At 35.0% G+C, this 139,245-nt stretch overlaps 1 protein-coding gene across 5 annotated transcripts; it reads right to left on the reverse strand.

Moving 5' to 3' along the window:
- Positions 1-7,753: 7,753 nt before the first annotated feature.
- On the reverse strand, positions 7,754-114,852 carry LOC145664530 (transmembrane channel-like protein 5). Of its 5 annotated transcripts, none has more exons than XM_081731275.1 (22): positions 114,478-114,852; positions 108,438-108,593; positions 107,705-107,869; positions 98,550-98,739; positions 90,669-90,816; positions 86,870-87,021; positions 82,284-82,474; positions 80,334-80,461; positions 74,290-74,438; positions 72,208-72,358; positions 67,687-68,058; positions 61,745-61,854; positions 55,215-55,374; positions 51,390-51,520; positions 47,915-48,073; positions 44,495-44,628; positions 38,553-38,644; positions 35,227-35,287; positions 31,937-32,013; positions 16,802-16,850; positions 14,946-14,993; positions 7,754-11,930 (listed from the first exon to the last, which is right to left on the reverse strand). In XM_081731275.1, the coding sequence occupies exons 2-22, from the start codon at positions 108,517-108,519 to the stop codon at positions 11,866-11,868; spliced, it is 2,814 nt and encodes a 937-aa protein (XP_081587401.1). In that variant the 5' UTR covers positions 108,520-108,593; positions 114,478-114,852; the 3' UTR covers positions 7,754-11,865. The 5 variants fall into 5 exon arrangements, 4 of the variants coding, with proteins under 4 accessions (XP_081587401.1, XP_081587402.1, XP_081587403.1 ...); XM_081731276.1 differs by lacking the exon at positions 114,478-114,852 and adding an exon at positions 114,260-114,280; XR_014127460.1 differs by lacking the exon at positions 31,937-32,013 and having other exon boundaries at positions 114,478-114,851.
- Positions 114,853-139,245: the final 24,393 nt, after the last annotated feature.

The raw sequence follows: 139,245 nt of genomic DNA on the forward strand, positions 1-139,245 counted from the left end.
ACTTGTTCTTGTTGCCATTACTAGCCTCTCTGGTGAGAATAGAGGAAAGTTTGTAGCGCTTGTTTCGAAACTTTGTGATAGAAATCGAGACGCTTACACAGAAGCAGGGATACCACTTTCAGTGACTTAATATTAGATTTAGTAATTTTATTATTGAACTAGAGATGTAGTACGTACTTCGCGTAAATCAACACATGCTAGTGATTTCTGGCATTTTATTACTGATGCAGATAAAGACAAGTAAATAGTTTTCCAAGTAACAATAAAAATTATATTAAAGTTGTAAACAAAAACTTTTAGTTTTTTGTTTCTCTGAATGAAACCCTAGGTGTGAAATGACAATAGGTAAACAACGACTATTTTTGGTCCGCTACTCCTTTTGTTTACTGATATCAGATGGAATGGAATTGAGAGTTGCTTAGGGTAGGTAGTATAGGTATTTCTGCACCACGTGGAGAAGTTGCTGCACTTACAACTTACCTGATATATTTATGTTTTGTCATACACACGGGCTGGCTTTACTTTGCCTATTTCCTAATGAATATGGACAATAAATTTGAATCAAACGTATGTACACTCATGTCCAAAATGATTGTCGCATATCTATAACTGTCTTCTTCTAAGAATATAATTTGATAATAGTTTCTGCAGGGTACTTTTGATACTGATAGTATGTGTATAATCGGGAAGTGTATATTTGTGGTAAATTTCATAGGAAAAGAACTATAAATACGAAAATTAGAATGAGTAAAACAAAATGTTGCTAAATGGACAAGAAAGTTTTATTTTCGTTTTATTGTTCTTATTTACTACTCTTTTGACATGAAATTTGCCACATACGTGTGTTTGTCGATTGTACACATACCAACATTATAAGAAATACCGGGCGAATTTGTTATCAAATTATATTCCTACAACAACACATTTATAGACATGCGACAATAATTTTGGACATGAGTGTACCATGAAATAAATGGAGGCAGCAGAGACAAACATTTTCATCTATGACATATTTGTTGATAACAATAGTTCGATGCCAGGAACAAGGTGTCTAAGCTTGTTCCATACTTTCGTTTTATCTGTATAACAATCTGATCGCATGTGATTCTGCAAACTTGTGCTTTGTCTCTGTTGTACTGTAATAAGTTAACTCATATAAGTTTCTAATTAAGAGGTCAAGAAACAATACTAACAGGCTTTTCCCCAGAAAATATTCTCTGGAGGCAAATCAAAACGTGGGGTGGTAATACTAAAGAATATCTCCTGCAAAAAACAGTTTGTACATTCCTCCAGAGAGGAGGGAGTGGTTAATTGGCAAGCCCATGGAAATATGCCTAGGAGAAAACAAAGCTAACTGCTACTATTTGATTTGATACACTTACACAAAATAAGATCATGCTTATATGTAAGTAAAACTATACTTTTCGTTATGATCTTCAGTCCAAGAGGAGGGATAAATACATGGGAGATATCTCTGTTCTCAAGTTAGTGCAAATAATTGCATCTCCTCCATTATAACTTAAAAAAGCTAGTTACTGTATATAAGGAATATCCTAGACTAAAAGTATAAACATTTCTATGGTACTTATTACTCTGTGACAGTGCTTTCCACTTTTTCGGTCCACCGTGCCCTTAATAGTCATCGATTTTTTACGTTCTAAGTCAAAACATAGGATAACAAAGACAAGCATGATTCTCATATCCTTTCAGGACACGCGTGATTTTTGTGTGTACAAGGTAACTGACTATTGGCAGCTCTGCATAGAAGTGGACACATGTAGAGAAAGAAAAACAAGGAAGAATAATCTTCGCAAGGAAGGATGTGATTTCAAGATATCTTCGTGCCCTCCCAGCGTAGTTAGAGTCTATCCTCGTAGGGAGAAGCCCTTTGACTTGTAGCAAATAGAATGATGCCTAATTACTAATAAGATATTTTTCCATTTCTCTCTTTATAAAAATACCTACAAAATCTTGTGTAATATCGAAATCTAGAAGAAAATAATATTCTGTTGGTAAACGTTCTAGGATCTCTGGTGAACGCTCTAGTAATCTTTTTATAGGTACATCTGCTAATTCTACTTTATATGGTGTAATAATCGGATCCTTGTACTTCTGTTATATCTCCCAAATATAACACAATTTGCTCAATTTGCTGTACACCTTTTGATCTTTCTGTAGAAGAATTAAAAAAGAAAGGTAATTTAGCCTTAACACCGTGTAAAGCTAAAGAAAACTCAGAGAAGTTAGATCGTATAAAAGTGTTAAAAAAAAAAAAAAAACCTACAAGCATTCTTCTTAATTAGAAATTTATTGTTAACTCTTTGTCCCTCGCAACATAATTCCCAGGAGCTTACCTCAAGAAGAATTAAATTATCACAGAATAGTGGTGTAATTGGTTTTAAAGATCGAAGTCTTTGTTCTTCACTTGCATTAATAATATCGCTAATGTCCGCAAGTAAATTATTATTGTGTAGCAAGCATTGGTTAAATCTATCTGCTGTTGTTTTGTCTTTGCCCAATAACTCTCTAAGAAAATAAAGTGTAGAAACCTAAGCGGCCATTTGTTCTGTGGCTATTGCGGTTGGTAGACTAGAAAATGTACACTATAATGAACAGTTTAAAACCAGAAAAAACCTTAGAAATAGACAATTGGAGAGTCGTATGCAGTGGGATTTATTTTTAAAACGTTGTTATTGCCCTTGTAAAACACACTATTAATTGGAAACATCTTGCGCAATGTAACCTATTTAAAACCGCTGTTATCGTTCTTGTAAAACCTACTATTATTCGGGAAATTAACTGTAATATTATAGACTATTACTGTTATCGAAGTATAGTGTAATACCGCCAAAATTCTCTTAAGACTGCACCAAGTAAGCATAAGGAGAGAGTAGTAGTTACTGCTGTTCAAAATAGGCTTTTATCTGTTTTATTTTATGGTACATTTTTTACCACAATGGTTTAATGCAGGGATGCAAATAAGAAACGAAATTGTACTCGCCCAAGAAATAAGCTACTAGCCCACATCTCACAATAGAAATAATTTACTTACCTTCGGTATGATATTAAATACTCGCCCGCACCGATGAATCACTCGCCCCGGGCGAGTGGTTATTTGCATCCCTAGTTTAGTGTGTATATATTCTAAAATGAATTATTTAGGCTATACTTATTTAAAGCAGGATATTATCTTCCGATTCCTTCCTTTTGTTTATGCTTCTTTTTAATATGTTCGCAAGGTAATGCTTTATTGTTTTATAAAGGATTTGTTTATTATTTTTAAATCAATGTACTAATTGAGCTACTCACTGCAGGTTTGTAAAAAAACTTACTAAATCTGGTTACCAAAAAAACATTATATATCTGGTTCCAAAAAATGCCGCCGAAATTGGGGGCGCAGAAATTATTTTCGTACCTATTTGATTTAACTCCTGATTCTAGTGCTAGTGCTGCATTTCATACTAGTCCACAACGTCAAGGAAGTGTCCGCCTTATGCAGAGTCGTTTTGACAAAAGATTAGCGTGATGCTAAACGCCCGACTTATGCAGGAAGCATATGTAAGTAGAACGCTTTAGTATGGTACTAATCACGCGTCAGAAGGACTCTGCATATGGCCCTGTACGTTTAGAGGTTCATTTTAACCAAGCACTGTCATCTCCTGTAGCAATTATTTATGGTGAGTTCTCTTCAGAACTAGGAATTGATTACAAGAAAAATCTTAACATGTTAAATACACTTTAACTTTATCAGGCACTACAACAAAATCTATCTAACGATCATTTTATCGGTGTATACGCTGGAGATCAATTACCACGATTTATTCACACATTTCCTGCTACGATATTTATAAACACTGATCCTAGTGATAAACACTGGGTTACCATTTATATTTCAAAATTAGAGGTTGGTGAATATTTCGATAGTTACGGACTTGCACCGTATATATCATATTATATAAGGTTTCTAACACGTAACTGCTGATTTTATACATGTAACAATAAACACATTCAAGATGATTTATCTCAATTTTATGGACATTACTGTTTACTGTATTTAGGATGTCGTGAGTCTGGTTATTCATTACAACATTTCTTTAAAAAATTCTCAATTTCCACCGTTGATGCTAATGATATTATGCTTTATTCACTTATGAAAATATAATGGTCACTGGAGCAAGATTAAGTTCTCCGTATATATATATATATATATATATATATATATATATATATAGAGAGAGAGAGAGAGAGAGAGAGAGAGAGAGAGAGAGAGAGAGAGATATGTAGCGCCATGCCACCAGCAAACTACCAAGATACCATTGATTCCATGTCAAATCGCATTATTGCAGTCCTGCGGTCCAGAGGTGCACATACCAGATATTAGAGAAGTGGTCATAATTTTCTGGATGATCAATATATATACTAGTATATATGTATGTAAAAAAGACAGAGAAAGGGGAGAAGTATGCAAAACTAAGTTCCTTTTAACGGCGAGACTTCTTTTATTTTTAATTAAATAATGGTTTTACAAACTATTTCCAGTAAAATCAATTATATTTATTTCATTGATGAGATCAATTTACTTTCTTTGCTACAAAGATCAGGAAGTTTCTCAAAGTTTCAGTAAAGAACATTACTTAAGAAATATATACTAGAAACGTTAAGGAATTTTACACTTTTCTAAGTTTATTTCTTCAAGACTAAACTACCGCTCCATGTTTTGAAAAAAAGAACCGAATTTCTTTTTCACGTAAGTTTATTGGCTAAACTAGGGTAGTAACAGTAATATATAACTAAAATAACTTATTTTCAAACACCTGTGTATGATCTTTATGACGGGAAAAAGGCTTTTAATTTTCTAGAAAGCGTTTTGGCGACTGCGTAATAATTGTTTGTCCAAAGAATTTCTATTAAGAAAAGCTTGCAAAGTTACTACAATGTAAGGCAAGTCGTATGTCGGACATATTAGTAGTTTCCAGCTTGAAGAAGCGCGTAAAGCCAGCAAGGATTGCACCTATACAAGCTAAAGTAAATTGAGAGAAACCATTAATTCAATGCATTCCAATCCAGGTACAAGACACAGGAAATGCACGTACGGTGGACCCATGTGTTACGAATCCCTCGGTATGCGAACAAATTTTTCAAGTTTTGTGAACAATTTTTCGCTCGGCCTACGAACAATATTCCGGGATAGAATGCGCATGCATGCGTGTATCCCCAATTTCACGAGCCCAGTAGTGCTTTTACTTGTTTGTCATAAACAACTGTCGGAGTATTGTGATCACAAACTATTGTTTGTTCTTTGTTGCGTTTCTTAGACATCATATTGTTTTGTGTAATTTAATATTTTTTTTTTCTTTAAAAATGATGTTACTTTCGTTCTATATTTTTGATCAAAGAAAACACTTGAAAATGTAAATAATACATACAGTACCATCATACTGGGTACAACGGCTCAATTTCAATGCAGAAAATAATTTTGACTCACTAACAGTGCTACGGAACGGATTAAGTTCGTAGTCTATGGGTCCACTGTATTATATTAGAGCAAGAGTGACTGGAGTTTGCTCTTTTAAAAAAAAGTGCTATGCATTAAAGAGAAGTAACGAGTAAGTAGTAAATTCAGTGTATATTTGATACATCTTGCGATTTGATTATTCATTCCAAGGAGAACGCAAGCGTTTAAGCGTGCTCTATCTTTACACAATAACCATATCATTAATCCTTCAATGCCAGTACGTATATTATATTCTTTATTAAAATAATAACTGTATTCTTATATTAAACACTAAAAAGAGTTCCCTTCTAATATATTTTATTAACATAAAAAACTGATGAGGTATTAAGATGCTATTATCTGGTACTACGAATTCAAATTAACGTATTTCCAGCCCTGAAATTAATTTATTTCTTATCGCTCAAGTGCTCTGTTGAAATAAATTTCAAGTCCACACGATATACGATAATCCGACTACTTATGTAGGAACTATTGTCTCTGGTCTATACTCTTCAGAATGTAATAATTACAGAGCCTCACAGACTCCTTGGCACAAATTTTACCACGTTACCAATAAGTTCAGTTAATTAGAATAAGAATGATTTCCTCTTTGGCACAAATAGAAGAAATATACGCAACTCGAAGGACTTAGTATGGAAATGAATCTTGAGTCAAGAAATACATGTACTTGTCAATGCCTAAGTGAATAAATAATTATGTAAGGATAATAACTCACATAATATAAATATCTCTAGCATACTTATAACATACTTAAAGCAATGTCCTCTTAACAATTAACAACTTCAAAAGAAAAGAAACAAGGGAGTTTCTGTAAAACCCCAATATCCTAAAACTACAGTAAACGGACATGTCTTCTTGAGGAAAACGAAAAAAAAATATTCGAAATTTAATAAGTTTCTCTGAATGTTCAATAAAACGGAAGAATTTAAAATCCACCTAAGATGCAAATACATAAATTTAACCTGAAAATTTCGCTAAATGTAATACTTTCCTCCCTCACCCCCCAAAAAATTCCTTACCTATTTGATTTGGGTTGTCAACTTCTCGCCCCAATTACTTTTGATTCAATACAACGCATTTTATGGTGTCTGGGGTGAAGAACATTAATTTGATTCATAGGTTCTCGTTCCGCAGTGGCTTGCATCAACACAACGAAAAATTTACATTTTAGTCTGGGTAACCGGCATAGCAGTTATAATTGCTTGCTTGATACTTTTGTGTTGTGTTGTGTTGCGATTAACAAATTTTGCGAAGGATTATATAGAATGGGTCCCTTAGTCTTGGTTTAAATTAGAACATTAAGGAAAGGTAAGCCTCTCAAGGAAGTTCTAAAATTTCTCCGAAGACTCATGGTTTTCTCCTAGGAGTTTCTTGGCTATGTAGACAGGTTTTCTCTACAGATTTAGTTCTGAACCTCACACCCACAAAGCCAGCGTGCCAATCATCGGCCTATTACTAAAAGAAGGTACTCTTGCACACTCCTAGAACACTTAAATTTCAAATTTCTGATTTTAATCATAATTAAATAATTAACCTTCTCGCCTTTGGTGCAGGAACCCAGGATTCTGGTGTATGCATTTCTGATTCCCCACTAAGACGTAGGTTCACATTTCTTACAGCCTTGATGCTGAACAGAGTTGTTAAACCAGAATCTATCAAACAATTGTTACATTTAGTATTCAATAAAAACTTATCTTTCATCAATGAAATATTTGGATGCCTGCAAAACACTACCGTTGAGAGCATCCATACACAAAAGCTGTTCGTATAAAACAACATGCTACACAATAGAGAATTTAACCTTGTTGATCCTAATACCCATTGTTACCACACAAGATTCAATTACAAATACCAAGTATGTGAAACAAAAATAAGGTTTTCGAATCAAATAAACATTTACCTACAAACAATACGCTAACACATTCTCAAATTTAAATATCATTTTACTTAACTAATTTCTTGCACTTCCAAGCTTTCACTTCGAAGAGAGAGAGCAGAAACCTTAAAAATGCAATGAATTTTCAGGAATCAGATTTAAAGTAGATGAAACTTCCTTTAACTATGATTACCAGAAACGACATAGTATTTCGTATCGGATACAGCTTCGAGCTAAGTCCATCGGTTGCATATATAAGTCCAAGAACTTCAATACAAAACTAAATATCTACTGAAGGTTTGGTGACACTTCACTCCTACATGACTAATTACGAGGGGCGTTCCATATTGATTTATACTTCCTTTCTTTCTTTTCTTATTTTAGGATCCACCATTGACCTCGTCATTACAGTTGGAAAGAAGTTGTACTTAGGTCTGTCTTCAACTGGAAGAACAATACAGAGAAGAGTAATCCGTGGAAACTACAGTACATTTCACCAACAGCTGTAAGTACGTGAGCGGACAACATGGAAGGTTATCGGCAAGGACAGCGCTGGATAACGTGGTTTCTGTGGAAAAGGGGTGTACAGACTACGGAAATTTACACGAGATTGGTGGCAGTGTGCGCACCGTCACGCAAAACCTATACAACTGGGTGGACAACTGGAAAAGTGGCCGCACATCAACAGAGAAGGGAACCAGTTCTGGAAGGAAAGTGACTGTGACAACACCAGTGAACATTTCAAGAGTGGAACGGCTTATTCAGGACAACAGGTGCATCACGTTCACGGAACTGGAGGCGGCCACAGAACTTGCCAGAATCACTGTGCACCGCATAGTGCAAAGATGTGTAAGGTGTCTTCCAGGTGGGTTCCCAAATCCCTGAATGCAGCACAAAGACAACAGCTCAAGGACGTGAGCAGCGGTCTTCTGCAACGCTACAGCCAGGATCCAGAAGGCTTTATGTCCAAAATCGTTACTGGCGACGAGACTTGTCTGCACTACCATAAGCCAGAGACCAAAACCCAATCTCAATGCAGAGGAAGCATAAAGGCAGCTCCACGCCAAAGAAGTTCCGTACACAGCCCTCCGTAGGTAAACTCATAGCCACGATCTTCTGGGACAAGGATGGAATCATCCTCATTGACTGGCTGAACTTTACAGCGAGTCATACATGACAACGCTTCGGAGTTTGCGCCGTGCAATTCAGAGGAAACGACCAGAAAAATGGCCGAAAGGTTCCTGCAACACAACAACGCTCGTCCCCATACGATTCGGCAACCACAATTGCCATTAATGAGCTTGGATTCTAGGTGGTGCCACACTCACCTTGACCCCTTCTGATTACGGCTTATTCTGGACATTGAAGAAACCGCTGCGTGGACATCATTTCGCCGACTTCCAGGAACTGCAAGACGCTGTCCGAACGTAGGTGCGACAGACTCCGAAAATGTGGTTCGCAGAGGGCATAGAGAAGTTGCCACGGTGACGCAAGTGTGTACTTTTTGATGGAGATTATGTTGAGTAAGTGGATGTATCTGCCGAGGCATAAAGATTCTTATAAGTGTAAAATAATAATAATAATAATAATAATAATAATAATAATAATAATAATAATAATAATAATAATAATAATAATAAAGAGTAAATCAATATGGAACACCCCTCGTAGGATGTAATATTTTAAGGTTATCATTAATGAGTTTATTATTTTTATTTTTATTTATTTATTTATACTTAACTGATTACCAACAATCACAAATTATTTCATTGGCAACAAATAATCTTAACTTAACTCCTTGGTATTATTAACTAGTTCTATTACGAACTGAAGAGTGTAGATTACTGCCTACACTTCAAGGAGTTAAAATTTATTATCTTTAATATCTTTAATAATACAATACAATCAAAGGCAGACATCACTGCAAATAAATAATCAAAGATTATCATAACATGTATTCAAAACTAACATGCTCAAATATATATTTATCATATTATATGGATCAGTCTAGTAACAATATGTATAATATAAATAGATACAGTATTTTTGAGCTCTGACACACCAACAAAATGATTATATTTTATATCAATAAAACTTATAAGTATTTAAGAGAAAGATACAATTCCTTAAAAACTGGTACATTGATATATTACACGTCATGTTTTATTAGAAAGGTACTGAGTCTGTGTCGGATTTTTTTTTTTTTTTTAATTGAGTTTCTATGACCCGTTATAAAAATCTATGATTATCAATTCCACGAAAAAATAAATAAATAAATAAAACCAAATTTAACAAATCTTATTTTAACATTTCTTGATTCTACCAACATACGAACTTGGTAATAATAATTATTCAGCTTTAATCTTGGAATACAGTATTAACACGTTGACCGTCATGAGCGTCATGTGCGTCACGTGTGATTCACAGTCAGTGTACTTTGCGGAGCCACGTGCATCGTATGTGATTCACAGGCCTTGTAACCTTGTTTTTGAAGAAGTGTGAATCACCAGTGATGCACAAGCATGTTTTAAATGGTGAAATACATTCTCTGGCCTCAGAAAGACGTTCGGCATCCTTGGTTACCGGCTTTTGGTAGGTTTTTTTTTTTTTTTTTTTTTTTTTTTTTTTTTTTTTTTTTTTTTTTTTTTTAATAATTATTTGATTATTTTGATACATATTTTTCCTCCAATAAAAATGCCCCACGATTCACTTTACAAAATTTCGCTCTGGCAGTCAACGTGTTAAGCAATATATAATTTAGCAAATGAAGCATAAACAGTAACACAAACCTGTATGTACGCGTTTTTCTATAAACAAACTTGTCATTACATCTCGTATAAATTTTGATTTTTTTCTTTTTTTTCATAAAACACTGAGACAACCAAATTAATAACATTGATATTGCTGATAATAAATGTAGGAGATCATGGGCAAGCCATAGATTATGTATGAAAGTAATTCTTAGTTTCTATCATGATTTCGGAATAACCATGAGTACTTGAAATACGGAATAATCGAAACAAAAACAGCTTCACTAAGAAAGAATATTACAAAGATATTTGAACACAGGTATACAACATTGTGCTTATAAGCCCAAACGAAAAAAAAAAAAAGAAAAGAAAGAAAAGAAAGAAAGAAAAATGGAACGAAATGCTTTTTAAAGAAAGTTTAAACCGATACTGGAATGATCAATGCAGTCTTAGTAAGTAACAATAACACTGAAAAAAAAAAAATAGTAAAATTGTGACCCTTAATCTGAATTCGTAGGAACAAAATTACCCATATGAATTAGTCTTTCACAGATTTTTTTTCCTCTACTTATTCGTATTTTGTTTGCTCTTTCAATTTATTATCCTTGCAGTAGTAGTATGAATGGAATATTATTACCCGTAGCTTACAACAGGTATGTGAGTCACTTTTGAATTATATATTCAATTTAATTATTTATTATTTTTTACCATCAAAGTGTACGTCATTAAGTTAAAATTATCTTCACTCAATTCTTTTCAATTATAAATTTTGCACAGTAATGTTATCCCATACAGATCAGAACTAACAATACATAAATACGCTATATTAATACAATAAAGTAGAATGGTACTAATCATATTGGTATCGAGAATTATAAGCACACACAGCCTGTACGAAACAATTCAACTAAATTAAACCTTGAAAAGGACATTAACGTTACAAGTATGATATTAAAGCGTCTTAAAAAGTCTAAAGAAATAGATATTCCATTAAAGAAGATATGAAAAATGAAAACTGAAAGAGACTAACGTATGTGTATTATGTTAGAAAATAACAAACCAGTTACAACACTCAGGAATGAAATAAGATACGTTGAAGTTATTCCAACATAAAACAGCTGGAGAGCGTAGGTCAAAGTGTAATATTTTTCGCACTATGTGTACAATGCAGACAATCATTATTGTTTACAGTTGTTAAGATTTTATATGAAAGTAAAATCGTAGCATCACACACACACACACACACACACATACTTGAACATGATATATTTGGCACTCATAGTTACGTATTTGACAAATTACTAGCACAATCACCTTGAACTCCATAGGAAGTGATGTGGCTTTGCGATGTACTACAGAAGCTCATAAAATAAAATGATAGAAATAAAATGGAAGAAACGAAAAAGGAGAATAAAATAGTAAGCGCTTAGAAGAGTTAAGAACAAAGTTCTCTACAAAAATTAAAATACTGTCAACTGTCAATTTCAAATGATCTTGAAAACACTTTTCATCAAATATGTCAATTACTTGAAAAAAAAATGATACAATAATTGATTTCGAAGGAACAAGTAAATCAATAACATTATAATACTACTAATAATATTACATAAACATAATAATAAATAATATTTAACAGCAGTTCTACTGGCACACGAATTCCTAGAATTATCTATATTGCACTTTAAGATACACAATTATCACCTTGGACCCACTCACTGCACTGTCTATTTCTTTCTTCTTCCCAAATTTTGATTAGATACATATTGTCCCCGCACATTGAACAGAAGATCTGAAAAAATAAATAAATAAATAATAATAATAATAATTAGTAATAAGAGAGTGCATTACTTTAGCATTAAATTAAATTGTTACTACTAGTCTATTATTTTAAGAATAATTGAGTTTATAAAAAGAAATAGAATAATCAGAGCAAGCGATTCATTTAAAGTGAGACGCATTGAGAATAAAAGAACGAAATAAACTTTTGCACTGGATGGGTTGATTCAGAATAATGACACCTCGTTATCCACATACGTTATTTTCGAAATTTAAATAAGTTTAATTTCGGGCTTCCTCTTCCTCATATAAGCGTAAAGAACAATTGATGCGTATAGGGTGGCTATAATATTCTTTGTTACTTAATAGACTCTAGAAGAGAAACTAAAGGCTCGATGAATAATAAACTTGAGACTCTTACTAAAGGTATACGAAAATAAACACCAAATAGTTGGTTCCAATGAAATACTTTCTAATATTTGTTGACACTTATTCAATTTACACATTGTGACAAGTTTTTGTACAATTTAGAAGCGGAGAAAAGCTTACTACACTGCTGTATGAAGCATCACCATGAGAAGCTAGATACCATTTGGTATATATTTTTCTTCACATTACTACATGAATGTATGTTTTCCCAAGAAATATATCCTTCAGTTAGTCCCACAACCAGAAAAAAATTGGGTACAGGGTCAAGTCATCGGAAGAGGCTGATCATTTGGAAATGTTCCGCAAATTTCATCAAATGTGTTACGGAGAAACTTTTGAACCTGATAGCGATTTGCAATGGGATTCCATTTTAGCGATATTCACAAAGTGCAACCGCAATATTGCTTGATATATATATATATATATATATATATATATATATATATATATATATATAAAATAGCTCCACCAGTAACACCCTTTCCTTCTGTTCAATACCACTTTTGACCATGATAGTACGTACTTGTCCCTCTAATTATCATCGCCTGGTGGTAATTGTGGTACAAAATTGGAGATGTGAACCATGAAAAATTTGTAGCCCATAGCTTGGTTCTTCTTCCCATAGAATTTTGTGTGCTTACAGTTAATAACTGCATATTATACCAATTTACATGCATATAAGGCACACCGTTGCGTTATGGAATTTATTATAATCGTATACATAATGTACTTTATTTCATTAGCAGCACTATCTACAAATTCCATCCATTTACTCCCAATTCCTCAGAACTTTGCCTGAATATCAAGATTATCTGTCTATTTGCTTTGATATTAATTAAAAAGAATAACACGAAAATAACATTTTTGCATTGCATAAGTAATTATGTTTCGTCCACATATTAAGTTAATTTCATGCGAGTATCTACGTTTCATCTTGTAACTAAACTTTATGTTAAATAAAGGTGTTATATACTTGACCCTTCCATCTTAGTTATGTTGATTTTAATACTGAACTTTGATATCAAGTGGTTCAAATTTAAACATGTATATGAAATCAGCATAATTAATTTTATTTTAACCATACTGCGCAACCTTGTACAAAATTTTAATTACACAAAGCAAATGAGTCTTAGGCTCAGTGTATTAACAGCTGAAAGTTATAAAATCGAAACAGGAGAAGGTTTGAATGTTTAAAGAACAACGCCAAGACACGATCTCCACAATAACTACGCTTTCAAAGCCATTTTTGTTCCCAATGTTTTCGAAGTTTCCTTACAGATACAAGTCTAACTATAAACTGTATATCTCTGTTAATAATATGACTTTCTCATACTGAAAGTGCTTTTATATAGGAGTAATTATGAATTGATATGTTCAAGTTAACTATCTGTATACTGAAATAATAGTCTTATCAGTTCTTGCACATTCGGTATCCCTAATCCTAATATTCAATCTATACCTTCACTCTAATTAATTCATTTTAGTCTTTTATACAATTTTTTGAATCACAGAGGGAAAGCTGGTCATCCTACCTCTGCTCTGCTAGCTTAATGGCTCTATCTACGCCTGTTAGAATCAATTTTCAGCAGAGCACTTAAACAAGATTGTAAACGAACTCAACTGAACTTAAAATGAAAGAACTATTTCACTTTCCAGTGTTTAACACTCTAAAATACGTGTACATGAGCAGCTCGGGAATACAATGGAGGTGGCTGTTGTATTTCCTAAGTTCCGAACAAACTGCAAGAGAAGGTTTACCATTCCCGTGCAACTCAATGCAATGACAGATACCAAACAAGCTTCCCCTGCCATCTACATGTACTTTTCCGAAATTAAACTATTTACATACTGTTCTGTGGTTCGATTCCAACCAATTTCACCCAATAATTCAATTTCACCGGAAGTGGCGCTTTCCATTATGTTCGCCCGAGCTGTTCATATCTTTTGATAGAATTAAATTATTCAGCCAATTACATATACTTAGCAGGATACCCTTGGTGTGCTTGGTTTCGTGTATCAAATTGTTACCCACAATTTTCGGCGGTGACAAAGCATTGTGAGATAATTGGGGAGATACTAGCATTCAGACATGGCAGACTGCAAATCAAGACAGCCAGAAATAATGACAGGATAGTCAAATTGTTCACTATGCAGCACCCATTTGAATGAGTGCTATCTAGATGCCCAATGTCCTTAATTGGCTAAGAAAGCTAGGGTTTATTATTATTATTATTATTATTATTATTATTATTATTATTATTATTATTATTATTATTATTATTTCACACTATTTACTAAATGAAACAACTTATACGTATACGCAAGATACCTTTCTCAAATTACAACAAACAGAGAAATCGAAGTGCAGAATCTTATATTTGTGAAATAAAAATATTCGAAGTTCGTCGTCACTAATCGTCGTTATCCCATAAACAATTTATTTTTTTCACAGACTTAAATTATGACATATTAAATAAATCTGGTACACAAAATAACCGCACAGGAATTTATACTGCGTATATTACTTGTAACAATAGCACTAAAATCACACCTTTTTAATAACCGTATTTTCTTGAAATATCTATTAATCATCACATACCTGCTCCCTCATCTGAATGAAGTGTATTATCTGAACTCGACGAGGATACTGAAAATAAACGTAAATATTCGATAATTTTAAGCTGCAAAAGAAGGAAAACAAACAGGATTCCTGAAACCGGTTCTGAACGCTGATTAGCTGGTCAGAACAAATTCAGCCAATAATAAGAAAAATTGATAAAAGTAATACTAAACATCATAAATCCCTTTCCCTCCCTGGTCCGGCAGAAAACTAAACCATAAATTAAGTCTTTCCAATACCTTGCCCTACTGTTCATCAATTTTAAGTCCTGCATTTCAATTCATAATACAGTTTTGCACTTTTTCAATAAATCTTGTCCATTCCCGTCCTAACACTTCAACCTTGCACCAATTAACATTATGTCTCGTATACCACACGTGCTTAAAACTGACATTTCTTTCTCTTTCTAATTTCACATCATCTTTGTGTTGTTTTAACCGTTCTTTTAGTATTTTCCCCGTGTTACCAATATAATTTACATTTACTACACCTTATCTTGTAAACCACTTCTCTTCTTTCCATCAGCTACCCTCGTTTTTCCTTCTTTCTTCTTCTCCCTCGTGGCTAACACATCAAATAGTGTCATATTCAGTTCAGTTTAGTAAGCCAATATGTTCAGTTAGTTGGCGAAACTGTTACACAATTATTATTTTAAAATAAATGTTGCTTTGTTCATTGAATTGTAGCTTTAGTTTTAAGTTATTTCAGTTACCAAAGCTGATATGAACCAGTTAGTTAAGGGACAATGAGTTAGACTTAAGGGAATTCGTAACGATTCAGAGTTTCTTTTTTCTTTTTTAACTTTACAAGCAAACCTACATTTTTTTAACCAGAAGCGTACAATCGTTCCAAAATTACTCACAAGCGTGCACTTTTACCGTGACTGTAGAAGGAAATCTAACAGAACCTCCTACATTATTATGCAAATAAATTTTTACTCGTATTTTTACTATTCTCTGGAAGTACACTTTTTCATTTCTTTTACGACCAAAACTTATACTGTATATAGAACAAGGCAAATAAACTAAACGTACAGAAACATTGACGAGACAGTTTATACATCGAGCAAAGTGGGAAAACTATCGAGGAAACCCATGAGCATGGTGTTTGTCAACTATTAAGAACGAAAAGTATCAAACTCGCAACCCTACACACCAAGAGCAACCTACCACTGCACCAATATACCCCATCCTGTTTGAATTACAATGCGTTTGAAAAGTCGCTCCGCAGTAGATCATTGTAAAGAAATACATAGAAACACTTTACTACAGTAAATTTTTAAAAGGGTTTATATTAGCTTGAAGGCACAAGTCAATCCTCCTACATACTTTCGTGAATAATCAAAGTAAAGATTCATGATCAATAAATTGCATGTACCTTATATGTAGTGTCTCTCAGTACTTTAATAGTTCTAGGTCGATCTTGATACTGTTTAATAAGTATTGCTGAATCACTTTCGACGAATAGTGGTTCACAAGTTCTCTGTATTTGTTACCTGAACTAAGCACACGTTCAACCAAAAACCACTTAATCTTCCTTTGTTAACACTGTAACACATACCTGTATTACTCGATATTCAACACAACTCTGACCGAACTTTGACTAACAATTGATCACAATGCAACGCTAACCGTCTCTGTGCAGTGTATGTTTCTATTGAGTTGAAAGTTGAGTTTAGTTTCGTTCACGTCTGTGTTGGACATTCATATAATATAGCATATGTATATATTACAATGAAAAAAGTTAATGTGTCTCACAATAACAAGTACCTAAATCCACTACGGATCAACTTTTTGAACGCACTGTATACAACCAAAAAAATATCACTACTTTACCTTTGTTGTCGAAAGTACTGAAACCGATTTCAAATCTGTCCTGGGATGCCTGGAACAAAGAAATTTTATTTAGAATACGCAATCAAATTAATTAATTAAAATAAAAATGGAAACGAAAAATATAATGACTCTATAAGAAACGTGTGCTGATACAAGAGAAATATTAATCGATGTATGTGAGTAAATGTTTGTGTAGGGAAGCAACAATTATTTAATATATCAGTGGTATCCCTAACTTCTAGTCTCAATCCTTTACTCTAGGTGCCACCGACAAACAAAAAGGTCTTATATATAAAAGTGTGTAATTTGGAAGTTATTAAAAGGATACGGAAGTGTTTTAAATATCACTCTGTATAGTGATCAGTAATAAATTGTATAACACAATTGGGTGTGCACATCAGGTAATAGAATTCTTGAAAGTGCGAAAAAAAAGTGTCTCGTAATGCAAATATCATATGTTCGATTTAGTCTGAGTTCAAGAATTCCTAAAATCTGCTACAACAAAGCTCATGTTGGTTGTTAAGTCCGAGTTGATATCAGAGGTCATTAATTTGGTGATTATTCAGAAGCGTGTACAGCGCTCGGATTTCCTAATTCCCAACTTGGACTAAGAGAACTGTTTCACCTCTAAGTGATATAAATAGCTCTTTAGCTTTATTTCCTTTATTGACCATGATAGACGTTAATTCAAGTTCATATTTATATGTAACGCAGATCACATATTACTGCCAAACAACTTATCTTGGTAGCAAGCTGTATTTTAGTAGACAATATTTCGAGTTGTTACTGATGATTTCATCAGTCTCGGTTACTGGGAAAACGGTGGGAAAATAATTTTGCGAAGTAAAAAGTTATTATAAGTACGAATATAACCGCTACCAGGTTATAGAAGGATTTTTTGTGGACACTCTGTATATTTCGTAAAGACAGTGATTATTATTTTCGATTTATACTTTATTCTGCAACGCACATAAGTTCTTTCTTGGTGGGAATTGCTTCTTTCCCACACAATTGGACAAAGAAGTCTTTCGTCGTTTTTTCATGTATATATTTAAAACATTGCTTTTGCTGAGAACATTTCAGTTAGTGACTAACCATTTCAGTGTTTCTCCCTGACTCATCATATACACAGTATATATTCTATAGTTATTGGGAACTGAATTAAGTGCTTTCTTTAATCGCTTATGGAAACATTATAATAGATTAGAGAAATATGGGCTGACCAGATGTCCCAGTAGCCAAAGTGGCACCAGCCTCACAGTTTTCGTAGTTTGTTATCTGTACTTTCTCACGCCAGTGTTATCGCCGTGTCTAGTGCATTATAGGCAGTTGGCTAAAATTAACATAAATTGTTTTCTATATTCTGTTTGTATGTGCATACAGGTGAGTAACTGAGTGATTTTTGAAATGAACTGCCAACACTTTTCTGTTGACCATTGCAACCCGTAGCTTGAGCTTGGATGCTCAGGGAGTTCGACTCCGGTGTTGTACGCAACCACCACGCCCGTTGCGTGGTTAAGTTTTGTGAAGGGGCACAAGCTATTTAGCCGGTGAAGGACGATTTCTCTCGGCTAGCCCCAACTAGTGAAATCCCAGGTCCGCAGACCTTGTGCGTTTAAAATGTTATATACGCGCCCTCCAATATCTGTATTCCATTGTAGAGATCTTCTTTTGTGTGTTTGCTGAAGATTCACTTTTACGCTGCAGGACTGTTCAGCGTAACAACTGGATTCATCGTGGGACGATCCAGACAACTTTCCCCCAGTGCTAACCCCCCAAGTGTGTCAAGGGTGTGAGCGAAGTATTTATAGTGATATCTGAATTATAATCATATATATATAAAGGGCTATATTTCCCGAAAAGGGCAAAACGTAATTTCAGCGACGAAATTTATTAGTGTCCAGTGTTGTGTTCATTTCTCTTCGTTATTTTTTTCAAAATAGTGTTCTAATAAAGAAGTATAGTGTCATTTAACCCAGTGTGTTTTCGTTGTATGTATGAGTGATGTTTGTGTGCGTTATGGTCTGGATGACCGTCTGATCGTCCGTGAGGTTTTCGAGACGAGACACCCGAACCTCTCGGCGCCTAATGCTCATATCATTGAGACCGACGGCCAATTTGGAAACAATTTGTAACCTTTTCTTGAAGAGGTCTTCGTCCTCCTGTCCAGGTAAGTTAAAGTATCAGGAAGATACTTATTGGTAGTACCACGAGCCACGGACAGCGACCAAATTATCCAGGCGGTTACAAATAAATGGCGCCCGAACAGGGACCCGAATCGAGACCGTTGGTGCTCGAATATACATATAAGATTAATATTTTAATATATCATTTCTCTTTCAGTTTAGTACCAGTAATCTGAAAAAAAAAACTTCTCTTTCAGGTGACTTTAATCATATTGATTTGTGATAGCATATTTTATTCTAATTGTATGTTTTAAGCTTTATCTTGTTCAAGATGGCATACAACGAGGCAGATTTGTTTACTAAGATAGCTTCAGTTTTTGAAAAGCATTGTGCTAGATTAAAGAAAGCAATGAAAGAGGATGTTGACAGATATATAAAGCAGAATAGTGAGTACCGTGCTGAAAATAGAGAGAATTTTGATAGGTTAGAACGAAAACTAGATAAAAATAATGAAAAAATTGAGAGATACATAAAGGAAAGTAAAGTTGATTTTAAAGAGAGCTGTGTTGAGTTTAAAGAGAATTGTGCTCGCTTGAAAGAGAATCTCGTTGAGTCAAAGAGTGGATTAGGTCAAAAGATATACGCTTTACGGGACGTGTTTCGTGAAAATAGTCAGCAAACGGAAAATGTTGAAAACGAAACACCGGAATTTGAACCTCAGTTAGTGACTGATATCCCTAGCGTAAACAAAACATTGGAATTGAAACCTGAGCTAGAGACTAACATTGCTAATGAAAAGGAAACGCAGGAATCTGAACTCCAACCAGAGACAGGTAGTCCAAACCAACCTCGTAAGAAATCTGACAATGATTTTATTCATTCAGAATCTAGTGAAAATTACGAACATATGATTATGCACGACAGAGGTCGTAAACGCACAAAAATAACTACCACTAACCACAGAGTAAAAAAGCGCAAACGAGGTTACAGTTATAGCAGTAGGCAAAGATACGAAGACCAGTTGTTAAACAATACAAAATTTAAAGGGAATCAGAACCAAGAGCGCATACGAAAGAATAACAAATACAAAAGAAGTCGTAAATCACGGCCACGTAACCTGAGTTATCACATACTAGACAGGAACCGCAATTTGTGTGACATTAAGCATAGATTTGTACGGAGAGGTAACCATCGTAGAAATAGACAAACAAACCGTAATTATCAAAGCAGAAACAGTAATCATAGAAAAAAAAAGTAACCAAGACTTTGTGTGTTGATACAAATTTTTCTCCTCGGCGAGTGACGCATTTCTAAGCGATAAACATGTATTCATTTTTCTTCCTTTTTCTTTTAGTTTTTGATCGGAACACCTGGACACGAAAAGAAGAACTACGCATTTCTTTTAAAACTCCTTTTTGCTTCCAGTTTTTAACTGTTCAGCAAAGAGCAGATAACACGTTTTTCTTTCTTTATTTTGATAAGATAGTCGCTGCATTTTCGACCACCTGTGCTTATGTCGCTGAATACCGGACGACACACAGCTGATTAATTTTTTCCTCTTTTTGTCTTTGCTCCGTGTAGCACTTCATACCTCAGTCAGCTGTGTATGAGTGTTGCAAACCTTACTAATGACTTACTATTAGTTTAATGTTATTAATTTTTCTTGTTTTCATTTGAGATGTTTGAATTTAGATTTTTTAGTAAATAATTAACGTATCGTATACGTAGGGGAATTGCATTTTAAAAGCAATTTGAAATCTTGGCGCGATTTCCGTATCCCCAGCCAGTGGGAAGATATTTTGGCCTTATAACATATTTTTATTAAATGTTTTAAATTTTAAATCCCTTTTTAGGATCCCTTCCCACTTTCGAAATTCTTAAATGTGCTATTAGTGTTATTTACAATTAATGTTCGATTTTCTTTTTAGAATTTTTCAAAAAAAAAAAAAATATCCAGGTGCGCAGGTCAGAAAATTTTTAGTTCTTACTTATATATATAGTTGTATGTTTATAATTAAAATTTAGTATGTAATCACATACGTAGGGGAATTGCATTTTAAAAGCAATTTGAAATCTTGGCGCGATTTCCGTATCCCCAGCCAGTGGGAAGATGTTTTGGCGTTATAATATATATTTTTATTGTGTTTTAAAATTTAAAAAAATCTTTTTAGAATCCCTTCCCAGCTTCCAAATTCTTAAACATGTTATCATACGTATGACCCACAATTAGTTTGATTTCCTTTTAAGAAAAGGAGAATGTATAGATAAGAAAATTTTTAGTTGTTAGTTATGTATATATTTCTGTATTTGTAAATGAAACTTAGTACGTAATCTCATGCGTAGAATATGAAACTTTACATTGATAATCAACGTTAAATTTCTTTTCAGTGTTAATCTTAGATTTTCGTTTTCATTTTAAAGTGTTTACTGTAATTTTATTGAACCTCATTTACGTCATTTACCCGATTTTGACTTATTTGAATTTCCAGGATGTGACATGATATATTTTGTTCGAAGAGAAAAGTTTAGAACGGAAAGTAGGCTAAGCCTTAAACAAGTGATAACAGACATTTCCTTGTTGGTAATAGAATGTGCAGGAATGTCGTGTGAATAGTATAATTCTCCGAACGAAAGCAGTAATCTTTTTATTGTAGAAGGAACTATATGAACAGATATTCTGATGGTGAACGGTCGTTTTTCCCCTCATATTAATATGTATGTGGAAATATGTTTAACTTCTATATTTTCTTGTAATTTCTAATTTTTTTTTTTTTTTTTTTTTTTTTTTTTTTTTGTCTTCTCTAGACCACTGAACGACCGTAGGGAAACTTCTTCGGGTAGGATATTTTATGGGGATAAAGATAAATATTTTTTTTCAGGGAGGCAATTTTTCCTGGAATTGCAGATCTGTTGCAAAAATGGATGTGGCTAATCCATTGGATATTCCATAGCTAACTGTATTTTCGCCATCAATCGCAAAATATAGTTTTTCATTTCTCTTCTTCCTTTATGGTACCCGTAACTAACCATGTGTATTCTTAGGTTAGATTTTTTTTTTTAGTGTATGTTATTGTCTAGTAACATTTCAGCGAATATTTTAACGTTTATGAATCGTAACTATATTGTGTACTTGTATGCTAATGAGTTGTAATGTTTATTTTTCATGTTAATTTTGAGAAAGTTATATTTTAGTCACAGTATGTCCCAAAACTATTTGGAATTTTTTAGTAAAATTGTTTTTGTTATGGAGGATTTCCTTCAAAAATCAACATGGCCAAAGGTTTTGAAATACAGACCTTTAGGTTTCAGCCATAACAAACAGTATGGAGGATTTTAGAAATCAACATGGCCAAAGGTTTTGGAATATGAATCTTTAGATTTCAGCCATACTGCCAATGACGGATGATTTTCTTCAAAAATCGACATGGCCCATTATTTATGAGGTTTCAGCCGTCTTAGAAATATCGTTATAGATCCCGAATAATAAACTTATTTTCTTTCCAACAGCATGAAGCCATAATGATTTATGAAAATTAATTTGTCAATTATTTTGTATGCTCGATGACTGAATTTTAATGCGTTAATAAGACCATTTTAAATATTTTGTAGCGAAGATGCCTAAGAAAGTTTAACTGTCGTGAAATTACATAACCGTTTTGTAGGGAATTTAATCTTGATGTTTTAGATTGACCAGAAAGTTGTAATGTCGTTGACTATATTTTTGTTTGTATCCCATGTTTTTCTTTTCACAGGTCTCATGTATTTTGTCTTATAGAGACATCTTTACGATGCTAGAAGAGCATTTGTATTTTGTGTGTTTACACATCTTTTTCCAGGTGGATGATGTACGTTATGTTCCAGGGAACATACGTGTATTCTACTGAATATTAGTGTTGATATTTCAGTTATGTATAGAAACATTTTGTAAGTGCCTATGGTCGCAGGCCTTTCCACGTTTCTAGTTTTTTGCCTCGCAGGTGTCGATGGCATATTGTGTGTGTAAGTACGTGTAGTATTACACATTTTTCCCACCTATGCTTTTGGTCAATTCATGGTGTAATGACCATTTATTTTCAGGAATGTTTGGACTAGTGAGTCAACTTCCTTGATTCAGACCTTTGAAAAACTTGGATCAATATTGAATAGTTTTCAACATTTTAATTAATAAATTTTTTGCAGATAATACCCATCTATTTTGGTAACCCTACAATGTTTACGTTTATGGAAGTGAACAACAACCATTATTTTAGGCTTAAGCTAATAATAACTTTGTTTCAGAATAAAATCATTTGTTGTATTGAGCATTATCGAACTAAAGTCTCGACGAGCAGATGGCATTTGATCTTATGGCGTGCCAAATTTTCTTCGTACATGTCAACGAAATCACGATCTTTTCTTTGATATGCAGAATCATGCTTATTTCTTGGAATTACTATGAACGTCAATTTTGACACTTAAGTTTATTTTTTTTTATTTTTGAAAAACGATTTTTCGTTCTTTTCTGCCAAACAACACGAGGCACAGTTAAAAAAAAAAGGACATACAGGTGAAAATCTTATTTTGTTTATATATTGTCAGTTTATCATGTGTTTACATTTCCATTCATTTTACTTTTTCAATGATTTTCATATTTTTCAAATATATTAGAGTGATATCGAAACTTTAACAATAATTTTAATATTTTAGTACCTTTTAACATGTTTTGCTATTTGCTTATTCATTCACATTTTGATATTTTAAATACAGATATCAGTATATTTACTAATTTTTATTGAGATATTTGATAATTCTTTAAGTCGATGCTTTCATGAATAGTTATTGAGTGTGTATATTTATCTCATATTGCACAAAATAAAGTGATCGAAACGAAACACTTAAACATTTTACGAAAAGTATTTGCGTGTTAAAAAAAAAATTAATAGCCCTATAAACGCTTTCTGCGAACTTAAAAAAAAAACTTAAAAAAAAAGTTATCATACAGGTGTTGTAACCGTACTTCGTTTCTCACACCAGTGTTAAAAAAAAATCTCCCCTTCTCCCCTCATCAACTCATCGTTGGAGAACCATGGAGGATATTCAACGCATGGTTTCAACATGTGAAGTAACGGAAGATAAGGATACCCAACTGCACCAATTGTTCAAGAGGATCTTATTACTTCATGGAACATTTGGATCGGACATTGCTCATGCAGGAACCTCATCATGTTGTAGTGAGTGAACAAGTTCTTTAACTATTTTAAATAGCCCTTTTTCAGGTGAAAAACCATTCAACGTTCATACACGTAAGTCTCACACCATATGACAGTGTTGCCAACTAACTTATTTTAAATTTTCAGGTGAAAAACCTAATTTTATTCATACCTCGTCAGACGGCCAAGGGTTCTCAACCTGTCCACGTGTGCACTTGACAGGTCGTTCCACTTTCGTACACCATATATAACCGCTACCAGGTTATAGAAGGTTTTTTGTGGACACTCTGTATATTTCGTAAAGACAGTGATTATTATTTTCGATTTATACTTTATTCTGCAACGCACATAAGTTCTTTCTTGGTGGGAATTGCTTCTTTCCCACACAATTGGACAAAGAAGTCTTTCATCGTTTTTTCATGTATATATTTAAAACATTGCTTTTGCTGAGAACATTTCAGTTAGTGACTAACCATTTCAGTGTTTCTCCCTGACTCATCATATACACAGTATATATTCTATAGTTATTGGGAACTGAATTAAGTGCTTTCTTTAATCGCTTATGGAAACATTATAATAGATTAGAGAAATATGGGCTGACCAGATGTCCCAGTAGCCAAAGTGGCACCAGCCTCACAGTTTTCGTAGTTTGTTATCTGTACTTTCTCACGCCAGTGTTATCGCCGTGTCTAGTGCATTATAGGCAGTTGGCTAAAATTAACATAAATTGTTTTCTATATTCTGTTTGTATGTGCATACAGGTGAGTAACTGAGTGATTTTTGAAATGAACTGCCAACACTTTTCTGTTGACCATTGCAACCCGTAGCTTGAGCTTGGATGCTCAGGGAGTTCGACTCCGGTGTTGTACGCAACCACCACGCCCGTTGCGTGGTTAAGTTTTGTGAAGGGGCACAAGCTATTTAGCCGGTGAAGGACGATTTCCCACGGCTAGCCCCAACTAGTGAAATCCCAGGTCCGCAGACCTTGTGCGTTTAAAATGTTATATACGCGCCCTCCAATATCTGTATTCCATTGTGGAGATCTTCTTTTGTGTGTTTGCTGAAGATTCAATTTTTCGCTGCAGGACTTTTCAGCGTAACAACTGGATTCATCGTGGGACGATCCAGACAACTTTCCCCCAGTGCTAACCCCCCAAGTGTGTCAAGGGTGTGAGCGAAGTATTTATAGTGATATCTGAATTATAATCATATATATATAAAGGGCTATATTTCCCGAAAAGGGCAAAACGTAATTTCAGCGGCGAAATTTATTAGTTTCCAGTGTTGTGTTCATTTCTCTTCGTTATTTTTTTTCAAAATAGTGTTCTAATAAATAAGTATAGTGTCATTTAACCCAGTGTGTTTTCGTTGTATGTATGGTGCGGTTTGTGTGCGTTATGGTCTGGATGACCGTCTGATCGTCCGTGAGGTTTTCGAGACGAGACACCCGAACCTCTCGGCGCCTAATGCTCATATCATTGAGACCGACGGCCAATTTGGAAACAATTTGTAACCTTTTCTTGGAGAGGTCTTCGTCCTCCTGTCCAGGTAAGTTAAAGTATCAGGAAGATACTTATTGGTAGTACCACGAGCCACGGACAGCGACCAAATTATCCAGGCGGTTACAAGAAAACTTCCCAAACTTTTTTTTTTTTTTAAATATCTGTTTGTAGCTTGTCTAGTACACACTTTCCCAAGACCTAGCAGCCAGAACATGTTTAATTTGTATTCCGCAGTGAATCAATTAATTTTTATGATAAGGTTTTTGTCATCATATATCATAATTTTGTCAATTTGTTCTAAAACTTATTTTTCCAAACTAATAATCATAAAATAATACTGCAATTTACGTCAGTTTGCACTACAGATAAAGTAGTACCAGTTAATAATGTGTCTTGGAAACAAGAAGTGACAATATAGTTTTTCAGTCGAACAAATAGAAGTATCAGTCCAGGTAATCAGAAGCACTTTGCTGTATGACTTTAAAGTGGATATATTTGAGATCGCTTGCTCGATACACAATATGAGGGATAACAAAGTGAATTACAGCACAGCCAGACATTGGTCTGCAAAAATTTTGGAATGAGACATATCACTGGAGGACAAACAACCCATTGACAGGTGATTATTATAAGTGACAACAGTTTAAGGACAGCAACTGAAAAGGGCAGTAATCAAACTTACCAACAACGACATTCAATGTCTAAAATTAACGGGGAATATTTTCACAGTATTGGCAAGTCCTATCAATTGAAGTGAAAGGAACGCCATAAACGGCTTCCTATTAAGAAACAGTAGGATGCACCAGCTTGTGTTTGCCTCATTCAGGGACACAACAAAATTAGGAAAAACCAGTTTTCTTGGAATTCCAAGAACGAGAAAATGAAAAACATTCCTTCTTTTGTGGTGGAACGACGTAAAAACTTTGTTCATATTTTGAAGAAAAGTAGACGAAGAAGAAATTCTTTTATTTTGCTATTGATAAGTTTATATTTATGGTGACTACCAATTTATAGAACTGCAGATAACAACGAATAATATTACTGTAATTGATATTGTAATCTTTCTGTAATGTCTGTATCATAGAAAAATAAATTTTCGGAACAAAGGACTTCACATTCGAATCAGATACAGATAAAGCTTTCCGGAGTCAACTAGTACGAAGAAAGCTATTAAAATAGTTTGTAGATGGTAGCACAAAACTTGTCATCAATGTAGATAGATCAGCCTCAGAGAAAGAAGTGTGGTCAATGTCCCAAAAGTAACTCGTTGTGTGCAGAGAAGGATTAACCAGATATAATCTAATTTTTAGTATGTTACAGGAAAACTCCGACTGAAAATTAAAGTGCAAACGTATGATGCTATATGCATGAACGCAGCAACATACCCTAATGATGCAAGTTCTTTAAAGAGAGCTGGATAAATCTTAAGAAGTCGTATCGTTCCGGTCGACCAGTAACTACTACAACACCAGCCACGGTTAGAAGTTTTGAGGAGGCAATTCGTAATAACTGGCGGATCCATCTGTGAACAGTGAACATTGACACATTAGTTCAACATTTCTTGCACAATATTTGTGCATTACAAATTGGACTTTTGAAAAATCAGGACGAAATAAGAGCCCAAGAATCTGCCAGTGAACAGAAGGGGGAAAAAAATTGGCTATTTGATGCGTTACGCACAAGAGAGACATAATCGTCTGAAACGTTTAGTAATGGGTGATAAATCCTAAGTGTTAGTCTACACTCTTGAACAAACAATCTATTATGGCATAGAAACATCTCGTCTCACAAGAAATTCAAAATCAAACAATATACTTAATTTTCCTACTGATTATGCGTTACGGTTTGCATATTAACGAACTTTATTATACAATATATATAATATATTGAATGATAGCTCAATTGCGTTGTTTAGTGATCTAAAACAATCTCTCGATCTTCCTTCCCTAAGAACTTTGTCAAGCAGCTTATCTCAAAATAACATCAAACTACTCCTTATTTGCACGATTTTACTTCTTGATTTTTAGGAAACAAAACCTTCCACTTGCAGCTCAAAAATATAAACGGTAGTCCACATCTTACCTTTTTAAGGATGTAAGGTACAATGTTTGTACCTTCTCAAATAGAAAGTACTTCGATGTTATTCTAAGAAAAGCTACTTGACAAAGTTCTCAGAAAAAGAGAGAACGAAATACTGCAGCAGAACACTAAACAACGTAATAAGTAAGTAACTTTTTATTCAATATAGAATACTGACAACGTTTTAGGACATGCAAGACGTTCTCCTGGTGGGATTTTGACCATCTGTAAAGTTGTGTTTGCATTCCCAATCAATTACGCTAAAGTAATAACGAAGGTGCATTTTACCCTTCGTGAAAAGCGCTCGAAAAAGCCAACTTCAGATGAAAATCTACGTCACAACGCTCGCTCAATTTGCTCAACACGTAGATGCCAAAATTGTTTAATTTGGTTGGAAGTACTCCAGTAGCCACAATGGAATCTGGATCTGAATTCTTCAGGTTTTTATCTCTCTTGTCTTCAAAATAACTCTACTTACCAACCGGACGGCAAAAGTTCAATTCCCAATAGAGACAAGATTTATTTTCTCACTCTACCCTTGTTCAAATGCTCGGTTCAGATCTTCACTCAACATCAGTCAAGTTGATACCTGGGGGATAAATATAGCCGGACTGTAGTGCTGGCCACATAACCTCTTTTAAATAAAGATCTAAAATAAAATATTTTAATGTTTAAAAAGACTTTCATTTCGGGTGTTTTATAAACTCTAACAAGGCTTAGGTTTGTCCAATTGGATGAAAGCTGTAAAAATAAACCAGAACAAACGACTGTGGCATTTATCCTGCGTAAACTGAAAACGGAGCTTTGCAGGAATGGTAACTATGTCTACAAGGAACTTGTTCTAACAGACAACAGAACATTATAAGAGGGGATCTGAACAAGCGTCTCCAGCAGTGTTCTAGCACAAGAATTGTAGAATAACTAACTCTATGTCCTACTGAATCCGGAGGTTCAATGCCGCGTTCAATAAAGCTCTCCAATGACTTAGCCAACTGGATCCAGTTTCTACTTTGTATTCCTGTTTCTGCGAGATCCATCTTAATATTGTCCTCCCATCTGCCCTAGATCTTCCAAATGGTCTTTTCCCAATTGGACTTCCAGTTAAGATTTTGAAAGCGTTCCTACTTTCTTCCATTCTGGCTACATGACCTGCCCGCCTGAGCCTCTTAGATTTGATGGCCCTAACAATGTTTGGTAAATGGTATAGACTATGTAGCTCCTCGTTATGAAGTTTCCATTACTCCCCATTTCCGTTTCTCCTGGGACCAAATATTGGTCTCAGGCTCTTGTTCTCAAATGCTTTCAGTCTATGTTCTTCCCTCAGAGTAAGCGACCATGTTTTAGAACAACAGGCATGATTATCGTTTTATATATTTTAAGCTTCAAATTCCTAGACAGAATTCGCGACGACAAGAGATTTTGAACTGAATAATAACACGAATTCCTTGCTTTTAGTAGACATTTAATTTCTTCGTGAATATGGTTTTCGTCTGTTAAAACTGATCCTAGACATTTAAAAGTATCTACTTTATCAAAAGTATTATTTGATATTTCAACGCATCCATAAATTGCCGTAATACGATTCCGATAAACTTCCATGAGTTTTCTCTGAACTTACTTCAAAACCCATGTCCCTGCAAGCATTTAATAAGATTTCTGCATATGTTTCTTTCCTACTATCCCCTATTAAATTTACATCATCAACATACGCATAATTTGGTGAATACCATTTAGCTCTAGGCCATGGTTGCTAGAATATAGAACTAGAAATTCTAAAGAGGTGTTGAATATAGAACTAGAAATCAGTCCTTTAGAATTGTGAACCAAGATTCACACATTTCGCTCGATACAAGAATAGCTGTTGCCATACTGCATTATGCTCATTACGAAATATGATGGTGGTGAAATGGTAGGAGGTTGCTTTAGCTATTGTGTCGGATGATTAGTTGTTGTTTGCGGTAGATAATGAGAAGATCCCAACACTGCAGAAATCTTATATGGACAATATAATACTTCCATGAGAATAATACCAGTGTCGTGAACAATGATGTGAAATTTTTTAAAAGTTCTACAATTATGTTTTTAGACCAAAAGAGACTAATGAAAGCGAATGATGAGTGAAAAATATAGCAAATGACAAGGAAATATTAAAGAAACAGAAAGAGCAGGAAGAACAGACCTTAACTGATCATCTCAAATTCGTATTGTGTTCAATCAATTTTTCAGATCATAAATGAGTGCTTTATTGCTAAATGAATGCTTTATTGTTATCAGGTGTTATGTAGAAATGACTACTGAACAGTGGTATGTGGATTAGCTCCGCGTTGAACTGGACGCTGGATCAGGCCTGGGATATGAATCTGACATTTGTAATTTAATTAGCTGACACAAAAATGGTAAAACACATAATGTAGAATTCCTGTTTAACTTAAGAAAAAATTACTTTACAGAATGCCTGCCATAATTGCAAGAGAAACTAGGTGCCCAATAACCCTAATAATCAGTAATAATGTGCGGATGTCAAGATGGAGAAAAACAATTATGGTTATATGTAGCCATTGTGGCAAATCATGTATAACGAGAAATTATTTGAGGGATCACGAGAAATAAGAGTGGTTCATTGTTTTCAGGGATATTGCGTTTTGAGGGACCCTTATACGAACACACATTCCTCTATTACATTAATTTGTCTTTTCGCCCTGGAAAATACAGAGGATTTCTTAGAGAAATTCTGGATTGAAATAAGAAACATTCTACAAGTATTTGGGAAGTTTACAAGGTAAGCGAGAGTTATGATTAGGTTGACGGCCTCTTGTGCGATTTTAATGTTGTACAACCACGGAATTAATTGATTTACACCCCTAATAAGCACCTTGATGAGATGGCAACATTGTATCTGCAAAGTTTGACAACAGTGTAGGATCCTGAAATAACTTTCAGAATTTAGAGGGAATTCGTACTCCTGAACGGTGAACATTGAAACTTCACTCTGAAGAAGACTTACGTACCAAACACTTACCAATTTATCCATTTTTTTATGTCCTAAAATTATCCTGCATATTAGCTGCAGAATCCTAATGTTTTTCTTTAAATATTGATTTACTTTATATGAAGTAAATGGGGAAAATTTTCAATTGAAATATATGAATATTTCAATGTTGTAATTTTCTCTGACTTGTTTCATGTGTAGCTATCAGACGTTATTTATTTATTTATTTCTTAATATTACTGAAGGAAAGAAAAACACTCCTCCCTCGCGCGGATTCGAATTTCCAAATTTGAATTTAACAGTTTTGCCTTCCCTATTACTTTACCACTGGTCTATTGTCTGGTTGTTGTTAGGACTCATTTGCTGGCTTATACAGTAAAACTGTCAAGGAAGTTTGCTGTTCGCATATGTCGATTAAATATTTCCCCGTTCACATCATATATAAGTAAATCAATGTTCAGAAAGAAATATTGGGACTCAGCAGCTAATATGTAGAATAATTTCAGGACATAAAAAAACTGGATAAGATTCGATAAAATGTTTCGCACCTGGATCTAAATCCACGACAGCCCTTCTCCTCGAAGTGAAGTTTTAAGGTTCAGCGTTCAGAAATAGGAATTCCCTTCTAACACTGTAAAAAGAAAGACGAAAAAGCAGCACCGCCTTGATTCGAATACGGATCTGTGAATTACAAATCCGACGCTCCAACCACTACGGTAAGAAGGCACTTATTGGGCCTTGCAGATTTACATGCAGTTTGCACCAATTTCAATTTTATACTTTTAATAAAACTTCTAACTCCATTTCTTCTCCACCCACTGATATTGGGGATTTGTCACTTCGTATATCAATCCAAGTAAAGTTATAAATATCAATCCAATAAATATCATATCATTTTAACATATTCAAGAATAAACCGACATGAAACCTACATATCCTCCATTACACGCATTACTCATGTCAGAATAACAAGACCTGCTACACTCTTGCCAAACTTCACAGGTACAATGTTGTTATCTCATCAAAATACCCATTAGGGAGGTAAGTCAATTAATTCCGCAACTGTACATACGTACGTACATTTTGCATTCATAGAAAAATGTCCCATGTTTCAGTATGGAACTATTGGATAGATTATTATTGAAAAAAAAAAAAAAAAAAACTACAATGTTTGCTACGTAAGGACAACTACACTACTGGTCGTTGAAGTAATTTATTAAAGAAGCACACGAAAACTACGCCATGCTTACGTTAGGCAAAATTCTATCTGATCCAAAATACCCAGTTGGCAAGAATCCTTTTGATGTTCCAAATTTTAATCTCCCACCTGAAATTCAATTTATTAACAATTAAAAATACAAAATTTAAGATTTACGCCGAAACTCAGCAGGTCATTTCAAAATACATTTAGAATTATCTTAACACTTCGAGACTAAGCACCATATATTGTCTTAAAGTAATAAAAAAAACCTAAATTTCCAACTGAACGATATTTGAACATGTTTAAAACACTTTTCACGAAAACAATAAAACACGAATTAAATACAGATTTAGGTAATTTGGATGAGAATTTGTTAAAAATCATAGACCAAAATACAGAAACTTCTGCTTGCAAATAACAAAAAGAAATCCTTCTGAATACACAGAGAAAAAGTATTTTTTTAAAAAAAACAAACGGAACATAAAATAAGAAGAAAATATTAATGAAAACATTTTGTAAATTGTATATTTCATTTTATTATTTGTTATTAAAGGTATGTATGAGTAATTCCTAGTATTTTTAACATTTGAGTCACTTGAAAATTTTGAGAAATACAGCGGACTCTTTTTAATTCGAACTTGGATAATTCGAATTATTGGATAATTCGAACAAAAGCTTATTCCCCTTGAAAACTGTATTAAAAACAATGGTAAAAAATCGTGGATAAATCGAACATTTGAACCTCTTGTTTGGATAATTCGAAGTATTTACAGTGGAAAAATTTGCAATTGTTCGACAAATTGCAAATAGAACAATGTAATTTTAACTGGTTTTTATTTATCAGTTATTTTATCCAGAAGCGACCATGGGAAAGAGAAATTTTGTTGATACCTCAGCTGGACTCCCTCCCGTTAAGAGGATCCGGAAGAAGATGGTTTGTACGCATCTCTCCACCTCCTCAATAACCTGGTAGTGTCCATCCCTTCTGTAGAAATGTCAATGACCTTGAATCCTGTCCTTCACTAGCAAATGACTTGCAAGAACGAGATATTTGTGCAATTCTTTTTAACTGAACCAAAACAATGACAAAAAGATAAGCAGATTCGTTTGTAATCTATTGACGCGCATTATGCACAATGTCGAATCTCGGCGCCTACTCTAATTCCTTACGAAAATGTGGTGCTTTATACGTAAGGTGCATTGCATGTTAATTAGTTTTTCATATACAGTACAGTTATTTTTTCCCTTGATTTTACTTTAAAATGAGAGTTTTTGCTTAATTTGAATTTTTTTTTCTTGTCCCCTTGGACTTCGAATTAAAGAGACTCCACTGAAGCGTATATCTTAGTTTTATTATTTTTTGCTTCAATATGATACTCGATTACACACAACGAGTGAAAAAAGAATTACTGGACCGGACTAGAACACGGGATCATCTTCATACCGTGCGATGCGTTAACCACTACCCACCCAGTACGCTTCCCAGAACAGCTACATTTTCTCTCACTTCTGAAATCGGTGCCCTCCACTCAATCACGGACGGCTTATTTGAGAAACATTTCTTGACTTATATCACTCTTTTTTCTATCGTGGATCCAATAATGAAACCAATCACTTCTGCATTTAATAGAAATGCAAGGGCGAAAATAGAATCGCTTTAACCTTCAAAGAAAGTCCTTAGAACACTGAACCCACTTTATAAAAAAAAATCTTGGTATTACTTGATACTTCGCTGTACGAGAATCCAATATTCAAACAGGAAGTGATAAATTCCTACTATTATCGGTTTCAATAGAGAAATAAGGACAAAGTTGAAACTACGCTTAGAATTTTGAATCGATACTGAACGAAAATTGCGTTGTACTAACCATTTGCGCAGTCTGTGGCGCTCATTATCGAAACCAGAAGTGGTAGTACATTTCTATCATTTTTGGTTTGAATTAGAGTTAAAAGCAGAGTTGAAATCTATTTTTGGGGCGATAAATCCAAATAAAAAGATCAATTCTTGCAACTTATTACCGTTTTTACATTATGTTAATCAATATGGAGACCAGAAATGGTAGATTTCTACAACTTCCGGTTGCAATAGAGGGATAAGCACAGTAAACCATTTGTCCACATCTCTTTCCGTTTTTCGCTCTGACACTTGACAAGAGATGGATGGACGGACATAATCGAGTCGTTCTACAAAACTTCCCACACTTACATACAAAGTATACTACATATTCGCATGCGTGGTTAGATGATTTGTTAAAATATTATTCAAAATATTTCCCCAAAGATTTATTTTAAATAATAAACCGCAGATGTATGAAGCTTGACTGATAAAAGTAGCGTGGTATGCTGAGAAAAAAAAAATAGGAATATACAATGGTTTTCTTACAGTATGTTTTAGATTTCAGCTTGTTAGTTGGGCTGACAATCCTAATAAAAAACAGAAAACATCTCAGTCTGTACGCCATGCTAATTCTAATAATAAATAGTAACGCTAATAGATGTCGCTACCTGCGCTATCGGCTGGAAGGCAGTTTATGGATTTAAAATTACTAGTAATACATAAAATCCAAACCTTAAACACTTTCTTAACCTGATTTCTTTACAGAAGATTGCTATTAATTAAATATATAGAAAAAAGCACGTTATCTTCAACCGACAAACTAAGATCGATTTTTTAAAATCTAACTGCAGACGCAACTTTTAATAATTGGCCGGTGGATGTGTAAAGTGCGTTAAGTCAAAAACCAGTCTTTCAAAGAAATCGCATTTGAAAGTTCAGACATAAATCCCAAATTCGGTTTTGGCAAAATGATTCACTGTTGTAGCTCTTCACGTTAATAAGACTGTTGTTTGGATTTATGTCTGAAACCCAAAACCGGATTTTTGGACTTATATCCGAACTTTCAAATGCAACTTTTCTAAAACATTAACTTTTGACTTAACGCACTTGACACACCCACCCGCCAATTGTTACGAAATAATTTAAAAGTCAAAGACAACAAGGAAAGAGAGAGAGAAGAGAGAAATAAAAAGCACACTACAGAATGAAAATACATTTTACTTTAACGTCCGGTGGTTATTCCCTGTATGCTAAAGAAAACAGGGCTAAAGAATGCATACGTGAATGTTCATAAAATAATTGGTAAAATGAATACCGTGACAGGAAGAATCTCGAGAAAAGGTTGCGAATACAATATTATTTACATAATCTCACACAGTCTTGGAAATAAGTCAAAGATCTTTCACAGCAAAGGTGAACACTCTACCAGTAAATCACAGTTGCCCCTAGAATTACTGAATAAACAACAACCGTAATTTAATGGAATAAATACTTATTCTTACCTGTATTTATATCGACAGGGCCTCTGGAACTACTTGCTTCATGAAATGGATTCCCAGGATACTGAAAAACAAACGAAAATTTGATAGAAATTGTGGAAAGTTCCATACAAAATAAAAGGATAATAAATTAAATATTTGAGGTACGTGTGAATAGACAGCAAGCCTGTGTCAAAAGTAGAGGATTTTGGTGAAAGGTACATCTACCTTGGTAGATTTCTCAGAAGTTAGGGGGAAATTCTCCTTCAACCTTAATCGATTTCAACTACCAAGTAACAAGAAAATGTACACAACGCTGTGTCAAAATCGAACAGTTTTTAGTAATTCTCGAAAATTGTTTTCCTATTATATATGTGTGCAAACCCGTAACATCGAATTAATTTTCTTCCAATTTATCTCCTTATTCCTGATGGATTTCAATCCCGGACAACAGGCTTACTTTATAGGTTAAAGGAGGCGTATGACAAGATTCATTAAAATCTATAAATTTACATACGTTATCGTAGAGCAAATAGACACACGCAAATCTTATTTATTATATTTTTATTTTCTTTGAAGATGACGAATAAATTGCGACGTAAGTGAAACGAGAAGTATTTTCGTAATCGTCCTTCAAAATACTATTAATTATTGACTTCTCGTTACTAAAGTGATCACCCTTTCTGGAAAAAAAACGCAAAAGTAAAACTGTGTTTCGCTGAATTTTTTCCTTCTTTTTTCTTTTCTTTTCCATTTTATCCTTTCTTCCTTCTTTTAAGAATCTTATAATAAATATAAAGTGCTACTGAGATTCCTTTAATTCCCATTTCGCCTTTCATATGGATATCAACGAATGGAACTGTCTATCTTGATGTGCTTAAAGAGAAGTTACCAGTGTTTATGGAGATCAACCAGTGCACCCACTTCTAACATGATGGAACTCTATGCCACTAGACAAAAGCTATTAACGAATCTTGAACCTTGGCCCGGAAATTCTCCTAACCTGAACCCCATCGAGAACTGTTGGGTAATTTTAAAGCGAAAAGTGGCTAAACGTAACCTCAGTTCAGTTTCTCAATTAAGAGAAGCTAAAAAGCATGTCTGGGTTACAGAAATTGCCTCAGAATATTGCGAAAAATTGTCTCTTTCCATGTATTCTCGTATTCAAGCTGTGTTAAAAAACAAAGGTTGTACACCAAATATTGAATTCGCTCTCAAGCGTGTATACTTCACTGTGTTTTTATCACTGAAATGTATTCTTTGAATATGTTTTTTAAACTGAAATATATCATTTATATCAATGTACATCCGTATTTAAATGAGCATGTTCTTGTGTACTGTATTCATAGTATGACACTTATCTGTAATGAGCCATCCATTCTGGCAAACACTGTAACTTATCCCCTCAACATTGCAACATTGTGTATATATGTGTCCGCTGGGAATTGAACTCGGATCCATAGTGATACTCCTTCCCACGCCAGCCCGCAATCTTTCGTTGCCAATAATAACACATTAACTCGAAGAACCTTTTCAAATCGTCGTGTCGGCCAAAAGAATCTCGAGTCTGAAAAGACCTGCTACATATCCTAAAGTGCAATGTTCCCACGGTGGTTTCTTTATTGGGAATGGGAGAGGAGGTGATACTGTGGCTCAGTGGGTTCCGGACAGTTCCCCTCCGTGCCATTTAGAGAAATTATTTCTACGGAGGAAGATTGAAGCGATGAAGTGTAACTACTCTTTAGCATAAGAGGAGAGGAAATTGGTTGCTGCTGTTACGCTCTTCCAGTCTTCCCTGGAGAGGAGCACTGAAGGCTAGCTTTTAACTCTTTTTTTCCTCGCTCAGAACCATGGAAACTTAACGAGGTACATACCATGGTCTTATGTACCACTCCCGAAATTTCAAGGGGTGTGCCAACGTACCCATTGCCAAAATTTAGATGAGGTAGTCCTAGGTTTTTGACCATTGCCAGACCCGTAGGTCATTGACCTCGGGTCAGCCAAAAACTTTTGCTGTCTTGGGGAGCAGTACGTCTCTCCATACTATCCGCATATACACAACGTGAGCTCATACCCCATTTTGGGTGTTTCTCGAACTGTGTGATGTTTAGTGTGTCTTTGTAAAAAAGAAAGAAAAAAAGAAAAGAAAATACACAACTGTTACAAAACAAATAACTTAAAATATGAAGTACACAGAAACAGTTGAATTCCCAGTAAGTGCTTTAGTTCTTTAGTTCTTTTTTACCTTCTAATTTCATAGTGACATCCTAGTGCTCCGTGACAAGCTTTACTTATTTTATTTTATGTTATTTATTTAACAATCACCAGATACAGCTAAGAGGCCATTTTATACTGGGTATCTGGACACCGCGAAATGTTTAATTATCATTAATTATAAATTTTTAATTAACACTTAACGTGAAGTGTTCGTAAATTCTAAATAGTGATATTTTTTTAAACCGAATTTACTATACCCTATACTAGGTTGGCAGATGTTCTGACTTCGGCATTATAACAAAATCTTAGTGCATTAAGTAAGGCGCCATGAAAGGTTTTGGAAACACTGGTTTAGAATGTTGCTATATAGTTAATAACTGTATTATTTTCAGTAACTTAATGGATTTAATTATACCATTGTAATGGACAAAAGGTTAGCAGAGGCTAGAATAAGACTCATACCTTAATATTTAAACGAAACTTCTGGTTATTGAAGTTAGACGTTATTGAAGTTGTTAAAAATAAAATCAGTAATGAATTTTAAAGAAGTCTGCTCTTCTTCGCTATGTCATATAATCATCTTTCTATATATTTAAAACTGATAACCCAGTTCAAGATCAGTCGATGAGCAGCTGTCATAATCAATATGTCCGATAAGAGATTCAAAATGCTCCAGAGAATTCATGCAGAGATTCAACATGCTCAACAATTCTGTCTTTTACATAGTGCTTCAATTCTGGAGTACAATAGTTTAGAAATATATTACACTGATATTTTTACTTTTCTCTAATGCTTCGCTAACTGACGGAATGAGAGAGTAGAAAAAAAAGACATAATTTTATAGAACCAACATGGTGTTTCCTGACAAAAAGTTCAAATAACTCTAACTTCTAACAACACAACTTTGTTTTAAAGTGTTGTGTTGATCAAAGCATTCTCTAATAATGTGGGAATAAAATATTGTAAATTAAATTCTGTGTAAATATTTAAAATATATTGATAGACATCTATCAGAACCACAACTACACATTCTTGTAAATTTCCAATAACGTAACATCCTTTAACAAGTATCAAATGCTCCTGACTTCCTCTTAAAATTACCAGTTATCTATTTATTCGTGTCAGACACTAACCTGTCTACCATACGCTGATGCGTTATACTGCCACGTGGAACTTCTTTCCGTATAAATCTTACTTTTGTCATTATTAAGATTATAAATCCACTCTAGAAGAAGAGACAACAAATATAAATCACAATACAACAACATGCACTAATTAAAGCTTTAGACAAACCTAATCTTGTTATTTTAATTAAAAATTTAAATTCGAAACAATCATATTTAACTACTTCGTAAGTTACATAGCTTTATTAAAACTATTTTGAATCAATATTATATATACTATAATAATATAGCCCATATATACTAATATCAAGCAATATTAATGAGAGAGCTAATAAGATTCGAAGTTAAATGTGGTCAATAGGAGTAAATTGCTTCGATTATTGACATATGCTTTTAATAAGAGGGGAAGTTTTCACAAGATATGTGCCTTTTCGTGGCCGAGTACGTAATGTACGTGCTTTCTGTGGGAGTGATGACGGGTTCTATTCTTGGTGGGAGTATCTACGACATAAACCAGAATATTGGTTTGGATCCCTCTTTGACCTGTAGGTTCCGTCTAATACTATCTGGGTGGTACAAAGCATTAAATTTCAACCAGTTAATTTCAGGAACATACAATGTCTCTGAACTGTAACCATTTAATTTATGTTTCTGTACGCACTGCAAAAATCGGTATGTCACTTTTGTTCGCAAAAATCGAGACTGCCTTCCAGAGATTAACTCCAAAAAACTGATCATAGATCCTTATGAATTCTTAGTTCATTTTCCTGGACAACATTGGACACTAAGGTATTTTGGATGTGCTTGTCTCATCCTTCTCACTTGCGTTATTACTGTTATAGAGGCCTCCAAAATTTGGATGTTTGTGACACTATAGCATCTACAGTCTGCAACACTCGATAATAAATATGATATTGTTAATTTTCCTTCAACACGCTTATTTAAAATGCGTGATAATTCGACTTAATGCTATTTGAAAAACTGTAACGTTATACTGGGATGGCAACACTGTTACCCTGGTGGTATTGTAGAATATATGAAACAATATCCCCTTATTAATATTTTCATGGTACAAAATTTCAGCGTTTTTATCTGTTTGTTTAAACGTTACAAGGTCATATCAAGATAAATGATCTATCCTGTTATTAAATCTGAGCTGAGAGATTGTGGAAGTTCAATTAAATATTCCGTAAAATGTAAATGTTTCAATGTATGTTACGAGAGAACAAAAATTGTGGAAACATTTACTAAAAGTAATTGTGAGAGTAATAGATCGATTAAACTGTTGTTGTTAGGAAGTAATTATTGAATGAAAGTGGGGTAGTATAAATAATGAAGTGAATGGTTGAGAATACTCCTGGAGTAATTTGTTTTCTAGGACAATACAATCAAATTAATTTATACATACACGGTCGAAAATCAATGTATACCTTTTTAACAGTACTACAGGAACCAGAGGGAATTACCCCACTTTGGATGTTTTCACTTACATGTCGTATGAATATTCTTTCCAAGGGGAACAATTATAGGGAAAAGGTTTTGTACCTTTTGTTTATCGAAGTTCTCAGATAAACATATAGGGTGATGAGCACCAAACTAGTATAAATTACTCTTGTAGTAACTCTTACTTCTTTAGTCTGGACTACTTTAGTAAATTACTTCCTTAGTAATATGCTATTTTAGTAACTGTTGGAGAGCTCAATTTCTATTTACAGTAGAGCGTCGATTATCCGAACGTCGGTCAACCGAACGACCGCTTAACCGAACTGTGTACTCGCTCGCACCTGTTACTCTCCCACCCTACCGTCCATCATCCCCCTCACTCCCAAACCAAGTGTCCCACAGTAGTCGCCGCGTATGTGTATGTAATATGTACATATTTTTGTTTAATAAACTGTACCACATACTATATATCCCTACTAAAGTTGCCTTTGTACGTTACTTTGTAATACTTAAGGAGATGCCTGTTTTTATGAATAAATTTACTGTACAGTACGTACTTCTTTTTGGCAAATAAACATGTACAGTTCGATTATTCGAACAAACCAGTTTTCCGAACACCCATGTCCCCCAATTACTTCGGATAATCGACGCTCTACTGTACTTCTTTCGCTGTAACTAAAGTAGTAACGCCTTTTTACTAACGAAGTAAGACATTTCTGCACACTGCTGGCCCGTGCATTTCGTTACCTATCGGGAGCTGAAACTTATCAGAAGATGCGCCAATGAAAAAAGGCAACGAACATCGGTTGTAGTGAAGAATAGGAAGTGTTGGAAAATGTAGACGAGCTTCATTCATTAAAAAATGCATTTAATACAAGAGGACTATAATACAAAAATGTTGTTGAGACACAGAGAAATCGTGGAAGAACATAAGCTTAAAATGGAAGTTATGAATAAGAACGAATTCAAGAACGAAATGGAGCAAACTTCAGGTTCCGGTTCTTCAGGCAATATGCTCGAGAAATTTACGTTTTTGTAAATGAATGTGAATATGTTTTATGTGTATGAAACATATTCTATTTGCTTGATATTTTTTCCAATGGTTAATATGTTCTTTTTTCACATGACGTAATATTTGTATTTATTATTTCAGCATTAGTACATTTAATTTTTCTAATAACCGCATTCTAATATTTATTTGTATTAGCAAAATTATAAAAGTAGAAATCTTATTTTTCTTAGAAATAATCAAAACATCTTTATTGTATAACTGTGTACTGAAGTAAGAAATAAAATGAAAATCTTAATCCCCTAATTGCAAAATAAAGAAAGAAAGAAAGAAAGAAAAGAATGAAAAAATAGAGGAACATAACTGTAAATTATACATAAATAAAATGGGTCACATTCTACTGCAGTAGTGACGACTGCACTGCTGACGACTTTATTTATTAATTTAAGAAGGAAACGTCTTTACAATAATTTTTATTTTACTAGCAAATTAGATACAATTTTAATTAAAAATAAATAAGATAATAGATCTTCTGACAGCTTGTCCTGCCAGCATCTGCTTCTGGCTGAAATGCATATTGGTTCATGCCATTTACATCCACAGCATCAGTGTTTCTTCCAGACATGTTTTTGGAGAGCATTGCCCCCCGGAAGCTCTGAGAGTTTCCCCCGAAGGGGACGAAAATAATACTTCTATAATATAATAATAAATAGAATAGTATAATGTAAAAATAATACAGGGTGCGGCACGTAAAACCGGCCCGTCGTAATATTCTGGTATATTGTGTTTTTGGCAACACTTAAATAATCTACCTTCTTACCAAGAGATGGAGTGTCGAGGTCGGGTCGACTTACGTGACCTGCAGCAGTCACGTGCAGCCGCAGCCAGTGAAACTTGTCGAAACCAGTTGAGAAAAAGGCCTCGTTGTGTTAAGCCGGGTGAGTGTCAGTGTGTGATAATGCCGTATTCGATACCCGAGCGTGTTGCCATTGTTGAAGGGTTCATTCTCACTGGATCTTTTGTGAAAACAAAGAATTTGTTTCGGGAGAAATTTCCAGGACGTTCTGTGCCAGCAAAAAGCACCATTCAGGAATTGATTGAAAAATGGCGGCGTACAGGATCGGTTCAAAATGCTCCCAGGAACAGACGACCATCTGTCTGCACACCTGAATTAAAGATGCAGGTGGAGGAGATAATGACAAGAAGTCCTCTAAAGTCAACCAGGAGATTAAGTCAACAGGTTCATGCGAGTGAGAGAAGTTGCAGACGTGTTTTAAGGGGACTGAAGTTAAAACCGTACCGGATAAGTGTTGTGCAAGAACTGAAGGAGCCTGACCTGCAGAAGAGGGTGCATTTCTGTTCATGGCTGTTGAGCAATGTTGCCAGTGGTTTCTTGGATCCACTAATGCTCATCATGAGTGACGAGGCGTGGTTCCACCTGTTTGGGTACGTAAATTCCCAAAACAACCGGTATTGGTCGACAGAAAATCCACACGCAATCCACCAGGTACCCTTGCATGATGAGAAGATTGGTGTTTGGTGTGCCATTTCCGCCACACGCGTTATTGGGCCCATATTCTTTGAGACGACAGTGAACAGGGACGTGTATATGGGAATCCTGGAGGAGTTTTATACACACTTGACCGAAGAGGAGCGTCAGTTATGTTACTTTCAGCAGGACGATGCAACATGCCACACATCAACTGCATCATTGTCCCTTGTGCATGAGATGTTTACACCAGAGAGGACAATCAGCAAAGGCTTGTGGCCTCCTCGGTCACCAGACTTGTCCACGTGTGACTTTTACTTATGGGGACTGTTAAAGGGAAGAGTATATGAAACAAATCCACACACAATTGAAGAACTCAAGACCAGGATCCAGGATGTCACCAATAGCATTACAACACAAGAACTGACAAGGGTATATATGAATCTCCTCAATCGTGCTCACGTGTGTGTTGAAGTGGGCGAAGGACACTTTCAGCACCTGCTGTGAAGGCTGCTGTGAAGGTGAGTAGTCATATTCAATACATTACATTTCATTTTATGTGTTCACTTTACGGGCCGGTTTTACGTGCCGCACCCTGTATGTTCTCGTCCGAATACTAAGTGTGCCCCTCTGGGATATTTTTTTTCTGAAGAAAGAAAAAAAAAAAAAAACACTGCACAGAATCAGGGTGAAACACATCTACTTTTGTTCCAAAGTTGTGCAGAACTGCAGTATTCTCAATAACATTCCCACACATGTTCTGTTTATATCGCATTGTTTTAGTGAGAATTTGGAAACGGTTCTTCCAAACACCCAATGTACGTTCTATTACACATCTTATAACAATATGGGCTCTATTGTAACGGCCTTCGGCTACTGTGTGGGGTCCAAACACAGGAGTTATTAAGATGCTTGGAGAAATCATATTCATTGTCTCCAACAAGCAACCTATTATCTTGTTTGTTTTCCAATTCTGCAGCAATTCTACTATTGTCTCAAATGCGTGCATCATGCGTGGAACTCAGCCAACGGCTTACCACGTTCAAAATCTTCATATTGGCATCAGAAATGATTTGGGTATTGATAGAAAAGAAATTCTTGCGATTTCTGTATAGTTTTGCTTGTGCTCCAAAAGGACAAAGTATGGGTATATGTACACAATCCATGGCCCTTATGACATTCGGGAATCAACCAATTTGATAGAATTTCCTTTTTTCCTTGATGTATTTTCTTGGTTCTGTGGCATGGACATACACAGTGGTTTTAAGGCAATTGAACTGTCTACCACACTGTTAAAAGCTCTTCCAGCAGTATTACGATGGATGTTATTAAGACCCCCCTGCTACGATTTGATAAGTACCAGCGCGAAGGATTCGCAATCCACAAACAAGTTACAGCCTAGGAAACAAAGCACGGTTCTTATCAGAATTATGCTGCAGTAACGGCTCCAACATACCAAGCAGCGACTCAAAAGATTCCTTATGCAGCCCAAACCGCTCTTTGAAATCATTGCCGCTATACATTCCAAATGGGTCTCTTCTCTCCATTAAAACCATCAGTCTTGGGATGTCTACCTGTTCCTCCATCTCCACATTTTTTTTGTAGTCCGGGTAATCCATAGAATTCGATATTTAACACGCAGAAAACAAAGTATACACCTTACTCTTTAACTTTACTCCTACTACTGCTTAGGAGTAAATTTTGGCCTTAGTTACTCCTTAAGTTACTAATGTAGTAGCGTACTCTAGGATGGTGCTCTCCACCAGTTTTGGAGTAAATAAATTTACTACAGTAATAAATGAAAAATTCTTTGGCTACAGTTACGCTACGCATCAATTATCAAAATTCGAACATTCCGTTCCTGCTAGTTCTCAGAAAAATTGCACACATATAGAGAAGCATATTGCTGAACCATATCACACAAATTACTAAAATAAATGAATTTGTAATTTTAAAAAACGTGTGGTAAAAATTTTATTTCTGTTTATTACATATTATTTAAACACTTACCTCCTTCAGTGACTTTTGATATACTTTTGAGCAAAAATTCTTTATCTTTGGCTTCTAAAATCAACATTTCTCTCAATCGTTCCACCATTTTCTTCCTTGCAAGTCCAATGGCTCTTAGCACGTATACACCCACACTGTGGCAAAAGAAAAATATCATATTATCAACAGGAAAATTATATTCGTCACTGAACTAATTTATATGAAAGGTGATTAACTTTCCAGTAGGTTGCCTCACACGTCAGTTCCAAAGTCTCGCTAGAAAACGCTCAACGTTATCAGAGACAGAAGGACTTTAAAAAGTCAAAAAATTAAGTAAGAAATCGTCAAACGCATACAAATCTAAAAACTATATACTACTAAAATGGTCTATCATCCTACATTCTACATTAAAGATATGTACCTCCATTAAGATCATTATTATTATTTTGCTGGGAAGCAGCCACATGACTTGAAGACAAAAGGGTTGGATGCACACTTTCTACATCCAGATATAGTACATCTATGTATACAAGGTCGAGATCATGATACTGGTCTTTCTTGCGTAACATATATTATTCAACAGAATTCCGAACTAAATAGTATTTGACTTGCGATAAGTATATCAAAAGCTAATAACAAAGTATTTTTAATGGTCAATCATGCTAAATTCTAACTGCTATTGAATTACGGCATAATTTTTTGAAAATCCACTAGTGACACTATGAACACATTTCGTCTTCAAAGAAAGATACTGAAGAGTTATGTTTATAATAACCTGAAAACCTACCTTAAATCTTCCAACTTTTCACCGCTTCCCTGTTTGTACATATAAAGATATGCTATATCTATACAACGTCACTAACGAACATATGTTTAATAAAAATATTCATACCTAATCTGCATGTAAATAAATAATATTCTTCAGTATGTATTGCTCCCGACTGTATAATGAAGCACACAAAAGCTTCAATATATTCGTATGTGTTAATAATAATAATAATAATAATAATAATAATAATAATAATAATAATAATAATAATAATAATAATAATAATAATAATAATAATAATAGGTACAATTCTTAAATCGAATATATGAGAGAGAGACTGATCTTAATATAAATATGTAATGTGCTTCCTAAAGATATTACGGTGTATACATAATGAGAAGATGTTCACTTTGATATTAAAGTACAAGATCTATTCTCTTTTATTTAATGAACTATTTTAACTGTATATTTGGTAATTCTATAAGTTTTAACCATGTCGATAGTATAAATAATGCTGTACAATACCTGCTTTTTTGAAAGCATTTGTACATGCACACGAACTTTCTTTTCTTTCTCTTGTTGTAATAATTAACTAAAGATGCATAACTAACACAGTAGCCAGCTAAAGACTGCTTCATTTCTGTACAAGGCATATACGAAAATCAGAGCTCTTACAGCCGACTGTCATCTTCCTAACACACTAATCTCATATTTAAAAATAATGACACTCAAGGTGCATCACAGAAGTTTCATTGATTTTACACAAATTGAATTTCTTCACACAACTACTGGCAAAAGTGCTCAACAAATATTTTTTTTTTTTTTTTTTTTTTTCGTTTCATTGCAGGTATTTGGAATATTTTACGCACAACGTAAAAACTCAATATTATTATTATCGATATACAAATTCAAAATATTAATGTTGCTATGTCATTATTATCATAAGTGTTCACCTATCATCTGCAGATCATTTGCCCTGCATATTGTAAGTTTCCATAACTAAGATCGTTTACCACTAAAGCCTGATAAGAATGAATTCTTTCTTGAGTTAATCAGAAAAAAAAAAATATGACTGAATACATCGTAACATAGCGAAATGAACAAAGCAACAGGTAAAATTCTCGACTAACTATTGTAAATAGATGTCTTTTCCCTTCTAACTATACATCCTATCACATCTCTAAAATACCACAATTCTTCCTCAATCAGTTTATTTTCCTTTTTCTTTAATCATTCCTAATATTCTATACTCCTTTCTTCCAGTTTCTTCAATAGTTCTTCATACATATGTGATGATGTATATGCGAATGGTTGATGGATGCTATATAACACACAATGAATAACTAAAATACGAATAGTCTTGTAGAGAAATATTTGTAGATTAGTTGGCAAATAATACCTAGTGTTATGTGTCATGTAGTTGAAGACTAGGAAAAAGTGTATATTTATTTGTTGCCATGTTCGACAGTACAGCAAAGTGAATAAATAGGATATGATAATATTGTAAACATGTTATGGTAGACATGAAAAATAAGATATGTGACGATGTGGAATTTAGTAGGGAAATGAAGATAATTGTTCAATAATTCAAGTAAATTAAAAATGGCTATTAACGGGTAATAGTGAAATAAAGATGATATAAAGGTAATATCTGTCTGAAGACTAATGGCAGATAGTTATTTGTATCAATGTATATAAGTGATACACTATAAAGACTATAACACGTCTTACCCTGCACCACCAAGTAATTGCATGTTGAGTAATTAAGGATAGTAACTGTATTTTAATAAATGGTTTTAGTGTGCGCTCACACCTTTTTCGATGACCTCTAAATGCTGTTAAACTGGGTATCCTGTAGAACCCAGTGCTGTAAACTGGGTATAGTGAGCGCGAGGGTTCCTGCTTTCCTGTAAAACCTTCCTGAGAAACTAAGTAAACAAACTCACTTTTCAAAACTGTAACGAATTAAGCTTTATGAAAAAATACGATGAAGTTTGTCTTTGTATTGCGCTTGTATTTATAAGAGTTATTTTGACACACTAAATATCTTTACAATTTCAAATATCTTCTGTATAACTATTTCTTTGCGGAATCCAATTTCTTTTGTTCACCAGCATATAGATGCCATGCATATGGATGGGGAAGAAGATCAAATTCACGTCAATTTTATGCTCTCCACAATATCTGTGTTTAGTTCTACAATTGGTTGAAAAGAGAATAACAGTTAACAGGAAATTCATACCAATCTTTTACACACAGGACGGACAACAATCTAAAACAATGATAAACCTTGAAACTTTATATAGTACTTTTTCATGAATCCGAGTCCGCTACAGTTTTGAAAAGTAAGTTTGTTCACTATATATTTCAGGAAAGTTGCACAGAAAGTTAGGAACCCTCGCATAAGGATCCAGTTTAGTAACATTTAGAAGTCATCAATAATAAATTAATTTCCATTTCAAACCGGAATATAATTTCAGGGTTTACTGACGAAGCTTCAAATGAAAGAATCTTTTAAAAACCTCTTCAGTGACGATAACTTGGATCTATAACCACACTAATTACACCTGTTACGAGCAAAAGATTCAATACAAAGTGTGAAAGTTTTCTCACTTATCATTTATTTAATATGTAAGACACAATAATAAAATTAAGATCACCAATATACATACCACATAGCAATTAATATGAAAGTCACCACTCCAGGTTTCGTAATATACGTTAAGACCTTAAAAAAGTCATTATCTTCTTTCAACTGAAATATACCTTTCAACACCATTTCGTATACATATGGATAATTTCTGAACGGTCCACAATCCGACGCTTTAACTCTGAAATGAAATATGTATCGATTGATCAACTAGTTTTTATTCTTAAGTTCAGATGTATTTACTTACAGGATAAGACCGTATGCGTAAGTAAATATGGAAATTAAACTAAAACTGGAAAGAAACTCATTACTTCTGCATGCTATAAACACTTATAAAACACATAAAATGGAAGCCAGAAAAACTTAGAAAACCTTTGGGGATAACAAAATCTGTAATCTACTTGAACTATGAGATTCACTTGAGAGAAAAATATCGACCATAACAGCTTCAAAGTAAAGGGGAACGAAGAAGTTTCTTTATGAAGTTAGTTTTATGCCATTCAATTTGTGGCGTGACAGTTTGATGAAAACTGATTTTATCGTAAAATTATAGGATCGGGGATGCAGTATTAATTAAAAATGGATCCAGAGTTAATTATTAAAAATAAATAAGATTATTGTCTTTAACGTTTCTATGTTGCATGTTTCCTTGGTTATGTTGAGAATAGAAGCAGTAAAATGACTATTATGATAAAAGCAAATAAACGCGATGTTAAACTCAAGAATATAAAGAGTTATTAACAATACTTGATAATAATTGTAGCGACAGTTATCTTCGAGTTCACGGGAAGCTTAAACCTCTCAACTAAAATAAGACTTACTGAACTGAATCAAAAATTTCTAATTACAGTACAAAATACTAATATTTCACCTCGTTTCACAAACAACTCAAAGATCTTACTTGATAATGTATTTAGAAAGAACAGTAGTCAACTAGCTTAGAATGAAATTGATTCATTTGTTAAATGTTTAGATTCACTGATCGATTCTTACTAAAACTGCATTTATGTCTTGTCTGGGAATTATTTCTTATTTCTCAAACTCTTTCACATTGTCCGTGGGTGCGGAAAATAGTAGACATAGGCAGGTGCTATGTCAGTCAAAATATCCGGATTGCTACATTGTCCAAGGATGAGATTCAAGTCCGAAATATTTTCAGTACAATGACTAACATATTATGGTTCATTTCTCCGTATTGGTATGACTTGTTATACAGTCTCGTTATTACAAGTAGTATGTGTATCACTGATAGGAATTGTGTGCTATCGTTACGAGAAGTGTATTTTTTAGATATACAGTGCATATACACATACCGTAAACAAACATTCACTTCCAGCAGAATAAAAATTACCAATTCTCACTGACAACGAATTATATACCTTTTAGCAACACAAAAATTTGTGTTTCTCTACTTTCTTAAAAAATTATAAACGAGAATTTACCCTTAAGCGTGAAAACTTATATCCAAAACTATTGTCGCATGTGTATAAATATATTGTTGTAGGAATATAATTTGATAACGAATTCGCCCGGTATTTCTTATAATGTTAGTATGTGTATAATCGGCAAAGATATGTATGTGGCAAATTTCATGTCAAAAGAGCAGTAAATAAGAACAATAAAACGAAAATAAAACTTTCGTGTCCATTTAGTAACATTTTGTTTTATTCATACTATTTTTCGTATTTATAATTCTTTTCCTATGAAATTTACCACAATTATACATTTCAAGATTATACACACAGTATCAGTATTAAAACTACCTTGCAAAATCATTATCAAATTATATTCTAACAAGAAGACAGTTATAGATATACGACAATCATTTTGGACATGAGTGTACCTTTGTTCAAATCTAATGTGATATATCGATTAATGGTGCAGTCAAATTACCAAAAAGTATGGAACAAGTTAGTAACAAGTTGAAAATTGGTACAGATATTGGGAATGATGTTCTAAAGAACATACTAAAAGTCCTCTGAAATCTCAAGTGACCTTTGCTGCCATATTGCAAAATGGCCGCTGGAAGTGTCAAATGAACAATACTCAGATAAAAATAGCAATATCTTCGTTATAGTTAAACATAAAGAGATAAACTTAGTGTAATTTTATAGAACATACATAACACAATATATTTTATAGAAAAACAATTTTCCATAAAACGCATACTTTAGAAGTATTTAGCCCTAAATTCTAAAATTCCGAAAACTACCGTCAAACTTATTTAAAATTTTATTGAACTTAGGAAGTAATTATTAACAAGTTAAAATTTGACATACATGTTGGTAAAGATTATTTAAATAACATACTAAAATCCACCATATTGGAAAATGTAAAAATGTTCGAAGTAATTGAAAGACGATATTTTGTTAAGTGAAATACAAAATCTGGATCGGGCTAAATATTGGAGAAACTGTAAATGCAGTCGATCCGGAGTCAATTGGGATTAATGTTGGTGCAAGCGGAAAACATTATGACGTGTTTAAAGTTGTTGCCGTCATCTTAGAATCAACTTGTTTATTTTAAATGGAAACATGGTCGTGTGATATATTAACACTTTCAGCCCCACCCCATTTTAAGTAAATTTCATTCCGGGACCAGGCTACAGTTTGCTATGAACACTGTCAGCCAATGTGTATCTATTTGATACACGTGGTCCATCAGTAAAAGATACACATGGGGCTGAAAGTGTTAAACAATATCCTCGTTCGAAGAGAAACCCAACGGTAAGGTTATTTTTCCAAATCCTGCAACGGTTTTCGAAGTTATGAATAGATTTAGAATGTGTTATGTGTGAAATCATGTGAAATGTGCTGTGCGAAGTTTCGAATTGAAGGATAAAGTAAGAAGCAAGCTTTGTAACATCTCACATTGCGTATTCTTTAATAACCAGGAAAAGAGAGAGCTAACACACATAAGGCAAATACAATCACATGACATGTTCAACTTGCTCACAGTTCTGTTCTATGCACATGCTTAATCGTGAGACCCAATGCTTGTGCACTCTGCAAAGCAAAGTTGGTGATATTTGTTCGCTGGCCGTAATGATTCTCCTTTTCAGGTAGCCAATGTCATTAATTTTACACTGGTAGACAATAGCTTTAAAGTACCCCCAAAGATAGAAATCCAGCGGATTTAGATCGGGGGACCTTGCTGGTCACTCAACTGATTCATGCCAACCTATCCAGCAACCGGGAACGTGTTCATTGTGCCATCGATTACATTACGACCATAATGCGGCAGTGTTCCATCTTGTTGCCAATATTGATGAAATCACCCTTCCTCGTTCAACAAAAAACATCTATTGTAGAATATTCGAAATTGATAGATTAACATCGCGAAGGATATTTGCGAATGTGGATATAACCTGTAAAGATCTTTTCTAAACAAGAAACCAACTTGAATAATTAGATTAAACTTAAGTTTATACTGTTTACTTATGTTATTTACCAAGTACTTCATCGTAATTATAAGAATAAGTAACTATGAATTCTTACTTGGTAATTATGTAGCCATAAGTGATGAGAACACCAACAAGTGAAAGGAACGTCAACACGAGAAATACTGTTTGAGTTTGAGCTGCACGCCAAGACTTTGACGATGGCTGGCAATTGCAAAGCACACCAATCTAGACATAAAGACAAAAATTATTAACTTAAGCATCAACTGTCTAATTATTCGTATTTTTAATGCGTTTTATCTAGGAACATGTATACAGAGATTTTATATAATTACAGTATCGACAGCACAAAGAAAAATAACATACTTACATTAAAACTCAAATCTTAAAACTGATTAGAGGAACAGAGCCTTAACAATAGAAATTACAGCTGCAGTATTAGAAAAGACTGCAGAAAAAAATAACTTTTACGTTTGCAGTCACTGTGGTGTAACTTGGTTTCTAAAATCCTTCGATCTAAATATTCTTTAATTTTACATTTATTTTTGTTATATTTAACTAAAATAAATATTGATGATATAAATTCCAAAAATCAGCCATTAAAATTGTTCCTCTAATATACAGTGAGATCGAAAGAAAGGGAAATACTATCTATATAGCTTACTTATGTCCTATTTTTCTCGGTAGCAACTAATTCAAGGGTGAGTGAAAAGTAACAAGACATTGAAAGATAGATTTCTGTTTTCAGTATTTAAGCATCTTAATAAAACTTTGTGTTTTATATACAGGGTGGGCGGAAATTAGTCCCTACTGAGAATTGTTTAACTTCTATCATACTTAACCAATTTTCTTAAACTAAAAGCATTGTGTTGCCTACAATGGTAAAATTGTTATGCATTGTTAAAATTCCACTTAAGCTCTACCATTATCCACCAGGTTTAATAAACGATTGAGGATGTTTGTGACAGATTTCTGCAGATACTCCAGCAGTACGTTTGCAAGAACTTGGTGAAGTCGCTCCTCCAATCCAGCACTTTTTGGTTTTGTACGATAAACTTCCTCTTTTCCCTCCTCTAGAGAAAGAAGTCGCAGGGCGTTAGGTCAGGACTTCTTGCTGGCCATTAAGGGGTCATGACGTCCCAACCACCGTCCTGGAAAATGAGTGTTCAGCCACGCATAGACAGGACGTGTGAAATGAGGTGGGGCTCCATCTTGCATAAAGACTAGGTCGTTGTAATTATCTACGTGGATACAATACCGTGACCATAATCTTCAAGCATAGCAAAGTGCCATTCTGCATTCATTGTGTCCCGAGTAACATATGGAACCACATCTTTTGTGGCTGCACCACACTGTGACTTTCGGGTGATGTTGACTTTTTTCAATAACTACCCTCAGAATCCTCTCCTGCCCAATAAGAATTATGTTGGTTAACAAACCTCCTAACAGGAAACGCAGCTTCATTTGACCACAGCATATTACTGAAAATATCAGACTGTTCTTCATACCAGGCAAACATCATCATCTAATACTCCAACAGATGACCACAGTCTTCCGGCGATAATTCCTGGTAGTAATGTCGCTTCCATGACGAAAATTCAACTCTTCCTTCAGAACAGTTCGGATTGTGCGTCGAGTTTAACCGTTTTCGCGAGATGCCTGTCTTTGTGATTTCTGAGGACTTGGAGTGAACATTTCCTGGATTACCTGCTGCTTTTTCTCCGTCCTGGATGTTGAGGCGCATCCGTGTCTCCTAATATCTGCTACAGGAACTGTGTCTATTAGCTTCGAATGGTAATTCTTTATGTCTTTGCCTCTACCGAGGCACGACGTTCTTTTACACTTCGCCACTATTTCTGTACTTGTACCACGGACTGCCATCATGACCTCCCACTGATATTTGCAATGACATATATGATATATATATATATATATAATAAATTTATCACTGTAAGAAACAAAATGCCTTTTGTTTCGTAAAAACTAGTTAAGTATTAAAAAAGTTATAAACAATTTCCAGTTGGGAGTTAATTCCCGCCCTCTCTGTATGTTATAGATTAGGATTATGTGTATGCTAGCTCAGAATTAAATGTATGTACCGGCAGCTTTGCCAGCTTCTTCCTGCAACGAACGGGGATGAAATGCATAATCTTCTATAGGGATTTCAATAATATACTCATCGTCCAACTCAATGTCCAGGAAAATTGTGACCCAACCAGGCTCGTAAAGAGCAAAATGCGGTGTTGCGTTTTCTTGCATGAAAACAAGCTCATCGATGTTTCTATAGCGAAAAATGATGGACTAAACGTACTCTTGCAAGATCATCAGGTAGCATTAACTATTCAAAATGCCATTCTTTTCACGTGGTGTCCATTGACAAAAATTTCTTCCTACGTCCGTGACAGAGCCTGCAGTCATATGCTTCCTATGGTAGTTCTTGAATGTCTTCAGCCGGATATAGTTGCATTTTTAACCTTGCCCGTACGCTATCACTTCTGCATCCCGTACACCATCACTTCTGTATAACAACTGAACTGCACACTATGTAGCGAGTCGCAATCTGTGTTCATTCCTGGATAGTCAAAATTTGGTCATCTTATTGAAAATACAAGGATACGTAGTCATACTGTAAGATTTGTATGTAAGTAATATAATCCTATTCTATAATATATAATATAGACTTTAGAAAATTTTTATAAGATTTGTATGTAAGTAATGTAATCCTATTCCATAATATATAATACAGTTTTTTTTTAATGTGTAGTTACTTTTTACCTACCCTGCAGGGAGTTGTGAATTACATTGCGATTTGACTGTACCAAACAGCCAGAATGGGTTGTAGTTTTTGTAGTTGTTAACGGCGTATTTGGTATAGCTGTGGGCAGTCTACAATTTTCTCAAACTAAGCAGGATAGGTAACTGTCCGACAGCTGCAAATTCCCTATTTTCTTTTATGCAAGATTGATTGAAGGGTTTGGGTAGAATTATTCTAATGTTAAACCACCCCAAAAGTTAACAATAGAATGATTAATTACTTGGACCAAGAATCGAACACGAGTCTACGGCTTAATATGCAGGTGGGTTAGTCATTATGCTACCCAGTCTGCTCCCTTATCAGCCACACACTTCCTTGTTTTCGCGAAGTTATGAAACAGTAATGAAACTACAGTCATATCGCTTAATTCGTCACATTACTTCACGAAGATTAACCTTTATTGTTTACACCAAGATAGGACTACCTTTCATAAATCTGATGACAATATTTCTTTTATAGAGTAAACGATTAATTTCCGATTTAGGGTTTCCCAAGATCATCACATTTTTACTGCAGAAACTCAAAATGTTACTACAAAAGCTTAAAATATTCCATTCAAGTGACTACTAACCTTGGGAGGAAAAATATATTTCTAGGAAAACAATGGCCTTTCTGAATTCTTATATAACCACAGTAGCGTATTCTAGGGGGGGGGAATCTTCCGGGCTTAAGCCCCCTCCCCCGAAATTTTATTTACTATTTTAAAGCAAATGAAATATCTTGCAGAATTTTCACATTTCCAGGAATAAGTTAGCAACCCCCCCCCCCCCGAAACAAAATCATAAATACGCTACTGTATAATCATTATAATAAAGTTTAACATTGTATGCAAAATCTGCGTAACTTAATTACTGTATAATAAGGTTGTTAATTTCAGCTGGGTTGCTAACATTTGGTCAATGTCTGTCCAACAATTAGGTGATTTCATGTTATGTTTAAAATGCCTTTCGTCTGAAGGAATTGACAATACAATTAGTAGGGTATTAAATAATATAAAATTACGCTCAACAAGAATTTCATGGTTTGCATTTTAATTTTGATGTTAAAACTAATTCTATTATTACAGCAGTAGAAAATTTAATAAAGAACTATTAAATGTTAACTAACCTTTTTTAAATAAAATGTAATAAATATTTTGACAACAATTATTAAAGCCAGCAATGGAGCAAAGTAAAGTCCAACCCAAAACAACGTTTGGTTGTAGACTAGGTTTAATGTGTTCCTTGCAATGTCGAATTCTGGCACCCCAACAGCTGGACATAAAGTCCTGGAAGTGAAAGCACAGATTAGATAAATATGATCATTAATACAAAAACAAACTTAATTTCACATTATACAACGAAAAGTCTATTATCTATGTTATAATTACCCTTATCTTTAATGTATTCCCTATTGTCTAGTGCAGGGTTTCTCAACCTGAGGGGTCGCGAAGATAAGCGGAAGAGATAAATATAATTAGAATCTAATACCGGAAAATATTTTTAAATGTTATTTTGAATTTTGTTCTAATAGGCATATTTTTATTTTTACACATACTATTAAGAACAACAACAAAAAATAGGTCCACTAAACATTTTCAACAGGTGAAGAGTTGTTTAAAAATGAATTTAAATGAAAGAGGTACGAAATAAAACTAATGAGAACTTAAACACAAACAAACTATTTGCTGAGCAAAACAATATATTCACATTTAAAAACTACATACGTGTAACAGTTTCGCCAACTAACGCTTTGGCTTCATCAGACACTATCACCAGATGAAGCCAAAGTGTTACTTGGTGAAACTGTTACACGTATGTAGTTTTTAATGTGAATATATTGTTTTGCTCAGTAAATAGTTTGTTTGTGTTTAATTATTTACCAAGCAAAGCTTCTACTTATGGAAAATATTATAATAATGAGAACTGTTTACTGAAATACCACAAAAATGCAAATGCAACAAAACTTCATATTGAAATACAATTAAAATTGAAAGCTAGTAAGATACCTGAGCATAGTGTGATTTCGCTAGTGTGGCAATGTCCGTTCAATCTTCGTGACGCACATTGTCAAGTCATTTAAAATACTCAATAACTTTTTTAACAACTGTCCAATTTTCTTTTACCCAAAATTAAAATCACTTTATTTATTTAGTTAGTTATTATCATATGATCCAAAATTAAGGGAGTTATGAAGTTTTAAAATGTTCAAACGGCCTTCATTTTGAAATCTACGACGGATCGGATTCGATGTTTGTAATATGAATGAACTGAATAAATTTGGTTTTAATCCATTCGCTTTTAGGGAAGTTACTGTATCCACTATGTGCAAGAAATGGATTCTACTCTTATAGAAATGGATGGATATCGTGAGATCTCCGCAATAGGTATATTAAAAATCCCACGCAAGCTTATTACAAACAAGAAATTATAAGGGGTCGCTAACAAGAGGATGTGATAAAATCGGGGTCGTAATAGGAATTAGGTTGAGAACTACTGGTCTAGTGGATGCCATGTTGGAATTAAGGGTCACGTAATCTCATGAAAGCTTTACCGGGCTGAAGGTATAAGGGTGCGGCATAAGTCTTGCAATATTCTGGTACACAACATATCCGTACTTATTACAGTACAATGAAAGCAAGTTAACATGCAAAGTACAGCCCCTCGTTTTGAACTGTCTGCAGCTACCTTCCTGTCAGTTACTCGATTCCACGCAGATGCCACGTCTTGTCCTGAAAGGCAAAGAAATCAGTCACTGCTGTTTCAACCTCCTGCTAGTTGATGAAACATAGTAACTTCAGGAAGTGCAAGATGGAACGAAACAGGTACTAATCCGAAGAAGCAAGGTCAGGACTATATGCGGCTGTGATGTCAGTTTGATACCATCAAGTTCTTGAAATTTTTGTTGAAGTTTTCGAGCCAAGTGTTGTTTTGCATTGGCCTCTTGCAGCACGGCACGTTTTCGGTTCACCAATGCTGGGCATTTTTGGCGTAGTCCAGCATACATCCGCCCCAACTCTTCGGAATAAAGGTCAGCATTGATGGTACGACTCTTAGGAATGAACTCGAAGCGAATTAATTATCCCTTGTAATTCTACCACACACAGAGCAGGACTTTATGCTCGAAACAGTACTATTTGACGACTGGTTCTGAAAGTCTTGCTCAATTTATTGTTGTTGCACATTTGGTTTTCGAAAAACACTCACTTTTTGTCATGTGATAATCTGCTTCAGGAAACGTGGATTTTGCAGCAGTTATCGGCACACATCCACTCTTCTCTGAGCTTGAGCTGAGGTCAACTCATGTGGCACAATGCGGCAGTTCCTGGTGATTTTCTCGCGTTCGTGAAGATGATGCACTACAGTTGACTAGAACATGTCAAGTTCGTTTAGCAATTGTCATGTCCTGGTGGATGGATTTTCCTCAATGGTGTGTCGTATGGCCTTGGAATATGTTACTCTGGGAAGCAAGACCTTTGCTGATCGACATTTTTACAACCTGCATGAAAATTTTGGGAACAACGAGTTGTTGCACTGTAGTACACAGTACATTCCCCTTTCGCATGACATATGTTTTTCAAATGTTAATGAATTTATTTATGTGTGTACTGTAGTCTCCTTGCAAAATTACATATGTCAAAATGCTTACATTTCTTCATTGCACATGTCTGTGTGATCAGAAAAGGGAGTCGGCAGCTAACTGGACTATGTCTACCAGACTAGTTTTAAATGCTTGCAGAGGTACTCAGAAATGAGTTCAAACAAAATTCACAAGAATATACCTTCAATCTCAAGAAAATCTGCTGTCTTATTGTATTTTTTTAAAAAAAATGCATGAACAAAAAACAAGTTCAAATATGGGAAAACATAATGTGGATATGAACATGACGACACCCTTTTCTAAATTAAAAAAAAAATAATAAATAAAAATCTAAAAAATATATGTTGTTGAAGAACGGCATATAAGCAATTACTATGAATATAGTAAGGAAACTGGCTTCTCGTACTGCACTATGCATAATATTTAATTTTTTAAGAATTTTAAAAATGCACCAATCGCAACTTGTAATATTTAAAACAGCTGCGTGGACAGCACTTTCACATCGTCAGGTCCAGTTTTCTGCTGGATCTCCCCACTGATTTGCCAGGACCTCACTGAAATGACTCACGCACTATTTTAATACTGTCTACAGATACTCGATATCGATTACGACTCTTGCCTTGCCTTTATCAGTTTTCACAAACTGTCGGTACCACCTACTTCTGTGGTGCGTTCTTTTTCAAGCTTTGCATGAAATTTATTCTGCACCGCATTCACAGATCGGGACATCTCAAACTGAAGTACAAGAAAGCTTTTTCCTTCCGTAACACCGTCTTGAATATCAGCCTCGTAGTTGCGTAAGAAGCGAACTGTTGGCAGTGCATGAGAAACCTTTACAGTTAAAGCTAAGTTTATTAACTTTTGAAACCATATGTGTATGGCCTGCATTATTATTATTCATATATACCTAGGTATAATGTTTGTAATTATACATTTGCAAAAGTGCAGCTGGATGACACTGCATGCTGGCTGGCATGGAAGCTGGGTGGTGGCCTCTTTGGACCCTAGGAATTTGTTCGGCAGCTTGGCGAAAACTGTAGGCATAAATTCTGTCATTTTGCCGGTTGAATATTTCTTGTACGGTGAATATTTTTCATCGGTGAACAGGATTCGCTTGGGTTTCCCGTTCGCTGGAATAACCTCTTGGCTCTTGTGGCTCGTATCTTCTTTAAAGCTGGTGTCAACGGTTGTCCTGTAACGGGGATTGGTTCTTCTGTAAACCCCAAGTTTAAGGTCCTGTTTGATGATACGAGACATTGTTCTCTTATGTATATCCATCTTCTGTGCCATGATTATCTGTTTTCGAAGAGGATTTCGAAGAATTCGCGCAGCTAACGCTTTCACAGCTGCTGGCGTCCTTGAAATGCGGGAGGGGGGGGGGGGCACTTCTTGCTCTGTCATCGATCGAGGAGGTGTCGTTGAACTATTTGATGCACTGATACACAAATTTCTGCATAATTTGCAAAGGCTTTAGAAGATTGAAAATCTTTACCGGCGACTTGTTGCACTTACGCAACGCGATCACAGCGATACGATTCTCTTTGATGCCCCATTCCACGTTAACAGGACGAGTGAACAACACAAACTGGGGATTGGTTTGCACTACAGGTTCGGCACGATGTTGTGTAAACAAAGCTGGTCGCGAAAATTAGTCGAACTGACCGTGTGGCGCTAGTGAACTTAGCAAAAGAACTTATGGCACGACTGGGCATATGTATGTATATGCATATGTTGGGGGGAGTGTTGAGAGAGGGAGAAATACATCGACACCACCGATAATACACCTAAGACTTAAGGAAGTGATAATATACATGATTTTATGAATATATATATATATATATATATATATATATATATATATAATGAACATGGGTCGAAATCGTAAAAGGCGTTCCAAAACCGACGAAGGCGTTGATATAATGCCGAATATCTCGTGAACTCGGAAAGATATCGTTGTCGGATCAAAAGATTACACACAAAGTTAACGCTGACAAATGCAATCATGCACTGATGGTAGCAGAGCGGTCGCTGTAAAGCAAGGATCCCTACAGATTGGGAATATATGTGTGAATTCTCCACCTGTCTATAGGGATCCCTGTAACGCGGCGACCACTCCGCTACCATCAATATGTCATTGTATTTGTCGGCGTCGACTTTCTGTGTAATCTTTTTATTTGACAGCGATATATTTCTGAGTTCACGAGATATTAAGCACCTTCGCCGGTTTTGCAAAGCTTCTGACGATAAAACGATACCGCTTTCAACCTACGTTCATTACACATCCTTTGCTTAATTTCATATCTATTATATCTATTATATCCTTCAGTTCGTCGGAGCATTATCACCCTATATAAGAGAGAGAGAGAGGGAGCAGCGGTGGCCCAGTCGGTGGTAAGGTGCTTATCTAGCAATAAACGATTGTAGATAAGCGGTACACAGTGAAATCGGGATTTATTTCCCATTCTATCCTCGTTCTAAAGTTACTTCGGGATTCACCAAGCTTCTATAAAATAGGTATCTCGGGGTAAACGTGGCCTGAGCTTGGTACTGCCTACATTACCTACAGTACGTGCGATGGTCGAGAAAATGTGGAGCCTTACATCCATATCGCTCGTGCGTCGTGCCTCAGCTTGCCTTAAATAGGGGCATCTTAATACAGAATGATGCATAATACCAAAAGGTAACTTTAATCAATGATCTCAAACTGTAGAACGGTTTATACACTACTATATAACTAACTACTAGGTGTTGCATCTTTGAAAAAGAAGATGGGTCCACTACTAAAGCCTAAGACCGATTGAATCATGCAAATAGTAAAATAGAACTTATTCCACTAAAATGACAGCACAATTCTTTTCACCTCAGACCACGAATAGTTAATTTCATATTCCTCTTTAACTACAAATTCATACTACCCATACTTATAAACATTCACGGTTATTCTTCACAATAAACCAATTACTTATCATATCAACCACAGTAAATCGCCTAATTTTCAGTCGTCTATCGATTTGGCACGAAATCAAAGTAACTACTAACAAACTACCCGACGAACAAAGTAACCGAATGTCAACCAATATTCTATATTGCTAATTCCTAATAATAAACAGTCACGCTATCAATATCTGCGCTGCCTGCCTGCCTGCCTGACACAAACAGATATCACTAGGACGCAGACAATTTGCAGATTTAAGACGACTGTGACGATTTCATTTGATTAAAAAACTGGCATTGTGTCAATTTACTTATTTCAAAGTAAAAAATGGGCCGTAACAATATTTAGATTTGAGTATTACAATTTATGTATTACAATTTATGTATTGCAAGTTAGTTGGTGAGTAAACTACTATTATTACTACTGCTAAAAAATAAATTTAAACAATTAGAGCTCTTAATTAGGCACGAGAGTATACAGCGGGTCGAAGGCTCGGGACAAATAACTAGCTCTTTTAATTGCTTTAATTACCAGTTTCACTGTTTATTTTGCAACTCCCGAAAAAAAATCGTCAGATTTCTAACCGTCACCATTAAAAGAAAGAAAAAAAGTGTGTTGGAATTTTTGTTAGTTGATTCTATAATCGTTCCAGACAATATATGTAATAATTATTACTTTTATCGAAACTTAGTGAACGATAAGAACATTCATATCTTTCTCTTGTACAAAGTTCTGCGTAAGTATACAATATGATCGAGGCATTTCTGTACTTAAAAACTGCATGTTAGACCAGTCTGTGAAAGGTGACCTAAACAGAACTGTATATGGAACTCCTCGCAGCTATTACAGTTAGCATGATTCCTGGTTGGAGCTCATGTGGTTCGGTTCCCACGTTAGGCTGTAGGTCCATGTATCATATAGGCTCGGTACTGAACTTTAAATTAATCAAAAAAGAAGTGTAGATTATCTATGTCCATGTGAGAAAATACTGAAAACTATTTCTCTTAAAAGAAGTATCCACTTTCACTTCAGCCCCATCTAAAGTTTCTACAACTTAAAATCACTGTTCAGTACATCCAGGCACATTTTCTACATGAACAGCTGTACACGTATATACGCTTACCTTTGTAATCGACATCTAATAAACTCTGCTAACGAAGTTCCAATGAGAGAAATGATAAAATCTGCTACTATCAGTCGGTAAATTTCTTGGCCAATAGCGGTTTCCCAGCACTGAAAGTAAACACAAACAAATAACAAATGAAAAATAAATATTATTATAGTATTTCCTATATTAAGCTCTGAATTCAGCTCTCATGAAAGCTTTTGCAGTGGTGAAGCTCAATGTTAAAGTATGCCAGATTCTCCCCAAGGTCCACGGCAAAACTAATCGTTTATTGTCGCTATCGAGAAACAAAAATAATGCAATATGCTATTTTTTTTCCTCTGTAACTCACAAAAACTGAGGACACAAATTGTGAATATTAGACGAATTCGAAATTTCAACATTATTATTTTGAACGGGACATTGTATGCTTGCACTCACACATGTGTACTAAAACATAATATACAAGTAGTATCGAACGAATGTTATGAAGACAGCACAACATGGGAACAAGAAATGACGCAGGAACATCAATTAATGTTTGTACACACTTCCTTCAATTTAGGGAGATAATTATGCCTAAACTTACATTACCTTTTAGAAGTACAAATATATTTCTATGTATCGTATTGTACATATTTCTATGTATGTAAATTTCTTAATCACATATTAAAAGAAATTATAACAAGCACTCTCGTCTTACGTATGAATCAGTCAAGACGTTGCATAGGAGTGATTCGTGCCTGGCAGTCGCACTGTCACTTGATTCTCTGATCTCTAGCCCATATCTCTTTTGACGTCACGGCTATACGGAATAACAAAGCAGAAGACACGAGTGATGAAGAGGATCTGCCGAAGTGAGAACGCTAAAAGGCAAAAGTTCTTACGGTAACTCCTTCAAGACCGAACAAAGAGTTATATTATTAATGAAGAAAGAAGTTCGTATATTTCTCTTTTTTTGCAGCTCACTTTCCAATTTTGTCCATGAAAAATATGATAAAAAAGTTTACCACAATATCACTCTAATAAGTGCTATTAAAAGAAAAAAGTATTGCATGGGTAGTTACTGTCTATGCTAACCAACTGGCTACGTTGCCTACGAATGCCGCTGAATTCATCGTAACACGAACAAAAAATAAATAAATAAATAAATAAAATAAAATAAAATAAAATAAATAAATAAAAAGTAACTGAATTCTATCCTAAGGCAAGCCAACTCAATCGGGATTGGCATATCCTACTTCACAAAGGTCCTGTTCCATAAAATCTATTTCCCTCTAGAACTACACACAAGGCTCTTCCTCAAAGATTTTCCAATTAGAACTCTTATATCTACCGTGCAATTTCCCATACGAACACATAGCCTATTTATCTTAGACACCCACGGTTATCCCACGAATCAGTTAAAATTTCTAGTCGTTTAAGATTTAAATACACCAGATACAACCACAATCCGCAAACATATCTTGAACAAAAATCGTCTTTACCATTACAATAAAATAGTAGTAATATTTTCAAAACAATTGTAATATACTTTAATTGAAAATTGCTAATATTCTCAATCATGATACTATTCCACATAATCCAACCGTACTTATTTACTTTTATACTTTCGAACTTCAGTGGATTTATACTCATTGCATCGAAATGTTAATCACAAAACTGAACGAAGAATGATACGGCCTTTGTCATTTGTCAAGTTCCTTTACAATTTGAATGTCACTGACAAAAGTCAAGAGAACTTTATTGAAATGGTTGACAAAAAAATAAAATAAAATAAAATAAATAAATTAAAATACTAAATAACACATTCGAAAAATGAACATTAACATCACGTTCGGGGGGAGGGGGAGTAGGGCGAAATAGTCGTTGAGTTGATTTTCAGTTTAACGTCCCGCCCAGCAGCGAGGCTATATGAGACGTGGACCTACTGATTAACGTGGAATCCGAATTACATGAGCTCCCGCCGGGAATCGAACCCGGGTCTCCCACGCCATAGGCGGGCGAAGTAGTCGTATTTACCCTAAGTTTTATGATCATGTTTTAAACTAGTTGAATGTACAATTCATAAGTGGAAAACAAAGTCTAATAATAACTTTGCTTCCTTTCTAAGAGAGAAGCAGAACAATTCTGATGTTTTGTATTGATATTTACTATTAAGATCAAAAGAAGATACATATATACTTGTGTGATTTGAGCAATCGGTTTCCTTTTATATTGGAACCCTGCTGCAGCAAACTTACCTTTTGCACATCACATGATGGAACTTGTTCAAAAGAAGGAAGCTAGTGTCGAAGTTTGTATCAAAACCACACGAGTTGAGTTGATTTTAGTTTAGCGTCCCGTTCAGCAGCGAGGCTATATGAGACGTAGACCTACTGATTAACGTGGAATCCGAACCACATGAGCTCCCGCCGGGAATCGAACCCGGGTCTCCCACGCCGAAGGCGCGTACGCTAACCGCTTAGCCACGAGGGAACTCCAAAACCACACGAATTCCCAAATAATAATACATCTTTACAATTTCTGCGCGTGTACCATTATAGTTCAATTGAAACTTTGGGAAAAAACTATCGTATTGCATTAGGAAAGCACAAAACATTTTTCAAACTAAGGATAACTTTCTTCATCGCTGTTTTACAACTAAATACAAGTGCAATTTAACATTTTCAAAAAATTGAATACAAAGTTTTTAAATGGTTGACACTTCTACAATGTGGCATGCATTGTTTACAAAGAATGCAAAACCTTCGTGAAAACTGCTTTAGGCATTATTTCTTGCTATGAGAATACAAATATTGCACGGTTTTTCGAACAAACTAAAGATTAAAAAATAGAATTACCATATCGTCGGTCCAATGCCAAAACCGCGAATGTGCAAATTTTGCTTAACTGCAGTTTCTTGTTATTTGGGGCGCACAGATTCCAATAACAAAGTCCCATTTGTGAAATATTGAAGTTATATTATATTATAGTGAAATATTGAAGTTATATGAAGTTATATTTTGTGATATTTGAAGTTATCATCAATTCCTAAAACATGTACCTGAGTCTATATACTGATTTTTCGGAGTAAGTTGAATACTAAAATGCTTATAACTCAAAATCAAATTTAGCACTTCGCGGTTTTGGCATTGGATCGACAATATGTCTTAACTATTGGACATAAATATATGAAATTTCATATATAAAGTTTCTTGTCTCAGAGAATAGGAATTTGTGATCATTTAGGAAATAATTCAATGTGGTTGGTACAGAGGACAGGAACAATGTGATCGTGATTGTTTAAACTAACAGATGTAACGATACGACATTTCATATCTCATTGTTCAGTTTTAGAAACGATATCTAACGATAACAATAGCCTAACGATAACTATGAAATGAAGTCAAATCTACCGCGTTTTGATGTACACAAAAGTAGTTTCGTGGTAGCTACGTCTCAACTAAAAAAAGGGGGAAAAAGAAGAGACTGGAAAAATTAATTTCAAAAGAGCTAACGATTTCCATGAAACGGGGTGAGCGAGTTTAGTCACCCAGACTTCACATGGATGTGTATCTTTAGAATATTTTTCGAATCCTTATCGCTTATTTCTCATATGAAATGAAATCGCTGAGTTTTACGTCCCACGGTTATGCCGACTAGGCTAAAGGAGACGGTAAGGATGAGAAATGAATGAAATGGTGGAATGAAGAAAGTGGGAGTGTCCCGAAGAAACCCACGCACACGGTGTTTGTCCACCAGAAAGTTCACTTGGCGCGAGCTGGGATCGAACCTGGTTCTGATATATTTATATTTATATACCGGGTTGGCTATTAAGCCTTTTAAGGTCAATATTAAGAATAAATTTATTGTGGTTTGAAAACACATATTTACCATTCTATTCGATGACCTGACATTTTTCGAAAACATCATACAATTGCATCGCCATATAACTTCTGTGGTTTCTGGTCAAAAAATTATAACACCTTGTTTTCACAGTCCTCTATTAAAATAACGCAATTCAGGGAGTTATAGAGAGACCGAACCAAATCATAGTCTGACCATGCCAGGTCCGAGCTATACAGTGGATGGATTAAAATCTCCCAGTCAAGTTCTCTCAATTTCTAACGGATCGTTTAAGATGTACGCTAACTGGTTCTGTCAGCGTGTTGTACGCTACCTTTTATGTTAATCAGTTCCGACCGTTTCTTTTGAATTGTTAAGTACACTCGTGCTAATTGTCGATCGTATATGTCCGTCTCTCGTTCTGCTCGGCGGCAGCAGTTTGTGATGCACGATGCCCTTTCAATCCTACTATACGCACACAGCGTAACCTTCTCACGCGTGGAGCGTAGTGCGCTTTGCCGCTCGCTGTGGAGCTTCTCCTCGCTTTGATCACGATCATTTTCGCATATTCTTATAATGAGTTATCCACCTTTCATCACTCGTGAACAACCTCTTCAGAAATGGCTAGAGTTTGTTACGTTTCAGTAGATTCGCACATAGAACATCAATAGAGTGAATGCTTTCGAGTAAGATCACGTGGCGTCCAAACGTCGAGCTTCTTTTTGTGGCCAGTTTTCCTCAAATGGTTTAACACTGTTTGATGAAAGGAGTTTAGGTCCTTGCCGATGACATGACTATTTATATGACGGTATTGCTGAAGTTTGAGAAAATATCATCCAGTTTTGCTGAGATTGGTTGCCCACTACGAGGAACATCTTCGACATCGAAATTTCCAGAACGAAAGCGACTGAACCATACTTTGGCTGTTGCTTTTTATAACATACCTTGCCCATAAATATCACGAACTTCTTCACGGGCATGTACACCATTTGCGCATTTATCGAAATAAAATTGAAAAATGACGCGAATTTTGAGGAAAGTTCATTCATCTTCACAGTACAATACTTTACTTCTGATTACAAGAATTTCAATACTTTTTGCACATCTACTGATACAACTGTCAGCTGTCAAATGATGCCAGGCCTGACCCGCTACGACTCACACACATCCTGAAATTTGAGACACTAACGCTGTCTCGTGCGCAAAAGGCTCAATAATTTTTAGACTACACGATCTTACTATTAAACATTAAATTTTCCGTTACGTACATGTAAATCTGTATCTGATTTACTACCTCCATTATACACAAGATGAAAATGGAATATCTCGATTTACGTCCCAAAGTTATGCCCTGTAGACTTAAGGCGTCCCCCCTAAACTCACATGGCCTGGGATCGAAGAAGGGACCCCTCGCGCCAGAGGTGTAAACACAAAATAAGAACCAATAGAATTACCAATAGAATTAACCAATAGAATTACATTACCAGTTTCAGATTGCAGAAAAAGTTTTTACATGTTTTTGAGAACTAACAATGTACAGCCTGGTCCGGAAGTGGTCCCCCTAATTGGTGTTTTCTGACGGTTTTAGGTTTTAGCCATATTTGTATTGTCTGGCAACATTATAATTAATAAAGCACCAGTGTATTATTAGTATACAAAGGTGGAGCACCAGCGCACTTCGCGATTCACGTGCGTAATTACCTGAATCAGACGTTTCCTGGCCGCTGGATTGGAAGAGGTTGCGCATCTTCACCAGTTCCCTTTGCCTGGCCTCCAAGAAGTCCCGATGTGACACCAGACAATGCTCTCTGGGGTTTCATAAAGCAACAAGAAACAAACACTCGATATCACAACGTAGGAATTACCAGCAGTTGTGGAACACGCCTTCATCCTCGTGACTCCGGAGTATCTCCGCAAAACATCTGCGAGAATTTGGTGCAAAATTCAGCTGAGTTACGATATGGATGGTGATCATACTGATGTTTATGACCCTTAAGACTTCAAGGTAACTGTGTAAAGACATTCTACAATAACTAACACTATACTGTTGAAACTAAAGGGGAGGTACGCCCACTTCCGGACACCCCTGTACAATTCATTTTCTATTCTACGAACATCAATCGAACACTTACCAAATGGGAGGAGGCATGTTCTAGCCAAAATGCTATCAAAACACCAATGACCACCACTTCGAGAGCAAACGTTCTCACTAAAGTCACATATAGAGCAAATCGAGGGCTCTTGTAATCTTCGAACTTCACCAACCATGAGAAAAACATAGGAATTACCACCATAATAACAGTAACAACTAATGACATCATGCAGGCGTTGGTAATGTCCTGCCTTTCTCCAAAAGTGTAATTTAAAAGCTGCCACATAAGTACTCCCATACCACTAAGTATAAGGATACACAGAATGTGCAACGACATTTGTAGCATTACAGTATAGAATTTAGTCATACAGCTATCATGCGAATCTTCACTCGAATCTTCAGCAAGGAGTTCCTACAAAAATAATAAATAAATACATAAATAAATAAATAAAAATAATATAAATAATAAATAAATAAATACAAATCAAAAATAGCTTATGAATTAAAAATTATAATTCAACTAAAATACAAAAGTGCATTATATGTTGCTTTCATACTTGCACAACTGAATAAACATTATGATTAAGTTTTATGTCACCGTAATCCTATAAACAAAGCTTTCTGTTTCAAATATGTTTTCTTCTACAGCAGTACAAATTATAAGGGGTACCATTTTCTAACTGTCTGATAAAATAGGAAAAAAACAATTATGAAGATTTACGAAAATGCAATCTGTACTTGAGCACGGGTCAATTAGTGAGGAACAATTTGGAAGCTCCGTGTGCTTTTGCTGACGTCATAAGGATGACCCACACTCAATGCCGGCTGTACCGTACGTACAAGTAAAAAATACAAAATTGAAATATGTGAAAAATATAATATTTATAAAAATCCCTTTTTGGAATCTGACTTTCAGATTATATTCGTTTAATTTAGTAACTCGTCTTGGCTATTTGCATATTACATTTCTGATCATGTTTTTACTTTGCGTCAGTTTATGATCACATGGACTGTTGATACAGCCAAGGTGTTTTGCGATCGATTATCCACCAAAGGGGACTACGATGAATGATCAATATTATGCAAATTTATTGACTAAGGTTCGTGAGGCAATCTTACAGAAGTGACGTGGGAAATTCAGCCGGGGAGTGCTGTTTCTGGAGGACAACGCGCTGGTCCACATAGCGCAATTTCAAGACAAGCCTTAAAAGATACAGGTTTTAAAGAGACAGATTACAGACTCTACAGCCCAAGCCTGGTCTCGAGCAACTATTTTCTTTCCTCCAATCTGAAAAAGGGGTTAAGAGGCCGAAGATTAGAGGATGAGAATGAAATTGAAGCGGCTGTAGAAAGTCACTTTAAAAGCAAAGAAAGGGCTTTTTTCGGCGGTAGTAAAGCACTGTATGCCGGATGTGAGAAATGCATTTCCCTCAAGGGAGATTATATTGATTTTTTTTTTTAATTGAAACTTTTATTTAATGCCTTAGGTCGCGAATATACCAGCCACTCCTCGTAAATAGAATTACACACTAGATGAACGAAAAAAACCTATGAAACTATCAAAATACCATTTGCACCATTTGCAATCATACAAGCCACTTCTAAATGCACTGTTGGCAATTTTTTAATGAAGTAGGGATGTAATCCTGTACGAACTTGCAAGACCTGAAAAAGACAAAAGTTTCACCTTCAAAATACGAGAGCTGCTGGAAAAGTTTCTGCAGACTACTACTTACAGTGGCGCTAGTGATCCGTTATTATAAAATTCGGAAGAATATATATATATATATATATTTTATGTTTAAATTGTTTTCGATTGTTTAAGCCAATTCGTTTATTTTCCACAGTAATGGAAATTCACTTTCGAGCAATGATATTATTATTATTATTGTTTATTTATTTATTTATTTTTATTACGAGAAACAATGCATCGAGCGACTTCACTTGGCTTTTGGCGATGAAGCACTATAAAAGTGATTTCATAACTCCAGCGTGGTTATATATTTCTCAATGATTAATTTCATGAACGTCATCTATTTACGTCTGTTGTTGCAAGTAACGTTGATGTTGTAATGACTACAGAGGTTGTTCAGTCTACATTTGGCCAATTTCGACTTACCTAAAAATTTAGAAGAAACAATGGCGCCAGGTCCGTAAGTGCTCGATGTGTTTCCCTTGGTTCCTAACAATAGCCCGACAGCGTAATTTCCACTGTAATAGGCTTCTCTAAAGAACTGGGAAGGGAATCTTGTCCCATTCCCTTTGCACAGCTTTCCAAAGTCCTTCCATAGTTGTCACAAGCCGTTTTCCCAAAGCCCGCTTCAGCAATCCAAATCCACAATAGTCCATACGACTTGCATCTGGAGATTTAACAGGTACCTCATTGAAAGGTATCACCTGTATACCACTTGCCTCCTCCATCTCCCTGTAGAATGCGAGGGACGATCGTGAGGTATGTGATAAGGCCTTTTCCATGTGAATGCGCACCAGATTGGTGTCATTTCAGTACATTGTTGGAATCTCATGCTCGTAGATCGGCCGCATGATCTGCTCCTGAAAATACTGCGAATTTATTTTGCAGTTCTTCGCCACCCTACGAATCTTCAGTTTACCTCGGTAACAGTAGCCAGTAACGACCATGAACCCTTTTGGGACGGATTCTTTACAGACACGGACCCACCTTCTGAAATTCTTGGCGCCTTTCTCTCGGTACATGATGGCTCTCGGTTTGCCGTAGTCGGAAAGGAAAAACCATGCTTCATCGAGCGTTACGACGTACATCCACCTTTGTTTTGCCAGATGCCGTTCGTACAGCTTCCGGGCGTTACACTTTCGTTCCTTTTGGTGGGCATCCGTGAGAAGATGGCCGGGAGCTTTCATGACTTTTTCCAGCTTGAGTTGATGGTGTAACGTTCGGCTCACAGTTTCCAAAGACACGTCAAGACGATTAGCCATATACCTTTGTGTTGGCAGATTTTCTTGCCTTGCCATTTTGCGAAGTTTCCTCTGCATGGTGGAGGTGGCCTTGGTGCATTCCCGCTTCCTAGGCAACTTCGTTGGTGATCCAAATGGTGGAGCTTCGTTGCCTTTGTACTTTTTAATAACATTTTTTATTCCACTTAAACTGATGTTGCAACCATTCTTCTTGCACTGTTTTCTAATAACAGAAACACTAATGTAGGCGTCATAAAGAGCCGCAACATAGCCTTCCCAAAACCGGCTTAGTTTGGGCGGCATTTTGGTCACAGAGCGGAAACTCACACACTTGGAAACAAATTTAACACAACACTCACAACAATGGTCCTGTTTTGTGCGTTATTGTTATCCGCGCGGAAAAACAACTCCGTTCCCAGGAAGCCACTGCACAACACTGCAGGACGCTACGAGCCAGGTCGGGTGAGTCCATTCTGCCCGGAAGGGGGAAGGAACGAAATCGGCCAAACGTAGGCTGAACAACCTCTGCAGAAGAGATCGGCATGTGACATACTGTGATTCGGCATCCTTGAACGTTAACATGAAAGTAATACATACGATTTTGCATGGTCACCTAAACGTACGGAAACTTCCACACAACTTGATAACTCAAGCTCAACAGGCTCGTAAAGAATCGGTGTAAATAAATGATCAAATAATTCAACCAAAGGAAGACAAATTTGGTGTATTACATCTTTACAGCAAACGAAACTTGGATCTATTCGTACGAACACAAAACCGTACAGCAATCAACTGTTTGTGTATTTCAAACTGAGCCAAAACCAACAAAAGTTGCTCGAGAAGTGCTGTCAAGCAAATGATGGCTTGTTTCTTCGGTAACACAAAAAATGTAGCAATCAGAGTAAAATACAATAATTTGTTTACCAGTAGTCATCAATTAATTCTGTAAAACAAACTCAAATTGTGCATCATTCTTCCCCACACAACACCAGTTCTCACTCACCGCACCAAATTATTGATCTTTGTTCACTAAAAATGTCAAATTAATGACTCACTGTTCGTACTCACTTGATTTAACACTTAATGACTTTTTCTCATTCCCACACATGAAAAATCAGATGTGTAGCGATTTACATCGCCTGAAGTAGCCGTTGACACATTCCGAACAGCGGTTTCTGAGGCACTTTTTTTAAAACTGTTGTGCAAAAAAAAAAAAAAAAAAAAAAAAAGCGAATAGCTTAGAACAAAGAAGCAATGATAATTTAAACATAAAAAGATCTACTTTTGCGAATTTTAAAATATCTTAACACTAACGCTACTATAAATAGTAATTTCCACAATCCTTTTTCAGTAACCCTCGTATGTAGCCGACGAGTCATTTATCCATGCGTGAATGAAATACTAAGGTGAGTCAAAATGTATTCAGTTCAATCTATCCCAACCTACGTAACTGTAGTAATGCGTGTGTAAAGTAAAACTATGTAAATACGATATATACAATGATTAACAAAATGTTAAGGAATTACGTACCCCGAACATTTGTAAATTTTAAATAAGATGCAAACATTCTTTGAAAACGTACCAAGACTCTATAAACATAGAAAAAAAAGTCAGAAAGATTTACTACCTTGAGTTCATTGTAAATGCTCTTTGATTTTAGGAGAGCCGCTTCTTCAGTTGCTATTCCGAAATCCCATCCACAAAATATTTTATGAGAAAATACATTTTGTTTTCCTCCAGAGCTTTCAATGAAATTCTTGCGATATGATCTCGCCATGCTGAAAAGCAAAAATTTAAATACGAAATTACGAACTTCAATTCAGCTACACGCTGTGTACATGGGAACACATCATTTACTACACAAAAAATATAACTTAAAACGAAAAATACTAGATCTTCTCAAAAACGATAACAAGAGAGATGTTCTTGTTCATTTAGGGAAACAAATAAATACTATTACCTTACTATATCCTCTGTGTACAATTTCTTCAATATTTCGCCTAAAAATGGTTAAAACTAAAAACTACGATGGCGTAAGCTTGATTCCAAGGTTTTGAAGGAGGAATAAATGAAACTTGAGTTTTAAACTGCACCATAAAATTTGTGCAGTCACAATGGGCGCTCTTGTACTAAACTGACGGTTAGATTTTAAGTGTTTCCAATTATTGTGCTTATTAGGATCCTTTTATTAAATTATTTTTCTGTAAGCTTGTTACAGTCAAATCTTGTAACTTATATTTCACGCACTTCCATACTAATTAGAGCACCGAAATTTTCTGCAGACACGTAAACCCCATGACAATACAATATTTTCATATAATTTTCGCTCTACTTTATCGTCTTGCTGTGAAACTAAGTTATTACAAATGTATTTACATTGGTATATTACAAATGTATTTAGATTACTTTAGCTTCAAGGCGGTGACGAAAACTTGTTGATAGTGATATGCTCACTTAATAGTGAACACTAGTGAAATTCATTAAGGTTATTGCCTTTTATCTTATATATTATTGGTTCGCATCTTATATGCGAAAGTTCGTTCCGTTTTTGGCGTTAGATGGCCATTGAAGTGCAAAATTGAAGTGTCTGCTTCTTCACGTGCACAGTTTTGCTGTTGTGTAGTATTAAGATTAGGATTTTAGATTTCTGGGCTTTCGGCATCTATGGCCATTTAGCCCATCAGGTTTTGAGGGAAGACGTCCCCCGGCGAGCACACTATCCGGGGAAAGGGAAGGAAGTAGCTGCCTGGGATCTATGTTAGGTACCACCCCGGCATTTGCCTGGTGTGAATGAGGAAAACCCACGAAAACTTAATTCAGGATGGCTGGCCTGAAAAAGCATTTTACACTTTTTCGACCGAGTGCCCACACCGGGAATCGAATCCGGGACCACTCGCACCGAAGGCGAGAGTGTTAGCGACTATGCTGTGTGGGGCCACTTTTGCTGTTGTGTGACAGAAGAAACTTCCGAGAATGAGCGGGGGAATAATTGGTTGATTTGATTGGGTTGTGTGTCAGAAAACAAAAATCACTTTCGATATATGTTCTTTTGTTTTCGAAAACGCAAGAATGCATCGCTAGGACTAACACTTATTTCGATTGATTCGAAACAGCCAAAATGGTAAAAACTTTGTTTCCTTAGAAGACCTGAAAAATCACCTGGATCAGTTCCCTCAGAATTTCTACGAACACGAGATTACGCAGCTACCGGAGAGATGGAGAAACATAATCGAACAGAACGGAATATACTTCATTAATTAAATCTCATGTTTACGAAAGCAACTGTTTCTTCAAGTCTTGTCACAAAAACGGGACAAACTTTTACATCAATCCAACAATATTGCATGCGTGTTAGTAGAATACTTTGAACCAGGGCCGTGCCGTGGGGGAACGAGCCCGTCGACGGCCCCGGCCGCCGAAGTAAGGGGGCGAAAAATTAGGGAGAAAAAAGGAAAAAAGATAGGAAAAATTGTTTGGAATACATGTATGGGGGCGCCGCCGTATATTCTCGCCCCGGGTGCTGATTTTCCATGGCACGGCCCTGCTTTGAACTGAATCTGTCTAGATACAGTTCCATTAAAAAAAAAACGAAGTACAGATGGCATTTATGATAACACTGTCAATGGATTCAAATGAGTTCAACACAGCACTGAAAAGGATAATGGCTCAAGAAATTTACGGAAACTAAGAAGACAAGAACTTTACTTACCTAACGGAGAGTATAACGAGGCTTAGCAAATAACAGAAAATAATTGTGAAGAAATATCCCTGCCGAATACTGTAATCAAAGCCTTCAAACAATGACAAAGTTTCATTGGTGTAGAATCCGTAATAGAGCTCCGTGTCAACAAAGAAACCCTAAAAAATCAAACACATGTATATGTAAAATAAGTCTATAATTCATTCTCTAATTTAGTTATATTTAAAAAGAAATCTTTTTCTTTTTAGTTGATAATCTCAAGCTGCTTTCGATCATGTTTTTATCATCATTATTATTATTTTACGCGAAAAAATGTATCATTACAAAGAAAACTGTTTGTCACTTAGAGCTTGAATCTTGATACACATCTACACAATACAACACAAATTGGCATTAATATGCTTATATTTTTATTGGCACAGTCTTTTAGTCTAATGGATATTTTTTTTTCATGCACATTTTTGAAAGTACTACTATTCATATATTAGAATACAACCGTATGAGGACACTTATAATTTTAAATCGTCTTAAAAAGAAAGGTTCATAAAGAGATCACGAAAAAGCGTGAACAGATTCAATGTAGGAAGCTTCTTATTAGAAAACATTTAGACCAATTTTACTAGAAGGGAAAAAGCTATTAAATCTAGAGACATATATAAGCACGTATTACGAGATGGTGGTACATTTGGGCATATTTCAATCGATTATTCTGGTTTGAGCAATGGCGATAAATGAAAAAAATATAATTAAAAATGAATGACATTAGTTCATTTGTTCTTTCAATATTAACAAATACTCAAATATATAAACCGATCTAAATACAGATACTGATTCATATATATATATATATATATATATATATATATATTCATATATATATATATATATATATATATATATATATATATATATAAGTCTATATGCAACTGTACCGCGCATGCGCAACCTATCTTCATGAGATCGCCACAATGCAAGCAACAATATCTCGTTAGTCATGCAGCAGAGCAGTGTGGTTTAGCATAGTCTGGTGCCGCTGAAACAATAGATTCTACGAAGGATTCAGTGTGTCCCTTTCTAACGCTAAGTTTATGGCGTCGCGCATCGTAGAAATGTGTTAAATGTGTAAATTTTGTGTAGGTCGTGCCACTGTGAATCGTATTATACGTCAATATGTGGCATAGAGTCCGGACCCATCATACCGACGCGAGCAACTAGAAATCTACCTTCCGTAAAGAAGACTCTATCGCTATTGCATGTGGTTCAAAGTATGACGACCTCAAAAAATCCTGCACACACAGCGTGAGATAGCCAGCAACTACCGCACATCGCAGGCGACAATCAACCGCGCTAACGGTCGTTTGCAAAAGCAATCTGTACGCCCTAAAACCGTGTGGCTGAGCAAAAAACGAACCACAGGAAGTTGTTTGAACGTCATCTCGCGGGTGATCGGTGAAAGATCATGCCACACATACAGGCTAACACCGAGGATCGGACCACATTCTTCCGCCCAGTGTGCACAAAATTTCACAAAAGGGTTCATCATTGTGGCCGCTTTCCCATACAGGAACAAATAGTTTCTCCAAAAGGTGGTGCGAAACGTCAAAATCAATGCTGCGTACTACCAGACTCATTCCTGCCTAAAATGAACTAGACGAAATCCCAGCCTTGTGCGGACAAGACGTGAACCAGGTTGAACTGCACCAAGACAAAGCATCAAGCCACATGGCGAAAACATTGCTGGAATTCTTTATCGCTGTATAAAAGAGGAAACTGGAATTTCTCCAATTTCCTTCTCTGACATCCCTGTCAAAAGTCCAGATGCTAGTCCAATGAACTATTGCACTTCTGGATTCTTCAAACGGTACCTGTCCCATAGTCAAGTCCACACCGTCTCTGTCCTGTCGAAAGCCTATAAATAGGACTAGGATGAAATATTAATGGTCCAGCTGCAGTGCAAACTGCGATGCCGAGCAATAGCCAGTACAGGTAGCCTGCAGATCGAACACAACTGGTGGTAGAATGACGACATTTTCTTAGGTAAGTAGCTCATTTAAATTCGGCTCAAAATAAATGAACAAACCTTTGTACTTCGAACCCTTTTCCGTTTTCCATATATTTTTCTAGTTTTGCTCGCAGTAGCTCTATTCTAGTCGTAAAAACATTAATATATTTGAGATAATTGATCAGGGGTGCCCATAAATAACACAGCCCTAGTTTTCATAGCCCATTTCTACAAATACAATATTTATTTTTAAACTTTTTAAAAAATCTGCCCTTCATCAGCTTCCCTTCCTCATGGTGCAGCATAGGCGTCTCTGGCATGTAAAAATTTAGGGGGACGACTAGAAGAAAGAATGTTTGCATACTCAACTAAATTTTCGTCAAAATCGTGAGTTACTTGAGTTAGCGTGTTTAAAGTTTCTATCTCTACCAGTATAATTAATCATACTCTCCCATCACTCGACAATCCCTTGCTACATATTGAGAAGTTTCTATATAGTAAATGTCGGGGTCCCTTTACATCTACTGTATAGTTCCTGTCTTCGTTGAATTTCACTTCTCAATTCCCAGTTCAACTTTATACACATTATACATTTTTCACTGCAACTTTGTTTCCATGCTTTCATTTCCCTAGTTTTGAAAGCTTCTTCCACAATCCATGTTTCTTTGCTGTGCTATTTTCCTAATACCGTACCTCTACTCCCGAAATTCAAAATATTTCTACTTCTAGTTCTTTCCTATATCTACTTTTTCTCAACTGATATATCTTCCTTTTATATTTCAAACAAATCTATTTTCTTCCCAACTTTACAGCGTTTAATATCCAACTTTACTCCTGCTTTTCTTTTTAGATATATATATTTCAGTAGGATTCAACCTGTCATCTCAGGATTTTGATCTGACAATTTTCGCATTTTTTTAAACCACTGTGTTCATTATCTTTGTCTTGATATAGCAATTATATGATTTAGTGCTATTCATTAATTGTAGTCTATCTTTTCTTCTCTTGTTTTGCTCCGATCACACCGCGGTATTCAGAAGACAATTCTTTAATACTACTACTTAAGAACAAATATAGCATTCGTATGTTCCTCGTTTATTTACTACTTCGATATAAGTACTTAAGCCTTCTTCCATTTCCTTTTTTACATAGAATTTTCGGGGGAACGCGTCCTCCCCCCTCTTCTCCTGCCAGAGATGCTCGTGTGGTGCAGCCTTGATCAAAAAGTATAATTCTTTTTATAAATTATGCACTTTTATACATAATTTTAGTCCCTAACTGGTTTAAATGTCATTTTTTGTTCTTCTTAAAATTTCAGTCATGACCCCTTACCACCTTGCTGGCACCCCTGACTTAATAGAAGCCAATGGTTTCAAGTAACTTATCAAGATCTATATAGCACATAAAAGAGAAAAAAATATAAAACTGCTCGACAGCTAAATAAAATACTAGAAATAAATTTTCGGACAACTATTTCACATACGAAGTTTAAAAGTAGATTTTCCTCTACATATCTCTGATCGACACGCCCACTTTGAATTCTATGTTCTCTATCTCAAACTAAATCAGTTTTTCTTTAAATTACAAAAACTCTTCAGTTAATGGATCTTACATTCCGAAGTCGCTAGGTAAACAAAATATCTATTATTTGGAATGGACTTGACTACCTCACAACTGGTGAGCAACTCTGCCTGCAGTACTTAACCACTGCCATAATTTAACAGTCATTCTACCATACATACATTTAATTAATATCAGATTGCCCGTTCTTCGTACGGGGAGAATACGTTTTATTTTGGACAGAAAGGGCTAAATTTGGATTTAAATTGAATCAGAAGTGTCACTGTTCGTCTCAGCAACCCCGAAAACTATGGATTCGACACTAATATCGGTCATTTTCCATTTTTGATCATTTTTAAATATCTCTCACCCTCCCCTAACTAGCATCGTTAAAGTGAAATGATGAAACCAGCCCAGGCTCAAACCTCATTTATGTTGAGAATTTGATCGAAATCAGTCGGGTGGTTCAAGAGTTATTAAGTTTTATTTATTTTTATATATGTCCCCCTCCCCTAAGTTCTACCATGAAAGTGAAATAAAAATCAAATTTCTCCTTTACCCTAGCCGGCATAACCGTGGGACGTAAAACTCAAAGATTTCAAAAAACATCCCAGGCCCGAACCTCATCTATGTTGAAAATCTGATCGAGTTGATTTATTTCACGACTAAGTGGACTTCGTTAGTCTATCTTGTTAAAATAAAACATTAACGCTGAAATTACGCAGGCGCACTACCGTTGACTTTTACGCTAGAAGATACGGTTCGTGCTTGATACATTAAAAAATGGCGATCTTAGCGTTGTTTATTGATATGCTATACAAGGTAGAAAGTTTATGCAAGTTTCGTTAAGTCCACCACATTAGAAAAATTATCACGTGTAACAGCAGCAATGAATGTCAATGACCAAGTACATAATCAGACCAACGTCTGCTTAAATTGTGAATACGTTTTCATAGTCATAATTAATGTCAATGAGAAGTGAGATTATCAGCTACGACAATACACAGACTTTTGCACTTGAATATAAATAATCCGACTTTACATATTATTGTCGAAGAACAATTAAGAGTAGTATCATTTTCAAAAGAAACCAATATTGTAACTAGATTTCCTTACTGAATACTGTCAACGCGCTTGGTCACAATTCTACGTTAATACTTTGAGTGATCTTCCGGCTTTTCAATATATTAGCATTAAAAAAAAATAAATAAACCACTATGTAAAAATAAATACTGAAAGTAACTTGCACCTGAAAATTAAACAGTACCATTTATTATCGTTTATGTTTCTTCAAGCTACGACTTGACGATCCTTTTGCCAGATTAGTGAACTTGTTTTATCAAAACCATCCATTTCGATATTATTCAACTAATGTATTCATGACACATTCATGATATATACAATTATAAGTGTAGAATAAACTTCTGGCAAAGAGGATCAAACAAGCACAGGTCTATCATTTATAATTTAAATTACGTCCTTGTAAAAATGAATCTTATTTATTGCACTTTTACTACTACTATGATTAAGTGAAATTTTCGACCTACAGCTAATTAATCGTTTAGTTGAAATTACAGTCATATTTATAAAATTAATCTTACACTAAAAGCGCGAAACTCGCACTAAAACACTGATTTAAGACACATGAAATATTGTGATTTGTCTATATCAAGAAACAAAATTCTAGCATTAGCCAGAAAACGATACACATTTTTTTCTTACCTTTAGCTAAAATCCTTATATGACATACTGCTAATTAGAAATAATTAAAACCGTGAGAATAATCACATAAAAGAGAGACTAATTTAACTTCCCCGACTTAAATTTAAATGAGTAAGAAGTTATTCTGTCATAAAAAAGTTATTCTATTTTAGGTAAAATATTATGAAAGCTACCAACTCTTAATTAATGTATAATTTTATTTGGGTAGCTCCCTGAGCACACACGATGAAATATTTAAGAAAAACTAAAACTATAATACTTTTTTCTTAGTTGCGCCAAAGAAATACCAGAATAGCACTTTCACTTCATTAGAACTCCATCTACTCGTAATATATTGAATATTTATAAATCTGTAACACTTCGTTCACTTTTGTAACTACAATCAAAGAATGAATAATACACTTTTTTATCAATTACCTAAATGATTTTACCAATACAGTCCACGTAATCAAATATTGAGCACTAACCTCAAGATTAAAGGGTGTGACTGGTCTGAGGAAAGACTGAGTAGCGCAGTGATTAACTTACCGGCATAATAAACTAGGCTTCCCAGTTCGATCCTGACCAGCCGCATATTTCACCTCTTGACTTTAAAAATAGCCAAGATTTGCTATAAGGCAACAAAATAAAATAAAATGTGAATTCTGTTATGGTCACTAGATCTCACTTATTTCACGCTGACTACGCTTAATTTGCTCTTGGCAGCACTTGTTAACTTGACAATATTTGCTTAACACTATCAATAGCATTGAACTAACATGAAACTTACCTCTCCAGTAAATAAATTTCCAAAGGTGAAGGGATAGCTAGATTTCAATATCAGTTCTTCGTTATCTGCTTCGTTTACAGATGGAGTTGTTGTCTGACTAGAAATACCAGAGATCGACAGTGCTGTTGCTTTTTTTAAAAAAAAAAAAGAAAGAAAAGAAAGAAAATAAAGCCTTCCTGGAACTGTTTCCGTCACTATATATATATATGAGTTTTTATGCAAAAATTTGCATACAAAAACATTTTTAAAAACAAGAACAACTAGTACGAATAGCTCCAAATTGGGTTAAAGGTGAGGTGGAAATTTGGATTACTTTTTTTTATTTGAAATTAAATTATTTCTTTTATTTTTCAGTGTCCGATAAAGACCGCAACTTTTGAGTGCATAGTAACATGTGCTGATTATTTTACAATCACGAAGTTATGTATTTAAATGTAGGGACAAAAGTTTTGTCCGGATGCGGCCAATGGCGTCATTTCATATTTGTATGAAACGTTCATTTGTTTTTCTCCACATAGCATTTTTCTTCTTTCTCAGTAAGCCAGCGAATGAGATCTAATAGCAACGAGACATGTAGTTCGAAATGCAACATGTGTCAGGACAAAAATCATAGAATTATAAAACAGATATCATTTTAAACACACGATATTGTTAATAATTGTCATTACGAATTATATTTTTATTCGTCTGAATGATGCAAAATATATATATATATATATATATATATATATATATATTCCTTATGTTGCAGATTCTACATGAGAAGGTTTACAATGAAGAGCAATGTAAAATTAGGTACTAGACTACAGAAGCTGTAAGCTTTATTTGTGTTGTTAAAACGATTTATAACAGATAAGCTTTTGATCAACTTATTCACAAGATACTGATTACGTTTTCAATGAGCACTGAACAATCAGAGAGAGTAAACTAAAATTATGTCAGCCAAAGTTTGTTAGTAAGATAACAAACCACGTTAAACTTATTTCAATGTAAACAAATAACAAAAAAGTTAGTTGGAGACTCTCTATGCTGTAAATAGAGACATTTATCAAATTAGTCCAAATATATCGCTCATTTTTCGATAAACTATGTACCTACACTATTCCATGTATAAATCAACTACCAAACTTTTTATTTATCATCTTCTGCCATTGAATAAATATTTCAACATTAACAATCGCCGATATGTTTCAAAACTCATATTACATATGAACCGGTATTGAAATTTCGCATGACTATTTACGTTATTATTTGTCGCACGACCGCTGGAAGAATGATTCTTCAATTGCATATTTGTAAGTTATCAAAATGAACAAGTAGCTTAATTCGTATGAAAATCGAACCAAGACCAATGACGACAAACAGCAAAAGTATAGACGGGTATCTTTTTTAATGGATAAATAATAACATGTAGATAGTTTTCACTACCACTCACTATCTAATTAACAGAATTAATTCATTTTTAGATAGGAATAAACATTATCATACTCAATTTGAAGAACTTACGTCACTAAATTTTTACTGTACTGTTTCGACCAACTTGCTGTACTCATTACTTTTTTTGAATTACTTATTTATTTATTTATTAATGCATGTTTAACTTTCAAGAAATTAAAAGAAGACGAGGCTTGTTTATAGTTGAAATAGTTTGTCTCTACAGGATGTTTCTTTTCAGTGCTTGATCAGGATATCTCATTGCAGGAACTCTTCAATAAAGAAAAGGAACCATTTTTACCGAAGTTGTGAGTTTCAATTTTATAACACTTGCCCACAAACTGACTCAATTTCCATGAGAGAATGCTACGTACAAACTATATTTTGAAGTAATTCACTCAGTGGAAGTGCCTTTGAGTACTCCATCATATTAGTTGGTTCCATATAGATAAAACATGTCTAAAATAACAACTTTATAAAAGCCGAAAACCACAATTAAAACTTCCAAGTACCTACCAGGATACGTTTTGTTGTTAAGTTCATAAAAGTAAGTATGGCCCCCAGTTGTAAGAAATTGACTTGTATCAAAGACGAGCTCTTGTGTCTCCTGTTCGCTAGATGTTGATGTAGTTGATGGCACATCTTCTGAGGTACTTAGTGAATCTTTAATACGATACAGGATTTGTGGCAAGACGACAAAACTAAAACTGTGGAAAAAAATGGGCTTGGTAAATTCAAATTAGTCTATTCATGATAATTAAGTGCAATGAATCATAATAAATCAGATTAAGTAATGTATATTAAACATATATTAAATAAAATAAACATGTACTGACTACACTAGTTTAGGGAGCATGGTGACTAAATGGTAGAGTCTCATTTCTGGTCTAAGGAGGTCCCAGATTCGATTCCATGCAACGTGAGATTGCTGTGAACAGCATCGTGTCAGAAAATTTTCTCAGAGTTTTCCCATTTCCTCCCTCATTTGTTTTCTATCAATGCTTTCATAATCATTCACTTTCATTAACTCAGTCTCTTTCAGCCTACAAGGTATAGTTGTGCGACAAAACTACAGTTTTTTTTTTTTTTTTTTTTTTTTTTAAGTTTATTCTTTACTATTCTTTACTTATTACACTAGTTACACTTTAATGTTACTATTCTATGTATTATACCATATGATAGCTTTTATATTTGTAGTTCTATGATCATTCCTTTGTTCCACTGGCAGATTTTATTTTTACAAGTCGCACTACTGTTTGAAACTTTCTCTTATTTATAATGTGCGTATGAATGATTAGCTGGGTTTTACGTTCTTGTGAAGTAATGACTTATGGACCTACATTAAAAGACGAATCCGAACCATTTTTTGGGTTTCTATCCGAGGTTTTATACCCCACCATAGTTCGAGCAATACAAGCGCTCTAGGCATGAAAGACAATGTCCTTTCCATAATTCTATCACGATATATCTGAAGATTTGATTGATATGACCACAAAATGATCTAAAATATCAAAAACGTTAGTTCTTTATACGAGGGTCATTTCATAAATAACGCAAACTATGGCAACCCTGCGGAGTGGATGATGAAAACGAGCTAAACATTTTGTCAGTTGAAGCTGAAGTCTTGAGGCAGCAGGACGTGTGCTTGTGGGCTCTTTAGTGAACACAATGTGGTTGTGACAAGGTCGAACATTATGTGGTGAAAATCCCACAGAAATTCACAGTGCTTTATGTGAAGTTTGAGGTGAGGTACAGTTTCTCGTTGGGCTACTCAATCTCAATCGAAGGTTACGCAAATGCTTTTGCTTACAATCACCAAGGCATTGTGGTAACAGACAGAGTTCCACGTCAAAGAAGTGTCACAGCAGCGTACCATTGTAAATTCCTCCTGAAACTGTGCAGAAAAATGCACAAAACCCGACCGCACTTGTTTAGGGCGGGTCCACTGATTCTCCACGACAATGCTCAACCACACACCGCTAATGCTGAGTCAAAAGCTTCGCAAATACGGTTGTGAAGTGTTATCTCATGATCGGCACGGTTCGGACATGAGCCCACCAGACTATGACCTGTTCCCAAAGTTGAAACAACGTATGTATGGACGTCGGTTTGCATGTCTGGAAGAGCTTCCTGCAGCCGTTATCCGAACCATTCGACAGCTTTACAAAGATGGTGTCTTTGATGGAATATAGAAGCTACCCGACATTGAGATTCCGTCATTACCTAGCAGAGAGATTATATTGAAGGCCTGTAGAGAGATCCTCTAAAAACAAGAAACGTGTAAGTAACAAAAAATTAATGTGCATTGCTTATGAAATCCCACTCGTACAACTAAAAGCTCTGGAATTCGAAATACGCAATCACTAATAGAGATTAACCGTAATATAAAGGAAAGTATAAATAAGAGGAGGAAACAGCAGAGGAGGTATCAACCCTTCTTATTTAAATTTTCTTCAGTAACTTTATTAATATAGGGTAATGATGCTAGTTCAGTTAGCGAAAATATTTTAGTGGTAAAGAACTGTAATTTCTTTTCCAACATTACCGAAGAATCTAATATGTACGGTTTATTTAAAGTAATTAAGCTGCTAAATTGATCTAGAATTTGTCAACCTGAATCATTTTCGTACTGAAAGTCCACTTTTAAACATGGATACACAGCAATGTAGATTGGACTTCATTTAATTTCAAAATATTATATACATAATAAACAAAACTATCATATATATATATTGATCTTTAAATGTAAATATACTGTATTAAGAAACAGCGTGATTTTATCTCTATCATTTAAAGCATGCTCTCAAAATAAATATTAGCAAACTGCAGACTTTAGCTCACACAAAATTATAACATTTACGTGACGGGCGTTAAAAAAAAAAAATTGCTTAACGATTACCATATGCACCACAATGTGCATTTCCATAATAGGTGTAACGAATTAACATAAAGAATTCGTTCCAAATTTTTTTCACTAATTTGCTCTTCACATATCTAACAAAGACCTGACAAGGAAACCTTCCGAAAATGATAGTTGCAGTGAAAGATGTGACCTATGCCAATTGAAACAGCTGTAACAGAGATGAGCATTCCCAAAAAATTAGCTGCCCATAGCAATAGGTTCAAGAAATATAAGGGGTGGAAATTCGGGAAACAGCAAGGTTGGACAAGGGAGGGAAAGTGCAAATTCCGAAAAAAAAAAAAAAAGGGGGGGGGAGCACGGCAAAATACAATGCTGACAAGTGATGTATAGAGAGAGACTTGCCACAATAGGGAACAAATGAAGGACACCAGTGGGGTTAACAGTGTTGCCAACTGCAATGAAAAGTACATGTTTTGAAAAGAGCACTATATGAAGTGAGTACAATATTCAGTGTCAACCTGTCATGTAGAACATAAGATATGACGTGTGTAATCAATGGTACAATCTAACAAAAGAAAATAGAAAGAACAGAAGTACGAAAAATACGGAAAAGACGAAGTTGGCCATAATGCGCCACATTTGTGCATATTAGAATGAACAAAACAAGAAAGCACCAACTATGCAGGAAACCGACGTACCTAGAGTAAAAAAGAAAATCGAGTTACAAAGTTGGCAACACTAACCATGAAAATCCAGACAAGTCTAATATAGTTAGGCCACTCGCTTCACAAAAAGAAAATTCCGGCAACAGGCATTAGCCTTCGCATCATTTGTGCATGCTCGTCAACATTGTACGTGAAATTGTTCGATGAGACAATGGTCCAAACAGAAGATACATTTACAGTGAGCACAGCGGAATACTGCCAATCCGTCACACATGGTACAATGATCGCTGTGAATGTCTCGAAACAATATTCTAGAGGTGTCGGAACCTTTGGTGGTCTTTCCATCACATATTCACACCTGTAGAAAGCAAACATAACCAAAGGCTTGAATAAACATGCCGTAAACTGGTAATGGGTTAAGGCTTGAAGTTTCAGAAAATTCTCGTGGGACCAAATGTTAAAGTGAGTATCTGATAACACAAGCTCTGTAACGTAGTGCACAAAGTTCTTGTATGGTCTAAAAAAATAAACATCAAGTGGTTGTATCAGACCCATGCAACCAGGATGGATCAGCTCAACTTTGAAATTCACTCCCGACAGTACATGCTCGTCGATAGCAAATGTTTCCTATAGGTGTTGTTGCACATTCCATGATCTATCGAAAGAGGTACCACTTGGTCCCTGTTGCCATTTGAAAGTTTGAAGTTGGCTCCTGGGGCCCTATGATGGGCATCCTGGGGGCACTTCCTTCTCAAAGACTTTTATCGCCCCCTGACATTGGTACATTCCTGCACAACTTGATCCATCACATTTTTGTTCGTTTCGCAAATCTTTCAGGCCACAAAGTTTGGTCGGACACCCTGTATATTTTTCGTACTTCTGTTCTTTCTATTTTCTTTTGTTAGATTGTACCACTGATTATAGACGTCATATCTTATGTTCTACATGACAGGTTGACACTGAATATTGCACTCACTTCATATAGTGCCCTTTTGCAAAACATGTACTTTTCATTGCAGTTGGCAAAACTGTTAACCCCAATTTTGTCCTTCTTTTGTTCCCTATTGTGGCAAGTCTCTCTCTATACATCACTTGTCATCATTGTATTTTGCCGTGCTCCCCTTTTTTGCGGAATTTGCATTCCCCCCTGTCCAACCTTGCTGTTTCCCGAATTTCCACCCCTTATATTTCTTGAACCTATTGCTATGGGCAGCTAATTTTTTGGGAATGCTCATCTCTGTTACAGCTCTTTTAATTGGCATAGGTCACATCTTTCACTACAACTATCATTTTCGGAAGGTTCCCTTGTGAGATGAAGGAAATAGAAAACATACAAAATATCAAGCACAATAATTATTACACACATACATTATAATAACGATAAAGAAACTTTTCAAAAATTGTCAAAACATGCCTGTAGGAAAACCAAGTACATTTCGCTCTAAATAGTAAATACAAAAATGAACTTGATATTTACCAGTAAGAGCAGTCACACGAAAAAATCCCTTAACATCTAAATCATTATTTTAAACTGAAACTTCCTAGCACCGTAAAGCAGTTCCACTTATAGTTACCTCAGAATAAAAACAAAGAAGTTTAAAATAAACAGCCATCGAAGGAAACGAAAGTAAGTGGCAACGCTGCTTCCAAAATGTCCTTCTATTTTCTTAAGACTACCATACCACAATTCCATACTATACAACATATTCTTCAAGGCGAATTTTAGCTGAAATTAAAAAAGGAGGAAAATTAAATAAAAAACAAACACCTTTATAAACATTAATGTGTGAATTAGCAAACATTAAATAAAATACTAAATAATATTACTATACATGTAAGTGAAACTGAAAGAGAAGAAAATGAAATATTTGAAATTTTCTAAAAAAGAAAACTTATTCTAATGATAGAAATCAAATTATGATATTCTATTAATTTAGAACAGAAGAATCAATAACTAACATACGATGCAATTAAATCTTTCTAAGTTTTCTTTACTATTCTAAAAACCTCTTGAACATCTTTCGATATTAGATTAAATATGCATACAAAACCCATGTTTCAACTTTCGTAACAAATAATCACGGTCCGAATTTCCGCGAGGTCGAGGGGAATTTCCCCTTGTCACATTTTGATCCCATAAAAGAAACTAACTGAAACATCATTGCCGGGATCCTTGCTTTTCCTCCCCTCAAGCATGCTAACTGATAAAAAAAAGTTTGAGTATATTGTTCAATTCCACTGGTTTTGTCCTTTTATGCAATCTTAATTTGCTGGTTCCTGGTTGTGTTCCGTAATGAGAGATGAAAAGTATTCAACTTTGACTTCTTCTAATTTTATACTCAAAATTACCACAATATATACATTCTATTCCTCTGTTTTCAGCGTTGCGCAAGTTAATAATTCAACTGTCCCTATAGTAGTTACTTGTAATCGTACTATCATAACTTTCAGTTCGTTGTCGAAGTGAATTTGAATTACGACGTTATACTAACTTTGTACATGTATTTGCAAACCTCTTACATTGTATGTGAGGCTCGGGTTCGATTCTTAATGTGGTTCGGATCCCACGTTAAACTGTAGGGCCACGTCTCATAAGCCTCGCTGCAGAAAGGGACGCTAAACTGAAAATCAAATCGAATCAATCTTACATTGTATATATACACAATATGAGATACTTTGAATCCTATACTCAAACACATTCGGAAAGATTAGGTGCGTATCTGAGGCACTATATAGTTAATTTGGTTACTGTTGCCAAGTTTCTTGATTTAATACATTCCTTATTTATTGTTACTGTCAGATAATCACATCTGTGTGGGGGAGGAGAGAGAGAGAGAGAGCGATGTCATTATCTCATTTTGCATTATTGCACCTCCACAACTTTGTGTCATACTAGACCTCATTTTATCTCCCCCCTCCCCCAATATTAATATTATATTCACACACTACAAACAGTATTGTAAGTATCAAGAATATCGAAGTTATCAAAGTGGCGTGTGTGAAGGAAGAACATTCTCTCTTCTATCCAAGAAGTCTTAGACTCGAGTCCGAGGTCGCCAATACAAATATGTTTTCCCCTGAATCTCACCAGATAATTACTTTAAGAAACTGCTTGATTTCAAGAAAAAAAATCCTTTTCATTGTTTCTGGTAAAAGGTGCCTTCATATCAACTGTATTTGGATCTTTGGTTCGAAAAAAAATAGTAATATAAAATAAATAATACTGCACTTCACCAATTAATTCATAATTTTACACGCATTTGATGGAATAACGGTACTATATTTTGTATGCACATTTTCTTAGATTGAAATAGGACTGTTCATTTTTTATACTATTTCATGCCGAAAGATTATATTATTTATTCGCTAAATTACAGTATTAATTAGTTTTACAAAATATTTTGAAACAGTACCAAAATCATATTTCAGTAAATTGATCTCTTACAATTTTGTATACTAAGTTAATACAAATATATTTCCTTTCCGTTAACGAAAGTACATTATTACGTTCGAACAAATTTGATTAGCTGTCTAACTTGTCAAAGCGCTATACTCCCACACTGAGATAAGAAGTAGTAATAACTTCGACTTTTTGAAAGCTTTATTCCATTTACTTCATTTCAAAGACTTAATACGAAAAGTTCGAATTAGTATTAAGAATATCGAAAAGAAATAAATTGTACTTTTTATTGTATCTGGATTTATATATGTGCTTACAAGGATTCCTTTGTTTTAACCATATCACACCTGTCGAATGCAATGCTATTCATGTATCGCAGTCTAGGCGAACCATCGTCACCTGTCCCGTTGGTAAGAATTCTTAACTCAGTGGTCATGAATTTCTCGGACTAGCGGCAGAGGCACTTCAGTTGCATATATTACATATCTCTGGTCTTAAGACTCACATATGACTTTCATAAAAGCTACGTTTAGCCAACTATAGTCCATCCACTTCAAGGCCTATGTCAAACCACTATCTCACATCTTATTCCAAAAACTCCTAAAATTCACACAACAAGAGAGATTATTCCTTTTTACCAAGATTAGTAGCCTTATCGATATATATTCAAAGTTACAGCAATGGAAATCCATTATGCCTGATTGAAGGCCACAGAAAGATGCTTCTCAATGCCAAAAATGACCAACTTCAGCGATGGAGGAGTACTGAAGTATTAGCACACGCAAACGCAATGTGCTTCCGGCCGTGCTTCATGATGGTGGTTAGTAAAGTGGAATAGCTGTCATATGTGTAGGGTGAAGTTCTCTGTGGAAGAACTGCATATTATTGTCGTGCGAAGTTACTATGTGTTGGGTTAGAGGAATTTACTTTATCGAATGTTACATGTTGGGCCGAGGCATTTAAATGTGGACGGACAGCAACTGGTGATAGTCGCGATTTGGACGTCACGCATCGACTCACACTAAGATGTTAGTCAAAGTGGTAGAAAGTGTTTAACGGAAAAAGCCACTAAAGTGAACAGAAATTATCCATACGTAAAGGTATTTCTGTGTCGACAGCAATACGCATTTTATGAAAGCATCTAAGGATGCGGAAAATTTATGTAAGACAGGTGCCTCATTAGTTAACAGAGATATAGGAACAGATAATGTATCCATCTGGAACTATTTCAACGTGAATGAGACAACACGATCAAGAGAGTGTACGAACTCAATCGACAACTTAATGAATGGAACCATCCAGCTTCACCATGAAGATAACGTTTGACAGAATCCATCCTCGACGAAGATGATAATTTTGACATATGACAGCTAACGTATTTTTTTAGTATCATTGTATTTGCAAGGGTCACAATGACAATAATCTGTACTACATTGATTATTTTTGCCAATTCTCTCCACATTTAATACAATCTCACATACCAAGCTATCGTAATTACTCGCTTAACTTAAGAATTTCCAGAAGAAAGATCGGTGTGCATTTCATTTATAAGATTGTACAATTTTCTGTTAGTTTGGTTTGTTTCACTAGATTTGGAGCTTATTTTCTTATAAGCAATAACCGATTTCACGGTTTTGATTCACCACACTTTCTATGAAGTAATTTCTAATTTTTATTTTTTTTTTAAAAAAAAAAAAAGTTTTCGAAAGACAATACGAGTAATTCGTTGTTCTTTTGTTATTCCTGATCTGTAATTGGTTGTAGACATTAAACCATACGCTCATTTGTAAATATACATTCTAGATATAAATTCAGTTTCGCAAATCATTGTCAACTTACTGTCATATACAAAATATGCAAAAATTACTGTACTTAACTAAATTCAGCAGCTGATAAAACTAGGTTCCTTAGAAGAAAGTGTATAAATACACTAAATATTATATATATATATATATATATATATATAAACTTACCTTTGTAAACGAAATACTTATTCTGTACTTCAATCTTTTCCAAATACTGATGGGTCTCTTTTTTGATTTTCTGCTCACGCTTTTGGATAATTTGGCTTTTACGTGTCTCTTCAAGGTCAATGACTCGGGCATTTCCCGCAAAGTTTCCCTTAAAAAATAAAAAAACGAAGTTTTTCTAAATGCTATTTATTTATATTACAAATATTATACGATATTTATGGTACTCTCAAGGATACTAGTTAGTATTCATTCTACTTGTAAGTCTTCTCCTTGAAACTACTTTCTAGCAGGTCCCAGGGTCGTTTTTCCCTAGACATTTAGTCATGGACTAAGAGGAAAGAATAAATTTACCTAGAAGTGTAATAAATACAAACGGAAAAGAATTCAACGCTGAAAGACGTACTAACGGATGCCTATAATGCCCAGCGCTCAGTTACCAGAGTCACTTGTGGTATGTCCAATAAAAGATACGAAATGATGTATGCCACATCAGAGCTCTTCCCGTAATACCGGAGCGCAACTACAATCAATGTGAGACAGCAGAAAGAAGCCAGTGAAAATGAGGTGAGAAGCAATGTTCGTGAAGCGAGTGGTGCATTTCTATGAGAATGTGAGTGACTAAAGTCAAAAGGATAACATTGCCCCCTTTGTGCAGTAAGACAAGTTGTCGCAGGTTATACGCAAAATATTATCAAGGTATACCAACCGGAACACCGAAATACGGGAATATTACTGAACACGCTGCAATGATATTAACATCTAGAATTGTGAATCAGGTGCTCGAATGTTCACCTGAAATCCAAGTCATTCAGTTCGTGATATAACCAAATGGGCCTTGGGCGACCCGCTTCAATCATCAGTCACATGACAGTGTGCATTGTAAGGATGCAAGCAACGATATAAAACTGCCCACAGTCCAGATCAAGAGACACACGTAAGACAACCTGTTGATGACTATGCCTACGAAAAATTCTCATTCTTGATGATGGGACGTACGTCTACGTTGATCCTTCAAATGTCTCGGAAAGAGCATTTTATCATTCTATGGATCCTGTACAAGTGCCCTTTGATCATAAATGTAAGAAAAAGACGAAGTTCTCTAAGCGTCTTCTCATCTGACAAACCGCTGATGCTAGAGGCAATGTCTCCAAAACATTCATTTCAGAGAGTACAATGATACCCGCAATTTATGTCAAGGAATGTGTGCAGCGCAGATTATTTCCTCTCACTGCCAACATCACAGCAGGCAAAATGTTTTGTTCTGCTCTGATGTGTCAAAGTGTCATTATGCAAGTTGTGTGACTTACGTTCTCACTGCTGAAGGAACTGATTTTGTCGCGAAGCGTAACAATGCTTTTAACACATCTGATGCTAGAAGCATTGAAAAGTTCTGGGTATTGTGCAAGAAGTAATACTCAAAGTACAAGACTATAAAAAAATGCGTATGGTTTCAGATATGTGTGATCTCTTATGAGCAAATAAGTGCCAGAACACCATGAAAAACTTGTGGACCGTTTCCTGAAAATTTTTCATGCAATTGCCTACAAGGTTGTGAGAGAATTTCTCATTCCCTTTTTCCTTTTCGAGTCACCTATTGTGTCAAAGAAGATTTTCGTTTGAAGATATTTTACAAACACGTACATCAGTCTCTACACGCTTTTTAGCTCTGTCAGGGAAAAAAAAATGCCGTTGAAATATAGGCAACTTCTTGTAGGTCGAATACCACTTCTCATACAAATTGAATTGTCATTATTAATTCGATCATCTAACTTACAATGGTGTATTTCTCGCCATTGTGTGTGCCTTTCTCAGATTGGTTTGCGGATTCCCTGAGATCATCTTGCGAGCCCATGGGGGTCCGCGGACTCCCGGTTGGGAAAGGCTGATCTAAGCCAATCAATCCATTAATAAATCTTAATTATCTTTACAATGGCCCCGACAATTCTACTTATAAAACAAATCTTGGTTAGACCACCTCAATTAACAGACTGTATACTCATTTAAACATTTCTCGCCCCCAGCTAAAATCATAATACTAATTGTCCTACTTAAAACGTAACAGGTCCTGATTTATCATTGGGAAAGGTAATAATATATTATAATTGGAAGTTCATATAGCCCATACCGCACGAATATTTTTTCAATGTGCTTATCAAAGTTTTGCGGCTAAGTATTGACACATCGAGCCAAGTTATAAGTAATTCTGATATTTCCGTTTCATCAGTGCTGTGCTATTACATTATACTCAAGTACCCGTTCTTTGACCGGTACAAGAAGTTTAATGGAAAATATTCATAACATATATTATACACAACTCTCCGATTTGTGGGTCGGGGAAACTCACTCACAGAAGTTCAAATTCACTGCAATTCCCGAAATCGCTTACCCCAAACCTCTCCTCAAACCAAGGGGGAAAAAATCTTTCTCATATGCCTGTACATACTGAATTTTTACAAGTGAATTAGTTGTACATATTTTGTGTAATTAAACTTTGTGGCTTTACGTGTAACACTTCAGAAAAAACTAAGTAAAAAAGAGTTAAAATTCTTTCTTCACCAACCCTTTGGGATAGAATTTTCTAAATTTATACAAATAAATGCAATATTCGCTTCGCTTTGTGTATCACGAGGACATTACATACCAAATGTTGTGCTTCTTCGGGCTGGAATTTCTAAAATGCGTGCAATGAATGAGATAAGTATTCGCGTAATACATAAAAATTACTTATATATAGTGAAACCTCCCTTAACAGATACCTCTCAATAACGGACATCTCTATAACAAGGACAGATTTTTTGTCTTGGCAAAAATATATGTTCTCTTACGGAACAAAACCCTCCCTTTTACGGATAATCTCAGATACGGACGCGGACAGTCCTTTCTTCCCCCAAACGTTTCAATAACCTCTTCATAATGGACAGGAATTATTCTCGGTTCTGCGATATATTACAGTAGACAGAAAAAGTTTTTTCCCCCACAAGTGTATCTATCATGAGTCTAGACCTGGTGAAGCATCAAACAGAACAGCTTTAAGTTGAACTTCTTATTAACATTCTTCTTCTTTTTTTCTGCCCGCAATAAACTGCTTTCTGGTGGAAATCCTACAAAACCTTCAATAAGCAATAACACTCGTGCAGGGTCAGTCGTATGGCCAATAATTCTATGCGAAAGATCTTCTTTTCCCTAACAAATTTAATCCTTTTTCCTCTGGGTCTTGCATCTTTCCCGACAATTTCATAGATCACAAAACACCCATTGTTTATTTGACAATAATATTTTCAACGAACAATGTTTCCTCTCTTAATTTTTTGGAAAAGCAACATTTTTAATTTACTTTGATACTGGAACAAGTCTGGGTTGGAGTTTTCCTGGTTCCTTTTTCACTTTCTCTAAGAGGATATTATTTGTTATTGGAGCAAGGTCAATAAACATATGCACTCCCAATAACTTGCCTTTTCATCCATTCCGCGGACGAAGATACTGCGCCAGTACACACGCACGCACACATGTTTCGTGCACAACCGTACTGAGGATTGACAGTTGCTAATGAGTTTTAGTACCCTTGTAGAGGAAAAAGCATGCCTTTTTCGCTAAACAAAAGAGCTTAGCCTGTCATACACGCATTATCTTTTGCAGTATAAGAATATATAAATACAACAATAATATAATTTAACAGAAATGAATTTCTCCTTCATCCCTTTCAGTAATTTAAATACGTACTAAATAGAGTATTTTCATATTGAATTTTACGTATTTAGGATCATACATAATGTATTTACTGTATATTACTGCATACAATTACGTTGTGAGAAATTAAATTTCTGTAACCTCTCTCCAAAGAACAAAAGTTCATGTCCCATTGGTGTCTGTTATTCAGAGGTTTCACTATATATACATATATAACCATTCAGAAGAGAATTTCTAAAGCAACTGATTATCTGGTTAATGTAGGCCTACTCATTATTACTCACTCCCTGAATATGTGGTATTCCTAATCCTAGTACCTAACCTAACCCTTCGCTTTATGTTCCAAATTTCCAGTCTTTCACATATTCTTAAACCACAGTGAAGAGAAATTGATTCTTCTACATCTACTCTTATTTCTCTTTTCCATGTTGACGAGAAATCAAAGTATGAAACAGCTCTCCTAAGGGAGAGAAAAGTTTTAAAATTTTCATGTTGCCCACCAACCTATAGTAGAGGTGAACAAAAAGACATCTACTCTAATGGCCTTAACGGGACGCCTAGCTGAGAAATTCCCTGTCTTCGGGCACAACGTTCCTCATACACAAATAGTACATTGTATAAATTACTCACACACTTAACTATCATATATATATATATATATAAACGACCAAAAATGTCATTAAAACTAATGGCGTTTTTGGCCGTTTATTCTTGTCCCGTACTTTATATATATATATATATATAATTTGCAGTTTGTGGCACTTTTTAACATTTTCTTTTTGCAAAAATTAACTGTATGTAATACAATAAATCATAAAACTCTCAATCTACCTTTTACCGGCCCTATATCATAGAAAACAAGCATAATATCGAAAACTCTCCAAATGTAACTGATTGATTGTTTGATTAATTAAGAGTTTGCCGTAGCTTTTCGGCATTGAAGGAAGCCATGTAAGATGGGAATACTGCTTGAAGTGGGAAAAGTCATTAAAATCCTACGGTTGTGGCCTTCGAGGCTAAAGAAGCCGGATAATTAATAAAAGTGAATGATTATGAAAGAATTGGTAGAATAAGAGTGGAAGGAAACCAGAGAACCTCTAAATAAACCACGGATCCGATATTGTCCACTACAAATTCACAGTCTGAGTTTGAAAGAGGGTCTCCTTGCACAAGAGGTGAGCACTGTACCCCTGAGCCACCGTGTCCCCTGCATAAAGTGGGATCCGATCTACTACTCGGGTTTGTACGATTGCACGTGAGACAAGCACGCATGTTAGTGAATTGGTTACTAAGGGGTACTCCTAAGTTTAAATTTCCTATGTGAATTAAGCTGAATTTCTAAAATAAAACTAAAATTTATTTCACAAGTGCATGGGTAAAGAAAAGGTATCTTTCTGTTTTCCAGACCCAGCAAATATTATACCTTAGACATTATTCTAAACACTAAGTTTATAACTATTTTTATCAGGATAAATAAATATTTGATGTCATCAATGTTACAAATAACTTTCTTATCTAACAGTGTATTTTTTCCTCAGATAACACAAATATCTTGGAATATTATCAGCTTATGATAAGTATTATCATCTATCACACGTAAATACGAAGAAAAAACGAAAATAAACATAAAATTAATTTATATTACTTAAAGGCAGTTTTACTACGCACAACATGGCTTTTATGACAATTTGATATAGCTTAAAGCTAAACGCTTGTAGAATGAATTTACATACTTTTCTAAATACTAAAAAATATAAAAAATATGAAGAAAATTTTACACAACGCTTCTTTCAGTACTTAATACAATCTAAATATTTAACGTTTTCCAGATACCAGTCATTGTTGAGCAGCACGTTATCGAATTTTGACAACATTAATAAATTCCATATGTAATGTCCAACGACGAGGTTTAAAAAAAAAAAAAAAAACTGCCACTACGATCCACCAAGGATTACACAGCTGGCTGAAGTATTATATACAGGATAAGTCAATAGTCCCTTCTTTTTCCTAAACGCAGAAGTGCCGGGGGTTCCAAGTTCAACACTGTACATCGGAATAGGGGCTTATGTTTGAATATACTTCCAGTTTACAGACGCCATTTTGAAATCGGCCATATTAAATCGAGATCATTTCTGGAGAGGAGAGCACGGTGACTCAGTGGTAGAGCGCTTAACTTTCGTGTATGGGGTCCCTGGTTCGATCCTTGGCCAAGTAAGTTTGTGGTGGACAACATCGTGTCTGTGGATTTTCTCGGGATAGTCCCGTTTCCTCGCATATTCCCATCCCACCGATTCTTTCACAACATTCTCTTGCCCTAATCATCCGTCTTCCTTAGTTTAAAGATTATAATCGTGGGACGTTAAACTGGAAAATTTAATTTCATTTTGTAGAGGGGCTCAATGTGGGGGGTCAAATAACATACACGAAAAGGTTTCACTGAATCCTTTTATGTAATAAGATTTTACATATATTAGCGTTTGAGACTTATGAGCAATGACATTCAAAAGAATTTTCATTGCTAACGTCCCAAGCTTACAGGATAAGCAATGGTGACTCGCGCGCAAAATCACAGGAAATGTTCGATGTGTTGTCTATCAAGCATAACATAACTAGGTCAAGTCAAAAGCTCTGAGAAAATGGTATCACGAGCCTGAAAAGTGCGATGTAGAGTCTGCCCTGTACATTTAGACTATAGAGCATTGCTTAAGGATGAATTCAGAAACAGTCACAGGAAGTGAGGTCAGTTGAACTAGATGGCTATTTTACTTAGACGAGATCAGTTGAATTAGATGGCCAATTTACTGAATTCCGCCGCCCAATCCAATGACTATGGTATTGCATATTTAACCATTCACGAACCTCTATTTCACAGGGTAGTGGGATCCTGTCTCATTGGAAGTGGAAAGCTTCTATCTTCATTCAGCACGGAAGGAAACATTGTCTGAAATAACACTTCCAAATGCTACTCAGCGTTGAAGGTGGTATCGATAAATTTTAATCCAATAAGACGAGTGTCCCATATTCCACTTCCATATTTAAATAATCTTTACATGTGGATAATCTGGAGTAAAGTGTAATTATTTTGAAGAAATCACAATAGTATATAAGTCAAACTAAAAGGCAAGAAGAATTATACTAAAGCCTTAATACTACTAGATTAGAATTAAAGACATTTGAAGAGAGTTCAAATTCATCTTATGGAGTGTTGGATAAAACATCGTACAACGTTTCCAGAGTTAAGAATTATAAGTGGAGCAACGGACATATAAGAAAATGGATATATAAGACAAAATATACATAATATGAAGAGATAAACATCTACTACAAATACTTTTTTCTAAGTTAACCTTTAAGAAAACATTTGGCAAAGAAATATGACTTTTCTTATTTTCTGATTGATGATATCGATATCCGATCTGTATATATAGTGATAGTAATAGTGATCACATTAAATCTCTCGACAGCTGGATGAAAGAAAGTTCTCTCGTATGTCATTTACCTGTGGTGATCTCACAAGGAAGTATGTACTCAATAGGGAATTGTTCGAGTCTCTTATCACAATTAATAAACGTTTCCTCTTTAAACCAGAAACGAAAAATATTTCAAAAAATAAACATGTCACTTCGATTCCATCCAAGGAGTTTCGCCAGACCCCTTCGAACAAGGAATTTCTTCTGGGACAGATTCTCGCTAATCCTATACCAAATCAACAATCACTGAGCAGTACATTGGTCAACTTTTGGGTAAGCGACTACTTTCTGTAGTGCAGGAACATCGGCTAAATCTCTCACAGCTAGGCTGTGTTCTATACTAGGATAATGCACCATCTAATTGATCTGTAGCTGAGATAGATGTTAACAGGCTAAGAATATCGAAGTGTTTTCTTTCCACCTCATCTTGCCAAATGAATAATTCATCAATAAGCAGAAGTTTCACGTACATAAGTGTCCTTGAATGTGTCAGTTTCAAGTATCTAAAACAGAACCCTTACGGACTTCTTAAATACCTTTGATAGTTGGGTAAAAGTACTGCAACAGTGTTTGCTGGAAAGTGGCAGAAAGATATCAATAGAAAAATTTAAAAAGATGTGAATAAAGAAAAAACTACGTAATATCGATACACACACTGCATTTTGAATCGAGCAGTATTATCTCATCAGAGTTCACAAATAAAGCACATATTCGGAAAACTTACAGCCTGAGTTGCTCGGACAAAGGATTATCCTCCATTAGATTTTTGTCCTGTTCCATTTGCTGAACTATTTTATCAGCATGTCTCTCAATTGGAATCCCTTTTCTTCCTGTACGCCGCATTGTTAGAAGAGCCAGTGTCGACATTGTCATTCTCGGTCTTATTGCACTTAAGTCATCACCCGTATCGTCGCCTGAAAATATAAATCAGTTATTTAACAAATTCCAACATAAAAGAAACACTAGTAAACCGCTTTTTTAAATCACAAACGAAATACATTTCATATAAATGAAAACAATATTGGAACGAAATAAAATATTCAGTTTATCCGTAAAGGCCCATAGATTACATATAGTAGAAAAAAAAAAGATGGATGAAAGAAAATTAAGTTAGTAAGTTTATGGGATAAGAAACTACGGGAAACAAAAGTACTTCGAGATAATCCACAGATATGATGCTATCCATCGAATTTCCACGCGCTTGTAAGAATAATGAACTTGTACTGCTTTGTACCGCTTTCTTTTTATGTACTGAGTAACACCAATATTTCGGGCAGTTCAGTGACCTTTTCTCAATGGAGTCTGATTTGATATATATATATATATATATATATATATATATATATATATATATATATATATATATATAACAGTACAATAATTCATACCAACGGTTGGGAAGTCATAGGTTCTCAGCAAAGCTGTTAAAATTTATCGAGAACACGGTCGTTGAGCTGACCGAAATATTGATGATACTTAGTATATAAACTACATAAAACTCCCTGATATAAAAATGAGTCCACTGTTCTTATATAATACTAGCTGAAATGCCTGTCCTTCGCACGTACAGAATAGATTAATAGAGGGTATTTTAACTCCTTCCTCCCTTAGGATACACGTGAAGGATGAATGTTGACTTAAGTGGCACCGGAAGTGTCACTTTTTACATCTCAGCCACTCCAAGAACTACGGATTGGACAATAATATCTGTTGTTTTTGATTATTTTTACCTGTCCCACCCTCTCTATAACATTCCTCAACCCCTTACCGATCGGAGCTGAACTTGGACTTAAACGGCATCGAAAGTGTCACTACCCATCTCAGCGACCTCGAAAACTATGGATTCAGCATTAATATTTTTAGATTTTATCCACTTGCCACTTCTACCCTAGGAGAGCTAGGGATGTCTTACTAAGGGCTGAACTCGAACGTAAACAGCATCAAGAGTCTCACTATTTAGCTCAGCGATCCCCAAAACTGTGGGTTCCACTCTAATATCACTAGTTTTTGATTATTTTTACATGTTACACCCTTCCCACATCATCTCTAGGAATAATAGGAGTACCTAACCAATTAGGCTAAATTTGGACTTAAACCGTTTCGGGAGTGTCACTATTTATCTCAGAGATTCTAAAAACTATGGATTCGACTTTAACATCGATCATATTTTACTTTTACATGCCACTCTCTTCTCACCCCCACCATAGGGGTAATGCAGGTGTCGTACCCCTAGTGAGAGCTCAATTTGCACATAAACGGCATAGAGAGTCTCGCTATTCATCTCAGAGACCGCAACACCTATTAAATCAACACTCATACGGTCATTTTCGTTGATTTTTATTTGTCAACCTCTTCCCACCATCCTAGTGTTGCTATAGGTGTCTTAACCCACACAATATTTTGTAAGGCTTATACGTCATGTATGTACCAAGTTTGGCTGAAATTCCTTTATGTCTTTCAGAGTTATGCTGCAACATATTATACAGCATACAGTATACGAGGCCTGTCTAAAAAGTATCCGACCTTAATTTTTTCCACGCAAAGTAGTGATTCTCAGGCGGCGCCACCGTGCACGGTGGAAGGAGGAACCTTAATGCGCATGCTTGAATTTTTTCACCGTGTTCGCGTGTGCCAGTCGTGAGCTGGTGGTCGCGAAGTGAGGTGCTGTTGGTAGTGTTCGTCGGATTTAGTGTTTCTCGCAAGATGACTGAACGAATTGAGCAGAGATACTGCATCAAATTCTGTCAAAGGCTGGGTAATTCTCAAAGCCAAACAATTCGTAAGATTCAGCAGGTGTTTGGAGAAGATGCGATGGGTATAACACAAATTAAACAATGGTTCAACCGATTCAAAGATGGCCGCACATCAGTCGAGAGTGAGCAGCGTAGCGGCAGGCCCCAAACTGCTCAGAATGCAGCTGTTGTTGAGCGGGTGAGAAATTTGGTGATGGCAGATCGCCGTTTGACAGTGCGGGAGATTGCAGAAGATGTTGGAGTGAGTAAAGATTCTGCACATGCAATTTTGCGTGACGATTTGAACATGAAACGAGTGCCTGCTAAATTTGTACTCAAGTTGTTGTCTCAGGAACAAAAAGACACCAGTTTTGACGTTGCACAGGACCTTCTGGACACCACCAACACTGATCCTGGGTATCTGAATTCCGTGATAACTGGAGATGAGTCATGGGTGTAAGGGTACGACCCAGAAACAAAACAACAATCGTCTCAATGGAAGCATCCCGATTCTCCAAGGCCGAAGAAAGCGCGGCAGGTGCGAAGCAAAATCAAGGTGTTGCTGACTGTTTTCTTCGATGCCCGTGGAATTGTGCATCACGAGTACGCACCGGAAGGACAAACAGTAACAAAGGAGTACTATCAAGATGTTCTCAGGCGACTCCGTGACGCAGTCCGGCGCAAAAGACCAGACATGTGGACAGCGAAGAACTGGCACGTCCATCATGACAACGTCCCAGCACATTCATCCCAATTGATCCACACGTTCTTAGCCAAACATGGAATTACAACCGTTCGCCAACCTCCCTACTCTCCAGACCTGGCTCCTTGTGACTTCTGATTGTTTCCAAAATTGAAGACGCCTCTGAAGGGATCCCGTTTTGAGAGTAGAGAAGACATAATGCGGAACACGACGACGGAGATGAACAACATCCAAAAGAAGACTTCCAGCGGTGTTTCCAGCAGTGGAAGGATCGGTGGGCTAAGTGTGTGGAAGCACAGGGGGCCTACTTTGAAGGGAATTAGGGTCCCAAATCTGTCAGGTTCGCAACTATTTTTCTGGCCAAAGGTCGGATACTTTTTAGACAGCCCTCGTATACATATATATACTTAAAAAGCTCCCTGTCCCCTCCCTCCTTAAAACCATTTTTTTAGACGCTGGGACACGTGTCCTCTTATTTTTAATGAGGAGTTTTTGTACTGACTTTCATCTTTCTTACTGGACGGACTCGTAAGATTCTGTATATTTGGTATAAATTTTTGAGTCCCCTCTAACCCCTTTAGTATATAACCTTTGGAAAAACTAATCTTAGAAAAAACTACGTTAGGTCATGGTCCATTCATGTACCGAAAGTCGTCAAAATCGGTCCAGTAGTGGTCTTGGAGGACTTCGCAGATAAACATTTTTACATTTCATTTTTATAAATATCGGGTGTCAAAAAATTCAACCGACAAATTTCGGGAAGTGAATCCTATCATGAAAATAAGCAAAAAAAAAAAAAAAAAAAAAAAAAAAAAAAACAACAACAAAAAAATTAGCAATCATGTGCCCTACAACGCGTTGTTTCAGGGGTATAAGCTGGGAAAATGAAATTCAAAGGCGTATATTTCAAAAATTATGCAAGTAGAATGTGCGGCTTAAAAAAAATTAAAACTTTTAATCATGCCTGCTCTATTTAAACATGCATAGTTTACAACTCTGCAATACGTTCGCAAGGGATCTCCCAAAGGGGCGTAAGGAGAGCCAGATTATCTGCAAAGTTAAGATGGATCAAAATGGGTATGGACAGATAAATTTCCCACCTAGTAACAATAATTCCTTTCTACCAAGTCGATTTTGCACAGGAGGTTTCCCACCTGGTAACAATAATTCCTTTCTACCAAGTCGATTTTGCAAACAGATATAAAATAATGAACAGTTTTATACCCGCTGTGTGTAGTTCTATAACCACTAGGTGCTGATGGTGGCCAACAGTGAAATTGTGAATATGAAATGCAGTGAATATGCAGCCGGATGTTTCTAGAGTGACATCTGCAGTATAGGTACAGCATAACATATGAAACATGTTGTTTCACAAGTGTAGAAACACATAATGAAAAACAAGACCAATAAGGAAACAGAAATAAATTTCCTCATACACCTGAGAGGCAAAGGGAGACAATCGCATAGGACGTGTTAACGGCAAAGTTGTTATCAGAATATCTGTCAGGTAACTCAATGGAAGCTATTTGGTCTAGGAATTAATTCGTGCGGGTGGACAAGAGATGGCGCAACGAACGGAGCGTCCCACAGTTCCGTGTATCCACACATGTGTTGCAAACCCCTGTCATCGCGTATCGTTCGTAGTATAGGGCAGTAGATTAAAGCGTCAACAACACCAGTTTGTAGTTAAGTGAACATGGCGCAATTTGTGCCTGATAAAGTGTTTTTGCGGGGTGTCCTGCTGCATTACTTTAACATGCAGAAAAGTGCGACTGAAAGTCATCGTATTTTGGTGGAAGTGTATGGTGACCATGCTCTAGCTGAGCGAACGTGTCAGAAGTGGTTTGCACGGTTTAGAAGTGGTGATTTCGGCTTGGCAGACCAAGAGCGAGCTGGACAGTCAAAAAAATTTCAAGACGAAGAATTGACAGCATTGCTCGAGCAGGATTCGTGTCAAACACAGGAACAACTTGCAGCAGCATTAGGCGTTGATCAAACAACAGTCTCCAAACGCTTGAAAGCCATGGGAATGATTCAAAAGATGTCACATTGGGTTCCACATGAATTGAAAGACAGAGACGTTGAAAGACGAAAAACCATTTGCGAATTGCTGCTTCAACGACAGAGCAGAAAGGGGTTTCTGCATCGAATTATTACGGGTGATGAGAAGTGGATCCATTACGAGAACCCTAAACGAAAAAAGGCCTGGGTGAAACCAGGTGAACCAGGTCCATCACAACCAAAACGAGATATTCACTGTGCAAAGGTTATGCTGTGCATATAGTGGGATATGAAAGGTGTGGTGTACTATGAGCTGCTGCAACCGGGTGAAACTATGAATGGAGAACGTTATCGACGACAATTAATGCGTTTGAAGCAAGCTCTGGCCAGAACACGACCAGAATGGGAGAACAGACATGATAAACTTATTGTTCAACATGATAACGCTCGCCCACATGTCGCAAAACCGGCTAAAACCTATTTAGAAAATGTCGGATGGGAAGTTTTACCCCCACCCGCCGTATTCACCAGACGTTGCTCCTTCGGACTACTACTTGTTCGATTGCATGAACAACGATTTGATTGGACAGCGGTTTACTTCTTCAGAAGATATCGAAACATGGGTCTCTGACTGGATCGCTTTCAAGGATGAGGACTTCTTTCGCCACGGAATCCGTACATTGCCTGACAGATAGGCGAAAGTGGTGGCTAGCGATGGACAATATTTTTCTTAAGGTATTTATGTATTTTGTGTTTGTACTACAGCTTCAATGTGTGCGTACCAACCGCACGAATTAATTCCTAGACCAAATATTACAAATAGAAAAACCGGAATGTGATGATCATTGTAGGCTATAATGTCTCCGAAAAGCACTACGTACAGTGGTGTCTGTTAACACACGTAACAATGACCTGGCAACTGACGACATTGGAAAAACATCAATAAGATGTACGTACTAATAGTGTAACGATAGCGGCATGCAATGCTATGTTGCATAACATCAAGAAACGCATATTTGAAAGATGTAAAGCATTAACAAAGGAAGAGACGATACAGTATAGGAAATTGTACTTGTTCTTAATTTACTGACAAACCTTACCTTTTCACAAAAGCTACTGGAAATATGAACCGGTGATCTCAATGTGTAAGTGATAGCGTCGAAGTACTTCCTATCGTACCCAGGTGTATGCTAAATCATTTCCTTCATGTGGCCCTATAGATAAAAGTTCATAAGTATTATATCCGGTGATCAAGGATGCCATGCTACAGGGCCACCATGCCCGATTCACCGAGTCCGAAACATTGTAGGAAGTACAATTTGAACAGAGTGTGATTGATGGGATAGAGTCCCCTTATGCTGAAACCACATTCATCGTTGGACTACTTGGATAATATTTTCAAAACATCTTGGAATATCTAAAAGGAACACACTGCACATAGGTACCTGCGTTAAGTCGTTGCGAAAGAAACAGAGTCCTATCAGTGCATTATCTACAATACTGGCCCATACAGTAACTGAAAAGCGATCTCGATGTGCCCGACGAAAAATAGTATGCGAACCGTGCTCTGTCTACATATGCCTATCGTGTGAGCTATAATAGCTATCACAAGTAAAACAAGACTAACCAGTAAGAAAAACATGGCACGTGAACTGCGAATTCTCAACACAGTACAATAATTATCACCGTGCAAACCTCTAACGTTTCTGGTAGTCTGTAGGATGAAAATCTTGCACTCTGTAGATACGATATAGATATTGATGTTCGTAGTGTAGGACGTTCCACACTTGCTCATGGTGATCTAATACTTCTGCCTCAAATTTTGGAGTTCGAATTGTCTGTGGCCGTTCTAAGTCGCGTCGGTGAACCCGTAAGGAACCTGACTTTTGCAGACGGCTGTCAATTCTCGTAAATGTATAGTGTGATGGGGTACCGTCAATGTAGATAACGTTATCGATGCAGTCTTTGTGCCTCCCTCACATTCCCCAAAGCACCATTTATGCCAGATGCATATCCCCTAATTCTACACAAGTGAACTCCTGTTTTAAAAGCTACAGACAGTACTGCATTCAATCACACCAACAGATTTCTAGCAAGATGACGCGCCATCACGTCACCCATCTTTCCACCACGCACCTCAGTTTTCCGTAGACCTGCTTGTTAAGCATTGGTCTTAAATGGCACGGGTTCGATCCTACTTAGAGGATTGATATTTTTGTGAATGTCTTTTCATCCATGTCATCTATCAACATATTGTTGGTCTTAAGGAAAACGTCATTAACAATTATTTTATAGACTTTAAGAAAAATGGTTTTTAATATGTTGGTCTTTTTTAAATTTCTATTTTGAGGTTGTGATAATATTGAAGTGACAACTTCAATGCTATGACAATTCAAACATAAAATTTTAAGTAAGACTCAACAATGGAAACGTTTTTTTCTCACAATCTGTCAAGTGATAGTGAATTTTTCCGTATGAACAATCAATGTACTAGCCCCAGGATCTCACTATGTTTGAATTCGAAAGCGAATTTGTAAAGAGTTTCTCGTTCTGTATTCGTATTAATTAAAACAAGCTTCTTTGCACAGGATTGGTTCACGTTACTCTTAAACAGAAATGAATGATTGTTAATTTGCAGTGAAAATAACGTATTTATTTTCATTCCTACACATTGCTTTCTTGGTTTCTCCGCTCTTTCTGACGTAATGGAGTCTTTAGAATTACCTGGCAATTGCGTAATGTAATAATCTCAGAAGATCCTACATTTCATAGAAACACTTCAAATTTAATTATCAACATTCTTAAACCTCTCAGAAACGAGATGGTTATTCTGTGTTAATGTATTTTGAGATCCGTTAACACGAGCGGTTTGTGACAACCGAAAAATTAATGAAATCTTCACAGAACTTACGTTTGTTAATTTTCGAGCTAAATTAGTTAATTTGAATGCCCAACGCGCGCGACTGTAGCTTCATATTGTGAGCTTTGTCCATTTGACCAGCATCACAGCTGAAAACAACGAATACCACTAAACTCAGACATTAGATTGGAGGATACTGGTTATTGCATTATGGTTTAAAATCGAGAATATCTTCTGCATTCATTATCATGAATGTAACTGGATCTCGTTCAATTAAGATATTCCACAAGCAATGGTGTACTTAGTTCTGGGATCAAGTTTCCCGCCCCCCGAAATAAATTTGTTTTTCGCATTCTACGTACAACAATCTTTCTTATCATAAAATTAACATTAAAATTACAGAGTAAATTGCATGAATTTGTTCCACATAAAGACATTTTCAAAATAATAATAATAATAATAATAATAATAATAATAGTAGTTCATACAGAAACTCATCTTCCTGTTTTTTTCTATGATGCTGGAATGGCCATCCTACCCAACAGATCGCACTACATTCGGGATATACCTCCAAAGTTGTGGTCCAGTTCTGGTTAATTGATCCAAATTCAATTCAGGGGTCTTACTTTGCATGAAAAAATTACTCTTAAACTTCTCTCTATATATGATTATAGAATTTGAATATTTTTTTCCCCGTTAATATCATGTGAATTATTGTTTCTCAATAATTATTATTTCTCTGACCAGAGTATGCATTTCTTTATTAAAAATAAATTATTTCGTAACAGTTTCCATAACGTAATGTTATCTTCCTCAGATGTTAATATGAACATACATATTAACGTCTGAGAAAGATAACGTTACGTTATGGAAACTGTTGCCAAATAATTTATTTTTAATAAAGAAATGCATACTCAAGTCAGAAAAATAATTGTTTCTAAATGTTGTGACAAAGATGTTCCTTCTTCCAACTTTTCTATGTCCTTTGATCTGATTGATATATTTCTTATTGTGGTCGCTATACAAAGATCCTCATAGGAACAAGAACCTTGGTAACTCCTACTGCTTAGTAAATTGCTCTAAAATGTCTTTTATATTCAGTTAAGTCTTTAAATTTTTGCATGGTTTAACGGCCGTATTTAAACCGAATTGTTTGAATGTCACTTTCAGTTTACCGTTTGAAGATTGAATATTAAATAACCGAATCACTAGATTAGTGAAATCTCCATGCAAAATATAGTTGCAAGAAACACTTTCATTGGATGTGTGTCAAAGAATAAGGAGCTTCCTCGTGGCTAAGCCGTGAGCGTACGCGGATTTAGCGTAGGAGATCCAGGTTCGATTTCTGACGGGAGCTTATCTGTTCGGATCCCACATTAAGGTCCACGTTTTATATAGCCTCGTTGCTGAAAAGGACGTTAATCTCAAAATCATTCAAAGAGTAAGTAACACAGAAAACTAATCAATCTGCTAGCAGCTTCAACAGTAAAGTATATTCCCATGACCATTCCAGATGGTTTAAAACTGATTTCTCTACGAAATTCCGCACTATATAAATACTTTAGAGAGAGAGAGAAACTTACTTAATACTCTAGAAGGAAGCATGCTAATCATCTGTCTGGCTACACCACTGTACTCCTGCATAGTGTGTGATCTACGATGTGTCAAACGAGGGCTGTCACTCTGCCAAGTTCCACCAGCATCCATGTCTGATTCCTGTGAGAATTGATGTTGTACAGGTCCTTGTCCTAAGGAAGAACGAATTATTATTGAACTGAACCAACGAAGCTTCTTATACAATATATTTTGATTTTACACAAATTTTCCTGTGTGAATAACAAAATATGTTATCAGGATTTTGCGTAATTATTTGACTTGATCAATATTTCAATCACCTTTTTTATTGTAGCCTTCTTCAGGATACAATCTACTACTGATCAGACTACAATTTTCTATATTTTTATAATTTCCTCTTCTATATTTTTTTAAAGTTTCCTCTTATAAGTAATTTACATTTCTATTTGTGGAAAGACACTAAAAATGAATTATACCCACCTTCGTCGAACATGCAAATCCATTTAGTTTACTGTTGACAGGGTAACATTTTCAACGAAGCTTGTTAAGGTTCACGATTTTTGTTCCAAAACCTCTAGATTTTTGGAACAGCATTCACAAAATTTGACATGGTGTTGAAGCTCATTGATGATGTTTTTTACTGATTTTTTTTTCGAATATAAAAACACAAAACTATAATATGATCCTGTTACATTCTGTATTAACTTACGTAATGTAATCAATCACATCTGCGATACTTACGTTGCTCTAGATAAAAAATCTGTCCACTCTCATCGTCCGACTCATCAGCAGGGGTTACAAACATGGGTTTCCTTCCTGCCATGTTGAAAATATTATTCTTTATATTTCTTTACAAGCAGTAATCTTCATAGCGCATTTTTGGCAGGATCAGAGAACCTAAAAGAAAAATATTAATATTATCTAAAGAGTACTCCATGAAGGAAATAAATCATAAAATGATAATACCTACTACAGCACACTAATGAGTTATACACTGACTTAGTGGCGTTGATGGATCACTTTCTTGGGTGCGCAAAATCGACCCCACGCTATGTGGGTTAGCGAGGAAGCTAACCACTAACACATTTAAGTTCACTTTAAAGTTATGTGAAATATTTACACAAGAGTATATAAGCCTTTTACCTTTCAATTCAATACATAGAGGTAAAAGAGTACAGATGCCAAAAACAGTAATTAGTGTACATTTTTTCTATGATTTTTTACACTTTTCTTCTACTTGTAAATGAGGCTAATATTTGCTCAAAATACGTTGATAAAATCTTCTACCAGATTTCCGAAAAGAATAGTTGTCATGGTTTACGAAATAATAAATTAATCGAAAACATTTCTTATGCAAATCGTGACTCTAGACAAACGGATATAACCAATCAACAACTACAGAACACAAAACCGATTTGTAAAATGGAGATTGAGATTTCCTTTTTCTGGATTGTTTCCTTTCTGCAGCTCCGGTTTTGCAAAAAGCAACCTTTTTTAATTTTTCGACATTCAATGACTTCTTTCTCCACGAATAATATGGAGCAACCTTCGTTTAATTGTAAACAAGCATTGAAATAGCTTAATCGTATCATCATTTCGTTACAATATTGCTCTAGTGGAAGCTATTTTGTTAGTTCTTACGAATTATCAAATAATCTAGAAATCTGGTTCACCCAATGAATTCACTGCTCTGCATGTTACACAAACTACCAGACTAACTCAAAATCAAAAATAAATATAACATTACAATTTCACAGTATTTCGAAGTATTATCCCTCAACAAAATAAACAAATAAATTTTTTTAAAAATTCGTATCTCAAAACCTGGCGATTGAAAAAAAAAAAAAAACTTAAATGCTTAACCGAAATATATAAAGAGAGATGTTTCGTAAAAGAGAGATCTAATCAGACCTGTGAGGGAAGCATACCTTAAAATCAAGATTTCTTCCGAAATTTAAATGTTCTAGTAATTGGTTATTGAGCATATAAAACACATTATAATAATATAACAACAACTAATCTGAATAATGTTCCTTTTTATGTATTTCTAGGTGAGGAAACTCCCCTCCATGCTGATCTTCACATATTTAAATTGTAACAAACAGTGGTGTGAAAAATATACATACAAATTCTTTATATATTATATTTTTATTTTATTTTATTTTATTTTATTATTATTATTATTATTATTATTATTATTTTATTTTTATTTATTTATTTAGTCCTATAATCTTCTGTATTGCATCCAACACTATGTAAGTTTAAATCTTTAAGATATACAGTATTCGGGTTGAATTTGTACATTAATTCGCAACGTATATATGGCGACACTGTGCAAACAAGGATTTAAACTTACATAATGTTGGAAGACATATGCAACGCAGAAGATTATAGGACTAAATACTAAAATCATATAAAACATGTGAGATTTAGGGTTAATGCACTATCATAGCATATATAAGAGAGTTTGTATATGTTTTTCACACCACTGTTTGTTACAACATAAATATGTGAAGACCAGCATAAGAGTCAATCTTAAGCCTCAGCCGGAAGAAGAATATTGGAAATATTGGTTAAAATACATAAAAAGGAACATTATTCAAGTTAGTTGTTGTTATGTAATAGTAATTGTTCTTTGTATGTCTGCACATTTTTAAAGTATTTAATCCTCCTTGAAATAGAATTTTTGATATATTTTTGGATAGAAGAACAAAAAACATCTGCTTACTTCGTCATTATATCGCTTCCAGTTTGAGCAACGGTCAGTACACTTAGATGCACTACGTTCCGTATTCAACTCCTAAGTAAAGCCGGGTTTCCAAAATCCCTCCCATGGTCCACGCGCTTCCCTTTGGTAAACGTGGTCCTAGGTTCGAATTCCAATGAGGATTATTGAACGTATTACAATGGTTTGTTTTCACCTTGAATTATTGTAGGTCCTCGTCTCATATAGCCTCGTGTTGAAAAATGACACTAAATTTCAACAAACAAACTGTTTCCAAAAGTAAACAAGGCACAATAGGACGGAAAATTAATAAAAGAACATACTGTAACATTGTATATCATATTTAGTTCGTTCATTTTCTGGTAGTTTATTGAATTAGAAAAATGGTACATTCACCAAGACTAGAACAGATAAGTTTTGTGTGTATTGAACTCTTTCGGTAAACAAATCTTGCGTACTAAAGTCAAGGGTGTTTGTCTTTCAGCTTGGATCTTTTAAATAAACAATTACGTAATTCATCTCAAGGTAAAGTTTTAATTCACTTACATTTTCACGTACCTTTTTACAAAATTAGGTTACTTTCTATTTAAATTAGCAAGTTCTTTATTAATTCTATGACTTAACACAACACGTTTATATAAAAAGAAAGAAAAAATTATAAGAAAGGAAATGAAAACTACTGTATTGAATCATGTATTTATGTGAAAAGATCTGAGATGTTAAGACCAAAAATTCCTCCTAAAGATCTCGGAAGCATTACTTCAGTGTTCAGTCATATCGAATTAAAACAGGTATTTTTCAGTTTATAGTTTTTAAATCTCGTAACAATATAATCTAAACAAATTTCCTTCAGTAGTTTTAATTACACTAAAATGTAATATGCCGGATGTATCGAAAGTCGGGGGGCAATAAGCGAACTCTGTTATGAGAAAAGATTAAGAAAAAAACTGAAAATTGTTGCCAATCGGTGGTTTTTAATCTAAAATGGGGAATTTCTCCAATCGCGCCAGTCGTTTGGGCTCCACGCTGGTAAGGCATCCTATGTTAAATGAAAAAAAAAAAAAAAAAAAAAATTCAGTTCAAGAGGTTGTAGGTCACTTCATGTCAAAAGGTCCAATTCCAAAAATGGTTCCAATGCTACCATTTTCAAAGTTAATGAAATCACTCTTTGTATATCATTGAGATCCATATTTAGGTAGTTATAATTATTCGTTCCTAGAAAAAACCCTATTAATGTTTAAACTAATAGCTTTTGAACTTAACGGCAAATGCCTAGATGTTTTTCAGCTTTAAAGAGATAAACACAACGATGATTATGATTACTTTTGGATTATGAAAGCTCATTGTACATTCACTGTAATTGCTAATCAGTTTCAGATGCTTTAACAACTTCTTTTATCAGAAACTAATGGCTCTGGAGAATTAACCGTGTCTTCCATATTTTGAAAATCCAACACGAGAGGCTAAATCATACTGGCGGGTATTAACTAACATCGTACGACTGATCTGTACACGGAAGTGTTATTCGTTGTTATACATGTTAGAGATAAAACAATTCGACAGAATTTAGAAACATGCTTTGTTCTTATTATCACTTAAGTCAGACATTTTAGGTGATGTACTGAAATAACGAGAAGAAGTGTAAATCTGTACAAAATTCATGTTTAAGCTAAAAAGCTTTCATCTCATACGATGTTACATAAATTGTATCCTACTCGATACTTGCTAAATCTTCAATATAACTATAAGTATTCGGTTTCTTCAGATTTTCATTGAGCTATTGATACCGACAATTAAGGAACACACTCCTATTGCGACTAGGAAAATATTTTACACAAATATTACTTTTTCAAATATTATTGGCTAACAATATTTTTACTTTATTTTTTAATGACATTGACGGACGATCATCGAGGTTCGGCGTTCAGTTTCCTCTATAAAAATAATGACCGCGGATGTGTATAGAAACTACATGTTACACCACATTTTCTGAGTTATCATTATCACTAACCTTCAAGTGCGCGATGTACAGTGTTTACCGCGTTCCTTGTTCATGAACATCAGCTAATCATGCTAACTTAAATAAATAGATCTGAAATGACATTAATCTTTCATTTAACGTGCCTTCCCCACTGATCTCCTAGCAAGCTAGCGCCTTTGGTGTACATGGTCCTGGAGTTCGATTCCAAGTGCGGAAGCACAAAAATTTAATTTCACAATCACTGATTCGTTAATCATCTGTCTACTTTAGCGTAAAAGGCATAAACATGGGACGTTAAACTAAAATTACATTGCATTTCATTTAACGTCCCACGGTTATGTTCTATAGGCTAAAGGAGAGGGACGATTAATAAAAATGAACTATTATGAGATAACTGGTCGAATGAGAATGTGGGAGGAAAAGGGAGAATACCGAGGAAACTCATGCAGATTGTGTTTGTCTATAAACTCACGTGACCTGGGACTGAATCAGGGACTTCTCACACCAAAAGTGAGCATTCCCACTCTACTACTAAAACATCATGCCTCTCCCCTCCCCTAAAAAAGCATGGTTGGTTGATTTGGAGTTCAATGTCAATTTCAGCATGTTACATGAAACGTACGCCTACAGCTTAAGGGTCTTCACTACAGCTTAAGGGTTATCACAACTCATCTATCTTCTTACGATTTGCAACAGTAGCTAATTTTAGTATTTTTCCGGGTTCTGTTAATAGCGGCATACCAAAAGCAGATAGGTGAATTGTGGTGAAGGTATCACATGCAAAATCGTATTGTCTAGTTCACTACGTTTCTGCTTTTCGAATATTTGTATTTGTTTTGAAGATATTACAGAAAAACTCTTAAAATTAGCGGTAGCTTAATTTCGCTGTAGTGAAGACCCTTAATGTGGGATCCGAACCACACGGACTCCCACAGGGAATAGAATCCGGTTCTCCTTTGCCGATCAAATAACTAGAAGTTCGACAAATTCGAAGTAATTCAATTTAGCTATATTGTAACTAGAATGATATTTTTTAGCGACTGAATACAACACATAATGAGTGATTGGTTAGAGTTTAAAATCCTTTTTTCAGCATTGAGGCTATATGAGAGGTCAAATGTTTAAAGTGAGATCCAAACTACTACTCAGGTTTGCATCCGAGGCTAATATTCTCACCAGGAATCGAGCCCCGACCACGCGCACAGAAAGCAAGCGCGTTAGCTACTTGACCACAAAGGACTACAATAAAACATTTACATTTCAAATATATTCAATTTCTCACATAACCAACTATGAACGACTATTTGTTGCAATCAGTGATAATTTCAGGGGGTGCCCGGGGAAGAAAATTCCCTCGAAGCTACTAACCCTCCCCCTGGAACATTTTTCCCATCGAACTCAGCTTAGATTACCAATATTTTCACAATACTATTCAGCCCTCCCCCTTTGTTTATTCAAAGTCCTTCAGGGGGAAAATGTTTTGAAATCATACTGATTTGATCCATTACTCTACAGTAACAATTAAACCATTAGCCAACGATTAAACTTATTGGAATTCTGTCATTTTATTGATGAAACAAGTGGTCAAACCAATTGCATTTTCGGGAATTTTTACTATACGAAAACAAATTAATGATATAACCATTCTCTTATAATATCGAGACTGAGCAGAGAGCTGTTAAAAAAAAAAAAAAAAAAAAAAAAAAAGCCCGAAACTTAAGCTTATTAAATATACAAATATTTGTCAAAACTTTTTTGCACGAGTTTTATAATAGATTCGTAACGCACTATCTTGATTAAAACTGCGTAGGTTTATATACGAACAGAAATGTAAATGAGTAAATTCATGCTACAAACAAGAAAACAGAAGTAGTTCGGCTTTGTTGTGCATTCCAGCCAAGATCCATGAATCACCACAGCTGATCAAACGAAACACTCCTCTCATGAATGAATAGCTTCGAAATAAAATCCCTATTTTTAGAGACCACTAACATAACTTTAGTTTAAGTACAGTATATAACTATCACTTAATTCAAACTTATATTTCTTTCACTGCAAAGTAGGAAGTCACTCACCTGTCAGTCCTATCCTTTTAAATGTATTGTTTGTGTACATTCACAGCACACAGCACGGGACATCAACCCTGCCCTCAACGCATCAGCTGACTTCGTGTTCCGCTCTTCATTTGTCACGTATACGCAAGTACAATGTATGCTATAAGCAAGTGCAAAAGTTACTAGAGCGAAATGAAACAGAAAAAAATAACTAAATTGTATGTAGACCTTTGTGTAATACAAAATATGGTTCCTTCTTCTCGAAAATGAAGTAGTGTATAACGTAGCACAAACTTTGTTTTAACCTACGTTCACTTCATTTGTTTCGTAACTTAATGACTGTCTTGTCCGCTACAACGACCTTGAACAACATCAGTCGCAGACTGAAACAATCTCTCTACTGTGTAGCAGCATGGATGGGTGTGATCGAGGAAAAGAATCGCTCTCTTACCGGGAAATATGACGTCAACAAACATGCTGGCAATGAGGTGTCATGGTCGGCATTTTTGTATCATTTCTTGAAACAGGCTAATGTATGTAGCTCAAATGATATTAAGCTACCAAAAAAAGAATCAAACGAGGACATGTAGAAAACAGCAGAAAATTAAATTTGTTGGATACAGACGCTTAGATCAATTTGCCTTACCCCACAATGCTGAAATTTCTCGTACTATTGCGAGATAATTCAAATGCGTATTTGGAATATTACAGAAATCTTCTCCACCCAATGACATATTCCACGACCAATGACATTTTAAAGTAGAACAGCAATACAGGACATAATCTCGCTTAAACAGCTGCAAAATTTCCGTATTAAAATGTTAATATTCATGGACAAATTTAAACGGTTATAAATAGCTTAACCTAAGAAAAAACCAGGAAGCCCGACACCCCCCTATTCATTTGAAATCCTTTGGTTATGCTATTGTTATCCATACGAATTCTGTCTGCTTACGTTTAACTATTATAGTGTTTTAACAATATTTAATATCTTCTAAAGAACACAAGGGCTTTTGGTATACGAGACAAGAAGTAATGTGAATAAATGTTGTGTTAAAAAGGGGATGCGCATTGGCAAAGAATTATTTTCATACATCCACTTCAATTCTTGTACTTCGTGAATTGTCTGCGAAAGATGAAGCATTTCGGTACGTACCACCAACTCAATTCCTTTTTAAATTAAAGATTTGGTTTCTGTACTGTATAACATCCACAGTGGCAAGAAAACAAGAAATAAGAAGTTTAGTAAGACTAAAAATGGATCAAAAGATTGCTATCTTGGCGAATAATTTGTTTTCGTATCAGGAGCCACAAAATTTTTGAACGGCTCCTAAATCGAGTCTTCGTATTTTCAACGGAATAAACAGTTTTCAGAATAAACAGTTATAAAAATAAAATAAGTTTGGGTTTGGCTACACTAAATGTTGTTCTCCAGATATAAGGCCTTCAAGATTTTTTTTTTTTTTTTAAATATTTTGGATCTTTTGGGTTTATTGGATCAGGGGCCACAAAATTTTTTAATTGCCCCTAAATCGAGTTTTCGTATTGTCTACGGCAATGCTATTCAACCTTCTTTTCTCGCGTACTCCTAGACACAGTTCGCCATCCAATTGTGTACCCCTAAAGCTGTTTAAAATAAATTAAATCGAAATGAACGTATTAAACTTAATACACATGTTATGTTGATTAAAAAGGGGGACAAATAGAGACCCAACACAAGGACAATCAGTGCGCCAATTAAAAGAATCTTTACAAGGAGATAAAGTGCACATCTGAAAAAATTAACATGGGAAATTTCAAAATTTTCTCCAACTATGATTATTCAATAAATATTGGAAATATACTTATTTTAGGGTTACGTACCCCCAGAAACATCTTCGCGTACCCCCGGTTGAATGGCACTAGTCTACGAAATAAACACATCATACTGGGTGAACTGATAGTTTGGGTTTGGCTACACTATATGTAGTTCTCCAGATATAAGGCCTACAAAAAAAAATTTTTGATTGAAATATATTAAATCTTTTGATCCAACAAGTGATCAAATGAAAGGAAATAAAAACTGTAAGTTAAAAACTTGAATGAGAATGAATGAAATGATGGAATAAAGAAAGTGTAAGGAAACAAAACATCCCCGAGAAAGCACACGCACACGGTGTTTGTCCACCACAAAGCTCACTTGGCGTGAGCTGGAATCGAACTAAGGATCTCTTGCACCAGATGTGAACGTTCTACCACTAAGCCACCGTGGCACCACACAAGTGATCGGTTCAACTTCTTTTCCAAAGTGTAGAAAAACGTCTTAATTTGGCCATGCCAAATTTGGCCTCATTTTTTATAGCAACTGCAGTTTTCCGTAAGATGTGGACACTTACTGACCATCTATCCTGGAACTTAGCTACATTGAACCAATGTTATTCCTATAATGTTAACGTTCAATTCACTTCTGTATGTTGAACATCTGAATATATGGCAATATGTGCAATCATCCTCATTTCTTATAAACCGTTGTAAACATCTTTTACTGTTATGTTTTAGAAGATCAATGAACCCAAGAGCAGGTCGGTAGCCAGCCCAAAAATGTAGGCGGGGCGACTGAAGTAAGGGGGGGGCCGATCCAACCATATTATAGTTCATTTGCAAGCCTACCGTAAAAATTTTAGGGGAACCGCAAAAATTTAGGGGAGCGCTCCTGGATCCCCCCTGGATGGGGGCCTGTGCAAGAGAGAAAAGGAGAAAATTTCCCCATTGAAAGTACGGTTACTTCTCCAAAAATACAGGAATCAAAAGTACTGTTTACATTGTTTCTCGTGTCTGTTGTCAAAGTCTGTATGAACAAAAGTCCCATTGTTGAACTATTAATGTGTTATGTTTTCGTTAGATGTTTCTAAATCAACTGCGAAACTTTCAGCAGATTTGTAACAAATGACGATAGTATACCTATTCATGTTGCAAAGTGTAAAAGAAGAAGGAAAGTAAGAAACACAACTCGTTTCCACGGCTTCGTTGGTTACTTGATTTGGGTTTTAGTATTTATTTCAGCAGAGAGACTATATGAGATATGGACCTACAGCTTAACGTGTGATCTGAACCATATGAGCTCCCACCTGGAACCGAACTCGTGTCTCCTGCGCCAAAGACGTGTATGCTAATTACGTATCACGAGGGAGCTTTTCCCAGGCTTCATGGTTAAAACCTAGTAGCAGGGTGAACCTAACTGTTATGATTACAGAACTAAGGCTGGTAGGAGTGGTGTAGCATGGATGTTCCGGTTTTTTCTGGAACTGACGATCTCACTTGCATGTATTGTTACATGGACGGGATAAAAGAATTGAATTGGCTTGCACCCTTGTATACTGCATTATAATATTCCTTAGAATTATACACAATCTCTAAACTTCTATACCAATAATATATACTGTATTATTAAATAAAAAAGTAGAAATAGTTATTCATCATCGCACAGACCATTCTACTATAGATATTAAGGTGAAATTTAGAGGGTAAGATTCTTTTGTGACGTAAGTGAGGGATAAGAAAGGATTTTTGGAAATACTTATTCTAAGTGAAATAAAGGGGAGGGTTCAAAATTATCAACCAAGAATAGTGTACCACACAAATCCCTGGCATTAGAGAGATGGAACGTGGCATATGAACTATTCATTAAAAATAAACGAACCCGTGTTTCAGTGTTTTCAAAACTTCTGCTCCAAAGGGTTCCCTCTTTTGGACAAAGGAGGACAATTATTTTTTAAAAAAATACTCATATGTCTCTTCGTTGTACGAAAAAAATGCCGAACATGAGGATTTGCTTAAGTTCGGGATCTGAAATTCGGTATACATTTCTATTAAAAAAAAAAAAAAAAAGAAATACGTATTTTGGCGTTTCTGAAAATTCCATTTCTAAGAGGGGAGGAAAGAAGTCAATTTCAATCACATTGAAATTTCCCTTTACTTATTTACAAAGTACCTATTATGTGAGGAGGGATAAGAAAGGATTTTTGGAAATACTTATTCTAAGTGAAATAAAGGGGGGGGTTCAAAATTACCAACCAAGGATAGTGTACCTCACAAATCCCTGGCATTAGAGAGATGGAACGCGGCATTAAAAATAAAGGAACACGTGTTTCAGTATTTTCAAAAAATCTGTAGATTTTCAGAAGAATATTTCAAGAACAACCCTGTCAGTGATAACTTCCTATACGAAGAAACACTTCCCAACAACAGATTTATTGATGCAATAAAAGTGAAAACATATACTTACGGAGTTCATGTTGTTTTGGCGAGAGCAAATTCTGTGATAACTAAGGAATGTAGCGCATGTCATCAGTCGTCTGAGACTATTACTTATATTGCTAAGAAATGTTTCATGCATGCTCTCCGTCAGATCGCTAGACATGATAGGGTGAATGAAATGTTTCTGAGACATTTCCAAATTTATGACTTTAAAACATCGAAAGATCCAAAAATTTAATTTACCCTCTGGGAAACTTAAGCCTAGACCTAATTGAGGAGTAAGGTAATGATCGATTCATGTTAGATGTAACTACTCGATTAGAGGAGGTTGATATGAAAGAAAATGTAACAAACGACAAAAAGGAAAAATACAATCAGTTAAGAAATTATTTTTAGAATGGGAAAATGTTTAAAATTTTGCCAATTATTATAGATTCTAAAGGGAAGAAATACCTAAATCTCTTTTAGCAGTGTATCGGAAATTTAATGTTCCGAAATTGTTACAAAAAGAAATGGTAAATTATGTCCTGAAATCATCATTAGAGATTCTAAATATACACCTTCATTACGCGGGATAATTTACGGTTAAAGCACGAATGTTATGAAAGGTCTACATATTTTAAGTTTTGTGCTTTTATTGCTATATTTCATTAAGATGAATATATTAACCCGGTCTGCGTAAATGAAGTCAAAGATGAAAAAAACGGAGAAATAAAATACAATGAGGAATACATAGTTGTATTAGTTATTATATAATTATAAAAGGAAAAGGAAAAAATAAAACGCATACATGTATAAACATAATTTTATGTACTTAATGATGTTTTATGAATGTTCAGTTATGATTCTTACAAATTCCAAAGTTTATTCCGATACTTAAATCATCGCCCGCTAGAGAGCGAGAGGAGAGTGACACCAGCGGAAGGTGCTTAAATAATAATCTATATATGTGTTTGAGGCTTCATGTTTGGTTCTTGTGTATTTATTAGATCTATTGTGAAGGTTGAGTGTGTCTTAATATAAATAATTGTGAAACAGTTGTTTGTGTTAAAAAATAATAATGTACACTGAGGAAAAGCTGGTATCCGGACAGCTGTGTATTGTACAAATATACGGAATCCACATGTTTACTATGGAAATCTGTACGAAGCGCATGCTATCCTTATGCTACATATATGCTGTCTTTTTTTCGCTCAAATGTTACATCATGCCGCTGCAGGATGTCTGACATCTTACAGTCTTCTGTATATTACATACGTATACATATGTTAGATTCGTCAACTATATATTATATACGTCCATCTGTATGTGAGATCCTGACCGTCTCACACACAGATCCTATACATTTCTTTCTTTCATACAGAAAGTACGTATAAACGGATGAAAGTATTATGAAACATACGTTTTCGATTATATCTAGGTCCCCTGTTGTTACTTCTTGTTATTAATGATATTCCTCTGTGTATTAAAACTTCTCAAGTTCTTTTTGCTGACGATCTCAAATTATACTCCAAAGTAAGTTCAATTAATGACAGCGTGAAACTTCAACAGGATCTAGAGTGAGTTAAAATATGGAGTGATAAGAATAAATTAATCTTGTATTATCCAACTGTAAATCTGTATCTTTCACAAGGAAAGAAGATGCAATTAACTTTACCTATGCAATAAGTGGCACTTCCTTGTCTACGACAAATACTATCAAAGACCTAGGAGTCATATTTGATAGCAAATTAATCTTTGCTCAACACATTGACGTGATAACGAATAGTGTATATAGAAACCTAGGTTTAATTTATAGGATAGGACATGATTTCTACAAAGAATCAACATTTATACGGTTGTATTTTTCGTATGTGAGGTCAAAATTAGAATACTATTGTACTGTTTGGACACCAAATGTCACTAAATACTCTGATACAATAGAAAATATACAGTTTAAATTCTTAAAAATGCTTGGATAGACTTAGTAACGAATTTTAGTTTTCAAACATTAGAAAAAAGGAGATGGGTTTTTAATTTGTTGTTCTTATATAAATTAATAAACGGTAAGATTGATTGTTCAGAATTAGTTTCAGAAGTATCATTACGTGTCCCAACAGGTAAGACTAGAACAGCAAATACTGGGACATTCTATTGTAGAAAATCAAGAACATATTGCATAAGTCTCCTCTGTGGAGAATAGGTGTTTCATATAACGAAATGATTAGATTTTATGTAGAAAACAAGTTCAAAGGAATTGTCAGGCAATAACTTCTGTATAATTAAACGACGTATATTTGTGTATGTATATAATGTACCGTAAGTATAATAGTGTATGTTAAATAATTATGTATACGACACTATAACTGGGCATTAAGCCTGTTGTGTTGTCCTTATGGAATAAGTAAATAAATAAATAAATAAATGTTTGCTGGAGTATATTGCATATAGTCGTACGTTAAGTCCGTAAAACAACAGGATTTACGCATGTAACCTACATTTATACGAACGCCACATATCTTTTGTTTCTTAGTATAATAAGTAATTTAACCTAAAGATACAACAGAAGCTATATGGGATTAGTTCAAGTTCTGCACATGCAGTTCCACCGTGAAGTACATGATTAGTGGTAGTGTAAATGGTTGTTCTTTTTAGAATTTTGTATAATGGAATATGGTATAGGGGTCAGGGCCATTATTAGGAACGATACAATCTTGCCCATGAGGAAACACCACTTGGCTTGAAGAAAGAGATGTAAAATTTGGCATATCGTTGTCGGCAATTCAAAACCTGCTATGTGACATTTTCTGCCATTTCGAGATAACAGTACTATCTGGTGCAGCTTTTAGACTCTTTTAGACTCTCTAATTTATTATTACTTGAGAAGGTATCAAGTTACGTGCAGCGTGAAATATTACTTATAACATCACTTTTATAAAGCGAAAAATCTAACCAGGATACTGTTTTTCGTTTCTCCTGAAAAATTTATAAAAATGCACATAGCAGGTTTTGAATTGCCGACGACGATATACATTTTTGAATTAAAATAAGGGAACATGAGTTTCAGTGTTTTCGAAAATTCCGCTTCTAAGGAGAAAAGTTGAGTCATTTCCATAATATACAAATTTCCCTTTCCTAATTGAGAAATTGTCCTACTCGAGAATTCACTTAAAGTTGAATATGTAAAAGTCAGTATATAAACTCTTAAATAATAATAATAATAGTAACAGAAAATATGTTCAGCATAGGGATGCGCACGAGACGAGTCGAGACAGGATTTTCCTGCCAAAATTCGAGTCGAGACACGGCTCTTCCAATAGAGAAATATACATTTTTCGAGTTGAGACATCACTTTTACAGCACATTTTCGAGACGAGACAGCCACAAATCTTGTCTCGTGCGCATCCCTAGTTCAGCATTTTCAAAAATTTCACTCCTAAGGGAAGAAAGAGGGCCAAATTCTTTAATACTGCTGAAATTTCTCTTTGTTTATTCACAAGATGCCAAATGTAGAAATTTGCTTGTTGGAAATGTATAAAATTAGTTTATAAACTTCTAAATAAGAAACAACGGAATACGTGTTTCAGTATTTTCAAAAATTCTGCTTGTAAGGGAACAAAAGGGCCAATTTCTATAGCCTAATATTGAAATTTCCTTTTACTTATTCGCCAAGTGACATATATGAGAATTTGCTTAAGTTAGAGGCATAAAATTCTGTATACAAAGTCTTAAATACAAAAAGTGGGACACTTGTATCAGCATTTTGGAAATTCCGCTTTTAAAGGGGAAAAGGTGGTTGTTTAATATGATATCCGAATTTCGCTTCCTTTATTGAGAAAGTCCCCATTGCAAGGATTTGGTTATGCTGGAGATGTGAAAATCGGTACATAACTCTTAAATAAAGATAGTTAAGTATATATCTCAATGTCTGCAAAAAATTCGCTTTTACAGAGGGTATTGGGGACAATTTCTTTAATATTAAGATTTTCCATTATTTATTCAGAAAAAAAATGAATATAAGAATTGGGATTGGCTTACGTTGGAGGTGTGAAATTCGTTACATAAACTCCTTAACTAAAAATAAGGGAAGCATATATTTCAGCGTTTTCGAAAATTCGGCTACTTGAAGGAGAAGAATGCACGATTATATGGAAAAGTGTAAGTGGCTCACAAAAAACTCGGATCATATAAATATATCTAGAAACTTGAAATTTGGACAGAAACCTCCTTTTGTTACGAAAGCAATGAATAAGAAAGGATTTATTTTAATTTATTTTAACTATGTATGGTAAACGAGAAAAAGAGGATTTAAAGGTTTTGCCCAGAATAGAGTAACAAATAAATCACAGAAGCTAGGGAGACGAAATTCGACACATAAACTTCTCATTAAAAACATGCTGACACATGTTCCACCATTTTTAAAAATTACTGTTTTATAAGGAAAAAGACATTTTCTGTTATTGTTTTTCCTTTGCATTGAAAACGATGTGTGTGACCTCGCGTGGCGTAGTCCTAACGTTGTTGTCCCGGGTTCCATTCCCGGTGGGGGCACTCGGTCGAAAAAGTATAAAAAGCTTTTTCAGGCCAGCCATCTTAAGTGAGTTTTCCCTGCATTTCCCTCATTCAGACAAATACCGGGATGGTACCTAACAGACAGCTTCCTTGCTTCCCTTTCATTGGATAGTGTACTCGCCAAGGGACGTCATCCCTCAAACGTAATGGGCTAAATGGAGTAGTATAGATTTAGTATGGTAAACATAAAAGAGATGCGACAGTTGATAAGAGATAGTTTATCGTTTGTTTAATTAAGGATAAGGGGGGAGTATCGAAGGAGGTGATGCAATAGGGTTAGGAAAGGGGGAAAGGTCAATTGATTGATAAGGAACACGTGATGTGTTTCACAATGATAGATGACGAAAGAAAAGGTTGAATGACCACTACGAAGGTCACAGTGGATGGTCCCTGGAAATGGTCCCTGTGCAGGACCACACCACATGGCCCCTGAAGATTGCACCCTGTGCAGGACCCATGGCCCCTTGGAATTGACCCCTAGGACCCATGTTCCCTATGCATGTTCCATACGAACAGCACGTGAGCAGATAAAAGGAAATGACCCCTGTATAGGGACACCCTTTTCTGTTTAATGAATTTTTTAAAAAATATGAAATTATATTTATATGCACACAGGAATTGAACTTGGGAAAATAGGAAATAACTTTATTTCATTATTCAGCCATATTTGATTACAGTACTAAAGACGGAGTCTTGTTCTTGCACATCCATCACCGAAGAACTTAAGACATGAACTGAGGTTTTGCGCGCTTTGAAAACCCGGATGAATTGACCTTTGTACGATTAGATAAACTTGTTGAACGACGAAACATCATGTGATGATGAGTAATTTTGACCGTTGATACATGACTAAACATTATGTGATAAGTAATTTGGGGCTACAATCGTATGATTAAGTAGCATGTGATTGATGACTAAGCACATTTGATTAGGCATAAGATGAACACGTGATGAATTTGAAAGTACTTTAAATACAAGTCCTAAGAGAGAAAATATATAAAGACACACAATGCAGTCGTATGAAAAGAAGGACCACTGCAATATTGAAGCATCATTATCTGATGCTGAAACAGAAATATATGAATCATCTTCAGATGAAGAATTTGATATTGATGAAATAGATTCATCAGTATCAACAGTTTCAGAAACCCCAGCATCATCACCATCAAGATTTTGGAGTTTAGACTGTTCTTGTAATAGTCAAAATGTGGACCGAGAATGTATAAAGAAAGCTATTGAAAAATGGAAATTTAACGACACGTTAATATGTGATGGTTGTAGAGAAGGATCGTATCATGTGTATGCGCATGATTGTATGAATTTACCCCCAAAATCATTGGAAGTTCGTGCTTGGAGTGTTATAGCAAGCCCTAGTGTTGAAGATGATGTGTTTTACCTGTATGCCAACACCCACATTATTGGAATACTAACAAGAGAAAAATTTTATGAAGCATATTTGGAACTATTAAATGATATAGACTATTTTCCGGAATTACTAGAGGTTCTATTAAGAAAAGACAGAAGGAAAAATGTATCCGAATAGTGTGAGTGTTTTATGTGTGTTATGTAGTGCTAAAAATATTAATGTGAATTGTGTATTAAAAACAATAAATGTATACTTACGTGAGAATAATCCTCTGGATTGCAAATCAAGTACTCTTCATGATATTGGATCATTTGCAGCAAAGTATTTATCTCTTGATAAAACTCTTGGTGAACTTTTTGAATTGTATGAACAAGAACATAGTGAAATCTCATTTATATGCTTTATGCGTAAAACTTGTGATCTTTTAAAAAATACAGAATTTGTTGGACAAATTATACCATTTTTCATTCAGCGCACAAATGAAATTTCACCTTGCGTAAATCAATACATTATTGATATTCAAGGTTTTAAAATGTCTGATAACGAATTTATTATTCGTGAGTTTTGTCTTAGCGCATGTGATGATACAGTAAATTTTCATTGCTTGGTAAAATCACCAATAGAATATAACTTATTGTCATTAGGTTGCCAAAAACAAATTGATTGGCTGACATTGAATTTACACGGATTGAACTGGGATAGTAAAACAGGATATACTGTATCATTCATACGTAACCTTGTATATCAATTATGTGCTATGAATTCAACCTTTTATTGTAAAGGTTTAGAAAAATCTCTTTGGATTAAGAGAATATTTGCATTAGATAATGTTATTGATTTAGAAACAAAACAATGTCCAGCATTAAATGATTTGTGTGGAAATACATTTAATGAATATTGTTCTTTTCACAAAAATGTTGTAAAGAAATCAGGATGTGCATATCGTAACGCACAACAGTTGAATTACTGGTGGAAATATGAAAGATCAACAGCATTAACTAATGCATTATCAAGATTGTAACGAGGATTTGTAAATTAAATGCATGAATATAGTTTAAAAATTTTTATTGTAAAAAATATATACAATAATAAAAAATAAAAAAAATTACTTGTGTTTTCTTTTTAAAATGTTGTTTACATGTTTATAAACAATATCATCATTCTTTTTTAAATTTTTGTTGTTAAACAATTTTAAACACTTTTCAAATGATTGAGTGCGAATAATATGATGCAAAAAATATAATACAAAGTATCCGCATAACACAGAATCATCGTGCTGATATTGTTCACTGTTTGTAAAATATAATTTAGTATTTTTGGATAAAAAATTTTTTATTTCCTTGGGAATGTCCATAGCAAGACTGTCAAAATAGAATCCATGTTTTTTCCCATTAATGTACACTGCGACCCAGTGTGATCCACTTGAATTGGATGTATCAAGATTAATAACAAGTGCTGCAGGTGGTTCTACCATTACAGGAAGTTTATCAATAGGATAAATCCCGGTAACACTTGCACCAGTCACTTTATCAGTCACTAACACTTTTAACAATTCATCACTATACATGATTATTATTTTTCTTAATTATAGTAGGTATGTAATTATCACTGTTTTTTACATGTAAAACATAATCATACACTTTTACATATTCACTATATAGTAATGCTTCATGAATACTGCACCTATATTGTCCAAAACGATGTTTATTATGTGCACACTTGTGAACGTGAAAACTTAATGCAGTATACTTTGGACAGTCTATTTCTTCCAAATTTGTAACATTTCTTTGCAGAATTTCCTCAAGAAAACACTTTCTAGTTAATCCATACGTGTAAATACTGGTGGTATTTGAACAATATGATTGAATTATTTCCTTAAGAAGTGAATACTCTACATCGGCTTCGTGCCAGGTAATGCCATATACATTTTCACTTAGATATTTGTTTGTATTTATGATTGGCTCAGACAGCTTATTTAATGGATATGGTGGTTTAAATATCCAATTTTGTAAAAACGGAACGTCAGGATTTACAATTGCTAATTCCTTTACAATAAATTCCTCATCATTATTATGGAATGCGGAGAAGTGTACAACAACCCTCATTCTACTCAACTGAATAAATTAAAAGGTGTTATCAGTATAAATATTTCTATCTTTGTCTATTTGTGCTAACGAATCAAATTGCGCATAGACAATACATGTAATTGGTTCAGTTAAAGTTTCTGAAAATGATACTTTTAAATTTACAGAAGAATCACGAACTACATCCCAAGTGTTGTCATCTAAAGTTCCAGTTGGAGATAGAATAAATGCATACAGAGTATATCCATTAGGATATTCTTCAAGAGTAACAGTATGTGAATAATTTTGATAATATATACCAGTACCTGATATCAGAGTATAGTAACTTAGAAGGTATAAATCATTATTAAAATCAGGCGTAAGGGGATTGGGAGGGAATGATTTTGATCCAACATGTAATTGCAGTTTGTTAACGTTAAAGTTCCGGAACTCATATGGATTAAGATGTGATTTACCATTGAAGGCTGTGTTGGAAATGAAACCAATAACCAGACCTTTAGGAACATTACCCAGAAAGAGATTATCAAGGTTATATGACTTGACTTGTGCAGGAATAGTATAAGATCTTGTTTCTACTCTTGTGAGAGGTAACTTGGCCGTTTCTGAAACCATTCGTGTATTTAATTGCATAGCTAAATCTGCAGCAACATCAATACGACGTACATGTAGAATAACTTCCTCAAGTGCAACTTTGTAACTTGTATTTTCAGGAGACATTAAACAAAAGTTATCTTTACTACGATGTAATTTTACACGTAAACTTACTTTATTAGGAAGCATACGATCTAAACTTACAATATCAGTATGAAGACGTCCGTACATTTCAAAAGATTTACTATTTTTTATTTTATTAGCACGCTTTTGAAAACCATCATTTGTATTGTCTAATTTATTAAAATTTTTTGCAGTATCTTTATGCCACATAGCACATGCTAAATGTGTTTGAGAAGCATCATGAGAATAATTTAATAAAGTTTCAATGTATGCACGATAAGGATAAGATCCTGATGAAGAACTAATTAATTTATCATTTAACGAAATATCAATTTGACTAAATAATGAATGTAGGAAATTATTTACTGGTGCAACAACATCATCATTAACTAAATTTTTACCATCATCTTTTGTAATTTTACAACGTACATAAAGATATAGATATGCTGGATGAATAAATTCTCCTGTTTCTCCAGGAATAACAAATTCAATTGGTCCTTCTGATGTTAATGTAGAAATAGGTCGATATTCAGCATTTATAGTTGCTTCAATAGCTGTTTGTGTCATTGGTATTGAAAAGAAATCAAATTCATTGGTACAGCATTCAGAACTATCGGAATTTAGGAGCGACATTATGAAAAGATATCGTTTATATGTTTACGTTTTGTTGGTGGTCCAAAATTTACAATTGTAGGAGCCTTTCTTTTGCGTGACCGTCTCTTACCACTACCAGTTAGCAACTGTCCAACTTTATTAATAGCTTTTGTCTTTAAATTATTACCAGCTTCTTTTACACGTGCACGAACCGCTTCTTTAAATGGTTTATTTTCTAATACATCACCCGCAACTTGTATACCGGTTTGCAATGCTTGACGTCCTACAGTTTTTGCACCTTGTTTAAGAAATGGTAATGCAAAACGAAATAACCCTTTAAAGAAACTCCCTATACCATGTCCCCTTTGATATACAGGTCCTGAAAAATATGGTATTCCACGTCCACGATGTAAAGTAACTCGTCTAGATCTCATTTTATTATTATTATTTAACAGGAGAGCGTTTAAAATGAAGTGTTACGGTCAGTGTCCCAGATCGGAATGGCAAATTTCGCCCTGCATGATCTTTTAATAGTATTTCAATTGTATTAAAACAAAATTTTGCAAGTGGCATATAATGAATATCTTCAAAGGTAATTGTTTGAACTTTTCCATATTTAATATTTGAAATTGTTGCTATACGTAGTAACGGAGCTTTTGTATCACCTAAAAATTGATATTGTATAATGTCGGTATAAATAAAAATTTGATGTGGATATCCAATATCTACGTATGGTTGTTTGAATCCACGACGTTCTTTTACAAGATCTGATTTTTCAGAAAAACCTAATTGTAAAGCTAATATAGGTGACAATGTAACAGATTCTACACGTTCATCGCATTCAACACGTACAATATTTGAAAAGCTAAACCGTATAAATCTTGATATTGTATTTAATTCATCTATTAAATGATGAATGGATGGATAATATCCAACAACAACTTTACTTTTCATAGGGTCTGCATTTTTAAATTTGTACCATACAACATTTTCACCTTCGGTGACGTTATAACATGTTAATGGAATATGTACTTCACTTAACCCTACGTACCAATCGGATTCTGATAAACGTATATTATTTTTTAACTGATTAATAAAATGTGTTGGATTATTTGTAGGATATACATTTGTACTAGCGTTTGAAACTAATGTAATGTAAAAACTATCATCAATACTTTCAGAAATCATTTTCGTTTAAAGTGAAGTGTCAAGTTTGAAGTCCCGAAACGAAATGGTAATTTTAAACCGTGTTCATCTTTTAAGTTTACTTCTATTGTATCAAAATATTTTTTTTCAACTTTAACATAATGGGGTGTATGAAACAAAAGATTTTACATTACCGTGTTGTACATTATATACACTAAGTTTTCGAACTAACGGTCCAATATTTTGTTGATGTTTTACAATATCAACACATACATTAATTGAATTGGGAATATTATAATCTAAATTACATGGAAATTTACCCCGTGATAATAATAAATCAACATTTCTAATTTTTGTGTATACTACATTTTTAATATCGTGTGTATTTTCATTAATAAATCCAAAAATATGTTGTAATCCTGGTGTAATACCAATCATACATTGATCTTCTAATTTTAAAGAATGTTTAATTACAATTTGATTTTTATTTTGTAAATATTGTAACATACGAACATTTTCAGGAATTAACTCAAGAATAGATTCGATAGATGAATAATATCCCGGTGTTACACGAACATGATGACGTTCAACTTTATCATTGATAACAGTAGTAATTATTATTTCTTCATTTTCACCAACATTATAAAAACTCCACGGAATATTAATTTGTGTTAATGCAACACCCCATTCCCCATCACTTAAATCAATAGGTTGTGCTAATTTAACGCGAAATGAAGCTGTTGTATTATTATTAAAAAGTTTACTACTGGCATTTGAAGGAAGAGTAACGTAAAAGTCATGTGTAAGGTTTGAATTCATTTTGAAGACTGAATAGAATCGGATCTAATCCATGAATTCATACTTGACGGATATCCCAACCATTTTACATACATCCACCCATTTTTACGTTTTAATACTTTTTCAATAAGATAAGTTTTTTTTGAATTTATAATTACTTTTTGTAATTCTTGTGCATAAAATATTCCTTTAATTTCTTCTCCATTCCAATCTTTTAATTTATAAGTCACAGGATTAGATTTAATACATTTATCAACAATAAATATTTCTTGTGACCATTTAGGTAAATATCCTTTTTCCAATACATGTTTATACTTACTAACACGAACATAATCACCCGGACTAAATTTACAACTTGTATTCTTTTTATTTATTGTATTCCCGTATAATGTTTCCCACACTTGATTCACATTGGAATCATTTACTTCTGCAGGCGCCATTTTAATACTTGAATGATATGAATGGTTATAATTATTGACAATTTGATCTAAGACATTAATATAACGATAAGTATTTTTTGCAGTAAAGTAACGATACAATTTTTCTTTTATTGTTCTTATAAAACGTTCTGCTAAAGCACATTTAATTTCGGAATGAACACTATAATGATTAATTTCATATTCTTTAAACAATTGTTTTACATGACGATTATAAAATTCTGTACCTAAATCGGTTTGGACATTAAACACGGGTAACTTGAAATTTTTTAAAATTTTTCTTATTGCTTTTACCATTTCAGGACCTTTCTTTGTTTTTAAGGGGACACAATATGCATAACGTGAAAAAATATCAATACAACATAATATATACTTATAATTATTATTATACTTTGCAATGTTTTGCATATCTGCCAAATCCATTTGTAATGTTTCATTTGGTGCACTAACATAATACTTTTTCCGTTGAAAAACTTTACGAATTGGTGCATGCAATGTATATGCATCTTGAGAAGCTAACCAATTTTTAATTTTCTTTTTAGATAATTTTGTTTTACGATGTAATGTTTGTATACTTGATAAAGAATTAGGATTTGAATAATCATAATATATTTTTGATAATTTTGTCATTTTTTTTACATACTATATTCTTTCCAATGTTTAAATAAATTAGATACTGCTTTAGGACTGGATGATTTTCTTATTTTACGAATACGTTGTCTACTACTACTAGTATTCAGTTTTGATGCTGGTGTACCAATAAATTCTTTAGGAACATTAAGATCTTCTAATAAATTTTTAAATTCATAAATACCTATAGGATTTCTTGAATATTTTCTTGTACGAACAACATCATTTACTAAATCTATAATATTTGAACCAGGTATTGTTTTTTCTTGGATACGGACTATGCCAGACTTATCCCACTGAATTTTATCAGAATTTGTTAACTGCTTTAATAATAGATCTGTTTTCCTACGTAGTGTTTTTGGTACTGAATGTAAAATGTCTGATACAAATGGTAAAATAGAAGTATTGTTATCCTGTTGCAAAGCAAGTGATGATAATTTTTCTTCTTCTTTTTGTTCATCTTGAATAACAGGTAATGTAATAGGTTTATGTGAAGAAGAAGAAGATGTATACTGTAAGTAACGATGCAAAGCTTGTTGATATAATTTCCATTTTTGTTGTACACTAATATTATGACGTTTTAAAATATTATTCATTTCTTCATCTAAACGTGATTGATGTGAATCTATTGATTTAAGATTGGACTGAATTTCATGTATTGCATTTTCAGGAACTAAAATCATTTTACGTAATTCTGACATAATTATCGACTAAAAATACTACTGCCTACTGCTGCTAGAAGTGGTCCCAAAATTAATGGTAAAAGTGCACCACCTTTCTGTAGTAACAACCTCTTCTTTTTCTTTAATGCAGTACGCTGCTGAGATAAAGCGCGCAAGATCTTTTTATGTCTACGTAATCGTTGCTTCTGACGAGGATTTAAAGGGATGTTTCCTTTTATTGTGTTTTTAGCTACTTGAGAAATTGTTCTTATTAAATCCCCTGAAGCATTTTGTAAAATTTGTTTCCGTTTTGTATTTTTGCATTTGCACAGAGCACGGAGCGTGTTGTAGTGTTGTTTTACCTTCAACATCTTGATAGCAACTAAATAAAAATTTCTGTATGCATGTCTTTTATGTTGGCGTATACATGCATAATTTCATTAGGAAAAATATTTGTACGTATTCGCAATGCATCGTTTGTTTTTTGGGTTAGGTCAAATAACAAATAAGTGTGAGGCTCACGTGTTACTTCTTCGAATACATTCACAATTTCCTTACTATATCGAGGCATAATTTGCCTTGCTAAATATTGTATTTGTAATTTATCACGAGGATTTTTAAATACTATAATATAATGTGCATTTAAACTAATATCACGTGCATGTTTTCCTTTTGGAAATAAATTTTGAATAATAAATATAACAGTCAACTTTTTATGATGTGCATACTTTGTAAATAAATTAGCAACATCGCCATTAGTTTCTGACATTAAATCATCAAGTATTAATAATGAATTTTCTTTAATTTCAAAATTATTCATGTCAGGTATCCCTTCTACAAAACGTATTTTTGCATGTGCATCCAGGTTTGGTATTACTGCACCATAACACCAAACAATATCATTAAATTTTATACTAAACATTTGATCACGTTCATTAAGTAATCGATTTACAAAACATGTTTTTCCTGCCTTTGATGGACCCGCAATTAAAATGGTAGAGGGATGTTGAAACTTTAACATGTTGTAGTCAAATGAATGCATGCAATAGAGCTTTTGCTTTATATACACTCACACATTTAAAAAGAAAAGAGATAGAGGTTTGTAAGAAAACAATCAACGATTGTCCTGAACTTCTATAAGAAGCAAACAAATAAATAATTAACAATAAGCTTCTAATGAAGCGAAAGAACAATAAAATAATTAACAACGAGCTTCTATAAGAAGCGAAGGAAAAAAATAATTAACAATGCACTTCTATAAGAAGCAGTCCAACAAATAATTAACGACTTTCCACTGGAAATTTTAACAGGCAGTTTCCAAAGAAACAAAAGAATATAAAAGCAGAGTTTCCATAAAAAAACGAACTGGTTAAAAAAGAAAAAAAAAACATTCACACAAGTCACATTTACTCGTTCGTGGGCCTATATCCGTAAGGTAAAGTCGCACGTTTTGTTATTGGTATATCGTCAGTCACGTCATCTTCGTCAACACGTTTACGTTTTTTATTTACCTCACGGTGTGTCTTAGTCTCTGTACGACTAAAGATACGGAACCCTGGTTTACGCACAATACTATTTGGGTTTTCTATTACTGTGGACTCTAATTGTCCAGACACTAATTTATAGAAACTCTCAAAGTTAATTTTTTGAGAGGTCCTATCGTTTAGTGTTATCCCCCTAATTTTGAGTATGTGCCGAACATCCCCATTGGCATTAATTAGCCTATAACAATAATTTTTCGCACCTAGACCGTAGAAGGTTGTAAATTCCCAACCTTCTGGAATTTCATCTGTTAGATCACCCAGATAGTTTCCAAGTGGTAACAAAGGTTCCTCATCTTTTTTCTGTATATACATAATACTGTCAGTGTCACAGTAAATGGCTCTGTCTGGTCCTACAGTCGTTAGTAATTTATATAGTTCAAGTCTAGCCCACGAAGTAATAAAGGCAGCTAATATAACGTTTGAAAATTCCAGTGGGACATTTTCAGTTTCATTATCTCTATATGTGATAATTAAATGATCATCATTAATTGGGACCACACTTTGAATTTCATACCTTGCCGACGTTAAATACCTAAGGAACGTAACTTCGTCACTAACGATTACACTATGTGACATATCAGTGCGCTGTCCCCATTTGCCATATAATGAATTGAGGTAAAGTTTTGCACATTGCCTCAATCCCGGGTTCGTCCTAATGTTATCATAATTTAACTGTATGCCTTCATGGGCATAATAGTCCTCGATATATTTTTGCTTGTCTCCTTCATTTTTACAATAAGCAGGAAAACCAGAGGCTTCCTGCTTCATCTGAAGAAAGGAATTCACATAAGTTCCGAACAAACCACCTGAATTCCCCTCTTCAGGATCCATGAGTTCGAATTCCCATATTTCATGTATATCGAGTATTTTGTACCCTTTTTGAAGAGCCAGGTGTAACTCTGGAGTACAAAACGTACCTGTAATAGCACACTCATTGTCACTATGAGTACAATCATCAGTGTTTTCCTCTTCCATACATGTCCGGCATAAACCAAAAAGTAATCGGCCTCCAGCCACATACGGAATAATTGGAAAATACAAGTTTTTCGGGGGCAAAATAGTGCATTTTACTACACCATGAATACTTTCCACATCTGGAAAGTCCGGCCCCGTATGTATCTTAGGTGATTTAACGGGCATAGGCTTACGTGACATCACATATGGATATAACGAAGTTATATCGGCGTAACATAACTTCTCATTACCCGTACAATTCACAAAAGATTTGAACACTTCAGTGCGTCCGCCGTTGTAACAATTCTTGGGAATAAGGAAATCAGGCAGGCTAGTACAACGTTCTTTAATAAACCTTTGTACGTCCTTATCCGTCTTTACCTTTTCATCCCAAGAACATTCCCAGATTTCGTATAGGTTTATACCTAAACGTTTTAGGTACTTCCGGCGAAGCATTGTTTGTTCATATCTTTTTTCCATTGTATTGCATGAGTCTTGAGCGTCATGTAAAATGTCGTTACGGTTGAAAGGGTAACAACGCGGGCACGAGTGCCAGTAACAACCATAAAATTCGAAGGCAGCGTTGAGTCCCTCATGCCATCCATCAACTTGGTACCTACCAATATACTTTTCACCACCTCTCCTAGCATGCTGGATTTCTATCCCTAATTGTTTTTCCATATACATAAGCCATTGCATAGCTTTAGTACTATACTTTGTCTTATGATGGAAACCCAACGCGGGAATTACGGGAATAGTATTTTCAGGTAAGTACAAAGTACGATATGTACGCATTGCAAGACCTGCAATGGTGGATGATGTCATGAAACATTGCAAACCATTCGTTTTCTCCTCGATAATGTCACTAAATTTGATGATCGCTTCTGCTAGAATTCTAACATCGTTTTCGCAATAAGACAGCATTTCCTTTTCGAGGTTAAACTCCTCGCCACTTGCCGCACGTTCTTGGTGCCAGGCTATTAATTCTTGTTTTTCTTCAGTGCTTCGTCCTTCAGGGTCATAGAATTCAAGTGGGGGATAGGGACCAACATAATTTTGATTTTCCTCGGTGTTAAATAAATAGGGGAAATCTCCCTTTCTTAAATTTCCGCGCAGGCCTAAAGTTTTGGGAAGTCTAGATAATTTACAACCAATAAATAAATAAAAATCTTTAAAGAAAATTCGATTACCAATATTAATATTAAAAATTTTCTGACCCTGAATTACCACATTAGGAATAAGATGCTGCTCTTCTATTAGATTTCTAAGGCAGAAAAGACCATCGTATCTGCTACCATTATGTGCAATACAAATTATACGTCTAAAGTCAGGTCGGTCTGCCAAAACATGGTTAATAAAGTCCGTCATTGTCTTAAAAGAAAACGAACGATTTCCATTATTATCACCACATGTTTTACAGGACTCATCGATACCTTTATTCATACAGTTGTGGCAAATATGCTTACAGCATACAAGTACTACCACATGTTCCCTTTCACCGCGCGCATTTGGTGCCTTTAACATCGTTTCTATATCATATGCAATGTACATAAACCTATCAGTATGTACAGGCTTTTGTCGTTGTACAAAACATGTGTGAGTAATATCAACATGCTTACGACAAGTCGTGCAAAAATGTTCACCACACACATGGTTTGATTTTCGACGCCTGTTATCAAAGATGATACCACAATTATTGCAGATCTTAACATTATCACACACAGATTTCCCGCCTTTATTACATTTCTTATGATTCTGAAAACATGTACCCTCAGCAAACTCTCTATTGCACGCATTACATTTAATTTTATCACTATCATAATTTCGTTCGTGTTTGCATTCACAAAGAGAACAGTGAGTTTCACACTTATGTTTATATGCTAACCCATTATATGCTTGCAAACAATAATAGCAATACTTCAATTTACCAAGTAATTTTTTAATGTATGGAATGGGTTCAAAATGGCCAACAGTGTCACCTCTCCTATAAAAAATAAAGATTTTATTCTCTGCATACTCTCCCGGGTAACGTACTATATATTCCCGGTCATTATTTTCATCTTCCTCATACACCACAATTTGATACTCACCACTTAAATATGATTGTATCAAATCCAGGTCTTTAAAATCACATCCACCCTTTGCTTTAACGTCAACTCCTGCCATTTCGCAGAGAACTTCTGCTTTAAGAACCCATGTATCATAATCTCTTGTTCTTAAATTATATAAACTTTGCTTACTTGCGGTGTGCTTCGTAATCCCCCATACAATTGCCATGGGAAGGCAGTACATATTATTGTTTTCTATGCGTATTAAACGCTTTTCCAAATAATCTTGATGTTTGGAATACTTTTCAACAGCACTTGCTGCATTTCTTCCGTTTCCATGCATACTCTCCGCTACATGGAAGCGAAACAATACCTCATGCCCCAAAAGGAAATCCTCATTTGAATTTAAAACTCGTTCAACTGAGGAAAGGACAGTTTGAGCAGAAAAATCGGGTTTTCTTCTAAATGGAACATATACAGACTTGTTATTTCTACTATTGCTACTATCAATGTATAGTCCAATATAATCTGTGGGGCGAGCATTAGATAACACATGTTCTAATGCAAAATTAAATAAGCTTTCAATATAGGCCTGTGGATTATCAATACGTCTTTCATTATCCACAGGTCTAACCGCGATTTCATGGCCCGTAAGGTGAAACTTACGAAACCGTTTTCTGCTCTCTCTTACTACTTCGAAGTTATTATTACTCTGATTTTCCCCCTCATTATTATTTCCACTACCACTACTACTAGTACTACCACTAGCACTACAATCAGTACTATTTGTACTTTTCTTATTATTGCTCCCATATCCAACAAACACGGGGTCAGGAGCATGTGAGGGTCCAGGTTGAGGATCAGATTGGTCCCCATAACCATGATTATCCTGTACACAAGGCTGATTGTATACAGGATTTTGTCCCTGGACTTGTTGCGTGGGTTTAACCACAGCATCGTCCACATTTTTAACCAATCTCCTCACTTCTTGTTCTTCATCGGAATTTAGATTTACTCCATCTAAAAATGACAAGTCTTCATCACTCAAGTTACAATTTTCTTGAGGGGTCACAGTTATGGGTGATTCAGATGGAATTAAAGATTCATCCAAAACAAATCGCGACCCAAAATCAAAAAAGTTGGATAACTCTGTATTATTTATTCTATCTATTTGCCCTTCTCCGCACGCCATTAAATACATAAATCTCTCTTGAGCATAATTGTAAAACTCCTTATTACGAAAAAATCCATGTACAAATAACTCAAGCACATCGGCGGCTGAAACGCAATGATTTAAAAGTATAAGGTCATTACCTTCTAAAGCACGAAGAGCGTGTAGTAAAGCATCACATCTTACACTGGCTCGATGACCTAATCGCTGCAGCTCCATTATCGACTTCCACGTACTGAAGACACGAGAATAGTCATCAAGCCCGCGTAAAACTTCATGCAGGAAAAGTTCATCAATCATATTGAACTCACCAGTTGAACACAGGAAATCCATCTAAAACAAAAAAAAGAAAAGATTTTGAGTTCTATGTAATAAAAAAATCTAGCAAAACAGGCAATAATCAATAACTTGCTTTGAAAAAACTATAAAAGAAATTTGTTTATTAATTACTGGTTAAAAAACAAGCTCAGCTAAAGAAATGTTTAAGAACTTGGTTTTAAAAAGTCTTGTTTACTAACTGTTGGTTAAATAATTAATGGTTAAAAACAAGCTCAGCTAAACAAATGTTCATTAAATTGGTTTTAAAAAAGTCTTGGTTACTAATTGCTTTCAATAAATATATTAATAATAATAATAATTATGAAATACACTCACCTTCTAATTCTTAGTTGTTCTTCAAAAACTGTTAAAAATGGCTTCGCTAATGTTTATTCTACAACTGCACACTGTAAAACAGTAATAATATTTTTTACTAAATGTTATAATTTTCAATTCAGTACTACTATTAGCACTAGTAATAAGTCAGGGGTAAACAACACGTTACGTCCAACGGCGTACAATAAAATGATATTAAAACGGAATAGATATTATTATATATATGTCATTACATTAAACAAGTTTACGCATGTTTTGACGCAATCATGTGGTAAGTATTGCCACCTAGCGGCCTTATTCAAAAGCATTCAGTATAGTATTAAGTCATCTGCAATCGGGTTCATAAAATAACAGGTTTCTACGCATTTTTTTTTTGCAATTTCCATTTTGTATGCGTTTGCAATAACAGTACACATCTATGTAGCCTTATTCCAATCCTAATATATCCTAAAGCCCATTCTATACGTATTTGCGTTGACAGTACACATTTATGTAGGCTTATTCCAATCCTAAAATATCCTAAAGCACATTCTATACGTATTTGCGTTGACAGTACACATCTATGTAGCCTTATTTCAATCCTAAAATATCCTAAAGCACATTCTATACGTATTTGCGTTGACAGTACACATCTATGTAGGCTTATTCCAATCCTAAAATATCCTAAAGCCCATTTTATACGTATTTGCGTTGACAGTACACATTTATGTGCCCTTATTCCAATTGTAAAATACCCTATGGCCTTATTTCAATTTTAAAATATCCTAAAGCCCATCGCAATAATTATTTTGTAACTATATATACCAAAAGAAAAAGCCCTCATTCTGTACTGCGCCCCACCGCAATATTTATTCTCAAACTAAGTATCGCAAAAAAAGTCCTCATTCCGCACTCTATAATTAAGCTTCCCCCTTGAATACCCCCTAATAGTCCTTGAATATCTTTAGTAAGGGCTAACTACCCTTTAAGTATCCCCTAATAGTCCTTGAATATCTTTAGTAAGGGCAAACTACCCTTTAAGCATTCTTAATATCCCCTGATTATTCCGTGATTATCCTTACTATGGGCTAACTAGCCTTTAAGCATTCTTAATATCCCCTGATTATTCCGTGATTATCCTTACTATGGGTTAACTAGCCTTTGAATATCCCCTAAATAGTCCCTGACCATATTTAGTATCCCCCCTTGATTATCTTTAGT

The sequence above is a fragment of the Thermobia domestica genome, chromosome 11 (assembly GCF_964235325.1).
Source record: "Thermobia domestica chromosome 11, izTheDome1.hap1.1, whole genome shotgun sequence".
Taxonomy (NCBI): Eukaryota; Metazoa; Arthropoda; class Insecta; order Zygentoma; family Lepismatidae; genus Thermobia; species Thermobia domestica.

Excerpts from the sequence above, each read along its gene's own strand:
- LOC145664530 (XM_081731275.1), bottom strand. The coding sequence starts at position 108,519 with ATGGCAGGAAGGAAACCCATGTTTGTAACCCCTGCTGATGAGTCGGAC. Across the intron at positions 61,855-67,686 it reads AACATGCCTCCTCCCATTTG|TGCTGGGAAACCGCTATTGG; the intron begins GTAAGTGTTCGA and ends GTTTACTTTCAG. Across the intron at positions 11,931-14,945 it reads TCATTCAGATGAGGGAGCAG|ATCTTCTGTTCAATGTGCGG; the intron begins GTATGTGATGAT and ends TTATTTTTTCAG.